Source organism: Cebidichthys violaceus, unplaced genomic scaffold (assembly GCF_023349555.1).
Source record: "Cebidichthys violaceus isolate CVI_PGR_0920_01 unplaced genomic scaffold, fCebVio1.0.p SCAF_17, whole genome shotgun sequence".
Taxonomy (NCBI): domain Eukaryota; kingdom Metazoa; phylum Chordata; class Actinopteri; order Perciformes; family Stichaeidae; genus Cebidichthys; species Cebidichthys violaceus.
This window is the reverse complement of record NW_027176340.1, coordinates 14292388-14405785: the sequence shown is the minus strand read 5'-3', so window position 1 is coordinate 14405785 and position 113398 is coordinate 14292388. Positions and strand designations below refer to the sequence as shown.

At 41.3% G+C, this 113398-nt stretch overlaps 4 protein-coding genes and 1 pseudogene across 5 annotated transcripts; 3 read left to right on the top strand and 2 right to left on the bottom strand.

Annotated features, from left to right (window-relative positions):
* Positions 1-29710: 29710 nt before the first annotated feature.
* gata2b (GATA binding protein 2b) lies at positions 29711-38995 on the bottom strand. Its single transcript, XM_068712682.1, has 6 exons — positions 38882-38995; positions 38256-38671; positions 37103-37672; positions 35098-35243; positions 32686-32811; positions 29711-31761 (listed from the first exon to the last, which is right to left on the bottom strand). The coding sequence occupies exons 2-6, from the start codon at positions 38479-38481 to the stop codon at positions 31483-31485; spliced, it is 1347 nt and encodes a 448-aa protein (XP_068568783.1). The 5' UTR covers positions 38482-38671; positions 38882-38995; the 3' UTR covers positions 29711-31482.
* A 13529-nt stretch (positions 38996-52524) lies between these two features.
* On the bottom strand, positions 52525-58158 carry si:ch211-157b11.8 (fibroleukin). Its single transcript, XM_068711796.1, has 6 exons — positions 57542-58158; positions 56625-56820; positions 56132-56209; positions 55939-56051; positions 55544-55806; positions 52525-54752 (listed from the first exon to the last, which is right to left on the bottom strand). Exons 1-6 carry the CDS (start codon positions 57815-57817, stop codon positions 54410-54412), a joined length of 1269 nt encoding a protein of 422 aa, XP_068567897.1. The 5' UTR covers positions 57818-58158; the 3' UTR covers positions 52525-54409.
* Positions 58159-63116: 4958 nt separating this feature from the next.
* LOC137874056 (ras-related protein rab7-like) lies at positions 63117-73423 on the top strand. 2 transcript variants are annotated; one of them, XM_068712679.1, is made up of 7 exons: positions 63613-63686; positions 63859-63947; positions 68380-68442; positions 69914-70040; positions 70229-70447; positions 71654-71782; positions 71949-73423. In XM_068712679.1, the coding sequence occupies exons 2-7, from the start codon at positions 63910-63912 to the stop codon at positions 72042-72044; spliced, it is 672 nt and encodes a 223-aa protein (XP_068568780.1). In that variant the 5' UTR covers positions 63613-63686; positions 63859-63909; the 3' UTR covers positions 72045-73423. The 2 variants fall into 2 exon arrangements, with proteins under 2 accessions (XP_068568781.1, XP_068568780.1); XM_068712680.1 differs by lacking the exons at positions 63613-63686; positions 63859-63947 and adding an exon at positions 63117-63482.
* A 1430-nt stretch (positions 73424-74853) lies between these two features.
* Positions 74854-78084, top strand: arpc4 (actin related protein 2/3 complex, subunit 4). The gene is made up of 6 exons (XM_068711794.1): positions 74854-74940; positions 76393-76511; positions 76611-76722; positions 76878-76973; positions 77139-77309; positions 77586-78084. Exons 1-6 carry the CDS (start codon positions 74938-74940, stop codon positions 77589-77591), a joined length of 507 nt encoding a protein of 168 aa, XP_068567895.1. The 5' UTR covers positions 74854-74937; the 3' UTR covers positions 77592-78084.
* Positions 78085-93237: 15153 nt separating this feature from the next.
* LOC137874103 (uncharacterized) lies at positions 93238-101955 on the top strand (annotated as a pseudogene).
* The last annotated feature ends 11443 nt before the right edge of the window (positions 101956-113398 follow it).

The following is a 113398-nucleotide window of genomic DNA, read 5'->3' as shown; positions in this document are numbered from 1 at the left end:
TGACCGTTTTGGGAGCTGTGCTGAGGAGCTGCAGAAGGGTTGTACATGACATTACAAGTTTATTTTATTTTGAAATAAGCAGTTGTACTACCTTTTACTGTAGCCTCTGTTTTGTGATTGGTTGATACTTGTGATATATTTATGAGCTAAATCACAATGAACGACTTAACTGTTAATGACAAAAATGTTGCTGATTGAGCTTTTTTACTTTTGATTACTTTTTAGAGTGTATTGTTTTTTATATCAGGGGAAATAATATTGGTGGTGAAAAAAGTATTAAAATCCTTTACTTAAGTGAAATTAGCATTACCACAGTAAACAAGTAAACATCTTGTGTTCTATACTGGTATAAAAGCAAAACAAGTACTCATTATGCAGCAAAATGGCTCCTGTCAGCTGTCAGGGTTATTATATATTAAACTATTGTATTATTATCACTGATACATTAACATCTAAGCATTTTGTTGTTGCAGCTGGCTGCAGTGTAATTCTACTAATTGTGTATATGTTTTGATTAATCTACTTTAAAATAAACTCCAATTAATATGCTCATTATAGATTGAAATCTTAATTGGCAAAGTAACTAGTAATTGTAGCTGTTGGATGTAGTGGATCAAAGGGTACAATATTTCCTTCTGAATGGTAGTGGACTATAGAAGTATAAAGAAGCATGGTATTTAGATAAAGTAAAGTAAAATTACCTCAGAGTTGTGCTTAAGTACAGTATTGAGTTTTGAAGTTTTGAAGACATCTCATTTTGCATTGAAATGTTTTAGTTGTTTTTTTTGTGTCCATTTTTCTGTGCTGAGAAACGAAGAGTCAAGTTGAAACAATAGAGTTATGTATGATTAAGCGTTATTTTCAATGTGTTGATGCAAATGTTGTCACGACTACATCTGTTACAGGCAAATCAGCTCTAGGGCTACTAAATATACACAGCTGTCATGTATGATTTTACAGTAAGTTGTAAAAGTGTTTGATTACAGCAGTAATAGAGCGTTCACATATACATACCTTTGTAAATCAAAGCTTGAATGGTTCAAACATTACATAGCAAGAGCCCCACACACCAAAACAAAACTGTTGTTAACTACTCTTAAATGTACTTTGAAGATTCTCAGACCACACTCATGGCTCTGATGGTGGCTTAGGTTTATAGTCAAAACATAAATTAGGTTTTATAGCTCCACAATAAATCACTTTTTATTATTCTGATGTACTGATGATCCTCTGCTAGTTTATTGGTCTTTATTTACTTTTTGGTGGTAATGATGGGTTTGTGTGACTGTTTTATGAACATGGCAATAATTGCTGCCTTATTTGATCAAACAGTTGTTACAGGACAAAACATGGGTCACGCTATGTATTAAATGCAAACAATCAAGCAGAGCTGTGGTTTGTTTAATGATATAATATGACATTATAAGAATAAAGGCTTTTTGTAATTCTTGCACTCAAAAGATTAAACCCAAACAACTTTTCTCATCTCTTTGCTTTACACACAGTCTCACACACAGTCTCACACACACACACACACACACACACACATACACACACACACACACACACACACACACACACAAACACACACACACACACACACACACACACACACACACACACACACACACACACACACACACGTTTATTGTTTGCAGTCGCTAAAGGGCAAATGCAAATCATCAGAAAGTTAAACCAAAGGAGAAAGCAGATCTGAACAGGGCTTATTTGGTTAATGCCATTAAGTCTGTCTGTGTCATTCACCCTCAACATGGCCCGTCTTTTCTCTCCCTCTCTTTTACACTCGTGCACACACAAAAACACCTGCACAAAAGAAAAAAGTGATTGTTTCAACTTTCACCCGTGCCCCCTCTTTTCTCTCTTTTCTCTCTCTCCAGCCCTCTTCCTTGTCGAGAAGATTTACATGCTCTTTTTTTCTGGCTCTTTTATGCAGAGACTGTCCAACTCTGTAGACCCCCCCCCCCCCCCCCCCCCCCCCACTCGGTCACTGCACAAACACAGCTGACAGGAGGTGGAGGCGCTGCCATGATACAGTCGCGTGCCTTCCAACAAATCCCTCTCAATCCGCCAGCCAGCAGGCCCCGAGTGGGCTTGTCTGTGTCTTTGAAACGGTCTTCAGTTTTGGAGTGTGCAGCAGTTTATTTTATGGGCTTTGCATCTGTGTGTATGTGAGTCTGTCATGCTCCCTGAATGTTGTGTCTCTTCATAGCTTCTCCAATAATTATTTATGATTATTTTAATGCTGTTTGTTCTCCGGATCGAGAGGAGGATTACTTGATAGCTGCTTTTAAAGAGAGAGAGTCACACACTTGATTGATTGACCTGGAGAGACAGTGTATTAGACATCAGACACAAGTTTGTTTTGAACCAGCTTGTTGCGTTCATCAATCCTCTGTCTGATCAGTTTGTCGGTCTTCATCAATCAATATGTCTATCTCTTGGACTAGTCTTCCTATAAATCCATCTTATATCTTGTTTGGGTTAAAAAAAGTTTCACCAAAGACTAGTGTCTACTTAGTAAATTAGGTTTGCAAAATCCAATATGCTGCAGCATTTATAGCTAACTTAAGTAGAAAACGATTCTGCAGTCACGCGATCGTCTCTGTGAGGTTGTACTTATAGGCACAGCAGGTCTATGAGCTAAATGCTAATGTCAGCAGGCTAACATACTCATAATGACAATGCTAACCTGCTGATATGTAGCAGTAACAATGTTAACCATGTTCACCTTCTTAGTTTAGTCTGTTACCATGCTAACATTTTCTAGTTAGGACTAAGTACAGCTCAGGATGAGGGGAATGTCATTCATTTTGCAGGTATTTAGTCATAAACCAAATTATTGTTATCTTGCACGGGAACTGGATTCTCACAATGCCATAAGATCACGCGAGAATCACAGGATCACATCACGTCAGGCTTCAAGTAATTGCGTTTGTGTTTAGTAAGCTAGAGCATGGACCAGTCAGAGTATTTCTTCATTGAATGAAGAGCAGAAAAAGGCACTGAAAGATGGAAAAGATGTTTTTGCTGTTCTTCTAAGTCGCTTCGGCAAGAGTTTGATTCATCCGATCACCTTCCAAGTATTATTTTGAAAATGCCTGCCCTTTTTCAAACAGCTTCCAATGACGGCATCTCAGATGGTTCTGTGTAACAAACATAACATTTAAATAAAAAATGAAATTTTGACCAAATGATGGCACTACAAGAAAAGGGGAGGGGGGGTAGTGAATGTCTGAACCAAACTTCATGACAATCCATCCAATAATTGTTGAGATATTTCAAAACCACAAATGTGAATGTCACAGGTTGAGGAAAAGTTAGAGGACCACCAAAGTCAGTAGGATTCATCCTCTGGAGACCAAGAATGTCTCTTTAAAATTTAATACAAAACTTATATTGTTATTGAGATATTTCAGTCTGGAAAATGACGTCTAAATGTACCAACCAACAGATCTCAAGGCTCTATAGATCGCAACGTTGGTCTGTTGCTCTAAAAACAAGACATAATAAGGGATGAACAATTCTTTTCATGAAGAATATAACTACATATCATTTTGCTCAGAATCTGGTCTCTATTCAAAATACATTTTTCAACACGTTTCAACAGGCTTTTCATGCATGACCTTTGCTATATCACACTATGTAAAGAGGCCGCTGTTTGTCTTTGCTGTTGTTAGGACGTTATAAAACCATACTGATAGACTATTGTCATGTAAATACAGGCTGATGGTGGTCTATTTTCTAGTTTTTCATAATGTCGCATTCTAGATGTTTTATTTAAGTATATGTTCTTACAAGTTTAAATTATGCACGTGAAGTATTACAATTGGCCACATTAGATATTTCCATGTGTTTATATTGTGTGTGTGTCTTCTTCATACAATTATGTGTCAGAGAGAAGTCAGTGATGGATGGATGTGCTTTGCTGTGTGGCATTTTAACCAGGTCTTTAGAAAGAACTCTGCAGCTGCCTCCTGCTACATGATGGCACTGTGGGTTAAGCACACCCAAACCCACACACACACACACACACACACCCACACACACACACACACACACACACACACACACACACACACGCTGCAGCCCTCCAGCTCTCCTCAGTCCAGGGGGCAGTAAAGTGGTTATCTCTCTCTTTCAGATCCTAATCTGACAGCAGCTCCTGCCTGTTGCCAGGTTACCCCTTGGGCGTCAATCTCCATTTAAATCCTCGCTGCCTCCCCGCCCACCCATCAACACCAGCCCCACACACCCTCCCCTGCCGTCATCCACTCCCCCTTTTTCACCCCCCAGCCCAGAGGGCCCGCTCTCTCCTAGTCACACCCCTCCACCAATCCCCCCAGTCGGACTGTGACGTTGGCATCAGGCTGAATTCACACGGGGCAGTAGGTGACACATCAATGCTTTGGAATCAGCTGCTATTCAGGAAAAAGATGGATTGTGTGTTTTTACGACGTGAGCTCGCATGGTGGAGTTTGTTCGACATGCCCTGCGCTGCAGGCTGTTCCCAGTGTGCTTTGGCACGTTTTCACTCACTGTGTACAACCTGGCCCTGTAGAGCAGGGGGATATGGGCTGAGTGGGTTTGTTTGAGAGAAGGGCGGGAGACAGGGGGTCTGGTAGCTGTAGGAGGATATGGGCAGAGTCTGCTCTGCTCAGATAGATGAGGGTAAATGATGGAGAGATGGAGCGATAGGGGGTCTGATGTCTGAGAGAACGTTCTTCTCCTCCTTCTCTCTGTCCTCCCATGGCTTGTGAATGGAGATCCATTGTGTATGTTGGAAGGGACGTCTTGGATGTTGACCCTTACCCAGAGGTCAGAAGGGTAGCTGGGTGGATGAGAAAGAGTGCATAATTACAGCACAAACACAAAGACGAGCCCACTGAGAGGCCCAGTGACTTTCCAGAAGCTATACAGTAGTGCCTGTCCACTCTGTTAGTTTGATCACATATCTATTGGTGACTGGATTAAGCCTGGAAGTAAAGGAAGTTATAGCATTGTTTTCCATAGAATGAAGAAGGAAGCACAAACACCTGTTGGGAGGTAGAAATGAGGGTGTGTTTACTGTGTTCTGAACTATTGTGGAGGAGGTTTTAATGCTTTTCTAAGAGAGTTTTTTTTTCTTCCCAACAAGAAAGTGCTTATGCCCCTTGTATTTTTGTAAAGCTGGATAAAGATTCACGCTTGTTAAAACACCCACAGATAAGAGACTTAAAGATCATAGTTCGTGCTGGCACCTCTGAAGGGAGGGGAAGAAAATGAGGATGTGATGGGTAGCAAGGAATGCCACCACTAATATTGAAGGAGATTTCAGAGTGAGATACAGTGCCATAGATGTAGCCATACACAGCACAGAGAGAGAAGCTTCTGAAGCGTACTGCTTCGTCTCTGGTGGAATCACGAGCATTGTGTAGAGCGGCTACGATCAACTCTGGCGGCTACGTTGTCTCAACGCTGTGCAGCTACTCCGGGTGGAGGCTATTAACTTGCACAAACCTCTGTCAGATAACCAATCAATCGGGATGGCATCCCCCTCGAATCGCCTACTGGATATTTTCATATACATATTAACATATGTTATATGTTATGATATCAATATTACATTTTTTCAATATCCTATATTGACATCACCATTGTCAATACCGGTACATCCCTAGTCCTGAACACACATTTCATGACCAAGTGATGGTGATAATAAAAGTCTAGATTAATAATGAAAAACAGCCCAGTCCCATCCCAAGTAATTATGTCCATATTGGACAATTCTGCACCTCATGATTTATGTTCAGTGCCAACATGGGAAGTTAACAAGCTAACTAGCCAGCCCTTGCTTAGCTAGGCCGTCTGACGGGCAATGTTTGACACTGAGTTACAGACGCCTTCTGGTTCTGATTGGTTGTTTTGTTCGGGTGAGGTGGTCTGATCTGATCTGTCTTGTGTACTACAGTCAGGATATTGTCACAGTTTCAACAAATATGACAAAAAGTTATGTTTCATAAAAGTAAACATACCAAACTCAAACCATACCATACCCATGATGATCTGTCTATAACATTAACCACACTTTGTAGTGTACAGATGTTGTTAAAAGCAAGAATTTAAAATTAATCTTCCAATATCTATGCCTGGCTGTAGGGTTGGGGAAAACATACGAGGATAGACAAACTTGAAGTGATGGTGAGATTTGTGTGTATGTCCCTTGCAGTGGAGGTGACATTGAGCCATCCTTGGCACTTCCAAGCCAGTGCTTGGTGCCAGCGTCGCAAACGACCCGGTGGTTTTGGGTGGAGGTGTATGTGTGTGACTGCAGTCCAGTTGGCTCACTCCTGGTCAGTGTGTCACTCAGTCTGTCGTGTGAGAGGGCATGCTTGGTGCATCTGAAACCTCTGGGCTGACGGCCGGCGGGCATAGCTCAGCCGCCGTTGCTCCACTTGGCTGATTGATGCGCTCCTGTTTGAAGTCCTTTCAGGGAGAATGAACTCCATTCATAAGCCGCTGCACCCTCCACACTCCCGGCCCCACCTCTCACTGCTATCCCTCCACTCTGTTAACAGCTGAAAGGCTACACGACTCAGAGCTCATAGTGGTATGAAACTGAGGTGGACAGAAAGCAATATGATAGATAGCCTCAGGATATTATCCTTCTGTGTGGAGCTGCAGCCTGTTGTGGTTTTACTTCTCTGCTTCTCTGATTTGAATATACTGTATGTGTGAAAATATGACCATCCTTAAACCTAGTTATTGTTGACATTAATTAATTTACTAATAGACCACCCCACAATATTGTAAGCACTGTTTCACTCACATTGAACCTCTAGTACTTTGTCAGTTGGTAGTTTAGCTTAATGATTGTAAATCTCAATCATCCAGACAATTGCATACAATAAAACTAATAACTTCAATGTATAAAGCCACAGAACTCACAGAATACTTTAAAGCAATATTTTGACATTTTGGGAAATATGCTTTTCCATGCCGAGAATGTCATGAAAAGATTAATATCAGTCTCATGTTTCTTTTGTGAATATTTAGCTTAGCATAACAAATGGGAGCAGGAGGAAACAGCTAGCCTAATTCTGTCCAAATCTAACAAACTTATTATTTAGTCAGGCTAGCTGTGTGTTTTCATTCTTTATGCTAAGCTAAGTCAGTCAGCTGCGAGCTGTAGCTTCATTCTTATTGTACAATAACACAGGAAAGCAAGCATATTTTAAATGTAAATCAACTTTTATTGTCAAATAGCACAGCATTCAGTGAAATTTTTCCTCTGAATTTAACCTATCCTAGTGTTAGGAGCAGTGGGCCGCTACTATACAGCACTCAATGAGCAGTTTGGGGGTCCTGTGCCTTGTTAAGGGCTCCTCTGTGCCTAGGAGGTGAACTGGCACCTCTCCAGCTACTAGCCTGTACTTAGTCATTGCATGCAGCGACCCTCCGGTTCCCAAGCCAAGTCCCCAATGACTGAGCTTCTGCTAGTAGCCAAGATGTAAAAAGTGACATTCAAGACACTTAACACAAGATCCGTTTCCAAAAGTGGAAACATTTTTTGTACAAGTATTTTTTGTATATCTTGGCATGTGTGTGTGTGTACATGCTGGTCATGCGTGTGTTTTTCTTGTGTCTTCTTGTATCATGCACATGTGAGTATGGGTCCCTTGCAATTTCTATCAGAAAGATCTGCCGTTGACAGGCAGAGCCAAGGTCAGTTCCTGGCCCTCTCACCACGCTTTGTCTGTGGGATCCCTGGAATGTGCAGGAATGTGGGCTCCGACAGGTGGAGAGGTCCTCCTCAGAGACAGACACCCAGACACAACCCCAAACTCCCTTACCACCTCTGCCCACCTCTTCCCACCTCTTCCCCCCTCTTTCACTCCCTCGCCTAGTCTGTCTGCCTCAAACACTTCACCCTGCCTGGTCCCTCTCTTTCAAGTTCCCCCTCACTCTGTTTCTGAAGAATGAATGTCAGGAAACGGCTCTTCTCTTTTCTCTCTGCACATGGTGAGCAGAAGAGAAAGGGAGGTAGACATACTGGAGAGGAAAAGTTGATTTAACATGGGAACAAGAGTCCAGGCATTTCCTTTTATTTTTTTTCCCCTTCCTCCTCCGTCTGATTGATTCAAGTTGGACACCATTGTCACCACAGAGAGATATTCCCATTCTTCTGCAGATGGACTGTCAGGATGTTTCAGGAAAAACCTTACCTCTCATTCTCAGCACTGGTTCATTCAGTCTACCTCAGCAAGAAGTTATAGGTATTTATCCACATTAAACTGGAGAAATAACCTGTACCAAGTAGAGTTGGATAAAACTGAAAAAAAATTTGTACTGTCAGCTTCCCTCATCCCCCCATACCCCCATCCACCCACCACCCTCTTTCCTTCTCTCAGATTGTTATCGTCTGTTAGATTATTGCTTCCTGTAGAGACCTGGAGCTGCCTCTGCTCTCAGTTTTATGTTCCTCATGTTCCTGTAAGGTCAAATTACTATCCACACGCAATGAGATGTACCTAGAATATATGTCTTAGTGTATGTTAAATATGTTGTTCCTTCATTTATTTTTCTTATTTACTTCTATTGTTTTACTTTTTGTTGTATTTGGGGTCCTACTCAGAAATTTTGCTGCGGTTTTGGCCATGTCTCCATTAAAAAAGGATTTCATGGGGAATTCAAACAGAAAAAGACCCTTTAATGTCAACGGGACAATGGACACTTGGACATTTTCTATGTATCCCCTGACTTGTGCTTTTCAATGACCTTTCCACTGAGTTGCTTGGAGTGTTCATTTGTCTTCATGGTGAAGGTTTTGCATCGATTCTGACTGATCAAAAGTTGGACCTTGCATATACAGATGTATATAATATACAATCAATTGGACTACACACAGGTTATTGCCATTGAACTAATGATCCAATTAAAAACCAATTGGCTGCACTCGTGATAATTTAGGTGATAATTTAGTATTTTACAATAGTGATTAATTGAGATCACATTTTAGAGATTTGTTTTAACTTTGAAATTAAGGGGTCTTTTTTTCTGTTAGTCTGTGTAAAAAGAAGACACATTAAATCTCTTTGGGTTTGATGATTTTAGACAACAAAAGGCGATAACTTCCAAGGTAATAAATTAGACAAAGATAAAACATTATCAAAAACACTTCAACATAGATGGACTTTGGCAAGTTTCACTCTGCTTTGTTTTTTACATTTAAAGAAATTGTGATCTCACTACAAATTTGCATGCATCACATTTGTTTGATTACAACATAAGCATAATTTCATGTTAAATTGCGCTGACAGAGACACTGGCATCGAACTTTTGCCTAAAACCATCCTCTGAACATATTTGCAATGTGATTTGAATGTTCCTACAAATAGTTGCACTCACACTATTAAAAAATGTCATGTCTCCGTCCTCTTGTGCCCTGACTGCTGTGCGGTGAACCAGCCATCAGCCTCCCAGTCCCATTACTGCATCACTTCTGGTAACCAGAGCCACTCAGGCCCCTCTGACACCCTCTTCAACACACTCTGTCCTGTAAGACTTCAGTGTCCTCTGATTAGATTTGACTCTGCCAATTGAATCTCCCTCTGAAACAAACACCCTTTTATGCACATAAGTATACACACAAACACACATGAACTGGACATTGAAACCTTACTTAGTTGATTGTTTACATGATGACTCTTATTCTCAGTAAAAGCTGCTAATAGGAGCAAATTACTGCCAACAACTTGGAAATATCAAGTGCCTGGCTGCTTGGCTGTAATGGAGTTAACTGCTGACCAATCCAATTATGGGCCTGCAAGGGGCTCAATGGAGCCCGGGGAGGGAGGGATGGGATGGAGAGAGGGGCGTGTCGGCCTCAGGGGACGGGAGAGTGAAGGGTACCTGGCTCCTGGGCCGCTAACTGTCACTGCTTGCCTGTAATTGCATTTGGAGTGGACCATGGGGTAGAGTTGCCGCTGCCATCCAGACTCAAGCAGGAGATGTGATCTGTTCAGTATTTATTAGCGAACATAAAACAGCTGCTCAGCTCAGGGCATTTCTTATTCCCTGTCTGTCTCAAAATGAGTCTTCTTTTGCCTCTCTTAAACTGTTACAATTATTCCAAGTCTTCCATTAGTACTTCCTGAGCAGCACTGCATGAAGGATCGACATATTTTCCATTAAGAATGAAATAAGTTTTGTTGAATTAAAATGCGTAAAATGATTGAAGGTTTTATTGAGGTTCAGGCCATATAACACCCCTTTGAGTCAGAGCAGTTTCAGCCACTGAGGACTGCAGCGTGTTTGTTTTTGTTCTGCTTTGTGAGAGACATTACTGGTAGTGACCTGGGAGGTCAGCGAGAACACAGCTCTCAGCTCGTTGGGTCAACTTTGTTTGACGTCTGGAAATGTTAGAACGGTAACTCAAACCAGGCCTGTTATCGAAGCTAATGCAAGTTTGATGCAGCTGTATTTCTCCCTCTATCTCCACTTCATTTAACCACCATTACCTCGGCCTTGTTTCTTCATTCCACGTCCCTGTCCTCCTTCTTCAACCCCCCCTCCCTGCCCCCCTTCTGTCTCCTGGTGGTGCTCTGTTCAACTGGCTTCATAACTGGGACCACTCCCTCCCTTCACCCCAGGTCCCCTCAGGCATCCCAAACCTCATTTACACAGATATGTTTAGCCAGCACAGGAAGCAACCCGTGCCCTTAACAAAATTACGGTCCAGCTAGCGAATGAGCCGCAGGGCTGGTCCGCAAGGACCAATCACAGAGGGCCTCGGCTCTACCACTTCCTCCTTAGAAAGGAGAAAGGGGGACTCCAAAATGCTAGTCTTTTTTGTATCCCCCCTTTCGTTGAGACAACTTTGGACCAGACCAAATAGCTCACCTCTCCCAATGTGAACTAATGCACTCCATTACAGCTTTTATATGGGCTTCATGTGCAGCTTTGAACGATGTTAATGATAAGGACGGTAATGATGGTGATGTAAATGCCTGAGTGCTGCGTTAACAGACCCAGGGTGCACGGCCGCACTCTGATCACTATCTCTGCGGCGCCTCAGTAATTTGGCTCTGAAGTTTCCCTCTAATAATGGTTCTCTGCTTTTCCTTTTTCCTCTCATATCCTTTAATTCTCTATGTCCCTGCATTCCTCTTTATGTCTGGTGAATCTCTCTTGCTCTTCCAGCCACACTTTTTAAGTGATCACACTATTCATATAGAGGTTCCTTAACAAATGTGTCAGACGTACGTATTTGATATATTTCAAGGTATAAAAAGTCTATTCATATGCATTTATTTTGCATTAGCGCCTCACAGCACGCCTAAACAAAATTTACTTGAAACAATCCTTCATGGTTTTTATTGCTGCAGGTCTGTGACACTGTGGGATAAAGCCTACAAATGAGTTTTCCCCTTTGATTCCTGTTTAATATTCCAATGTTGTCTGTGGTCTTGGAAGGAGCATGAGGCCACTTAAAAAAGCCCCTCTTCCCACTCCTCCCCCTTAAATCTGTTTCAGTATGCATCAGGGACTCTGGAGGGTAGCCATGTGAGATATCTCTCTCTCCCTCGTTCCAATCACCTCTCCCTCCATGCCCTCTGCTCAGGTAATTAACTTCTCCCTCCCATCTCGATCCCCTCCACGCCTAGCCTCTCTCTGCTCCTTATCTGGGCTCCTTTCAGACTGTTAAAACTATCAGCCTTCTTCCCCGTCCCCCCTGTCTAATTCCTCTGACTGAAGGCGGGGAATAGGTAGAAACTAATCCAGACCTGCCCTCTCCACCACCACTTCACCACCACCTTCCCATCCTGTCACTCCCCACATCCGCTCACTAACTCCCTCTCACACCAGCTGAATCACTTTCCACCTGTTTTGTCCCTTTTTTAAAAGAATCAGGGCTTTTCAAAGGTTCATCTTTCTCACCTTCAGTTTGAATGAAGATTTAAGAGCCAGAGATTGGATTAATTAGACATGTTATCCTGATCAGTGAAAGAGAGACTTTATCCATGTTCACTATATCCTGATTAGGACCTACACACACACACACACACACACACACACACACACACACACACACACACACACACAAACACACACAGGTGAGGTGAGCAAAGACAGGCTAAATCTTTGACTTTTGGAACTGCTAGGGATTAAAAGGAGATTGTAATTGCTTTTTCTCCCTCTCTCAGTTCATTTGTATTGACATCTTGTTAGTCCTCTGTCACACAGCAGAGAGCAGAAAGGTCGCAGCTCTATGAATAGAGTCGGGCCGTCACTTGACAAAGACAGAGCACGAATGAGAAGACAAGAAAGATTGACGGAGGCTTTCATCTTTCCTCTAGTGAGGCTCCTTAGGCACTAATGCCAATTTATGATCTGATTCAGAGCGTCTGTAAATGGTGACGTGCACACAGTTGGCATATGTGAATGGAGAATACAAAGACAGGGACAATCTATGACAGATAATAACAGTCCTAATTACCACAGTGTGATATTGGAGAGAGGGCTCTGATTGAATGTGAGGGGGAGAAATATATGCTCCTCTCGTGTCTTCCTTCTTCCCTTTTTGCCTTTTTCCTCATATCCTTCTCTTAACAGTTTATGTTTATGACTCGTAGTGTGTGGCATTGCTCGCCGAGTGAGAGGTCAAGTGTTAAGTGTTGTGTGTGCGGTGAGGATGCGTTCCAGATCGTGTGTGGTTAACCGAGACGAGGTGAAGTGCACTGTTAAAAATGATCCAAACGCATGAGCACAAAATATCCAGCTTAAGTGGATCGTAAAAGTAAAGTCTGCCTTGAGTTCTCCCAAAACAAAAGGATCACAAATCTATGATTAATGTTTGTAGCATCAACACAAGAAATCAACATTTTAGAGATTATTATTTTATTAGATTAACACTTCATGTTAATTAATCTGATCAGAAAATTACAAACAGAAAATAGGGGTTTACATTAAGGCTAATGATGCAGCTCTAATGTTATGACTTATTTTAAATAAGAAACTATTTATTATGGACTTCCATTTATTATAACTTTTCTTCTTTAGCCTTCTGCGTTTTTAGCAAGATTAATTATCAAGAAGTAACAAGAACATGTTTTGTTGTATGCAAATATAATGACATTTAGATTTAATTCAGTTGAAATTTATTTAAGTAAACAAAGTTGTTTCTGATCACATTACTCTCCACCGAGATACCAGACATGGGTGCCCTTTGTATCTTTCTTTGCTGCAGGTATTAGGTCTTTGGCTAGCAATAAGCAATGTAACAGACATGAAAGGTGTCAGTAGGAGACTGACACATACAGTGTTTTCTTTGTAGGCAGATTATTGAGTTGTCTACATTTCTATCCCCATAGCCCTAAATATGATTTCTAGTTTTGGGAAAATGTCAAAAAATGCTGCAAAATTGATCAAAGAGAATATTATTTCCAGTCAACATTCAGACAAACCTCATGGATTCTGACCAGTTTTAATTTAAAATAGCCTGTGACACCTTCACCAACATGTCAATTTAAATATTTATTTAAATTGTATTTTGTGTAATTGTCATGCAATTGGTTCACTAAATATTAATAATTGTATTTTAATACCTTTGGACCGTTAAAATATATGCTGTAATCAACAATGGAACAACAAACAAACTGTTACCATATAAGCAGTTAACTAGATGAATAAATTATTTCAAGAAACGAGTTAACGGTTTCAGTGATTTATTTGTGTCAATGTCATTCTCTGGAGAAAACAGACTTTAACATTTAAATGATTGAAATAACAAAATAATTAGGTATTTTAGTAAATATTTTTTGCAGTGTGAAAGCTGCTGGTAGGCGTTTATGAAGGGGAACCTCAGCCCTCCACCTGGGCTTTTAACATCAGCTGATCAGAGGTGCTCTCTTGTTAGACACAAAACCACTGTCTACAGTTTCACTCTCCGCATTGTGCTTTTGCTTCCACTTAAACAGCCACAAAAACAATCATGGATAGTTTCAAATTAAATTATTTCTGTCTTGAAATCCTTCGTCATGGCCGCAGCACATACATACAAGACGGTATAAATTTCTGAATTGAGACCTCTTTCCTTTTTTACTCTGCTGGCTGTATCATGTTGCCTGGACAAAGCCGTGCAGATCCCTCCTCCTTTTACACCTCTGTCTATAGCCCGGGACAAAGAACTGATTCACACACCCTCTATACACTCTACCCTCGCTTTGAGTGTTTACTGTTTACCGCTCTACACCAAGGTTGGCCTCTGACTCAGCCATCTTTGCTGCTGCAGTGAAAGCTGGGGGGTTTAAAGCTGTTGGGGATGGAGCTGTGCAGGTCTCAGTGGGGGAGCAGGATGGATGGAGCAAGAGAATGACTGTGATAAAAGTAGAAATGCAGAGACTGAGAGCTGAAAATGAGAGGGTGCAATAGGAGAAAGGAAAGCAGGAGATTACTCACAGTGCTTATCTCAAAGTGAAAGAAGGTTACGGTGACGAGAGGAGAGAAGAGGGGGGATGGAGCGCCATTTAGTGTTTTGGGCCGGTTGGTAAGTGCAGTGGATACGGTGACTGCAGCTCCATATAAGACCTGGACCACTACTGGTGTCTGATCTCCCTGTGTGGTGTTGCTGCATGCCTTTCATCTCTCCCCATCACTCTTCCTTTCCTCCACCATCTCTTCAATCCTAGAGAGGTGTTTGTTTGTAACAGCAGAGCAGAGTATACAGTGTCGTTTTTTGAGCACTAGTGGCGCTCTGGAGACGTGCATTGGGACGCATATGTATGAGAGTGACATGGTGCACATTCCTGCAGGTTTTTAAGATACATTTAATATTTTTTTTGGACATTTTGTTATTTCCATTTCCCAATAGGAAAAGCACAGGTGTAAATACTGAAATTAATTATGGCTGAAATCCATTGAGTTTCAGGTTCCTGGTAGTGTGCATACTGGCTCACTGTCACGGCCTCACTGTCACGCTTACTGGAACACTTTGATATATCAATGTCAGTAGGTTATCAAAAATACTAGAAAGCTGTTTTTACTGAGAGTTAGATGAGACGATTGATGTGAAAAATATGTATCTAGAATCTTTTCGTCACCTTGAGCTTGCAAGTCAAACAGTGCAGTTGAAATAGTCTGGCACATACTGTTACCCTTCACAAAACAACAATGTGTAGTTTTTACATATTGTTTTTTCTACACATTAAACAAACAATACATAACATGTTAATTAGTGGGCTTTAAATGATTTTGGTAGGTGGATTTTATTTCCTTTGGACAGGCTAACTGTTTCCATCCCTTTACAGTCTTTATGCTAAACTGGAAAAAACGTTTCATCTGACGCTAAAAAAAAAATGAACACGCATTTTTTTCCATTTTCCAAACTATTCCTTTGACACGGATGAGGATAATGCAGGTTTAAAAAAATCCAAGGGTACACACATTACGTTTTAATAAGAAACACTGAATGTAAACATTACTCAACTCAAATTATGGCTTTCAGCCATGTCATATAGTCTTCATCAGCAAATTATGGAGTTTGTTCAGATGAATTGACAACTTTAAAAAAGAGTAAGTTAATTGGTATTGTTTTGGCAAATTTTAAATTTCAAGGCCAAGAATGAAATTTCATATTTGTCTTTTAAGATGACAAAAATTAAAGTCTTACAAGTGCAAAGAATAAAATTATAAAAAACTACTGAACTTGCATGTGAACAGATCCATTTCTGTGACTGTGTGCAATACCACTATACCATCAATATACACTGATATTTTATTTTCATGTTTGCCACATTTTTGTCACATTTTGACCTACTGAAATGGGTTCAATTCCTCAAGTTCCCCATTACTCCCCACCTGTACTCAGTGACTCAGTGTAACAACCAGCCCAGTCTAAGATTACCCACCATACCCCAGCAGCTTTGTTGGCATGACAAAGAGTGGAGCGAGCACTCAAATGACAAACTATGGAGTTGCATAAAACAACCACAACCCCTATATACAATCACAAAAACTGACAGTCATGTAACGCGCTCACCATATCTTTCTCTTTGTACCGGGTGTGCTGTTCTGCTCTTTTTCCTCTTTGTTTGTTGTTATACACCCCCTCCTCATTACCTGCACCACTATCTTCCCCAGCTCCTTTCCTCCAAATACTGACTCGACCATCATCTTCCTCACTGTGGTGCACGTGCTTCTTCTGTACCTCATTGTTTTCGTAGTTTATATGGACAAATCTAGATGTGCTCGGCACTGTTTGACATGCATCTTTTTCTGTTCATTCATAGGTTGTTACCCAAGTTACTATGTGTTATTCAATCCCATTTGCCACAAGATACAAGTGTGATGTATTTTTTGTTAGAATTTGTTAACAAAACATTGTCTCAGGGATTGTTAATGGGCGTCGGAGTAATTTAAATGCAGCCACCATCACTCATTCACTATGTGACAGATGCTACAGAGTGCCGTTACAAGCAAGTCCCAGGGGAGAGAACAGATAACAGTGCAGGATTCAGTAGGAAGGGGGAGTAATGGGATGTACAGGGTTAGTGGGCGGTACGATTTCTGTTTCAATCAACCACAAGCCATGCAGAAGGTATGACTTGTTGGCTGGCACAATCAGATTTATTATTTTCAACATTACAATGCCCACATAGAACATACCATATAGGAATGGAAAGCTCATGATGACATTGACGAGGGAAGATGAAGTAATGTGTTATGGATGGGTCCTCTGCTGTGCCCTTCTGGGTCTGTTTCATTGTGTCTAACTGGATTAGGATGGACAGACAGAGATGGAACCAGTAGGGAAATAATGGCATTAGTACCTGCAGACTGAGCCCTAATGATCCGTCGTCAATTCAAACCCACTCGGCCATGATTGACTAGTGATAAAGACTTTAAAATGAAGAGCACTTTGCCCTCCATGTGATAACCATACATTTTAACCTGGAGCATTCACAATCTAGCAGACAGAGTACACTTTACATGTATTAGCATCGGTTGCTTTTAATAGTTTGGGTCTGTGTAAATCAATCAGATCATATAATCTCATCGTAAACCAGCTTTCCATTGACCATTTTTGTTTTGAGCAGCAATAAGAAGTGACTGACTGACTGGAATGTGTTCAGCGAGGAGCGTGCTTTGTATCTTTGTTCCCAGACTTATCTGTGGTGGTAGCTGTTTCCTATAAATCAGACAGAAATCCCCCTGTAAAAAGTAGAAATGCCAGACCCGAGAAAAGATAGCAGAATGTAACGGTAATAGTGAATTTGTGAGCCATAATCTACTGAGATCTCCATTAAGTGGCAGTGAGCAGAGAGCCAGTCTGATAACCTTGCTGTCTGGGAGACTGCACTATCTGTTTAAAGAAGACATCATTGGATTAAGAATACCCTTCCACAACCCAAAACATCTGATCTCTAACTGATACATGCCATTATTAATTACTAAGCACAGTTACAGCTCGACAGATGGCACATTAGACTTTATCCCAAACACATTTAACGTCTTACAGTAACCTGCACTTCTTTACTTTATTTTAGATACTCGTGTCTTTTTAAAGGATGAAAATGGCAGTGGGCTTTCACACAGCCCTGACTGCTGTAATGGACATTCATGAATGATCTGATGGATGTGCCAGTTATTCACTGCATGTAGATGACAATTATTTGTAAAATAGTGGAAGTACGAGTTAATTTGTTTTGTGTCAATACTTATTTATTCCGATGAATGTTGTCTGCACAGTCAACCAATATATTCAAGACACTTGGAACTATTTCTTGGCATTAAAAGAAACACTCAAACAACACAAAAGTTTAAAGTATTAAAGGGTAGGAAGCAGTTGCTGCCCACGTGATTTCAGAGTTCACCGTGCTGAACGTCTGGCGGAAACCGCCTGGCACAGTGAGCTTGGTGTGTTTGGTAGCGGCGTATGTCCCTGGAGTTTCAAGGTGTGGTAGAATGTAGTGCTGCTGCATCATCCACTGACCTATTTTCCCTGTAGCCAAACTGCTGAAGGTTAAAAAATAAATAAATGAGATAGAACTATGAAAGAATGATCCAGACATCAAATGTCAACTATTGTTTAGAGTATTATTTAGATCTATGCGATTCTGAATCTAATCCTACTTTTCTAAAAGTAGCACTAATATGAAAAGCATCCTAAATACAAACTATTTTTATCTGCAGGTTTGCTCATTAGCTTTTATTTTGTGGCTGTCAGTCTATACAAAGAAAGTAGGCAGCTGTATGAGTGCTAGATGTATGCAGGACTGGAGATGGGCAGTGATGGAGCACAAAAAGACAGCAGAAGATGATTTATCAAAATAAAAGTTGGAAGAGAAAAGGAAAATGTCAACATGACAGTTGATTTCAGCATGGACAGGGATGTAATCTGTCACTGAGGTGTTTTGTGGGGAGGAGCTTTACAAATGAACACATCAAGTGAGTTGAATAACAAATCCGGCAGATTTGTTTTTTATTCCCAATATTACATCTTTGAAATTTGATTGATACTTAGTATAAGTGAGATAATGCGCTGCTGGTATCAAAGCTTTTGCTTCAGTGTTGTTTGAAAGGAAGCGTGCTGGCATGAATGAAGATGTCTGAATGAAGGGAGGGAGAAAGTGTGTATTAACACAGTAGAAGTGGCGATGTTCATTTGTCAGGAGATGGATTGCAGCCATTGAGAGGAAAAGCTTTTAATTTGGCTCTGGTGTGGTAATTAGGTTTCAATTCGCTTCGCTCACTAAGAGGAATGGGGAGGGTAATGAAGTTAGGCATCTAACTGTGTGTGTTTAGAGAGAGAGGAAGAGAGGAGGGAGGATAAATATGACCAGTCTACATTTTTCAGTTGCTCTGTTTACCTCTCATACTCTAATTCATTGTGTAATGCTGTTTATTGTGTTCATCACAGTGCTTTTATGCATTAGTTAAGTGGCCCCGGCACATTACTGTAATGGGGGAAACCATGAAAACACACTGAAACCTGATCTACTGGCTCTCTCCTGCTCCCTCCTTTCTGTCCTAATAATGTCTCTCTTTACTCCATGGAAAATATTTTTTTCTGTCTAGGTTGTTTGCCGTCATTTCCCAAATGTCTCCTTCGCCTGATCTTCTCGTTCCTATTTCTGAACTGAGCTGATGTCACTAATGTCTTGGTATAATATGTAGAAAGGACAGAACATGGGGATCTCAAGTTACATGACAAGAGGAGAGGAGGGTAGTAGTAGTTGAAGGAGAAGAAGGTGTACACGTGTTGCAGTAAAGGGAGAAATTAAGATAGTTATTGTATTGACTAAAGACTAGTGGGGACATTAGAGATGATAAGAAAAGGACATATGTTGCATGTATGAATAATGTGATCTCTGTCATGTGAAAAATTGCCTCGGGATGTTCTGTTATCCCATTTATGTTGTTGATTTGTGTATTGCTTTCCATGTATGACTGTTACAGTAACTGTATTGTATGTGCTTATGTGCTTTTGTGTGTCTGTGCACATTTATGCTTTATGTTTGTGTATATACAGTATATATATATATATATATATATATATATATATATATATATATGTGTGTGTGTGTGTGTGTGTGTGTTTGTATATTTGGCAGCGGGCACAGTAGCCACGTGACGACCCCAGCGTGACCCCTGAAAAGCGTGTAGGCGCTGGGTTCAGTCTGAATCTTGTCACATGATCTCCTGCTGCCCTCCCTCTCAATTCACAATGGAGTATTAATCTGAACAACACATGCACACACACACACACACACACACACACACACACATATATAAAAAAGGTCACACATACTTTTCACACACACACACACACACACACACAAACAAATCACACACACACACACACACACACACACACACACACATAAATAAATGCTTTCTTTGTCTCCAAGCGTTTTATTAATATGGAGACGAATACAAATTTGACATGCAGTTTTCTATAATCATCGTCATGCATCCTCTTCATTTATTCCTTCACATTCGGGTTTGTCTCTGATCGCTTAACGCAGAGGCAGGTGTCCTGATATCTGATTGCTTCCAACTATTTTTTTTTAATATATATATATATATATATATATATATATATATATATATATATATATATATATATATATATATATATATATATATATATATATATATATATATATATACGCACTGTCTGTCCACAGGCTTCGCAGCACTGCCGGGCATTTCTATATGTGTTTTGTTGTCTTTTCTCTTTCCTCCTGTCTGCTGACTCTCCATCTCACTTGTTTGTCATTAAGGGATTAGTGGGGTGATGGATGGATGAGATGGATGAGGTGGCCTGAGGTGGTGCTGGGTTTTGTGCTAATAGAGGACATGTGCCTTCTGTCAGTCATGTCACTTCGTCTTTTCCCCTGACTGGAATCAAAGCCCTCTGCAGCATTTTATTTTTGAAATCATTTCCCTGACTGGCTGATATAAGTTGTTATACGGTTAGCAGAGCGAAGCTGACTTCCTCTTTGCTCTCCTGTCTCTCCCACGGTTGGGGCCCAGGACCTCCAGCCTCCCAGCATCCTCGGTGTGTGGGCTGACTCCAGCTCGACTTCCTGTTATAGAAATTCACGGAACCATGTTCCGCACACACACAGACACACACATAGCACACAGCAGCCCTGCAGCCATCTGTAGGGGATTTTGTGTGTGTGTGTGTGTGTGTGTGTGTGTGTGTGTGTGTGTGTGTGTGTGTAATATACTGTATGTGTGCTGATTGCTCACACAATAAAGTCAGAACATGAACAAGTGTGGCCAAAATGTAGAATGAAAGGTGAACAGTTGGTGTAATGCAGTGTTTCACAAACTTTTTTCTGGGGACCCATTTTTTTAAAATGATGAACTATCGCAATCCAACTTCCTTTAAATTGTGAGAAGAGCAAAGTTCTGTGTAAATGAACATTCTTAAACATTTTTACTGTCACTTCCGCATTACCTTATATTATCTTGAATAGGTAAACCAGCCATTTCAAAGAGATATATACGTTTAATAAATCACAACTTAGATTTATGTTATGTAAACATATACACATGTTAAATACTTTATAAATAAGACCAAGTAAAAGCATTTAGGCGAAGCAGGCTCTTGTTTTTTCCTCTCATCAGTAAAACAAACACAATGTTCAATAGCCTTTCTTATTCGATTCAATGTTAGGCTACAATTATCAAAACAATACCAACATTCAGGCTCCCTCATTTGACTCAAAAGTGTACTGCAGATATAAAAGTAAAATAAAAGACGATGGAAGAAATTCTGAAAACGTATTTGGTGGCTCTAGTAAAATCTGCTGCGACCCATCTGTAAGCAGCAGGCAGACAGATAAAGTTGGCAACTAGCTGGTGAACAAACTGGAGAATTGAGTTAACAGCCAGACACTGGTGGAGACCAAAAACAGAGCTAAAAGAAGAGGGAATATTGGACTTAAATTCCTCAAGTGGATACAAACCCAACTCCAAATACATTTCCAGGTTGTTCTGTGTCTGCTAGATGTGTAGATAAGCAACTTCTGCTCGAACACTCGCCATGTAAACTTTACTGGTTGATAATAAGTCAGGTGTTGCGTTTATAGCTTTTTGCAATGCCGTAATGGGGTCAACAAGTAAATTAAAGATGTTTTAAATATTATTCCATTCTTTACGTGTTATATTATTTCTTATGAGGAAAATGAAAAGCAGGAAATATGTCGTTGTGACAGACTACTGGGAATCTAAGGTACTCATAATCATGCAGGTTTAGCGGGAGTACAGCACAGTACAAGGTGTAATTTATAGGCAGAGATGAGTGGAGAAGGTGAGTTGGGTGAGGTTTCAGAAAATGGACAAATAACCAAACAGCGTCACTCAATCCACAGCGATTGTACTGGAGCTCCTTGGCTGCGTTGTCACGACAATCATTGTCCTCATGTGTGGCTCGGGGCAGTGGTTCCTGAAGGAAGTATTTTCTTAAATGACAATAAAAAGCACAATATGAGGGTGTAAGCGAGCGTTTTGATCATGTTTATTTCACAAAAGATCCAGTTTAGAGGAGACAGGCGGATTTCCTTACACTCTGTGCACTTGAGTACGGGCAGGATGACTGTGTGAAAATCTCAGAATGAACATCTGTGTTCACATGATGTGTGTCTGTAACTCACACGATAATGCACAATAATGGAAATATTTCTTATTGGTTTATTGTCCTACCAGTATTTGACATAGGATGCTGTGTGTGTGTGATTGTCTATAAAGGTCAAAGTCTCAAGCTCAGACTGATGTAACTGGCTAAGCTTGGGCCCACATTGACTCTGGGACCCTCATAATGGTCGGCCCGCTGCACAGTTAAAACATTGTACTAAAACCAGTCTCCTAACCCCCACCCATCTCTGGTCGTAGTCTGCCGTGGAGGGAGGCCGCTTGGATGCTATCTAACTCGTTCATCAGCAGGAGAACAAACCCCAACTTCAATGGAGAGGAATGTGAAAAGGCTTCAGTTGCACTGAGAGCTTGTAGATAGTTAGCTAGTAGGAAGAAAGAATAAAACTTCCAGATATCAGTATGTTTCAGGAGCTGATATCCTGCAAATCTAGCTCTTTTTCTTCCACCGTCTCAGAGAAATTATGAAAATACTTTAAATTTTTTGAAAAAACATTATGCCAACTTTGATCAACGTTAGGATGAAATGTTTTGCAAATGTTTCTACAAAATGTTCTTTGAAAACAAATGTTTTTTTACATTTTCCTACAATATCTGCTCTTACAATATATCGACTCCCAACTTAAATATGATTAAGATTTTTTTATGGTCATGTTTAGGCACTGACAGCACTTGGTTAACATTAGGGAAACATCGTGTGTGTCTACTATGTTAAAGTCCAGCGCTTTGTACACCCAACATTTACTAAAAAAAGTAGCACTCCTCATATGAAAGAACATAGTTTCGTCAAAACTATCAAGTCGACTACGCAAAGTCGAGTTGTTTCAAAACAAGTTGCACTTTTAAGATTCTAGACTATTTTTGTATAATGTCAAATACAGCATTTTTGTTTGATCAAATTAAATTATTATTTGTTTGAAAATGGAATTCTGGAAAAATTAATATTGTCTCTACATGTCCAGTTTTGCCATAAAATATAATACACGGACTTTCATTTGTTTTAAGAAGTTATACTCATTAACCTGTCAAAATTACAGGTTAAGGAGATTTTTTGCAGTGCATGATCCATCATTATACCCTCACATGGCCTCATTAGATCTCAGATGTCGAGATGTCGATTCATGTGGTGTCTGTCTATGAGCGAGCAACTGGTTAATGGGGTTAAACTGTTTAGGATACACACATTGTCTACGGGCTCATTGAGTTGTAGCAGTTGCAAATGCCTGCAGTGATTTGATTTCTCTCCACCCAAAATGGCCCTTCTACAGGTGACAAAATAGCCTGATTATATTGGGGCTGTATAAAGGACAATACAACAGGGTGTTGTGGCTGCCACAACAATAGCAGTGAAATTAAAGATGTGAAGAAGCTGTTGGAGGCTGTGTGGAAATGGTTACAGAGGGTTGCGGTGGGAGCAGAGGGGTCTGCTGGGTTATACGACACTCAAATAGCAGCAGAGGCTGCAGGTGAGGCGGATCTATGTCTATCACTGTCTTTTATTTTTTCACCGCTTCTTTTTCTCTCTCCAGTTTCTCTTGGCCCGATTTCCACCCCTTGCCCCACCTAAGTGTGTGAAAGTTGTGTTGTTGGGTGCATCTCCTCTTCACAGAAAACCTTGCTCGTATGAGATTGCTTGTATGTTTTTGATATAACGTGTAAGAAAAATAAAAACTTTTTTGACAAATTCTGTATGTAAGAGTAAAGAATAAGCAGGATAAATGAATTGATGGGTGGGGGAAGGGTTAAGGCACACCACACAAATTATATAAAAAAAGAAAAGCAATAAAAAGGAGAGGAAATGAAAAGCAGCTTGATGGTAGAGGGTGATAGGAGGTGCACTCGTCAAAAAGGCAATCCGCTCAAATTAAAAAAAATAAAAAGTGAAGAAGAGAAATAAGACGAAAGAAAGATGTGAGGGACAAGAAAGAGATTGCAGCACACATGTCACATCGGGATACCTTTGCGATCAAAGTCTTATGAGGAAGAATCAAAGCTTTATGGATTTGTGTGTGTAATTCTGTGTATGTGTGTATGGTTTTGCATATTTAGCTCGTTATCAGTTTTGCATTTCCAGTGCACTGAGTGAGATATCAGGGCTGTGATCTGCCTGGGGGAAGTGAGTGTTGTAAAAAACTGCTGGAGTTGCAACATATGAGCTGTTTGCTGTGGCATGAGTTCAATACTGAGCCTCTATCGCTGTTCAGCTCTGCTTAAGACAACCTGATCACTTAAATCAACGAACACTAGCCCCAACATACTCTTCCTTCTTTTGCAAACGTGCTGTTATTCCTCGTTCCTTGTTCGTCTGTCATCATGTCTTCCCTTTTCTGCCTGTTTTATTGTTTTGCACCGCAACAACTTTTCTGGTAGTGAGTGTTTCTTTTTTCGCTTGTTCCCCCTTTCTGCATTTGTTTCTCTCCAGTAATTTGGTCCCCAGCCAAAGAAGGGGCCTCTACTCTGAGCTTTTGTTGCTCTGCAGGTCACTGGAAGGTCAGCTGAGAGGCAAATTAACAGCAGAGACATTTCCCCTCCAGTGTAAAACCCTAATAATGATCATCTCTACTCTCTCAAGCATCCCCACTCATGGCCATCACAAGATGCTGCGATTTAAGTACAAACTGAGTGTGAGTGTGTGCACCAGTGTCACATTATGGTCTGTCACATGTACTAATACACACATGAAACACAATGAGTGAGATCAGCAAATCTACAGTGAGTGCATTGTTTGTGTGTGTGTGTGTGTGTGTGTGTGTGTGTGTGTGTGTGTGTGTGTGTGTGTGTGTGTGTGTGTGTGTGTGTGTGTGTGTGTGTGAGTGTGTGTGTGTATGTTTGTGTGTGTCTACATGTCTACATGTGTGCAGTGACACACAGATTCTCCTCTGCTGAAGTGTCCTTGAGTGTCTGAATGTCTGTCTGCAGCAGTCGTTGATCCTGACCTCATTTTACAGTCACAAAGCGGTCTTTCCACTTCTTCCTCCATTAAATATTAGCAGCCGAGGTTTCTCTTTTTTTTGTCTCCGTTAGATTTACCAACAATACATTTCATCAGCTGACACATTTGTTAGTTATAACAGAATCTTATGGCATCAGTATAATTCAAACAAAGTGCTTGTTGAATGAACAGTGTGAGGAAAGGGGGTTTCACACATTGTTCATTTGACAAACTGTCTGACAATTTATGTAACTTTTCCCAAATCTGTGGGTTGATGAAGAGAGTTTTTGGCTCCTGATTGGAGAATTACCACCATCAGGTTTCTCTCGATGCGGCCAACTCCTAATTTTCTCACAAGAGTACTGGATAGAAACGTGAATTCATTCCTATTTTACTTTTGCCAATTTTCAAGGACTAAATATGACTAATGACATCATGCTTTTTGCTCCACCTCAAAGTCTGGCCATCTGGTGCACTTTTGCCTTCCGTCATGGTCTTATGACATGTCGTGTAAAGTTTGTTTCAAACAAATCTCTGAGTTTAGACATATATGGTCCAGCGAAGGTGAAACGTACCTCAGGTGTTTTGTCCCTCCTTCCCTCTTTCCTGCCCTCCCGGCCTAGATACCCCGCCTCTCAGATTTCCTGAGGGCTGAGCCCTGGGCTTTTTGTCAACTCTGTTATAAGATAGTGGGGCCCAGACGCCCAGTCCCAGGGGCTCTAACACACAGGACACTAGCCTAGTGCCTACAGTGTAGCTCTGTGGAGCAGATGTATTTCTCCCTCCCTCTCTCCTTGACCCTCCCTCCTTCTTTCATTGGTGCAAACTGCAGAAGAAAAGAGGTGATTGTTTGGAGACAAGAGGGATGAATTTGTCTGCCTCAGACAGGAGAAGAAAGGCAGTTTGAAAGGGACTTGTCAGTGGTTGTGGATCGGATGGTTGGAGGGTGTCCCACTTTTCAGAGAGAATGCACTGTGTGTCAGCATGTTCTACCTTTTCTGCAGAGCCAGGTCGACAGTGTGTGCCTGTACAGTGTGTGCCTGAGTGTCTTAGCGTGCACAACTTTGTGTGTGCATCACTTCTCCAGAATAGTTACATGAAGATACATACGCCCAGATTCCTCCTTTCTGTCAGAATTTATCCTCATAAGTGTTTCCTGTAAGTCTTCCAGTTCTTGTTTAGAGGAAGCTTTATCTAACTTTGTAGTGTCTACATTATGATATCTCCTATTTTCTAAGGCATAGCTGTACCTTGGAACAGCACATCTGCAGCACATCCCCATGTCCACACTCATGACAAGACTCAGTGAGAGGATGCCACTGTGTCTCTGTGGACATGAACGTTTTTATTCAGCAATGTTTCGTTCATTTTTCCTCAGGGACGCAGCAGATTTTATCACATATTCTGAGCATCACTGATAGTAGCTTTCTCTTTCTCTTCCCTCTCACAGTTTTTTGTACATGTTGGTCCTCTTGAGATCCCAGCAGAGGCAATAACTGTTGTGTATCAAACCCAGATCTCACTGAAGCTCATACCAGATTGCAGCAGAGTCCCGTTGGTACAGATTGGACACATCTCACATCCCCTAGTCCTCCAAGAGAGCAGTGTGGGACCATTTTGTTGAAAATTATTTGACTACATCACAGGTTTATTTGTCTCTCGGTTACCCAGGGACAAGAGTGTAGAGACCATGCATTTTGTTTTGGTAATCAGTGTCATGCAGTCTTCTAGGAGGTGCAGTGCTCTTTGAACCATCTACAATACAGCAACATGTTTTCAGAGGACAAGAAGAGGTCATTTATTTTGCTAATGAAATAAATTAAATTTCCAATTACTACTTCCCCTAGAGTTTATAAATATTTAGTCCTTAGACCGATCATACAATATCCTAAACTTAAGCATGCACGGCACCAGTACTGAATGTGCTGATAATACCAATATGCATCGCTGCTCACGATGCTATAGAAGTTTGTATATACTGTTTGACAGACTCACTAATAGTTGTGTAGTATGATTAGCTGCATGAAAGTTATGGTTGCAAATAGTCTCTTCAGTTTGATATAAAAATGGCCCCGTTTTACTTGAAACTACATCGGCAAAAATATTGTTGCAGAATTTAGTGGGGGACAACTGTCTGATTGGTTGTATCGTCAATTTAAAAAAAAAATTATTGGCAGCAGAGCTTGAATTGAACTGGACCGCCCATAACTCCATGAGAAAATAATAAAATAAATTAAAAAAATATTATTAACTTCAAACAACTATGTATATGTTTTTATAAATAAATGTGCCAAAATTAATTCATTTCCCAGTTTTCACTAATGCTCTTTATTACACTTTCTTTATTACACTTTCTTAGAAGATTTCTTGAAAAGAATAAAATTGCAGTAGTAGTCCACAGTAGGACACTGTACATTTTTATCTAATGTCATCACACTCAGTTTCCTACAATTCTCCTAGTCACCTTTGTGCTAGACAGCAGCTAGTTTGTAACATACCTTTCATTTTAAAGATAGATTTTAGGCTCTTCATGGTCATGAAGTAATGTATAATGTATCAATAATGTTTCAACTTTCTACTCATTGTGATTGGAGAAAAATCTGAATGGAAATTTACATGTTCCAATAATAAAGACCAAGATAATGTATGCTGCATTTGATCAGCAGCTCGTAAATCACAGGGGCTGCTCACAAGTTCTGAATATTGATTGTTTTCAAATGATTTTTTAAATGTTTAGGCGACATTTAATGTTGCTCAGTATGTTACAGCTGTCCTCTGTTTGACAGGGATAAAAAACAAAAAATTGTGAACATATTACTGCCCTCTCAAAATCTCTGACATGATTCAATCACTGTTTTTAAAATGATGACTAACACAAAAGTCTGCGTAAACTGATTTATTACATGTTCACCTCTTGACGGAGTGAGAACTTTTTTACAAAACTATCAACAGGAAAAATTTGCTTATCAAAACAGAGAGATAGCAACACTTTTACATGTCCGACATAATCTGCTGATTTACAAGCGAAACAAGGATCTCTGAAGTATGAACAACTTACAGTATAGGATAATTTATGTCTTTCATGTTTTACTGATCTGGGATCTGATTTTCTGTGTTAAAGGTTTTCTACAACATAGACCAGAGAATCCGCAATAGTGGATGTGTTGTTTTCTCCTACTTTTGGTGGACGCCCGCTCTCTTCATCATTATTAGGGCTCTGAACTGGATGAAACTATGCTCCTTCCCCCTTTCATCTCCTTTATCACCATCTCTCTGCTAACTCACTCCTCTGGAGTCTGTTTTGGCTTTGTTCTCGATTCCTTTAATTGAGTTTAGTAGAAAAACAAATCGTCTAAGGAGGGGGCGCTCGTGCAAAGGTGGGAGCCATAAATCTCACTGGTGATTTAGGGTGGCCACCCAGTCCCCAAACTTCTCCTCCACAAAGGTCCTCAGCGAGGTTCACCTTGAAAAATCACTTGGCTGCTTTCTATCTCCTTTTTTATTGGAAAATCTTTCACTTATACTGTATTTTCGGCGAGGACATGACATTTTAAAAGTGTCTATGAATAAGTCTGAGTGTGGAGTGGGAGGGCCTGAAAGAATGACAGAGTAAGTGCTTCCAGGGTGAGAGGTCCGGGAAGTCTTGAGAGGAGGCTGCATGCTGCACTTGGGTTGACCCTTAACTGCGGGTCGTCTCAAGGCTCACTGTCGTAGCCTCGGAGCAAAGACGAGACTGAACATTGTGAGATTTAAAAAAAAAAATGTTTTTACGTCATTTACTGATCGACTGTCTAGTTTACATTATTGCTGATCATTTTCCAAATTATTCCACACTTGTTTACCATGACAAAATAATTAGGCAACATTCACAGGCTTTTAATCTGCTTGAGATAGGTTATATCTAACAGTGAATGTATTTTTTTCAGTTCTTGAGTTTCAGGTAGTGGTGTGTGGTAATGCAGTTTAAGTTTTAAGGTTTTGAACCTTACAATGATAATGTGAGCAGTTCACTGTGATTAATTGCTTATTTTAAAATAGTTCGTAATTTTCATAACTTAGAGCAATGATGGTAACTGCTTGTAAAAGAGGAAAATCATATTCAGAAGTCTAAAAGAACATGGTTAGCAGTGATGTAAAATGTATCTTTCATAGTAAAAGGACATGACTTATATCACTGTAGTAATAGCATCATATAACAGATAACGAGACGACCCATTTAATAAGGGTATTACCCAGTGAGCAGATGCAACTGGTTAAGTAATTGTGGGAACATATGGCTCAACCTGCTCAATTCCTGTCAACAGCACTAATCTCCAGTGCTCAGTAAAGTAACCCGTTAATTAAAAAGTAGTGGTTCATGTCAACATAGGTTAGAAGGGTAACTTGAAAGCATTGATACTGTACTATTGAGCATCATTGAAAAGGTTTTCTATAAAAGAGGGGTTATGAATTACCTGTTATACAGCCAAGCAGGTTTTATGAGTTACAAATGCCCTGCATGTCCCGGTCATTTTAGTAAATATAAATACCATGGCAGCTTTTGTTAATGAGAAGATGTTACGTTTTTTTAATTTAAGGAAATAAATGTTCTCAGTCATCACTGCTAGTTTTATATGCTTTCTTTATTATCAACAGTATACAATTGCCTCCAGATTTTCAGCTTTTTGTGACAGGTAGCAGGTAATAGTAAGCATGGATTCTCTGAATCTGGTAGAATGGTAGAAGTGTTGATCAAAAGTTATGATATAGAGACTAATAGAAAGTTGTACATATACATAGTGTTTCCTCAGCTGCGAAGATCTTCCTCACATAATGATATTAGCACCATCTGAATGTAAAGTGGCTTATACCCTTAAAACTATGAAAGAAATAGTCTGACATTTTGGGGGCTTTAATACTTTCTTGCAGAGATTGAGATGAAAAGATTGATAACACTCTCGTGTTTGTACGGTAAATAAGCTACAGCCAGCAGGTAGTTAGCTTAGCTTAGCACAAAGACTGGAAACAGCTAGCAAGGAGCTTTCCAAAGATAACAACATCTGCCTATCATCACCTCCAGAGCTTGTCTGTTTCATCCATACAAATATAAGTGTAAACACGGTGCCTCGTGGTTTTACGGAGGTTTATGTGTTGGACAATTTCCTGGCCTGGTGCAGTAACTTATGGGACTCCAGGAAATTAGTCAATGGATGTTATAGGTGTTAATTGTTGGATTTTGTTACCTTTGGTCAGACTTGCTGTTACAAGTCTTTATGCTAAGCTAACCGGCTGCTGGCTGTAGCTTCATATTTACCATACAAAAATGAGAGTGAAATCAATCTTCTCATCTTGCAAGAAAGCGCATAAGCATATTTCTGAAGATGGATCCATATGTAAACAAGGATGCGTAGAAAGCTACAGAGCAGTGATGCACAGAAGATAACCCTAAGATAGATAATATAATTAAAGTATAATTTAAGGTATTAATTAAACATAGTGCCTTCATGACGAGGGTCAATTGTATCTGTTCAGTGTGGTACCATGTCCCATTATGGCACGGAGGACAGCACAATTAGCCAAATAAATGTCTGTATGTGTTCTTAGTATGAAGACTTAATGATTGAATGTCGGATATTGAATAGAAGGAGCAGTGGGGTAATTAACTTGATCTCTTTATTTCTTGCGAGTATAAATGTTGACCAGCTCAAAGATAGTGCTTCAGCTAAAAATATATTCATAAATGGGATAACAGTATCCATATTATGATTCGGGTGATATAGTAAAAGAAAAAAGGCAGTGAAAATAAATTATCTGAATAACAATAATAATTATACTAACAATAATTATAATAAACAGTGTCAAATTAGGATTCATAAACCTTTTTTGTTTGATTTCTTTCTTTTGTGAAAATTCCTTTAAAATTGTCCATATAAGCAAAAAAAATCCAGCATATTTTCATTTAATGTTGCGAAGGTGATCTCCCTTGCCGGGGACGTCCCCTTCGGTCTCGCACATTTACAATATTCACAGTTACTATAAACCTGTTCAGCACATACTGAGCCACACTGCAGTCAGTCAGGCTGTCAGTGGGGACAAAACTATGAGGTGCAATGACATTTTTTGTGTTTACATGTGGGTGCCTGTCCGACAGGAAGCAGAATATCCCTCTCTGACTTCCTCCATCAAAATAGGTACCTATACATAAGGAGTACAACGATTATTCCTCCCATTATACATCTGTTCTCCAACATACCATTGGCGTAATCAATCAAGAGACAATCAAGATGAAGACACACAAACTGCATGTCTGTAACATTGCACACACTGTCCTCTAGTGAGACCCTCATCACCGTTCACACAACCTCTCAGGTTTGCCGAGCGTTATGTTAACCCCTCTCCTCGCCATCTCAGCCCATGGCCGTCACCATGTTAGAGTGGTGCGGGTGCCCAAAGGAAGGGTGTATCGGGGTGGGCGTAGGAAGCATGTGTCCAGTGTGGCCAAAATGCGGCAAGTGGCCCATGGACATGTGTCCTGCCAGAGAGCTGAAAGGAGTGCTCTTCTCGTGCAAGCTTTTGGAAAACTCCTCGTAGCTGTCACAGCTCCGCCTGCTCTTCTTGGATTTGTTGGACATTTTTCGGTTGCGTGTCTGTATTCCCTCCTTTTTCATGGTCAGCGGACGGTTCACCTGTGTAGCGAGGGAGAAGTGAGGATGTGAGTGATCTGGTTAAAGTTTGGAGGGAAAGTTAAAACCCAGAAATGATTAATTTTAAAAATGTAATCAAATACATTTTTAAACTTGGGATTTCTGACTTAAATTAAGTTTGATAAGTCCTTAAAGGATGAAAAAATTCTATATTGTTGTTATTGTCAACAAATCCCATGAAAAGACCTAAATGGACTATACATTAATCTTGAAAAAATGTGTTACAGGTGTATATTTTCAATTTCAATATTTTCACAGCTGAATAATTCCCTAACACAGCTGGACACTGTAGTTTGTACCAAACATTACTCAAAGAGTAGTAAACAGTGCATTTGTTGGGGACTATTTTTATCTGAAGATTAATACACATTTGGTGCTCTATTATGTATATCTGAACTAGAAGGCTGTATGTGGAGTTGTGTGGCACATTGATAATTTTTAATAGTTTTCTGACAACAATGGAGGTAAATGGCATAAAGAAAAAATGTATATCGGGCTTTGGCTACACAGATAATACTTTATTTATTTATTGATATAGGATTTGCTTACAGCAAGAAACATATAAAATATCAAATTCATCCTTTATAAGTATGCATAGCACCTATTATCAACCTTGATGCCTCCAGTCTTAACACTATTCATGTGGAGCCTTGTGGCTGTCCCACTCAACAACAGTCCCACCATTGTGACTCTCAAGGGGATTACGCCTACCATGGAAACAATAAAGCACAAAGAAAGAAAACACCAACGAGTCCAACAGTGTCTGAGAGTAAAACAGCTCTCTCTCTCTCTCTCTCTCTCTCTTTTCTGCCTCTCTTATCCCTCAACAATCAGTGTGACCTGCCAGCCTACTTCCCGTCTACTTGACCCTGTCGGGCCCAACTTGGTGAGCAGTCAAAGACTTACGTTATGCAGTTTATAGTAGAGGCCGCAGGCATTGCACACTGGGTCCCCATTTGCATTGCGCCGCCAGAGTGTGGTGGTTGTCGTCTGACAGTTAGCACAACAGGTGCCTGCTCGTCTGGCAGCGGACTGTGGAAAGATATTAAGCTTTGATTAGAGCTCAATATCACAAGCAGACATAGCATGAGTCAGATTAGGAATACATTTAAGAATATTCAGTATGTAAAATGTATGATAATAGTTTAACTTTATATATTGATTTAAACTTGTCATGACATTAGGGCCACAAATAATGATTATTATATAAATAAATATTTTTCTTTAATTTAAGAATTGTTTAGCAAATAAAACCTCATGAAAATATAAATGCCCATCACAAGTTTCTGGAGGCTTGTCTTTTTTTGTCGGACCAAAGATATTCAGTTTATTGAGGAAAAACTGAAAATATTCATATTTGAGAGTCTGGAACCAGGACATATTTTTTAAAGTTTTTTCTTAAAAAAATATTTTGTTAGTACAAATGCTTAATTAGCATGCACAAAGCTCAGTACTGCATAGTTTAAGATGATGACTGAGGAGCCCTAACAGCCAGAGGCTCATGATGGATTCTTCACACCTGATTACTTTATGCTTTTAACTGAGTTAGATCTAATTAATCTGCACCTTCAGTGAAAATGTTCTAATGAATGAACTATCTAAGTAAACTTGAAATAACCTAATTATTTTTAGAATCATCATACCAGCGTTCTTTTCATAAATTCTGTCAAACATCAGCTTCCATAACTTTCCCAGTCTTTTTTTTTTTTTTTTATGTTCACTGTGCAGTACTTTCTCTGTGGTGGACGGACAGCTTGACCACTACGGAATGAGGTGTGAGCCTATACTTAGGAGGCCGCAGAAGGAAACAGGCGCTGGCCCTGCTCATTTATCTGGACCGGTCAGATATCCGTATAGGAAACAACTGGAGAGCTGCTGCCACTGAACAAGGCGCTCTGGAGCTCTGCGAGCTCCGGCCATGTCATACGTAAACCAGGCCTGATATATGGCTGTTTTATATGCTATTATAGCAAAACAGTCGCTAAAATAAAACACTTGTATATTTTGTGTCAAACAGGCAGCTGTTTGCGTACGAGGTCTGCAGGTCAGTCGCCATAGATTTAGTTTGTCGCAGCGATGCAGACTTATCAGTTCGCATGCGTCAACAAACAGATTGATCATCTGAAACTAATCGCAATGATTGATTCTAAATTATAAGCACAATATTTGCAAAATAATATATTTTGTTGATTAGTTTTAATTCGTTGCTCTCCCGCATTTCCTCGATTCATTGTATTTCCCTTCAATGTGTGAAGTTGCGCAGTTTTATCGTGCATTTGCATTCTTTAATTACACAATCTTGCTTTAATTGGGACAAACACTGCTTTTGTTTCTATTGTCTCCCTTTTTTCATGTCATTTCCTCCAGAATTCCAAAATAAAACCATGTACTACATACGTCCTGGTTTAAAGGTGTGATGGCCCACTGCCGTATTGTTAATTAGGCTACTACTGATTTAATGAGCAGCGTCTGTTGACGTCTCAAATACTGCTTTCATTTCAGAGCTGGCTCCTACTGCATCGCGACACAACTTGTGCACAGGGTTACATGAATACATTGAGGCTGGAAATATAGCTCGACTTTTTAATTATTGGGAAAATGATCAAATAGGAATGATTCTTTTATGCCATTCATTATTTTAGCCATTGGTATTGGCTTGCGAGTTGAAACAGTTTCAAAGTTATTTGTAGGATGAGTGAGATGCAGCATCAATGATGTTTGAAGCAGTTCATGATGGGAAATAACTGCTCTGTCACTTTACACTGACACAGACTCACTGTCTTTTAATGACAAAATGTCAACTTTGCTTGGCAACCCAAAAATGCACATTTATTCCTTCCGTTTATTTGATAAATTCAAAATCATGTGTTTTTTACTGGACAAATTCTTACTGAAGCACCTTGTCCTACAAATAAAAATAAATAAATAAATAATCGCAGATTTTATGAGCCATAAACTGTCAGTGAGGTCCTGTGTTGTTTTGAGGAATGGGGTACTGGCCCTGCTATCAATGACAGTATCAGAAGTGATAATGATAAGAGAAGCAACGCAGATAGTCCCAATGCTACCAAGCATGAAGGAGCAAGAGGTGAACGAGAAGAACAATTCCTGGAAACTGATTGGAAAAATATAAAAGTTCCTTGAACTGTACCTTCTCCTCCTCTCCTTCCTCCTTACACTCTTTTTATGTATTGCCATCTCCAACACATGCACACACACACACACACACACACACACACACACACACACACACACACACACACACACACACACACACTCGTTCACTGCTGCTCTCTTGTAGACACTGATGGGACTCACCAGCCTGCGTTTGGGTTTGATGAGTGGTCTGTTCTGGCCGTTCATCTTGTGGTACAGCCCACAGGCGTTGCACAGGTAGTGTCCAGTGCTGTCACGTCTCCACAGAGGTGTAGAGGTGGCTCCACAGTTTACACACTCGCGGCCCTCTTAAGAAAAACAAAGTGACTTTGTGATATTAAATTTGATACCTGGCTGGAATACAACTTCCTCCTGCTCTTTGATCTATCTCTTTGTGTTAATGATGATTGTGTGTATGGTCACTAAACTATAAGATACTGTTATGTTGATCATCTTTTTTTTCTAACAGGGATTTATTTTATGTTATGTTATGTATGCATGTCATGTGGGCACATCAGATTATATATAACTTTATATACAGAGAGTAAAGAGAAAAAAAGTATTGTAGTGGAGTATAAAGGGTAACTGTTAGGCATTAGCAGAAGCACTAAAGAGCTAAAAGTCTAAGAAGCATTAGCTGCACAATCAGTAATATATTCCCTCTGTGCTGTCAAGCGAGAGCACCAATGCTTGACTTCCATAAAATATATGTTCTGTAAAACAGCCTGATGGAGAAAAAGTATATATATTGTATTTTATAAAAGCAGAGCCAATTAATTCCACTTGAGAATTTTTTTTTATAGATGCTGAAAACCTTTTAGCCTTCCAAGCGCCTGAGGCAAACTACAACCATTGAAGACAAAAATAATAATAATTTAGGTAAATATTTTTAGGAAATACTTAAAAACTTAAATAAATGTAATAACAACATCAATCATTTAGTCATATAACCTATAATTAATAATAAAGTTGTAAAACTACATTTGCAGCCAGTTGATATGCCAGCTCTAATTTGATTAAAACACGTTATTCAAAGTGAGTTTAGGTTACCCTGCACTATCATCCTGTTAATGAACGGGTTAAACGCAGGTTTAAGCTGGGAGTCTCCTGGTCGGTAATCAAATAATCAGGACAATGTATTATGTAACAGAGAAGCGACTCCTAGCCTAAATACTGAGGTTTTTGGCTCGGTGCACCTGCAGATCTTCCTTTCACACCTCTGGGATGGTTCCAGTTCACTGTTCTGCTGCAGCCAGGAGTAATTACAGAGTCACGGTTAACACAAAGAGGATTATCAAAGTCGCTCTGTGTCGGAGGACTGTCAAGTGCAGGCTTAGGCCTCTGCAAGCATTCATTGCAAACATAGTATTATCCGTATTATTTATTAGGCTATTACTATTATTATTATTATTATTATAATACAATTTCCAAAATTATAAGAAAGCTCAAATTACAGCCTACGCATTATAGCTGGCTGTGTTTAAAGTCATAACAAATCAAAAGAAAATGTTGTACCATTTGGAATATATTTAATGACTTTGACAGGATGTTTTAATTTTAAACAGTAAATTATATTAGATAGCAGGAGAGTATTCTTCAATAATTACCATTTATTTTTCTTTGATCATTTTATAGCCTCAAAGAGTTGTGTGATAATAATATTATATAAGATTCATAAACCCCTTCAATATTAATATGCAGTTTAATTGTGTATGTTTGTGTGTGTGTGTGTGTGTGTGTGTGTGTGTGTGTGTGTGTGTGTGTGTGTGTGTGTGTGTGTGAGTGTGTGTGTGTGTGTGTGATGTAACAAGACCGTGAAATTATCCTTTTAGGAATATTTACAGAGTAAAATGTGGCATATAAAAGCAAAACGATGCAAAGCTGCACTATTTGGTCAATAAACTCATCCTTGCACCACAGATACACAAATAGAGTGCCATGGGATGATTCAAAAATGCATTACGTTATTTTGTATTTGCCTGAGACAAACTATTTTTTTGTTTTAGTTCAGTTTAACTGCCACTGATTCGCTATAGAACAGCAGACCGATTAGGTCGTTAAATAAATTCACAGACAATGCTTCTAACTCCAAATACTGTCTGACTATTTTCAGATTTCATTTATTTTATTTTTAGACTAGTCTCTGGTGTGTTTTCAGTGGACTCACCGATGCAGGACCGTGTCTTGCCTTTGTTCCTGCAGCTGAAGCTGGATGAAGCTCCCAGCAGGCTGCCCGGGTGAAACAGACTGCTGCCGTACTCATGTGCCGGGAGGGAGTAGGTGGGATACGTCGGTATGGGATGGTGGGTGGAGGGGGTCTGAGCACTCATGGAGGCCAGACTGCTCCTCAGCGAACTGGAGTCCTCCAGCTTCATCCCTTCCGATAACGACACATGGTATTTGATAGATTCCTTCTCGTCCATTCTGGAGGCGGAGGGAGACGCGGCCCCCGGGTCCGGTGATACGTCCTTTGGTGGTGTAGGGGGGAAAGTGTACAGATGCGGGCTGGAGTGGGACGGCGGCGTTAACGAGGATGCAGAGACCGTGTTTGAGTTGCTGCTGCACGGGTAGACGGCAGAGAGGCCGCCAGGGGACGCGGATCCGGGATGGTGGAGGCTGGGCTTGCTGAAGGGGCTGACGGACCAGGCGTTGTGGTGGTGAGCCGACAGGGCTGCTTTCCCTCCGTCCAGCCATGAAATCCCCGGGCTGTGGATGAGATGAGTCCCCGTCAGACGTGCTGGGGAATAATACAAAAGACAAAGACTGATTTAGCGATTTAGAGAAACTGTGTGGTGTTTTATGTCGCATGCGAGTTTGAATGCAAAATAAAGTAGACTTGTTGATTCACCGGACTCACTGGCCTGATTTAAAGTGCAAATAAAGTAGCCTGACACATATTCAGAAAATATAGCATAATTTAACCAATATGTTCCTGATTGCACACGTATTTTTTTCTTAAATGTGAATATTTTGTAAAAAAATTTATAATCCCAAATGTGTGGGTTAATGTAAAAAAAATGTGACAGCGTGAATGTAACAAACTAGTTTATGGGACTCATGAGCCAGCAATTATTCACAAGGCCAAACAGTATTCATTTAAATCAAACTGCAGAAAACTGACAGATGATGTTTACGCTGATAATTGTGTTAAAATAGATACAGTGATCTGAAGATTATCATAACACACGTAGGCAATTGTTTGCAGAAATGTATATATAACTTTGTTTAGTTAATCATTTTCATACTACAAAGCCAACTACGAGTCTGTGGCTTGTGTGTGGGCCTATTGGCTGAAGTTGCCCGCTTGTAGCTCATCTTACCATGCGCTTGGCTGTAGGACACTCTGGCCCTCGCGGAGTTGTGGTAGTACGGGTTTCCTTGTGAGTCCAGGTGATTAAAGAAAACATCCACCTCATCCGGAGGCAGGAGCTGCGCCGTGGGCTCCATGTAGTTGTGTCCAAGGCCGTGGTGATGAGAGTCCGGGTGTTGCCCGTTCAGCATGGCATGGTGATGCATCCAGCGGGGCTGATCAGCCGCCACATCCATCGCTGTGGCTTCTGTGTAGCGCGCTTTGTAGTAAACGAATATCCAGGGAGAGGATGGTCTAAAATGTGTGCCCTTTACCAGATCTTCACTGTGTCCATTTACAGTAGCGGACTAATGCTTTTGTTATGGTTCCTCTGACTTAAATTCCCTCTCTTCTCCTGGACATCGAGTCGAATTTGGCACTGAAAACCTGCACCAAGCAAACATCAGATGTTAATATTTTTAAGACAGGGGTGTTGTGCATCAGTTCTCTAAACGCAGTTCGTGTGGTGCGAGCGTTGATGCCAAAGTATTTACTACTACATCGCTCTCCTCACTACTCATCCACAACCCAATGCGCCTTTTCACTTAAAACGCACGGTGCTTCACTCAACATGACACTAAGATAAACATGCCGTACCTTTGCCAATGCTGTTTTATCCGCAGCGTCTGATTAGCTCGCGCGTCTTTGGAAAACTGTCCCCTTTTTGCTGCTGCAGGTCCTCTCCAGTAGTCGGCTGGTGTTTGTCAGAGTCAACTCCGTCCACTGGGACTAAAAGCAACACGTATAACTGTGGCTGACAGCGCGGGGCCAGGCTTGTCAAGCTCATGGGCGGAGTCTCCATTAAAGCTTTGACTCAGCCAATTACACACCACCTCTGAAAAACCTCAGAGGCGGTTCCCCCACACCAGAAAAAGATGCTTCTATAACACTCTTATGGAGACACATGGCCTGGCTAATCAGGGCCAGGCCTATATTATGACTTTGCTGTACTTTATGGAATTGGATGTTTTAGTGTAATGTTCATCACCAGTGTAATATTTCTTGAAACATAATATATAACATAAACTAAGATACTTATTATCATGATTAGGCTGCATATTTATAGCTGTTAGTCTACCCTGTGAATATGTTTGTTATGAGGGCACAGCATGACAACCACAGACAAATGATTATACAAATAATCTTTTGGGGTGAGCTGTCCCTGCATTGTCTCCATATATAAACACCAAACATGCAGACGCCAAGATTAAAATAAGTATTACTGACATGTAGTTTTGGTGTGTTTACATATGTCAGTGACAATTGTATTTAAATTCAATGTCATCATATAATTATATAATCATTTTGTTGTGGTTGTCATGATGTGCCCTTATTCACACTCTCACCCTTTAAGGAAACGTTTATCAGTGAATAAAATGTGAAACAGCAATGTCCCTTAAACAAAACACTGTAAGAGTTTAAGAGTTTTAATCTGCACGATAGAAGGTCCACCTATGTTACGATTTGTTTAGGGTTTATTATTCACCCCTTAACTTTATATTTAAGTGAAGAAACAACATGTTATATGAGTAGTTGAACATATTACATTCTCTCTCCCTCCCTCCCTCTCTCTACCCTCGCGCATGATTGACAGACAATAATTGAAGAGGGAGCGCGTGCAGCCCCGACCGGCAGACACTGCCGCCTGCTTGACGCCGTCTCCTGACGTCAGTGCTTCTGAGTGAAGAAAAAAAAACAGAATCAGGACATGAACTTTTTCTAGAGAGAGAGAGAGAGAGAGAGAGAGAGAGAGAGAGAGAGAGAGAGAGAGAGAGAGATGGGGGTTGCCCGTAGTCTGCTGCAGTCCCAGCGGATGATCTCGAGGAAGGACACTGCAACTGATATTTACACTGGCAGCATTAATAATACATCATCATCCTGAATGTATACTGTGATTTCGAAGAACAGGCCAACAAACACTGCGTGGAAAACTACTGCCAAGTTGGACTATAAATATGACATTACATTAGATTAGATGAACAAACTCTAATGTCTTCAATAATTATATTGAATATAATAATATTCTTGCGGAAACACACCTGCATGAGCAGAACATTTTGTGAACTTTTAAGAAAAAAGGTTGCCGTAAAGCATCTCGGTTATCTTCTAGCGCATGTTGATGCAGCTGTGCAGATGTGGTTGTTTTAATTTGGTTCCCTGCCTTGCCTTTTGGCAAAATAACTGGTATAGCCAAAACCTCTCTGGAGCAATTAACATTACCACCCTTGTAAAAAAAATATTGTCAACAATGCCCAATTTTTGAAATGCGAAAACACACAACACATTCACGAGGCTATGCGTTTGCAGGACACGTGGGTTAATCTAACTGGAACACAGTCATTGGAACATACTGTTATTAGAGCTCTTCTTATGTTGTTGGTAGTGTAGCCAAAACGTGGATGGCCAAATAAGAAAACAAAAATAAAGGGACCACGTGACATGATTTTAATCAGTCTGATAACTACAGTATTATCTATCTATCTATCTATCTATCTATCTATCTATCTATCTATCTATCTATCTATCTATCTATCTATCTATCTATCTATCTTGCTGTTTTTTAACATTTACTAAAACATTTATTTACAAACAACTTCCCTTCATGTCCCACTTAAAGTTCATAATAAACTGCAACGTCGGATGATTAAAAGGCCTATATTTAGATAAATCCGGCTGTGTTTTTAATCAGACTGCAATGTAAAGAACTGAAATTCATCATTTACGCAGAGAAAACGATTTCTTTCGAGCAGTATTAAGAGGAAATCTGCCGTATAGATTGAAGAAAGCCGAACATACCGGAGGGACAAGTGTGGCAGCATTAGAGCTCATCAGCATGATAATGTGGAAATACACATGCTTTGAGCGTGAGCCCTTTTGATCTGGCGTGGCGATAAAACCTTATCGGCGGCGAACATCCACTTCCATTTTAGGATTTGACATTAATTCAATCCGCCCTTCTTTTTTTACTGGTCTTTTTCTCACACGAGCGCAGGAGAAAGAGTGAGGTCACAGCCCGATTCAGCTCTGAGAATCTCATTATAGGACAGCCATTGAAAGGAAGTGGTTTTACCTCATAATAAAGATAAAAATGAAATGTCACTATAGTATATAATACAAAAAATGACAATAGATCAGTAGGCTAATATATACGTTCATTATTCGTATTAATCTTAATGAAATTTGCTGTAGGATTGGTAATACTTATTTAGGCTATAGTGGTAGTATTATGATGTTATTTTGTTTTACATGTTATGTAGTATTTTTTTTTCATTGTGTATCAAATTAATAATTTTCTGCACTAAGAAGTTATTGCATTGACGCGTGCTTGAATGCGTGTGTGTGTGTGTGTGTGTGTGTGTGTGTGTGTGTGTGTGTGTGTGTGTGCGCGCGTGTGTGTGTGTGTGTGTGTGTGTGTGTGTGTGTGTGTGCGTGCGTGCGTGCGTGCGTGCGTGCGTGTTGAGTCGCTCCCCCAGATTGAAAGAGAAATCCAATGCTGGTAGGATCCTTGGGTCCCACTGATTATAACCCATCCCGGGGTAATTTTTCATCGGTGCTGGCTAATCTTTGTTCTTTGTGAAGATAATAAATAGCCTAATCGTTATCAGCGAGCTGCTGGAGGTGTCGGGAGAATGGGGGCTGATCGGCCCGGGAAATAGGCTCCAAAGTGCCGCGGAATAAATGGCATTTCTTATCTCTCGCTCCCAGATTATCGCCGCCTTTTCAAACACGCACAACAAATACATCTAATGCAGCGAATGCATCATTTACTGGAGCAGATCTGTGTAAATGATAGATAGATAGATTAGAGGAAGGGGGCTGCATGGAGGAGGGGGTGGGGGGCATGGTGTTGGCTATTATTTACAAGTTTAATGTTCTGCATGTGCAAAGTCTTTATTCGGCGTATTTAGACAGCATAAATACAGCTCACTTTTCCATTATTTTTAAGCTATCTGCAGGAGCCATCTGCGGTTCCGGTTCTTTGTTGTGGTATCTTATTTCTTTCATGTTGGATTTGACTGGATAAGAGTTAAACAGACGCAGCCGCTTCCATCCAGGGAGAAAATATATTTGAATAATGTTTTCAAGTGTTGGGAATTTTGCAAAGAAAAAAAAAAAAGCAAATGCGAGCAAGAGGTATTAAAACAGGGGTGTAAAGCAATCTGTCACGAACAGGTCATGTTAGATATACTTGATATTTGAAACCCATACAGGACAGAAGTAGTGGGGGATTGATTTAATTTTTATTTTATTTTCATCATGCTCTAAATCTATGTTTTGTTGGAATCCTGCAGCATAGTGTTATTTTAAATAATGGAAACAGTGAAGATGGTTTGATTAGGCCATTGACCAAAGTCTAATTTGACCTAAGTCTCATTATAACACGAGGCTATCTCCTATTTTGACAAATGATTTAATAATTTCCTCAAAACATCTATAGACCGAATTATAATGAATGGAAATGGAAAAACTTAGTTTCCAATTTCTAGCTTGTCTTGTTTGAAGACACAGACATAACTTCACCATTTAAAAAAAAAATTATATTGTATTTATTTAAGACTTTATGTTTAAGGGGCACATGTTGATAAAAAAAAAATCATGTTTTTTCCAACACAAAAGCTGTAGTTGCATGCTTGACACAAATATGAAAAGAAGTATATTTTATAGGCAGAAAGAATAAATAGAGGAACCTTAGAAAAGGTATTTTTCCATTATATACAAACTGGATGCTTAATAACTTGGCAGCTGCAGCAGCCCTGGGTGCTGCTGATGGTCTCCAGGGTAACAGAGATAACAGCGCAGTCATTTTCCATATCTTACAGTCTATTATATTCAAGGATTAGTTCTCCTTCCCGAAAAGGTCAAACGTAAAGTCAAACCAACCAGGAGTGCTTCTCCTCCTCCTCCTCCTCCTCCTCCTCCTCCTCCTCCTCCTCCTCCTCCTCCTCCTCCTCCTCCTTCACCCTACAGTGACAGAGCATTTACCATTTATTTTTTCATATTATCTAGTTAAACCAATGCAATGACCTTTGCTGACATGCTTTGATAGATGCAAACCTCCCACAGCAGAAAACAAACCTCCCTGAATTCCCCTTTAATATCATAAAGGACTCATGTGTTTGTGGTGAACAGTGATTTTCTTTGGTTAACCATCGCTGTGCACTATAATTATATTTTTATGTTGCACTTTTCTCTTATGCATCTAAAATCCTAGTTCCTTCCTTTGCTTCCTCTTTTTTCAAGAGACAAAAACAAAGATTGTATTATATAATACCTCCTCAGTGGTATGCAGGATCGTGCAGTACCTTAATCCCATATAGATCAAAACATTTGAGAATTTCTGGGGTAGCTGCCTGGTAGTCCAAATCACAAAACATCACAAAACATCCTAACTGGCAGAGTTTGGAGAAAGGCCTAAAAATGAAGGGCGTGTCAGTTATAACTTCAAGAGTAATTCACAAAGTTCAGGCAGTCCGAGGACTCCCAAGACCTGTTTACAGAGTCAGTAATTTGCTGCAGGTAATGTACCTCATTGCGTCATTGTCTAAGAAAAGCATGCAACAATAATCAACCTTTAAAAGCATATGTTGATGGCCGGTGAGTTAATAAGAATCAAATCAACTCATTAACGAAAGAAAACAATCCAATAACACCAGAGATCCAGTGCTGATGAACTTGAAATATATCAATGTTTCAGCTGTCCGTTAGAATTATGCTTGCAACTAAAATGTGCTCTCAAGATTTACATCTGCCTGACAATTTATTGCACATTCAAAATATTCACCAAATGAAATAAATAAATAGTTTATTTCATGTCCATTGACGGATTACCTGTAGAGTTTAGAATTAGATGTCTATTTGATAATTTCAAAAAATCTAAATCTAATTCAAAATTAATTTAAATTAGATTTAAAAGATAATTAAAACATAATTAATTAATTAAATCAATTAATTAATAATTTATTTTGTGTTGAATTTGCTTCAATTTAATATTTATTATATTTCATAAAAATATTAATTTTATTTGATTCAGTTATTCATTTCTTTTAATCTGTTGTATGTTGTTTTTTTTAATCTAACATTCGCTTACTGACTCTGACTGACTCATCCATCAACCAGTCACTCTAGTGATGATAGTATCAAACTATACATCAAGGAGTCTCTGTCTGTCTGTGTGTTCTTCGCATATTTCCAGAACTGTTCATCTCCACACTTGGCAGGTGTATTGCTGGGGATATGAACACCTGACACATTCCATATTATTAAACTTTTAATATATAAGTGAACAGCGCTCTGTGTAGCAGCAGGGGCAGAGCTTCAGGACTCTGCAGTCCATCATGTCATCCACAGCAGGCAGACAGTGGCTCATTGACTGCAGTTCACTTGTTCTCCTGGATGCTGGATATAGCCTGCTATAGCTAGATTTTCTTTAATTGTATGTTTTTGCCATACTACCTTATAACACTAATGACGTTTCCTCCAGCAAAATACCTCTGCTTATTAAATCCATGCTCAACTTTATATCCGCAGTGGTTATGTCAAAGCAAGCAACTAATACCCCTATTTGGCAATGACCTCCACTAAGAGTTTTTCACCAATGTTTCTGACCGCGATTGACCACAGCCAAATACAAACAGAGTCTTGCTTTACTTTTCACCCTTTTTCTCTATCTGGGAATAGTGGTATTGGCAGTGGTAAAAGAAGTAGGCTTTCCTTTTTTCAAAGTAAAACTACTAATAGTATCATTAATATTTATTTTTACTCAAATGTTTACTTCAAGTGAAGAGTGAAAGAGAAAGATTATCGCCACAATGTACTGATATTTACTTAATGTCTGTTCAAGGTGGAGCTTTCAATTCTCATATGATGCTGGATAGTTAAAAGAAAAATAATGCATCATATTTAAATTGTTATATATTGTGAGTCAAATATGTATCTACAACGTAACCAGTAACATTCTCTGTCCAGTAATTGTTGTAGCCTAATACTACTCTGATATAGAAGTAAGTAGTATACAGTTGAGTTGCATATTTCTAAAGTGCTTTGGTGCCTTTTGAAAGTTATTTTGGGGACAATGAGTTAGAAACATATTCAATATTTTTCATATCTACACATCATAACAAATCTATAACTGTTTGGTGCCTTTTTAGTTGCCTACCTTGCCTAACGGTAAAGTTTGCCCCTGAGTATATTTCACTGGTGTTTCTGACCGTGAGTATACGTGACTTGGCTATGGGAAGAAACTATGTCATGGCAGGTGTATTGCTAAGAACCCAAGGAAGCACAGTGTTGAGTATGATGTTGTTTGTATGAGCCGTTTTTGTTATTCAGCCCATTCTGGACAGGCATGTTTTGAAATATCACTGCAGTAATGAGTAAAATCTTTCAGAAACATGATGTCATCCAGAGGAGACAGTGTTGAGGCAACAGGTCAAAAGTAAGGGAAATTTGAACTGGTTTGAAGTAAGGTGTACTTTTACTCAAGTACTGTTTAAGTGCAATTTTGAGATACTTGTATTTTACTTCAGTATTTCCATTTTATGCTACTTTGTACTTCTTCTTCATTACAGTTGCGGCTGTGGCTCAGGAGGTAGAGCGGTCGTCCGCTAATCTGAAGGCCCCAGCAGTCTACATGTCAAAGTATTCTTGGGCAAGATACTGCGTGCGTGTGAATGTTTACTGCTCCTGATGAGCAGCTGTCACCTTGTATGGTAGCCTCTCCCACCAGTGCTGTGTGTGAATGGATGAATGCTGGCTTGTGTTGTAAAGTGCTTTGAATGGTCACTAAGACTAGAAAAGTGCTAATAAATGCAGTCTGTTTGCCATTTACAATTTACAATTCAGATTATAATTATTTTACTCCATTTCATAAATTTGATATTAACCTCTACTAATATGAAATATACTCAACAAACACATTACAAGATAAGACATTTTTTATTGCTGGGGGGAAATTCACAAGCTACCCAGCAGTATATAAAATAATTCAAATTAGCCTGTATGCTTTAGTGGTGGGAGGAAACTGGAGAACCAATTGGAAGCCAATGTAAACAAGGGAGAAGAAACTCCACACAGAAAAACCCTGTCAGAACTGAGGATTCAAGACCTTCTTGCTGTGAACATGCTGCACCACCTCGCTACCCTATTTTGTAATTATATAATACAATATACATTATTATTAAATGTGCAATTTTGCATAATGAGTTGAGTACTTTAACTTGTGCTGCTTTAAGCAAATTTGATAATACTTTTGAAAAGTTATTTTTTTGAATCTCTTCATTAGGTTTTGCAATTTTTCAACATAACACAAACAATCATGCATCTCTTCCCTCATTCCCATACCAACAGCAAGTAAACAGTAAAAAAAAAACACAAATACAGCAATACACAGAATCCATGTGTCACATGTCTTACAAATGGCTTATGGCATAATCAGATCAAAGACAAAACTGACATTGTGTAAAGATGATGTGTGCAGAATCTTAATACCATCGGGCAAAAACTGAATTTGATAGAAAGTTAGTGTGTTATGCCACAACAAGACAAGACCTGAACCCTGATCACCACGAGGTACTGGGTCCCAATAGAAGGCAGGGAGGATTTGGTTAAATACAGCACTTAATCCTATGTAAAAAAAAAAAAAAACAGTCTGTTTGCTTTCTTAAGTGTGTATGTATGCACAACATTCTGTCTCTCATTCTATGGCTTTAGTTATACCCATCCTCTTGAACTACTGTTGGTCTTTACATAGTCCGGAAAAGGAGTTCATGTTTTTTCAATGTTTCTCAGTGAACCTTTCAAGGAAATCTAATCTTCTTGATGTGATATCCATATTATGTGGGTAGGTGGTGAAACATATTTCCATTTAAGAAGTATGAGGCGTTTAGCAGAGAGGTAAAGGACATAATTCCATTCAGATACTGGGATGTGTTAGTTCTGGGGTAATGGCGATGTTGCTACTTTTACACTTTTTACTTTAAGTAAAAGTTCTTCTGCCTAAAGATTGAAGAAGTCCAATCCAAGAGAAAGAGACCGGTCCACACAACCCTGTGTAAAAAATGTCACGTTTACTCTTGAGGACGGGTTGGCCATGATAGCGTTTATCCTGAAACTGTACTCCATCGTTCCTTTCATTAAGAACTAGTTCCATATCATGAAGATTAAATTATACGGTATTCATACCTTTTTACTAACTGGACTCTGTGCGTACATTATACTCTCCTGTTACTGTTGCTTTATGCACATCTCGCTGAAAGTTTCCAGTTTCTCCAGTATCTTCTGAATGTCCCTACTTGATCCCTTACTTCACTGTGTGTAGTCTTGAGCAGAATCTTTACAAAGTCATTACAGGTCAGAGGTTCACTACTTCACTTCCTACCCAGAGAGCAGCAGGAAGTGAAAGTTTACAACACCTTGTCACTAACAACCTGTCAGTCAAACTCTGTCTCACTGGAGCTGTTCAGGGAGTTGTAGAATTCAAAATACCTCTTTTTTTCTCAACCTGTGAGTGTTCATCAATTTCAGGCAACGTGCTTTTATTTCGTCTTTACGGGATTCTAGTTCCTGTGGGAGCGGGAGTGTGTGTGTGTGTGTGTGTGTGTGTGTGTGTGTGTGTGTGTGTGTGTGCTGGTGAGTCAGTATGCATGTTCAAATGTGTTTAATAGTGTGTGTAATAAAGATTGCGAAGGCAGTTGCTAGTCATTCAAGTATTTGCTTACTGGCCAGAAAACTATAAAAGTTACTTATGGTCACTTGAATTCAAATGTTTTATGCAAACATGTGTGCTAATCCATTGAGTAGATATTGAGATAGCTCACAGGATGAGCAAAATCTTTGACCTGCTGGTGGCGCTAGATACAAAGTCAAGAGATTGCTAAAGTCAATAAGTTTAATTTTCTGGAAACCATGACTTGAACCGACCGATTGATGTACCAATGTTGACATCCATAGAGCCATGAAGCTATCATGGAGCTCAGATAGACCAACATTACATTACATTACATTACAGTCATTTAGCAGACGCTTTTATCCAAAGCGACTTACAATAAGTGCATTCAACATTGGTAATCAAGAGAACTACTAGTCACCAGAAGTCATAAGTACATTTCCTTTTCCAAACAAGCATCTAAGAGCATGAAGCAGAGCATAACTCAGAGCCAAAGTACAGAAACAAGAAAAACAGTTAGTGCTATAAGTAATACATATACAATAAGTGCAACAAGCTAGTATGAATACAATAAGTGCTAAGTGGAAGGCTCAGGGTAGCATTTCCTGAAGAGGTGGGTTTTCAGCCTGCGCCGAAAGATGGGCAGCGACTCTGCTGTCCTGATGTCAGTGGGAAGTTCATTCATTCCACCAAGTGGAAGGCTCAGGGTAGCAACATTATCTATTGCTTTTCCTCATGTTTTCTTTCAGTCATTCACATTATTTTAGTCCATGCCACATAGGGAAAACTGGGTGACAGCGATGGCTGCCAGCAAGAGGTTGAATATAATGTGTCCACAAATTAATTGACAAAGACTTTACTGCAATATGTAAGCGCATCCGTGTGCTTTATATCGTCTAGGTTTAGTTTCTGTGTGTGTGTGCATGTCTTTGTTCATTCTGTGTTTGATCCTCAGTGATTGTGAGTCTATAAATCCCCTGACTTTCCTCTTCCTCCTGTGAAGAAATGTTTACCTCTTTGCTTAAGCTGATTCTCCAGAGCTAACCTGTCGTCTGTCTGACACACACACACACACACACACACACTGAGAGAGAGAGAGAGAGAGAGAGAGAGAGAGAGAGAGAGGACAAATAAACAGGATCTAATCCATCTCTACCCTTTGTTCCTCTCTGTCTCTCGCTCTGTTCAAGTCATAAGATTGCGGTTCCAAAATGTGTGTGTGTGTGTGTGTGTGTGTGTGTGTGTTTGTGTGATGGGGAAGAAGTGAAGTACAGTATGAAGGATGTATTAAAGCAGTCAGCTGTGTTTCTCTTCTTCTCTGTTGCCTTCTCTCTTGCACCTGCAGAGTCGAGGCAGAGTACAAAAACACACACACAAACACACACTGTTCAAGTTTCATAACTTTTTTCCAGACACAGTGTGCACCGTTTGTTGGTTTATTAATTGTCAAATGTTTTCCTGGTATTTGTGGATTACGGTGAGCTGCTTCTGACCTGGTGGTTTCCTTTCATCTGTGTTTATGTCAATCTGCATTATCAGATTAGATAATCCTTTGATTTCAGAAATGGAGTTTGCCTGATCAGCATTCTCAAATCTTGTCACCTTTCCTCTCGCTACAGTATTTTCTCCTTCTCCCCTCCGTATCAGAGTGACAGTTTGGTGTATTATAATGGAAACCGTCAACACCAGAGACTCTGATTCAAACAGGAACAAAAGCGGGCAACTGATGTGAAGCATTTCCACCAAATAATGTCTTGGACTTGAAAGTTTTAATGAGTATTTCTGGATATACATTATATATATTTGTTCTTTTACTTAAATAAAAATTAGTCCCAAAATTATTTTAGAATCGGCGCAAATTCACTTTTAAAGCTTGTTTTTTGCAGACACAATATTGACATTTCATCACCTTACGAAGTTGAGAGTGATCATATTGATAATGGTAGCGCATGTGAATAAAGAACAAAAGGTGTTGCACCAGGAAGCAGTGAAAACCTTGACAGTTACTTGGGCTCTCTGTGATCCAGAGAAAGGTTTGAAACTTTGTTTTCTTGACTTTTCAAATCTTTACAACATTATAAGGCTTCTTAAGGCGTCAGTGTATACAACTTAAGTTGAGGGACAAAGACACTGGGAAATAGCATTATATGTCACTTGCACTTTCTGGTTAGCTGTCGTTCACAGTCATGGGAGAGGACTCATAATTCACTGCTGTGTGCTATTATTTTACAGGTATCAAAGCCCTGATCATTCAAGTAATTCAGCTTTGTCTCTGCAGTGTCACATGAGTGTGTGACAGCCGCCAGTTTCAACCACATGGGGAAAAGACTATATTAGCATCAAGTAGACAACAGCCAGATGCTGCATATGCTCTGTGTGAATTATATAAATATATTTTCATTGAAATGTTACTCAGGGCTACAGATCTTCACACACAAAACAACCCCTAGTGTCTTTTCACCTCCCTGGAAAAAAAAAAAACGTTTTTCACTTTCTTTTGCAGATCTAGAAATGACAAGAGATGGAGTGAGGCCTCACACATTGCGCCCCCTGTGTCCTCCCCTCCTTACTCCCCCCTCCTCACCACATCAGGATACACTTGTTCTGGTGAATTCCGGTTTCAAACGGAACGCTGCTTTGCTCTGGTTTTCTGCAGGACCAGTATTAAAAACAGGCACAGGCTGTCTCTCGGTGGCCCTGTGGTCAGGGAGGGGGAGCCTCCAACGGCCTGTTGTACTCACACACCTTTGAAACCTCACCCACTCCTGCTTCCTCCCCCTGAGCCTTCCTCCCATACTCATCCTCGAAAGCCCACATGCACACTCTTATCACCATGTGAGCAGAATATAGAATTAAAAGTTCCTTCCATAGGACGCAGAGGTCACCACCTCCTTCTGCCGCTTTCACGCTGTCACATCACTGATTCCTTTTCTATTTTAGACACACCGATGTTGAACCTGTATGGAAAATACTTTAAATATTACATATTATAACTGTATTTTGAAGTTATAAAAAAAAAAAACCCTAATTCTTCTTGTTGTCGTATTTATTTTGTCCTTTGACCTCTAGCCTCTGTTATGGTGCCCTAGTGTTGAAAAGAAGAACTGCAAACAGTTTTGGGGTTTGAGTTGAACCTCAAACCCGCAAAAAAATGTATTTTTACATTTTGTAAGTCAAATCTGTCTTGTTTTTGCTGTTGTTCTGATGAACTCATTCGCCTGATGTATCAAAAACACTGAAAGAAATCACGTTTTACTGAAACATAGCTTTAATACATATTATGACATAATTTACCTTCTCATGCAGTAGTTTTCACATAAACATTACCGTTATTGTTTTCAACTGTTTATTTTCATACAGAGCACAATATCTATTGTTCTGTAGTTTCTCTGTGCAGAATGTTTCTCCCTCTTTGTGTTTGTGATGGAGTTGCAGTTTCTCTTGTGAAAGTGCCAGCAAGACAGGAGGGAAAATCATATCCCAGATCTCCTTTTTGCAAAGCAACATTGCCACCTGGTGTTAATCAGAGATAGGCTGGCTTTCTTATGTCTCACTCTAAAAGTAGTCAAGATTAAGGCCGAAGGGCTTCGAACTGTTTGTCTGTGAAAGCTGGACATATTCATGCTCTTTATGAAATACCTGACCATCTTGTTGGTCAGCTTTTGATCTATGCAGGTCCTCTCTCTAACTTAACGAAATCTGAGGAAGGACTGGAACTTATATTTTTACTTAAGTGAAATTGCAAAGTGTATACTGAAGTTAGTCTAAGCCTTCACACATGATATTGTCACTATCTACACAGGGTGAGGCTGATTATTAGATGATCAGCTGTACTGGATTTATGGATGGATATTATTATATATAAATAAATTACGTGATCAAAAAAAAGATTATTTTTTTTTGCAGTGGCCATTTAGAGATTTGGCTTTTGTTCATTGTCTGTAAAGTTTCTGTGACCATCATGACTATACACATCAGCCTGTGCATCAAATGCATCAGATATGCAGCAGATGGCCAGATAAGACATCTTGTGAATGTCTGCCTCTAGAAATGTAGAGAGTGCTCTCAGCACACTATGAGTGCCAACAAAAGTGGTTGAAAGATGAGTTAGACGTATGTTTTTAATCTGATGTCTTCTTGTGGCACACTGTAATGAATGACACAGGTCACAGGGGAACTCCCCTCAGAGGAGCGCAATGTTTCTCAGAGGGATGTGCTGGCTAACCGCTGCCCAGGCTGAGCTTCCGGCCCTGGGGCAACAGAGTCTGCCGGTACCCCTCACACCCTGCAGCACCACCACTATCACCCCACTCCAGACACTGTGCCAGGATACTGTGGTGACACAACCCTAGGCCTCTGTTCCTCCCTTGTCAACAAGACTGATGGATGCAGAGAGGAGGAGAGGAGAAAAGAAGAGGACGCATTGATCTATAAAGTGACTGCAGCTCAGAGTAAGAATGAAATGTATCTATTTATCCATTTATTTCCTGGGGAGATGAATTGAGAACGAGGGATATAATGCAAGGAAAAAAAGGAAAGTTACGATGAGTAGAAAACGACAAGGAGTTGGAACAAGTGATTTATTTTCACATCAGTAATTCATTTTTTTCAGGCTATTGAGCCTATTGAGCTGCATTTAAGAGATTGATCATGATTAACATTTTTCAAAGACAGAAACTTTATTCAAACCAACAGGACAATGTGTTCATTATAATTTGATCCACTGCAGATGATACCAGTATCTTCAACTAACATAAAGATTTTCTCTGACTCTCCGGTATGATCAGGAGCCACCAGGGGGCACAACATGGAGCCTTTCACCTTGCAACGGTTTCTCTAGTATTACAGTGCGAGTGCACACACACACACACACACACACACACACACACACAATCAAATGAGAAAGCTGATATGTATAATGGCTTATATGGATGATTGGTCCTGATTACTTATGATTAACTGTCTGCCTGTTTGCATGTGTGTGGAAGTATATGTGTAAGACAAAGAAAAGGGGAAAGGGAGCTTGTGGCTACATAACAATAATCAAGGCAGGATGATCAAACTGTCCTCAATGGAGGCCATTTTATTTCTAATGTGCACTTGTTTTAATTAAGTCAACCACATCATGTACCTCCTTTTCTGCTGAGAGAACAACTGTAGTCTCCTATAATCAGAGTTTCTCCTGTGTGTGTGTGTGTGTGTGTGTGTGTGTGTGTGTGTGTGTGTGTGTGTGTGTGTGTGCACATGATTATGGGCATGTTCCAGTGTGTGTATAAGTAGTGTATGTGAAATACCATGGCTGGTCTGGAGTCTGCCCGCTGTGAGTCTGTGTGTTTAGATCATAGCCCGCTGAGCCCCCTCTCTGGTTAATATTAGACACCCTGCTTGTTGGAGAGACTGACAGCTCACTGTGAACACTGCTAAAATAGGTGCAGCCATCCACAGACTCACTGACCATCCCAACACCACCTCCACACAAAGACACAAGCATCACACATGCACGGCCAAAATCAGTGCTCACGCACCAACTCTAAACTCCCAGAAAAGCCTTTGTGAAGCACAGCCAGTGAGGGAGCCGCCCACCTGACGCCAACTCCAAAAAGCAGGTGAAGCAGAGTGTGTGCTCTGTGTGTGTTTGAGTTGATAGTGGTGGGTGCAGGGCAGTTTCGTGGTATGACGACAGAGTAAGGCTCCTAACGGCCAGCAGCAGCGTGTCAGGCTAAGACCTGGGAAAGTATGAGCAAGGCAAGGTGAGAAAAATGGCCTCTACAAAACTGTTTAATGTCAATCCGTGAGCTTGTGGTTTGGCTCTATATGTTAATACAGTTGGAGGCAGAACACAGGGGCCTGTGAGTAGACAGAGACAGGTTTAAAAATCCCTATCATGCATGAACAACATGGTGATAAAGTCTGAATTGAGAAGCTGTGTAACACCTAACTGTTAGAGCCCTCTGCAGGGTCACAATGACCTCTTTGCCTCATAGAGTGAGACATTTTCTCTCATGGCATCATCTGACCTAAAACACATGTGAGCTGTTGCAGACAGTAGCCTATTTTAATGGATCATGGAGCTTAGGCAGGTAGGGGCCCATGCATTCTTGTAGGATCACCTTTATGAACAGTTTCTGTTCTAGTATGTTGTATGTAAACATGTGGCATCACTATAAATCATGCTTCCCTATCACCCTATTTTCACTATCTATTTCTTTTTTATTACTGCTATGGAGAAACGCTATAAATGTGGTTTTGCAAGAGAGAAGCCCCTTAATAAACAAAATATTTATATATGGAGTGCAGCTTCAAGCAGTCTGCTAGTGAATGTTTAGACATATCTTTTGTATATTTTTTTCATCTATTAGCTGCCACCTGCATGTAACTGATAAGTGACATGAAAGCTGCTCTGTCCGCACAGTGACTTAAAGAAAACTGACATAATTATCTATGAGAATTGTTGCAATTACTTAGGATGTTCCAACAAAGTTTTTGGGTCTCGTCTTCATCTCTACCCTCTTGAAGGAGTAGCGTTCTCCAGTTCGTCCATCTGTCAGGATGTACCATGTCCCCCAGTAGATCCCGTTGGTCACCCCACTGTAGCGCCCACGGTAATACCGTCCATTCAGGTTAGCTGCCAGGCAAGCATCGAACCACCAGCCTGCACCGTAGTACTGACCACAGTTTCCAGCTGCATAACGGTCGTGGTCTCGGTCAGCCGTGCTGAAGGATCTGCTGTCGTGGTTGTAACGTTTGCTGTAGCTCAATGCATTGCCCGCATCGCCAGAGTACTCCCGTGCTGTTAAACGATACCTGGAAGAAAGAGAAACAACATATGACACATTTATGAGGATTGTGCGTAACATCCAAACCCTTATGTGTGTACTGGGGAACCAAGTGTATACACATTAAACAGACACACACACACACACACACACACACACACACACACACACACACAACCAGCCATGCACTGACCATACTGGTATAATACCACAACATAGTTATGTTGACGAGATTCAATTGGAAAAATGCTACACTGCGTGTGTGTGTGTGTGTGTGTGTGTATGCGTGTGTGTGTGTATGTGTGTAAACATGTACCTCTGTGTGTGGCTGTGTGGGAGTCTAAGAAAGAGAGCATGAGATGAGTTAATGAGATGGACAGATTGTGTGTGTGTGTGTGTGTGTGTGTGTGTGTGTGTGTGTGTGTGTGTGTGTGTGTGTGTGTGTGTGTGTGCCACAGGGGGGTGGGGTGCATTAGTCTGTGTCAGACAGCAAAGAGTGCCGCAGTTATCTAGGTATCTGAGCCAAATGCCACATACTTCCATGTGCCAATCAGAGTTTAGCAACATTAGAATCAAGACTTAATTACATATTTGACATTGTTTCCTTATCTTGCCAGCACTGTCAATAAAACCCAATCAAAGTACAACCAAATATTCCCAATAAAGCAAATTCTGAGTGTGTCTCAGTTATAAATGATAACCGAGACATTTCTTTCTAAACTTTGATTGTTGTCCAATTTCAGGGGCTTAAAGATAGTTAATTCCACCCATCTAGCTGTTGCAGAAAGTGTGTGTTTGTGCCTCTGCAGTGTGTCTCACCTCTGTGCCTCTGAGGCCACTTTGAAGTGGTTGTAAGTAGCATGGCGTTTCTGCTGGTGCCAGTCCTCCAGTTCGATGCGGAGTTGGTGTTGGCCAGCGGAGGTGAGGGCGTACAGCGCTGTGTTCCCCAGCCAGTGCTCTCCCTGCGGACTGCCAAAGCCCTCTCGGTATTCCTGCCATGTCCTGTTGAAGTCCAGTGAGCCGTCCCGCCGATTCTGGATCACCGTCCACCCACCACCCGCCGTCTCCATGTCACATTTAGCCTGAGCCAAAACAAAGTCTTTGATATTATAAAGCCTAGATTTTAGTGATCCACAGATAGCATACACATCTCTAAAAAAAGAAGAAGAGGGGGTCCGTCTTTGTGTTTTATGAGTGTGGTGAATCTGAAATACCTCCAATGCTGGCCTGTGCAGGTCAGGCTGGATGGTGTAGATTCCATTCTCTTTGATACCGAGCCTGTAAATCTCTGCACAATCCTGAGGATGTAACCTCTCCAAGGGGGCAACTGAGAACCACAACACAGTACATTTTTATTCAACTTAATAAGCAACAATTTTTTCATATTGTCACTCCTGATGCCCTTACCTGTGGGTGGATATTGTGTGATGCTCTTCAGGAAAAGCAGCAGGTCTCTCTCCCCCTCTCTTCCCACGGCTGCACTCTCTGTCAACCAGAGAGAGATTGGGTTATCAGTGAGACGCAAGGGTTGAAAATAACAGCTTTGCCTCTATGTATTACAGAGAGGGGTTCAAGTTTGTATGATGAATCTTCCTCACAGTGTGAGCCATACAGTATGTGTGTGTGTGTGTATGTGTGTATGTGTGTGTGTGCTTGTAAATTCAATTTTTCTCATCCTTCTGAGTGCAGTAAAATTCCTATGCACTCACCTATGACCGACACTTAGCAGGCTTCATTGAGGTTATGTTTACTATGAGTGGGGGAGTGACTGTGCACTGTTCCTTTGTGTGTGTGTGTGCGCGCGCGTGCGCGTCTGCGCGTGTGTGCGTGCGTGCGTGCGTGTGTGTGTGTATTTGTCTGTTTGTTGCAGAGGTGGAGGATATATATGTGTACTACTCACCGAGTCGTTTGGCCATAGCCCCAAGGGCCTGGCTGTGACAGTGGAGGTCACACTCTGTCAGCACAGCTGCCATTAGTGCCAGGATGGCTCCTAGAGAGTTGTTCTCCTGGCCCCCGGGACTCAAGGGGCCCCCTGTTTCCTGGAGAGAGCGCATGCAGCGCTGCAGCTGAACGAGACGCTCTTTGACACCTCCAGTCTGCAAAGACAGTGCTCACAGGTGATTCTTGGGAAGACATTGTTGCACACAACACTGCCAAATCCTCTTTATTCACCAAGGAAGATTCATGTCTGTTGAGTGAAATAATGCTGGGATTTTAAATAACAAAAATGTGCATGTGCATTATCATACATCCTACAGTTTAAAAGCAAAACTCATAGCTCAGGGTTCATGTTTTGTGTCACACTCAAATGTCTTACACTTACATCAGGCATTGTAGTCATGTCCCTCACACATACACACACACACACACACACACACACACAAACATGCACGCACACACACACACACACACACACACACACACACACACACACACCTGTTGCCGCATGAGCTCAGCACAACCATATGATGAGGACATTTTTAAAGCAGATCTAATTTTATCCCTTCTTTGATTGTTTACTGTCATTGCTCCATGTCTGTTAGGTGGTGCCAAGTTTAGTGTGCCGACTGTCCCATGAGAAAGGACCTGCTGACCTGTGCCTGATAGTACGCTGCTCAGTCTCCCTGACACACGTGCATGATTAGACAGGGGGTCAGTTCTGCTTCAACTTGCCCATCAATGTTTCTGAATCATCTCACTATTACATGGCTGAGATTAAAAGCATTGCATTATCTGGCTTTTCTTAGAATAACATTTTAAGATTTGTAAACAACATTTCATTGGGACTGCCACAACACTGTAGGTGATGTCACTCACCTTAGGCTGAACCTGGGGGAACTCGTGCCTGTGCTCCACCATCCGAGGAACATCTGAGATGGCTGGAAGTGAAACCCCCATCCTGCAGGCTGTTGTGCCAGTTTGACCCTGACAGGCCCTGGAACCCACTCCTGCTCCCGTCCTGGGCTGGATGGGTGCAGCCACCAGCATGTCTCTGCAAGGAGGGTGCGTGCAGTCCGGAGATGCATCCAACAGCAGTGCTCCCACATACAGCGACAGCAGAGGAAGCAAACTGAGAGAACCGAGTGGAAGCATGGGAAAATGCAGAAATGCAGGCTCACCCTGACCTTTGTCTTAAACCCTTGAGCAGTGGTTCAGAAGGAAAACCTTCTTTCTCTGATTTGTAAGTAGTTTGTCCTTTTGTTGTTGATGATTCTTAGAAAACTTTCACTTCACTTTACCTCAACAACTGCCTCTTCAGGTGGAAAGTGTTTGCTGACCCGTCCTTTTTGTTTAGATATTTCTATTGCCGTCCTCGACTGTCTTGTTTTCTACTATTTGTGCTTCATTCATCCTCTTCTTCTTCTTCCCCCCCCTCAGTTCATCTCACTCCCGGTCGGTCCTCCTCTTTCTTCTGCTCTCTGTCTGTTAGTGAGGTTGCTTTGGCTCAGATACCTAGATAACTGCGGCACTCTTTGCTGTCTGACACAGACTAATGCACCCCACCCCCCTGTGGCACACACACACACACACACACACACACACACACACACACACACACACACACACACACACACACACACACACACACACACACAATCTGTCCATCTCATTAACTCATCTCATGCTCTCTTTCTTAGACTCCCACACAGCCACACACAGAGGTACATGTTTACACACACACACACACACACACACACACACACACACACACACACACACACACACACACACGCAGTGTAGCATTAAGCAAATGTAAACCAGTCTTTCACAGATGAATGGACTTTTTTTCAATGCTGTGGATGAGCTCTTCACCTGCCTCACATGCTGTATGTTCATGCATGAAGAATAACTTTTTATTCCTACGAAGAATCTCATGCCCATTCTGAACAGACTTTCGCCTCTTCTTAGCCTTACCCCTCAACATGCATAAGCAGCAATGTTTGTAGAGATAGCAATGCAGCAGATTCCTAAAGTATGTGGCTCCTTTCCTCCTGTGCACCAGTTTCTCACTCACGTCCTTTTGTGTTGCAGTGTTTGTGTTTACAAACGGAGGTCCAAAGAGGCCATAAAGAAGATTCAATAGGAGCAAGAAGGCAGGAATTCCTCTATAAACACCAGTCATCAGGAATCTGCAGAGGCACACTCCCACTAACAAGGAGCGCAAACACATACATGAAGACACAGTTTCACATGAACATGGAGCAGGACAAAATCAAGATGAGGTCTCTGTTAGGCTTGATGGGGGAAAATTACCTCACAATGTGAAATTGTTGTTCTGATGACCCAATTGCAGTGCAGTGTTATTTAGAAAAAATGAGTGAGTAAACTGTGAGTTTAAAAGAGAGTCAAGAATTGTATGTTCCTATATTCACACACTTTTCTCTTAGTACACAACTATTTAAAGATTCTGTTAGATCAGGGGTCGGCAACCCGCGGCTACGGAGACGCATGCGGCTCTTCAGCCCCTTTGTTGCGGCTCCCTGAGTCTACATCCACACTAATAAAAAAAAAAAAAAAGTTTTAACAAACAAAAACGATCTCCGTCCACGCGGCGTTTCAGCATCGTTTTCGAGACTATCTCCGTCCAGACTACAACGCCTGAAAACGAATAGCACGTGACTATTCACGTACACTGGGGACACGAGTGGGACCGGTGTAAACAGGAAGTAGATTGGTTACTCAAAGCCGCTAACCGACGGCCACTCCGTAGGTCTGATAACGGCTGCTGGACACGCTGCTCGCTAATCGCTACAATAACAGCTGTTTCCTCCGCAGACATGCAGACTTTAACTTAACAACAGCTGCTAGTAAAGACAACAAGGTCATCAAGTAGCAAATGTGGGTGTCTACGTCTACTGTGTCACTGAAATTTTTTTTTTTTTTAATATTTTGTCAACTAAAATGTGCGTCACATCCTATTAGCTTGATATGTGCAAAACATGTAATGTAGAAAGATACTTCCAGAACAAACACACCGCATTTGCTGAATAGTATCATGGTGGAGATGAGCGAAAAAGAGCGATTTCTCAACTGCTGCAGCAAACTCTCCTCTTCATAAGAGTTTGATATTGTAACAGGTGAAATAGCAATAAAATGTCAAGAATTGTCTTTTTTGTCTATTTTCGTAAATACAACTAACTATAATTTTTGTATATATAATATAACTATATTTAAAACGTTATAAGCTGTAATATCCAATCGCTTTTGCGGCTCCAGACGGAATTTATTTGGTAGAATATAGGGCAAAATGGCTCTTTGGATAGTAAAGGTTGCTGACCCCTGTCTTAGATAAATGATCATCACAACACTGAGAATACAATAAACAATAAAATGTATATGGACACAACAGTTCTGAATTTTTCCAATAACTCATTTTATAGTGGTTTGTTTGTATTTATTCTTTGATCAACAGAAAAACAACTGTAAATGAGTTAGCTTATATGACTAATGTCAATCTGTCGTTTCTGACCAGATGTTAAAAGTGCACCCTAAAAATAGAATATAACATATAAAGTGAATATATGACATTATAAATATCACACACAAGATAGTAAAACACACATTCACCAATAAATACAGTCACAGTAAGACCAATGAAAATACTATACGTGACTATTGTGAGTCATTCATTTCCGTTTAATTTAGCTGCGTCTGAAAAAAATTCAAACCAGAAACTCATTTCAGATGTTATGAATAAAGTTCTCCTTTTGAAAAGATTGTGTGTGTGTCACACTAACCAGAAATCATATTTCTTAAAGAACTTAAACTGTGTCTGTGAACTCAGTTGTGAATTTATGCAGACATTTTGCACCAAGTGGAATTAGTGGCATCTTTTTTTATATCTTTATATCATAATTAGATGTTAATATATCAATACCACATATTGTTATCGATTCAAAGCTCTGTATCAATTTTAAAGTTATTTTTGTAACGTGTCATGGTATCCTCAAATGTTTTGTCATACTTTGAAAGTATACATACATATGTGTTTTCATTGGACAGGAAAACAGACATAACCTTTCTGTCATATCCGTCAGGCAAGCATTTTTAAGATATCACATGACACACACACACACACACACACACACACACACACACACACACACACACACACACACTCTTTCATGGACTAACATTCTGCAGACCGGCTGTAAAGGCTGACGTGCATCCCAATCTTTACATGTTTCTGCAACACTGTGTTATTGTGTTTAGAGGAGAAGTCGTTCATGTATCACAGAAGCAACTCATCTCTCCTATGTTTAATTTAACAGTAACACTTTCTCAGCACAATGTCAACAACAGAGTGTTACATTGCTTTACAGAGGTCCAAAACGTAAATGTGGACCGGTGCCCGAGTCCACCAGTTCATTTGGTTCATTCATTCAAAGTGGGTTGATTCTGTCCTCTAGTGGTGGATCATCAGAGCTCTCCTTTGGTCTATGATTCACTGCAATTAATCACACAAAACCATCACATCTCTAACTTGTTCTGTTGATCATGTGAAGTTGGAAAAGCATCAGTGGTGGGGGGGGGTATTAAAGTAAGAGGGCCCCTCAGAGCGGTGAAGTAGTGTGCACACACATATTTGAAGATCATGTAATATGCTCAAAAGCTCCAGCAAGACAACTAAATGGACCGTGATGCTGATTTCTCAGCTGCTGTTTGCAGAGTCAAGATTGAAGTGTCAACCTCTGCTTTTAAAGGGGCATTCCAACGATTCTAAGCGTAGTATTGTGTTCATGTGGAGTACTAAAAACAAAGTCTACATGTATAATCATGATGATGTCGTCGAGGTTATCTCCGTTTGGGCTCAAGGCATAAACATTTTAACAGACCTGTGTTTCAAACTGGGGGTGTGAGGTTTAAAAAAAAGGGCATTTAGGAGGTAGATGCATTGTGGTAATTGTGGGTACCCGTGTTTGGATATCTCAGCCTCTGCAGCTTTGATCTTGACCTATCTTTTAATTTGAATCTGTCTTTTGTGAACCCTTCATCATAAATTGCTGCAATACTACTACTTGTACACCCACATGTGGAGGGACCTAATCCAAATGAACCTCTATACCAGGGGTATTCAATTAAAGTTCAGCAAGGTCCAGTTGGAGAGAATTTCCTCATCCAAAGGTCTGGAACACCAAATAATGTCTTAACTTGCGCTGTGATTTAGTCCCATGTATATTGAAGCAGCCAACAGTTGTATTAACGTCTGTATGTAGTCAACATCTGACTGTCAAATCAAATAAAGAAAGATAATATCTAATCAATATTTATTGTCAGATTTCAAATTTAACTGGATTAATTATAAATAATATATACTCTAATAAATAATAAATGTTCTCTTATTTCAAGTCAAATGTAGGCTGAATTAAAAAATGAAATACATATCAGTAAGCTTTTGAAAAATGTGACTCTTAAAATAAAGTACTTAATTTTAGAAAATGAATCAAAAAAGCCCCGATATCCATATTATTTTCATCTTCTAAAAAAAGAAATTAGTGTGTAGGGACTTTATCTTCGGTTATTGAAACCACTTGTTTCAGCTCTATTCCTCTCTGTTAACATCATTGTTGGACAGTGAATTCATGTGTTAGGATTCTGATCATTTTGGGCTCTTGGATCGTTTATTTTTTGTACCTTTATTTCGGATTTGAGTGGCTACGTTTGCTCAACAGATGTGTGCTTTGTCTCGTAGTGGCGCTTCACATTACCGCTTCTAAACTCACTCCATGGTCTCTGAACATATGAGACATACTGGTTTTGATCTGCCTGTAGGAAGAATGAAGATATACGAGTCTGTTCATTCGTGGTTAAAGACTGGTCTCTCTGGTCACGCTATCCACATTTCTCTCCTTAGACAACTCCATGTGAAATAACTTCTCTAACTCACGTACTTCTCCGACTGGAGTTGCGACGCTTATAGGAATACACATAGAGTATATCATTTACAACGCATGTAATTGGTCTGTGTGTTTCTTGGACCGGTGAACGAGTGCCGTAAAGGCTGGAAAAGCTGTGCCGGTAAAAATAAAAGCGCTCTGTTAGAATTTATTAATTATCAACTATCGGTTTTAGGTACGGGTCCGCATACAACAGCGTTTGGGTCCGGAACCGGACCGCGGTCCGCCTATTAGTGACCCCTGCTCTATACTATACTAGCCATGATATGATAGGTCCATATCTCTTGACATGAATTCTTCTTAACTCTTGCATTGATAACAACCGCCTGAACACTGGAACTGAGCCGGAACATTTAACTGTTTTCAAAATTGCAATTATTTCTGCAGAAATAATGCAGAAGGTTTAGCAATGCTAAATATCAAAAACAGAAGTGGGCTGAGTCAGTCTGCGTGCTGCGGGCTGCGTGTGACGAAGGACGCAGGCGTTGTTTTGGAGGAGGAAGTGAAAGGGGAAGAGAGACGCTGGGGTTAGCAGACAGTTAGTTCGCTGGTAGACAAGCCTTGTAGCAAAGTGCCAAATTTACACACCAGCTGTAGATCATCTGCCTCGTCAATTTAAAACAAGGGTATTGTTAGTGTTCACGCAACGGGCAACGTATTTTTCTAAGAATTTGAAACGTGGTATTGCCAAATTAACGCTAGCTAACGAGTTCAGTGACAGCGAGCTAGCTAGCTAGCTAGCTAACGTGACGCCTAGTTAGCCAATAACGCTAACTGTCCTGCACAACAACAACTAGTCAGCGCGCAGCCTGCTCGAGTCCCGTCAAGAAGTCAACGTTTCGGTGTGTTACAAGTCGACGGTAGGTTCTTGAAACGACAACTGTCTGATTTATATGCATAGTGTTTGCTCCCTCATCAATTCATCCAGTGTCCTGTCAATGCCAACGCTGTGACGTGAACAGCTAATGGTGCAATGTTTTTCGAGAAGCCGGTTGACAAAAACAAGGCCGGTCTGTGGCTCCTTTGGGTCGACTCCAACAAGGAAGGAGAACCGGGGAGACGAGGTTGGTCGTAAACAATGTGTCAAAATGTTGACACACGGAACATTGTTTTCTCTCAATACTTTAGAGAAGCAGGGAGTGTGGGACATACAACTAGCACTTTGTGTATGGTTGATTAATTATGTGTCGAGGTGTCTTAATGGTTATCGACTTTATCCATGACTCCTGTCAACAGGCTGGAGAAATACCCCGTGTCTCTGTCATAGGGTTGTCAGGCAGGCGAGACATGCACCAGGTTTTGGTTCTGACTCACAGATCACGCAGGTACATGTCCTTCAGATCATGTGTTTAAAGGTGCTTTATTGTGGCTACAACGCCCATTAACCTTCTTTAAAAGCTATAAAACTTGCCGAGATGACGTGTGACCTGAAATCTAGTGCTTTTCTTATTCAAGTTCTAACTTTTTTGTTATACCTTCTTTCGTTTTCATTGGCTTTCAAAATCATACATAGTACATACAATGTAGAGTATGATGACTGAAGTGCTACTGCTCTGTGGTTTTGTTTTTAGGATCCCCTCTTGATTTGAGATTTACTCGTATCTAATGTCTTGCCATGAATTGTTCGATTTTTTAAAATATAGTTGCTCAGCATATCTCATGGTTGTGCAGCTTTGTCATGGTTAAAATGCCTGAAACGTTTTCACAGTTAACATTGTAGCGTACATGGCTGCGTCTCAGTTTACATTGCCCAGTGTACCCCCCCCCCCCCCCCCCCCCCCGTTTGTTCTACTGTATGGAGTGCTTAAGTGTGGACTACTGGATTTGTCTGTAGGCTCATGTGGAAAGCAGTCTTTTTCATTTATTTTCCTATTTTATACAATCCTGAATAACAACATCAGAAGGTGAAAATGTTACTAACCAAGATGCATGTTACGTAGCTAACCAGGAAACATAAAGATGGCCTGATTTTATAATATGTGGAAGTTTGAATATTGAGAAACATCTGAAGCCGTCCAAATCTATTTTTAGTGCAGAGTTTGTGTCTGTGGGTGTGCCGGCATAATCCATATCAGAAGTGATCTGTGAATTCCAGCCGCTTGTGCCCGTGATTTACAGACAGAGAGGGCAATATGTCCAGCACTTTACTTTAATGCAACACATGTGAGTTTAAATGTGAGATCCATGAACAGTCTAATATTAACTTGTGTAGTGAAAATCTTATTATTGGTGATGCCAAATTCTTTACAGATATACAGATATTTGCCCAGTAATCCTTTTGGATTCTTAAATAATGTAAATAGATGGGAGGCTGTCCATGAACAATGGATGAATAAAACATACATAAAAGAATGTGGCTTTAAAAATCGTTTGAATTATCAGTTTGGCAAAGAATGAAACAATTTAACTTTCTGTTGTGCCACAATTATTTATATTTGTGTTATTTTTAGGGATCAAACAGAGCAGTTCTGTATTAAACTCATAATAGTAGAGAGGAAATGAAATACTACCTAAGAGAGATGGATCAAATTATTTTGTTCTCAGGAATAAAAAACTCAACATATTTTAGTTCCAGACTCTCTGCAACACTACTCTAAACTATCTGACCTTTTGCATAGTTTAGTGCAACCTTATGTAATAAAAAGGTTTGCACATTTTTGTGAAATTTACTAAACTGCTCATGACACAGCAGAAGGAATTTCTTAACAGAAAATTATGGCAAGCACATATTTCCAGACACAAAATAGTTATTTCAAATACTATAATCTTTTAAGGACAATTAACCAGTACAGTGTTATTTTCTAGAGTGCCATATCTTCAGGTATTTCCACAGACCTGCAGATATTGTATAAATACCTTTCAGAGTTTTTTAGACTAATTCAGTTTGTAGCAAAAATACTGTTGATAGTGAAATCTGCCAATGAGTGTTGGTGCAGAATAACTGACTGTGTTAAGTGAGAAGTGTCCACCTGATTTCTGACCCTCTCGTCTGAGATGATAGTCATGCACTCCGGTATCAATGTCTAATGCTCTGCTGTTTGTCAAAGGTTAAAGACTTGAGTTGAGTTTCCAGTTTCTAGACTTAAGAAATGTGCTGTTGTCAGCAAATCAGTCACTACCATACTGTTCACATACTGTGCTTCACAGTTTGGTAGCCACTGGAGTGCTTGTTCCTTTCAGAAAGTATGCAAGTGTACTTTCCAGCTCCCGATGGAGCACTTGTGTTTGTAGTTAGTTTTATTTAGGCTAGTTTCAGAATTTGAATTCATTTTAAGGGCATGGATTACAACAACCTGTTTGAGCTGGCAGATTGGCATGTCTAAAATGTGCTTTGTGCATGATGATGTTTACATGAAGAGCTGATGGGAAGTGGTTTTCTGTTAAACCGTTGTCAAACCGGTTATTGTGCATCACTGCCAAAAAAGGATGAAAGTAATTATTTGTATTCCCCCAAATCTGGGACATTTTTTAATTGCAAACAATATTAGACTAACATACATTTGTTTCTATATTTTTTCTGTGTACTATGTACTGTAAATACCTACCATATATTATTATGTCAGTGTTATGAGGAAACATTGTATCATAGGCTACATATTCACATCAGACAGCTGCTACTGCTGCCATTCTCACTGAGAGTATAAACAGTCAATGAGGCTATGAAGGCAAATCAATGTAAAAATGAGACCGATGCGCGTGTGTTTAGAGGCCCTGCATGTGCAACTCAAACAGCCGTGCACGCAAATTACTTTTCACATCACACCGCGCAGAATGTCTTGGTGCAGAATACCTCGGCGCAAGGAGAAAATCATGATTTGAGGGCAAGGAGCGTCCCCTGGTGCACGACTTCTATCACTGCTGTTCTGCTCGCAAAGCTTTCATTTGCTCGCTAAGCTTTCATTTGCTCGCACGCAAAAATTTCACCTGCTCGCTCACAAGTTTGTTTTTTGTTTGTTTTTCTTCTTTTTGACACCAAGTTGGCGGACCCAGTCACCATTGTATCACTAAACGTACAGTCTTCGTCTTTGGATAGGCCAAATATCACTCCAGGCACAGACGCCAGGTGGCGGTATAAAGGTGTTTTTCTCCTCACAGCCTTCAATAATCGCACATTTTGCAATTCTGCACGGAGTGATGTGAAAGTACTCACAGAGGTAATTTGCGTGCGCGGCTGTTTGAGTTGCACGTGCGGGGCCTTAATGCATGCACATGCACGTTTGTGCTCGTGGATTTTGATATTGTTTCGCCTTCATATGATGCACACCTTTAGCAGGCTTTTCTTCTCGTCAGTAGCAATATGCTGGTCTATTTACTTGGCACAGTTGAGACAAAAGTGTGAAAAAAGATAAAGCAGCCTCTGGAGCAACTGTAGGGAATTTCTTCAAATTTGGCACAAACCTCCAAAAGCTCACTGTGACCTCACAAAACATGTTTTTGGCCATAAGTCAAGACTTCATATGCTAATCATGACAATTAAATTAAATTGTCTAAATAGGATAAAATTATGATGTGATGACATTTTTCAACAGACATAGATGTATAGTAAAATTAAATGTTAGCGAAGGAACACAACCGCAAGAGGGTCATTTTTAAAAACTTAAAAATGTAACTGCTACACATTGTGTAATATGAGTTCACTCCATGAGAGTCATTATATTTTTGTCTACCATGATGGAGTGATATACAATGCATATCATTGCTTCTTTCTGGTATTTTACAATTGCACGGTTAACTTCATTAATTTTGTGGAAAAGTGGTTCTATGAATCATCCCCCAGCTGCAATTTGGACATTTTCTAAATGAATCACATCAGCTAGAGACGGGGGGGGGGGTGTAATACATAATTTTCTCACTCACTTAACGTCATTTGAAAAGATATGGAAAAAAGTATCCAATCCACTGCTCACCACTGCATTGGAGAGCTCAGAAATGACACTGTGAATTTTTGCTTGACAACAAGTTTATTGTTGCTCTGCTGGGAACACCATTACATTACAGTCATTTACCAAACGCTTTTATCCAAAGCGACTTACAATTCAGTATCTATCTACACACCGTAGACACAGCTACGGGAGCAATTTGGGGTTAAGTGTCTTGCTCAAGGACACATTGACATGAGACTAGTGGAGCCAGGGATCGAACCACTGATCCTGTGATTGAAGGACGGCCCCGCTCTCCACTTAGCCACGGTCACCCCAGAAGTACACGTGTGAAGACATAGACATTATGGCTTTAGATAAATATATGTACAGTGTCCCCTAGCTAGTGTCGTAAATGCTGGTCATTTTATGTAAAAATTGTATCTGACTGATCTCTAAATTTGACGATGATTGACTAACATCAACACATGCAGTAGAAAGTTGTATTCGCGTAGTGAAAGTGATATCACAAAAAATGACTAGGTGAGCCACTTGGTTTGGAGTTGTAGTACAAAGAAGCAGTCAGTTGTCTAAAGGGGAACTTCCTGACATGCATGAAAGAGAAAGAATGATGTGTTCCTCGTGATTTGTCCAACAGCTTAGAAAGCACATGACTGGAATGAGTGGTATTCAAACCTGATTGGTCCAGAGGCATAAAACTCTACACACTAATGTGTAGTCTAATGAGCCAGTCTGCATAGAAACAGATTTACCTTTGTATCGATTTTATCGTCCCTGAACAATAAAAAACTTGGCTTTGACTTGCAATGAAGAGGTTAGGAAGGCATTGTTTAGTACTGTCTGTGTGCTAAACATTTTGTTGTTCATCTTTCTGCAGCTGTGGAAAAATGACATCCAGGAAGAAAGTGCTCTTGAAAGTCATCATCCTGGGAGATTCCGGGTGAGTCACAACAAGATATTTCTCTCCTACGTGTCAAAATCAGCAATTCGGGGTATGAAATGATCAGTTCAGTTTGTTCTAAAAATAGATTGGTGGGGAACAAACTAAACGCAAAGGTATTATTTAGACTGGTCTGATTAGTGTTACTTCCTTTCTAGCTGGAGTTATTACTTTGTCATACAACTCGGGCGGAACAGCCCTACTGTTGTTTAACCACATGTTTTTATTTGCAGACATATTGAGACATAATCACTGCCATTACCTCTCATGCTAAGTAGTGCATGGGATTGTGAAAAGTATTGTATGCAAATACTATCCAAAGGGCACTTGATGTTTCACAGCATTTCTTAAATAGTGTGATATTAGGTACTAGAGCTGTGTGATATTGGAAAAATGTACTGTTTTTTAATTGTTTCCTCTACTGACAATGTGACAATGTTTTGTCTGTTCCTAAATTAGGTTCCTTATTCTAAACTATAGCTTGGTAATGTTTTCTTCATGGCTAAAATCTAACAGCAATGACAGCAATGTGAAAATGACGGTCAAGAGAGTGAAAACATTCACGGTTCTAAAAGTCAGGAAATTGCATCACTTGACAATATTGCAGCCTTACAGACATTAAACCGCAGTATATTATGAAACTACTGTATCTCTCACAAGAAGTACAAGATATTTAAAAAGTCCCAGGTTTAACTTCATATATGGTCCCTTTAACCCTTTACTTCCAGTGCACTTCATACATCTTCAGCAGAGATAGCGGCCTGACTTAAAAAAAACATTTATGTTTCTTTATTCCTTCTTTATCATTTACATAATATGTTCAGAAATAACCAATGTGTATGGGAGCTAATAAAAAAGGTAATGCTTAAAATGTATTATTGTGGTGCCAAAAGGCACGGTCAAAAATTGAGCACACCAGTGCAACCAATGTAAAAAGTTAGTCTAGAGCCCAGCACTGACTAGTTGAGGGCATTGATCTGTTTATGCCTCCTGCACATACCGATCAGTGCTCCATAACCCACACAGGTCATACAGTTGTTTGCACTGATTAGGGATCAGATTGAATTAGCTGGAGCCGTTTTCAACCTATTGCTTTATAGGTGAGAGGGAAAACTGATAATCTCATTGTAATTTGTGTGTAATTGCTATAATCACATGATTAAAGTTGTTAAACTTGGAAGGTGGTTTGAGCAGTCAGATTTCAATCTATCTGTAATGCCTCTTGGTTGCATTTACACTTATTTGAGATGACATGGCCACCCGATCCTCTCAAGAATTAATTGATTAAAAAGTGTAAATATTCTCTTGATTATGTCCATATATATCCCCTGGCTCTAAATGAAACTAGGTAATCTAATTACTGCACATTTCATACAGAATATCAGTCAACCTTTACCACCTTTTTATTTTTGCTCTTGGTCTAACATCTACAGTGTCTGTTATCCTGCTGTCTCTTGTCTTCTACTCTCAGTGTTGGAAAGACTTCCCTAATGAACCAGTATGTGAACAAGAAGTTTAGTAACCAGTACAAAGCCACAATAGGAGCAGACTTCCTCACCAAGGAGGTGATGGTGGACGACCGACTCGTTACAATGCAGGTAAGGTACAATTAAAGCTGGAAGGGTTACATCTTGGAGAAATAATCTTTTATTTGTTCCTTCCTTTTACTAGATGCATCAGTATTTTGCATTATCTCCACAGTTGTTAATATTTGTTGCAGTCCTCTCCCCTGCTTCTGTGATCTTGTCCATTTACTAAAATGTTGGCCTCCTTGTTTGTTGTCTAGATCTGGGACACAGCTGGCCAGGAGAGGTTCCAGTCTTTGGGCGTTGCGTTCTATCGTGGAGCAGACTGCTGTGTGCTGGTGTTTGACGTGACTGCACCCAACACCTTCAAGACACTCGACAGCTGGAGGGATGAGTTCCTGATCCAGGCCAGCCCTCGAGATCCTGAGAACTTTCCCTTTGTGGTGCTCGGCAACAAGATTGACTTGGAGAACAGACAGGTGATGACCTCATTATAGATTATTACCTATGCTACATTTATGTCAGATCCCTTAAACTCCCATTTCAAATGCTCATCAATAATGGCTGTTGAGAGTGATGTTGAAATCATCAGTGTTTATTACTCGCTCTCTCCGAGTATGGTTCATTAATAGAATATTAGTCGTGTTTGATGAGATCAGATGCAAACGCATCAACCTCATACCCATGTCCAGCTTTTTATGTCCCCAACAGCCGGGGCCAGAGGCATTATGTTCGCCATGTGTCTGTCCGTTCCTCCGTCCCGTCCATTTTCGTGAACACGATTTCTCAGAAACACCTTGAAGGAATTTCTTCAAATCTGGAGAACTAGACCGGAAATGCGAATCACCTTTCTGAGCTTAATGATACTTTTGTTCAACATCTAGATTTGTCTGGGGGAATGAAAATCCCAGATGGAAACTGTTAACTCTCCAAAGACAAAAAGGCAATGAAGGATTTGGTTTACCTTAATTGCAATGGTATTGGTCATTTGCACTCGACCCTGAATCCAAATGGTTAAATCCTACTTCTTGTGTGTTTTGGAGGCCAATGGAAGATAACATGGAGCACCCATACAGGTTACAGGTCTTACCAAAAAGCACAACAATACTTTGTCTTACTTGAATCGTCACTCTCCCGTTTTTCATAGCAATAACCTCGACTTGGGTAGGCAACCAATTTCATTCCCTCAATAGAGTAGTAAAGGGATGTACACTCTCCCAGCATTTAAAGATGTCTATAAACATTTTAATCTACTCCACACATCTGGGTTTTTTTTTTTTATCTTTAGCTTTACCATCATCAAACTGCATCCTATGCACTCAAAATATATTGGGCACATTTTTTCATATGGTGTGGGAGTGCCCAAAGGTTGCTGAGTTCTGGGAGACAGTTATCAGAAACAATTCCTTACTTGCCAGAAGTTATGTGACCTAACAACAGCTCCAACTTAGGAGTCGTGCGGACATATAGAGCATAGATGTGTCTGGCTAGTTGGCCTCTCTTGAGAGTCCATAAGATGGACATTGGCACTTTATTATTTATCTGGAAATACTTCTTATGGAGTATGATGATCTTAAACCACTTTACTCAAAAATAACAATGTAAAATATCATGAAGTTTAACATCTCTGACTTGTATATTCCAGCTCACTGTATTCATGAATCTCTTCTTCTTCATACACGCAGGTAACCACCAAAAGGGCTCAGGCTTGGTGTCAGAGTAAGAACAACATCCCCTACTTTGAGACCAGTGCCAAAGAAGCCATAAATGTAGAACAGGCATTCCAGACAATTGCACGCAACGCCCTCAAACAAGTGAGTTAAAGTTGCTTGATATGAAAAACAGTGCAGATGCGTGCTTTGTTATTTGCATATCTTAACGCAGCGATAGCTGAATGATTTAAAACCCTGTCTTAATGACTAAGTCAGTTACATTTTCTCCCGTTTTGATTTTGTTTTTCTTTCATTTTCTGCCTTTCAGGAGACAGAGGTGGAGTTGTATAATGAATTCCCAGAGCCTATAAAACTGGATAGGAATGACAGAGCTAAACCTTCAGCAGAAAGCTGCAGCTGCTAAGGGACAACTTGGACCATCTTCTCTCTTGGCTTTCTGAACCACCCTGTCACCGGTTCCATCACCTGCACCTCGCTCCCAGGGAGAAGACTCCCCTACTGGTCTTCCTCCTTCACGCCACTGTTTATTCTATCGACACAAACCCTCACGCAGTACGCTGCCCATGGATGTACTCCCGCCCCCACACACACACACACACACACACACACACATGCAGTACACAAATTAATACACTAGCGTACACTCACTGATAAATCCAGTGCCCAAAGATCACACAAGAGAAGAATGACACCCCTTCTGACCACAGAATCCCTGACTTGGTAGTGAGTGATCTCCTGTCCCGCCCATTCATTTTTCTGACTTTGGCCTCTGACACTCGCACCGAGGGGGAAAGATGGAGCCATGTTCAAAGATTGCAACACGGAAACTCTAGATGGACTGGCTGAAGCTCTGTTATGTGAGATGATGTTGGCTAATGTCAGCATCCCAAGTATCTTATTCTCTATTCCTGTTTTCTTTTTGCTTTCTATTGCCAATCTATCAAAACATAATTGAGTTGAACTATATATAAATATTTTAATTGGCTGATGTTATTTCTCTAGCCTTTCTTTTTATGTTTTTTGCCTTTAAATATTCTAGAGGGATGACTGATTTTGGGCAACGTCTGCTACACATGCGTTTTGGCAGGCTTCAAATGATACCTCCTCACTTGTTTTCCCTGTCAAATATGTCCCCTGAGAATCTGTTGAACACTATGGTGATTGTACTGCCTTTTCCCTTCAAGTGTGTGTGTGTGTGTGTGTGTGTGTGTGTGTGTGTGTGTGTGTGTGTGTGTGTGTGTGTGTGTGTGTGTGTGTGTGTGTGTGTTAATGGGTTTAACACACTGCAGAAGAAATGTTCCTAAGTAGACATTAAGTAAAAGCTGATACCGCAGTCACAGTGTAAAACATGGATTCATTCCTTGATATATTAATATTTGCCTTTTATGTAACATTACTTGTACTGCTACTATTACTGCTGTATGTGTTATGTTCTTCATCAGACATCTTTTAACGCTATGGAATTACAATATGTGTCACCAACACAGCATACACCTGTCTTCTGTCATGTCTTTGTTATTGCTGTTCTCTCTATCTGCTTGTAGCTCAGGTTGGCTAAGTACTTCATATTTTTAATGGATTGTGCATTACGGTGTATAGATGGTAAAGGTAAATGGCAGATGGATTCAACTGAAATGGATGTTCTCTCTTCCATTTAAAGAAACGATCCAATGTTTTGCCCTGGTATTACTCTTTCTCCTTATAAAAAAAAAAAAATCACTGCAATGCCAATGATGTTGTCAAAGAAAATTGGGACGTCAAATAATAAAACTCTTGAATATATCAATGGTGTAGCACTATGTGTCTCAATTTGTGTTTGACTGTCGTTCATTTCTTACAATACTTAAAGAATCCACTTGCATGGTGAAGAATTATGCTTCTTGGCATTAAGTGTGACTTTACTATTAACATTAACGATGGCTCTGTTTTATTCAAGTGTCCCAGTGAGCGAGCATGCACAATACTAAAATCAATGCAGCTAAACGGAATTCAGCCGTCATTAATTCCATTATTTACACCTTTGCTTCTCCTATTGTGACAAGTCAGAGCATCTTCCGGGAGGTCTATTTGTATGATGAAATGCTTGGATAAACTGCAGTGTTTGAAAAATGTTGGTGATGCCCACGCACAGGTGTTTTCACTTATTTTAGCAGATTAGACTCTCCTCGGGACTATGAGGGTGTGTGCACGAGGTGCTTGATTGACAGCGCCCTGACTGACCTGTAAGTGTAGCTGCACCTTCAACTGTACACCTTTTTATGATTCTTTTAACTGTAAGGAATTGGATTACTTTAGCAAACTCAGACTGTTTCAACTCACTCCTTCACTCAGTAGTTCATTTTATAATGAGTAATAAATATTTTTTTCCCACAGCCACACAATAGTTCCACCTGACTTTAATGTCAATAGAAGTCAAATCAGCCAGAATTATGGCAAACTTTTAAAGGTCTGCATGGCCTTGAAGAACACAGCCTTGCACTCATTGCATTTCCATGTGCCATAGTAGGACAAGCACAAGTTTAACTAATATTAACAAGAAAATCATGTATGCACAATTCCCTGGGCCCTGGGTTTGTGTATGCTGGCTCACTGTTATGGCTTACTGGGACACTTGATGGAAGTGAGTCATTAGTGTTGCTCCTGTGTGTTTAATGCTATGACAATTCCAAAATGTCTTCTATGAAAAAGGTCTATTCCCATGGATGTTCAAGCGGAATAAAGCAATTTTGGTCAGGATTATAAAGTTTTATAAGTGTCCCTGCACAGAGCTACATTTCTGTATGCTCCAAGAATCGAACAGAAATTACATCTGTGGCATGTTTATAATTGAGAAAAGTAATTAGCACTGGCATCCAAAATGAAAACCTGACTCCCAACTCAACATCATTCAATTGTTAATTGTATAAGATGTTGACTATGTGCAACTCAAAGAGCTCAAAAAACTCAAACTGAAAAATAAAATAACCTGTTAAACAAATATTTGATTTCAGTAATAACCAGGTAGACTGGTATTGCACGTTTTGTCTCCAATGTTATTCTGTGGTTAGGAAAAAAACGGAATTATTCGTCTTTTTCTTTCATTATTTTGATAACATGTATTGCTGATTCATAATAGTTGACGCTTAAATGTTATTTTTAAACCTCGGTGTTTTATTTTTAATCTTGCTAATTGTGCCCAAAACCTTCTCACCAGAAGCAACCCGGAGGCATAGTTGAGTTCCGGTATGTTCACGGAAAAACCCTGACCAACAAGTGCAGCTACTTCCGCCTTTAGCCGCATCTCGTCACACAGAGACATGGTAAGATAAATTAAGATGTAACTTAATGTGCTGATAAACCGACACACTTCAAACGTTACACATGTCCGACCGTGTCGATATTGAGCCGTATCCGTTTCTCGGTTACACTGCAGGTCGGGTTTCTTCTAGGTTTATTTGGACTAGCTAAGCAGGTAGTTAGCTCACAGGCTAACGTTAGCCGTTTTTTTTACAAGCTGAATGACAAACCATAGAATCCTACTTCGTCATTCAGCTGGTGATGCACACTATTATCATGATGACGTGTGAGGTGAGAGTGATCGTATCTCCTTCGTAATATTGTGTTGCTCAATAATGTAGAGTGATGGACACATCTGTGGAACTAGCTAACTCTGGACCCAAATTAACTGATAACTCAGTGGTGTTGTGTTGCATCTGGAGCTGTGTAGTCCCTCAGCTTTATGTGTTGTTTTTTAGTGACATTTGGAGATAGTCGTGGAATCATATGTCACATGAGGGATAAAACTTCTTTGTAGATACTTTATTTTTAAGGACAGGCAATGTTGTTATATATTTGCACATTCATCTGAGTCCAAGTTTTGTGAGATGGGATATTTGGAGTTGGGCTCTTCTAAAATTAGTAAAAGGCTTGTAGCTATGTTTTTTTTAAATCATATTGTTAATAGTATTTCAGTATGTGGCTATAATTCTTTATAAATCCAACAGACACAATCTTTTTTGCTTAGGTGTGGCCAACTTTTATTGTCCATATAGGTAAAAATACATCGTTTAGGATCTAAGATAGGGGATTTTCTCTTTGATAATTGTAGTACAAGAACAACTTTCTCCCAAAATACTTCGAGTTTTGGGCATTTCCATGTCGTGTGAAAAATAAGGCCATTCTCTTTATCACAGTGCCAACACATGTCATTATTATTCAGTTTGTTATTTAATTCATTCCAAACATTTGTCTGTTGTGTCTGAACAGAGAGTGAGTATGACTGACTGACTGACAGACAGACAGACAGACAGACAGACAGACACAGAGAAAGATCCGCTCTATAGAAAACAGCAGAGAAACAAAAACACTTGTTGACCGGTACGGCAAAATGTGCCTCTGGTGTGAACAGCCAGGCTACTGCTTGCACTATTGGCATAGTGCGGCGCTTCCGTGCCCAGTGTGAACCTGGCGTTACAGGACGGGTCGGGGCTAGCTGTTTAGCATGCTCATAATCTCTGTTAGCTGAATACATTATATGGTAGACCAAGAGAGATATCTAAATATGGTTTTGTGTCAAGAGCACTTTCCTGGCACCATGGAGTTAAGATGAATTGCTGGTTGGGTCATGTGAAGTCTCAACAGAAACAACCAGAATTAGACTGTGACCCAGTGAAGTGAAATCAGGGAACAGTGTGTATCGTACCTACCTGTAGAATCAGGCTTTCTTCTTTAGGAATGTTTGTCATCTACTCTTTCTCGCTTTCTTCCCTCAGACAGCTACCCTGCGCCCATATCTAAATGCAGTTCGTGCTACCTTGCAGGCCGCCCTCTGCTTGGAGAACTTCTCCTCGCAAGTGGTGGAGAGACACAACAAGCCAGAGGTGGAAGTGCGGTGAGTCTGTCACCCAGCAGTGCATGAAATCTGAGTTTCACCTCTCTAGTGGACTGATAGTGTGACAAAATTAATTGTGTGTGTTTTTCTCACTTATAGAAGTAGTAAAGAGTTGCTCCTCCAGCCCGTGATCATCAGCCGTAACGAAAAGGAGAAAGTTCTGATTGAAGGCTCCATCAACTCTGTCAGAATCAGCATCGCTGTCAAGCAGGTCGGTCAGGCTGCTGTCTGGGTGCCAATGGTTATGTGTTTAGACCCTGATACAAAACTGATGGATGCTAAGCTAATTAGTGATTAATATGATTGATGTAAAAATTAGAACTGTATCTGTTATCCTGACCAAGTTTAAATATTCTGCTGCTGCAGGCAGATGAGATTGAGAAGATTCTGTGCCATAAATTCATGCGTTTCATGATGATGAGAGCGGAGAACTTCTTCATCCTGAGGAGGAAACCAGTGGAGGTGTGTTACAGGGTCCCCACACGTACTTATTCAGTTATGGAAAATTGATTAAATGAAAAATGATTTGTTGCAGGTAGTGGGAACCTTGTTTTACATTAGCGTCAGTTATTTATGTTTAAAGTTTAAAATACTCTTTTTTCCCCCCCATCTATCTTCATTTCACAGGGCTATGACATCAGTTTTCTCATCACCAACTTTCACACAGAGCAGATGTACAAACACAAACTGGTGGACTACGTCATTCATTTCATGGAGGAAATTGACAAAGAGATCAGTGAAATGAAGCTGTCCGTCAACGCCAGGGCTCGTATTGTTGCCGAGGAGTTTCTCAAAAATGTAAGTTGTAGTTATTAAAAATGTTTCTGTGTTTCAACGCTCACATTGATGCAGCATTATGCACAAGTGGTTTAGTTTTTGCATTATTTTTACCTTATTATCTGTGTTTTGTATGGTGGGACATTGATTTATGTCATATATTATGCTGTTATTTTAGGGCTACAATGTTATTAAAGTTGTAGGTGATTGAAGTAACAGTAGAAGAACGTTCATATAATTTCTTCTGTCTTTTTGATTTACTGTAGCTTTGACATTGTTTTTCTTGTACTATTGCAGTTCTGAGAGAGAGAACCATGGAACACATTTCTTTTGCGATCTTGGCAGTCACTGTGGAGCTTTCACACCGCAGAGCAGAGAGGAGGCGATCTGATCAACCACGAGAAGTGGAGAAACATAAGACGCTCAGTAAAGGTGTACTGGCAAATGGGGTTTTACTCTTTAACAGATATAAAAATATGGATTTTTGTATATATCGACATTCATTTCTGCCTTTAGACCATTAGAAGTCAGGGCAGGTCCTTAAAAAGCTGTTTTCAATATTCACGAGCACATGGTAAAATGGATTTGAATTGAAATGCTTTTTTTAATATATAATATGAACAAATTTAATATAGCTATGTTTTGTTATGACCTTAAACAACGAGGCCAATCATTTGGTGCACGTTTCTTGTATTGGTACAAAAGTCCACAAAATAAACCCTTTTGAAGATGGAAATAATTAAAATAAATATACTTGCTGAAAGTGAAGATAAATAAAAAAGCATTATTCTTTGTATTTCTGTGATTACTTTTTAATTTTTTTTAAAGGTCATGAAGCATTAACAGCAGCTCTGTCTTTACCCCAAACATTGAAGATGTTTTGAGATTTTGACAGCTGGAGACAAACAAGGCATTTGGAATTATATTTCCAGTACAGTATATACAATATCAAATGTATAACATTACATAAAAATGTTTCTTCAAAGAATGACACCGTATACTTTATGTTTACACACAGATCTTACATCAAACAAACATGTGCAGTTTGCACAGCTCCAGGCAGGCATTAATTTGAAAGATAAGAACATTGTTCAATTAAACTCTGCCTTTTTAAGTGACAGATGTCACAAAACGATGCACTGCCACACCCACCTGCAGGGAAGGCAGCCAAACAGGCAGATAGGGTCGTCACACAGACTTATGACTGCAGAGTTCATCAATACATTTCATTGCATGTCTTAAAAACTGAATCCCCACAAAGTCCATCACAAAGAACACTGTTTTGGTTTAAACGTATGAGGAAGGGCCTCCCAGGATTTCTGATTCCGGAACAGAAGCTACATTTTTGTATCGGTTGCATTTACAATTCTATTTCCATCTTCTGTGATGAAAGGATTTGATCATAACCTCTGGAGTGTATTAATATTTATATAAATATCCCTCTCCGGGGAGCCATCACCTTAATGTGGTGGAGATGTTTGAGTGCCCCCATGACCCTGAGGGCTATGTTGTCTGGAGCCTAGAGTTCCTGGTAGGGTCTCCCATGGCAAATTGGTCTCAGGCGAAGAGCCAGACTAAGAATGGTTCAAAAACCCCAATGAAAAAACAAAGAAGAGTCGAGGAAGCCCAGGGCCCACGTCTGGAGCCAGGCCCAGTCGGAGGGCCCGACAGCGAGCGCCTGGTGGCCGGGTTTGCCACGGAGCCCGGCCGGGCACAGCCCGAAGCAGCAATGTGGCACCCCCCTCCTCTCTATCCTGTGGGCTCACCACCTGCGGGAGGAACCACTGGGGTCGGGTGTGCTGCCCCATGGGTGGCAGTGAAGGCCAGGGACCTCGATGGACCAAACCCAGGCGGCAAAGGCTGGCTCTGGGGACGTGGAACGTCACCTCTCTGTGGGGGAAGGAGCTGGAGCTAGTGCGGGAGGTGGATCGCTACCAGTTAGATCTGGTGGGGCTTACCTCTACGCACTGCATCGGTTCTGGAACTGTACTCCTGGATAGGGGTTGGACTTTTTTCTTCTCTGGAGTTGCCCAGGGTGTGAGGCGCCAGGTGGGTGTGGGGATACTCACAAATCCCTGGCTGAGTGCCATTGCGTTGGAGTTTACCCCGGTAGACGAAAGGGTCGCCTCCTTATGCCTGCAGGTTATGGGGGGGAAAACTCTGACTGTTGTCTGTGCATATGCACCGAACAACAGTTCAGAGTATTCGGTCTTCTTGGAGACCCTGACTGGAGTCCTGTATGGGGCTCCAGTGGGGGACTCCATAGTTCTGCTGGGGGATTTCAACGCGCACGTGGGCAACGATGGGGATACCTGGAGAGGCATGATTGGGAGGAACGGCCTCCCTGATCTAAATCCGAGCGGTCGTTTGTTGTTGGACTTCTGTGCTAGTCATGGATTGTCCATAACGAACACCATGTTCGAGCATAAGGATGCTCATAAGTGTACGTGGTACCAGAGCACCCTAGGCCGAAGGTCGATGATCGATTTTGTTATCGTATAATCGGATCTGAGGCCGCATGTTTTGGACACTCGGGTGAAGAGAGGGGCGGAGCTGTCAACTGATCACCATCTGGTTGGGTCAGAGGGTGGGGGGAAACTCTGGACAGACCTGGTAAGCCCAAACGGGTAGTGCGGGCAAACTGGGAACGTCTGGAGGAGGCCCCTGTCCGGAAGATCATCAACTCACACCTCCGGCGGAGCTTTTCTAGCATCCCTGTGGAGGTTGGGGGCATCAAACAGGAATGGACGATGTTCAAAGCTTCTATTGCCAAAGCTACGGCGGTGAGCTGTGGTCTCAAGGTCTTAGGTGCCTCAAGGGGCGGTAACCCTCGAACACCATGGTGGACACCGGTGGTCAGGGTAGCCGTCCGACTGAAGAAAGAGGCCTTCCGGGATATGTTATCCCGGAGGACTCCTGAGGTAGTTGCAAGGTACCGACAGACCCGAAGGGCTACAGCCACTGCCGTGAAGGAGGCAAAGCAGCGGGTGTGGGAGGAGTTCGGATTAGCCATAGAAAAGGACTTTCAGTCTGCACAAAGGTGTTTCTGGAAAACCATCCGGAACCTCAGGAGGGGGAAACGGGGAAACATCCAAGCTGTATACAGTAAGGATGGGACTCTGTTGACTTCAACTGAGGGGGTAATTGGGCGGTGGAAGGAACACTTTGAGGAACTCCTGAATCCGACTAATACGCCTTCTACGGCAGAGCCTCACCTGTCATCATGACAAGTAAAAAACAAATAATGCTAAAATAAAATACATATTAATATTTCTCTACTGATCTGTGCTATAAATGTAATTAATCTATGAATAGTAGTTATCTAGGAGAACGCAATAAATAATGAATTAAAAAGTAGAATACATACATTCGATTTGAACCAGGGCTGCTGAGGTAAGACTTGGCCTTGGTGCAAGGGGTGCTCTACCAAGTGAGCTAACTGGGTGCCCCGGTTTTTATTTCATTATATTTTTATGATGCTGCTATACACCTGAAAAGGTTTGTGACCGATATCTTTTGTGACCTAATGCTGTGACAATTCTGTCCATGGACTGACATGCAGATAACCACCTGGCAAAGTACTAAAGATCGCTTCTATGGTAGTTCTGCTACCTGAATGTAATGTCAAGGTCAGCTATGACCAGGAGGACATATTATTCGAGAGGGCAATGACCAGCGACGAAGCTGTGAAGCAAAAAAACTCCACCACCAGTTAAGTAAACAGAATCCAAGCAAAGCAGATTTACGGAGCGAGCACTTTCAGTACCATTTGTAAGGTTGATGAAGACCGCTAACTGTGGGATGCTATCTCTTGAATCGTGAAGAGGAATGCACGCCTTAAGAAAGTCTAGCAACTGATTTACTCATGAGTGAGACGTTTGTGTTCCTGTTGCGTGGCCCTGACATGAGTTTCCAGTGAAAACATCTTACATGATGCAGATATCTGAGAACTACTCACAGAGAAATCCTTTAATAGCCCGCCGATGGACATGAGTTGTGAGAATACACCAGTACGCCATGGAAGAGAGTTGCCGTTATGGCAGCTGAGCATGCTTATAGTGATGAGGTCAGCGATAACCAGGGCATTTGCTTAAATTAGGCCGGCTTGATCTTTCTTAAGGACTTCATGATTGTGCTGCTAAGGAAAACTGAGCATGACATGAATGAGCGTGCCTTTTTGCATGAAGTATTTAATTTGCTTGATTGAAAATTAAACCATGAAACAACCATAATAAACTCCCTGACAACTGTACTTGTAGTTACGTAACATGAGAGCCTCAGAATGGGGACGGCTACACTAAGGTACTGATGAGAACCTTGCAAATTCCATCTAAGTAAGCCTGCAACACTGCAGACGCTGCATATCTAATACTCTTAGGAACAGAGGGTTAAATACGTCCTAACTACATGCGTCTCCAATATCCCTGCCTAAAATGAGCCATATAGATACCGTAGTAAATTAGGTTAATTGAGGCCCGCTGCTATTACCGAATATACTGTAATAGTACTTCCATTGAACAGGGAACGCCAAGAAAACGAAGCATCGTTACGGATTTGACACAACCTAAAACTACTGACGACCAGCCTGACCGTATTTATCAGATTGAGAAGACGGTCTAGTTCCAACCCGTGGATTAATGTCTTTACCTTGATTGTTGAGCGACTTGAAGTGAACGAATGCGGAGTGCATGAAGCTGCAGTCACGAGGAGCCGGCGCTGAGGAACGCCGGTATGAGCGTAGGGATTTTCGGCCCTGTGGCGTGCATCGATCGTTTGCTGGATTTAGCCTGAGAATGCGTGGTGCCGAACAGGTTGCTACCGGCACAGCGTGACCCGGAGTAACCAGTGAAATTCCCGGCAGGGAAACGAGAGGAGGAAGATGCTTTCTCTGCTGAGAAACTGGACGGCTTTCTCCTAAACGCGAGACTGGAAAAGTAATCGTGGACGTTTTACGATCCCGTCGAATCGTGATGAAAACGCACGGACACTGGCCTGATGGAGTGCACGCGTAACGGCAACCTGAACGTCATGGAGGGTTGCGCAACAGCAGCATGAACTACTGAAGGTAGAGAGACGGTCATATTTAAAGACAGACAGCGGTAAAGATGATAGGCTAATGATGTCCTTGTGTCGTTGTGCTATTGGCTAGAGAACAGCTGATCTAGACAGCTGATATCATGATTGACAGCCCCAAACAATAACAACAAGCAAGTAATGTGTGCATGCATGAGGAGTGACGGCAGATGTATGGTAAATAAGCTTTGGGCTTAGGCATGCATGAGTATAGTCTTCCTGTCTGAACTTATGCTAGAGCTTCATATGTGTTTGTTGTTCTCTTTATACATCCGTGGTTGTTACACAGATTATCGCGGAATCTCACGATTTTCGCGGGTGGTGCCAGCGAGTGCTCCCCTTCTGAAACGCTCCTGGTGGGGCAGATCGCTGGGGCAGATTGGTGGGGCAGGTCGCGGCGCACACACTCCCGGTGGAGTCACATATGTACCTTACCTATGTGTGTGTAAATAATGCTGATATGAAAAACAACCAGTAGTCAATGTGCAAGCTGCCAATTGAATGGTGATTTAAGCTACTCTATTGGGTTCATATATTTGTAAATCTGACTTATGTAGTGTCAGTGCCTCACCAGCCACGAACCTCACCGCACGTCACTGCTCGAGGCAGAGCTGGAGGCTGATAGGGGAGCATCATCAATTTCCCTGGTGGAAGTCACTGAGGTAGTCAAACAACTCCACAGTGGCAAAGCCCCAGGGATTGATGAGATCCGTCCAGAAATGCTGAAGGCACTAGGTGTGGAGGGGCTGTCTTGGATGACACGTCTCTTCAACATTGTGTGGAGGTCTGGGACGGTGCCTAGGGAGTGGCAGACCGAGGTGGTGGTTCCCCTGTTCAAAAAGGGGGACCAGAGGGTGTGTGCCAATTATCGCAGTATCACACTACTCAGCCTCCCTGGTAAAGTCTACTCCAAGGTGCTGGAAAGGAGGGTTCGGCCGATAGTCGAACCTCGGATTGAAGAGGAACAATGCGGATTCCGTCCTGGCCGTGGAACAACGGACCAGCTCTTCACTCACGCAAGGATCCTAGAGGGGGCTTGGGAATACGCCCATCCGGTCTACATGTGTTTTGTGGACCTGGAGAAGGCATATGACCGGGTCCCCCGGGAGGTACTGTGGGAGGTGCTGCGGGAGTATGGGGTGTGGGGGCCACTTCTGGGGGCCATCCAATCCCTGTACGCCCAAAGCGAGAGCTGTGTCCGGGTTCTCGGCAGTAAGTCGGACTCGTTTCCGGTGAGGGTTGGCCTCCGCCAGGGCTGCGCTTTGTCACCAATCCTGTTTGTGGTATTCATGTGTAGCAGAAGGGAGCTTCTATCAGTCGCTGGGCCTCGATTGTGTCCCTTTAATTACAAGGCCACCACTAGCCAATCACGGTGGGCGGGCATCATATAAATGCGACGGGGTATCCCTTTAGCTCACCCCTGACGTCAAACGCGTGTCCCGCTTCCGGTCTGCCGGACTTCCACCGCTGTTGCAGACGATCTCTGGGGCTCCCCTCGTCCTGCACAGGTGACTCACCTGCGGATCTGTGTTGGTGAATCTCGATTAGGTCCTGATTGTATTATATTATGGTATTGTGTTAGTAACCGCGTTTTGCTTATATAGCCGCTGGTAGCAGTGCTACGTGCCCTCCTCCCCGCTTCAGGAGCAGACGAATATTGCCTGATCGGTAGGTGGTTTTAATTTGCTAGTTTATATACTTTGGTGTCAATTATTATTATTTTATTAATTTGATGTCATCCTGTATCATAGGGGACATTACGGCTGGGTTCGAGCAGAATGCTTCCAGAGAGCGGCTACAGCTAACCCGGCTCACATTTAAGGAGCGCTGCTGTTTTGCCTCCGGCTGTTTCGCCTACGGCCGTTGCTTACCGGTGTTTGGCCTACTGAGTTCCGTTTACCCTGTTGCGCTGCGTCACCTACAGGGTCTGACGCTGATCTTACACTCTGGCATTTGATTTATACCCATTGGGTAGCTGATCATCCCCCTTACTGATCAGTTAACTTGAGTTATTTTTGTGTTTTGTCTTTTCTTATTTTTCCCTTTTTGATTTTCCTTTTTTTTTGAGAACCAGAGCCTTGTGTAATTGTGTTCCCTGTCCCTGTAGGAGCTGCTACGCCTAGGTGGTGGGGTTGGTGCCTTCGGGTGTTGGTGTCTCCCTTCGTGTGCTGTGTGGGTTGGTGTACCCCTGGTTCGGAACACTCATGTGTGGTTGTGTGTGTGTGAGTGTTGTGTGCACGTGTGATCGGGGTGCCTCCTCTTTTGGGATCCTCACCTGTAGTGGCGAGGTGGACCACTGGCGAGGTGGACCAGGTGCCGCAGCCCTACACCTCCCTTCTAAGTAAATGTATACGGCTCTTTTATTAGTACTTTGTGTCTAACAGTATCGATGAACCACTGTTTTATAATAATAAAGACTAAGTGTTTGAAATGCTGTGAAAACGGAACAGATAAACATAAATGAGAAAGAAAAACCGCAAGAGAGTAAACAAAGTAACACAGTGCCAACTGAAGTGGAAAGTCAAAGAAACAATGACAAGACAAAACCACCGAAGCCAAAACAGTGGGATCCCCAAGTTGACTTCAGTCACTTAAGTGATGCCCAAACAGAGACTGTGAGACAGTTACTGAGAGAGGAGTGTCATGCGTTTGCCTACAATGAAAATTACATTGGTTTAATTCCTTCATTGAAGCACCACATCACTTTACATGACACGACCCCAGTAAAGAAAACATACATGTCTGTTCCCAAGCCGCTACACCAGGAAGTCAAAGAATATCTGCAGGACCTGCTGAATCGGGGTTGAATAACTCAGTCACGTTCACCATATGCATCACCAGTCGTATGCGTTAGGAAGAAGAATGGAACATTGAGGTTGTGTTGTGACCACAGGGAGTTGAACAGAAAATCAGTCCCTCATTGACATCCAATCCCCAGAATACAGGACATGTTGGATTCTCTCACTGGCAGCTCGTGGTTCTCAGTGCTGGGTCAAGGGAAGGCCTATCATCAAGGATTTGTGGATGAGGAAAGCCAGCCCCTGACTGCGTTCGTAACACCCTGGGGACTCTACCAGTGGATGAGAATGCCATTTGGATTGAGTGCAGCTCCAGCAGAATTCCAGAGAAACATGGAAGAGTGTTTAGTTGGCTTGAGAGATGTCATGTGTCAACCATACCTGGATGACAACCTCGTCCACAGCTCAAATTTTGAGGACCATGTCCAAAACATGAGAACTGTGTTACAAAGGTATCAGAAACACAGGATAAAACTCAGTCCACGCAAGTGTGAAGTGTTCAAAAGGAAGGTGAGATTTTTGGGACGTGTTGTGTCTGCTGAAGGCTACACCATGGATCCAGCGGAAGTAGCCCCAGTGCAAGCATTAAAGGAGAAGGTGCCAGCGACAGTTCGGGATTTGAGAAAATTGCTCGGATTTCTCTCTTATTACCGAGCATACATACCAAACTTCTCCAGAATAGCAAAGCCTCTCTACCAGATGCTCTCAGCATCTCCTGAGAAAACAGTGCCTGAGGAGTCAAAGAACAAGCGAAAGGGTGTCACCGCTATAAATAAAGGTAATCTTCCACCGAACACTCCCATACACTGGACACACAGTCACCAGGAGACACTGAACTTCCTCATTGATAAACTGATGGAGCCTCCCATCCTGGGGTATCCAGATGTCACGCATCCCTTCGTTCTCCACTGTGATGCCTCCCAGGATGGGTTGGGAGCGGTACTATATCAGAGACAAAGTGGCAAGATGGTCGTCATTGGTTATGGCTCAAGAACACTGACTCCACCTGAGAAAAATGACCACCTGCACTCAGGGAAGTTAGAATTCTTAGCACTAAAATGGGCCATATGTGAGCGTTTCCGGGATTATCTGTACCATGCACCTCACTTCATGGTGTACACAGATAATAACCCCCTGACATCCTTTCAACAGCTAAGCTTAATGCAACAGGTCACAGGCGGGTTGCAGAACTGGCCGACTTTGACTTTTCCATTAAGTACAGACCAGGAAAGCACAATGCTGATGTAGATGGCCTCTCCCATATGCCATAGGACATAAATTAACTCATGGAACAATGTACAGAACCAAGTGAACCAAGAGGTGATCAGTGCATCTGTTCTGGGAGTTATGATGCAAAAGGACACTCCCCTAGCCTGAGGAACAACGGCTCACGTAGACACACTGAACTTACATTACGTTACGGTCATTTAGCAGACGCTTTTATCCAAAGCGACTTACAATTCAGTATCTATCTACACACCGTAGACGCCGGTACGGGAGCAATTTTGGGGTTAAGTGTCTTGCTCAATGACACATTGACATGAGACTAGTAGAGCAGGAGCCGGGGATCGAACCACCGACCCTGCTCGCCACTTAGCCACGGTCACCCCGTGAACTTAGTGAGTGATGCAAATTCACCTACTTTAGCCAAACCACTAACACCAGAGCAGATTCGAGAAAGCCAAAAGAGAGACCCTGTCATTGGTCGGGTTCTGCAGTACAAAACCGACAACCAGCTCCCTTCCAGGACAACTCTTAAAACTGAACCTGCAGATGTAAGAGTCTTACTGAGACGGTGGCAAAAACTGTATATCAATGATAATGGGATTCTCTACAGAAAAGCAGGAGATAAATGCCAGCTTGTCCTACCAAATGAACATCAACAGACAGTGTTTCAAGAGTTGCACAAGGAAATGGGACATCTGGGGGTCAAGAGGACACTAAACTTGATCCGGGACAGATTGTTTTGGGCCCGTATGCATAGTGACACTGAACACTTTGTGACCCGTGTGTGTGAGTGTCTGAAGGCAAAGCGACCACTCAAAGAAACTAGAGCCCCTCTGGTATCCATTGTGACCACACGCCCATTTGAGCTAGTCTCAATAGACTTTTTACATTTAGATCCTGCAAGCAAGGATTTGAGTACATTTTGGTAGTAATGGATCACTACACTCGCTTTGCGCAGGCCTATGCTACAAAAAACAAATGTGCAAAAATTGTTGTTGAGAAACTATTCAATGATTTTGGCCTTCGCTTTGGGTTTCCAGAGAAAATCCACCACGATATGGGAAGAGAGAGGAGCAGTGAGAGTCCTGTGTATGAGGTCGTACCAGAGGGAGGAGGCAAAAGTCGTGTGTTACATAGAAACCTCTTACTTCCATGTGGTAGCCTGCCTCTTGACAAACGTGAGACAGACCCAAAACAGGAAAAGAGGGGAAAACGGACACAGACAAGAACAAGGCAACAGCACACAAACAGACAAGTGGACAGTTCAAACAGTAAAAGCAGCGGAAATGTTGAGCTGGTGTGCCGATTTCCACACTACCAGCAACCAAGTCAGAGAGCTGTAGGCAGAAACCCAGATGCAGAGCCATTTGTACCATATCTGGGTCGTCAAGAGAGAGTGCCACAACAAGAGGAAGTGGAAGCAGACATCACGGACAGCACACCAGGGTCAGATGTTGACAGTGCGGCTGAACCTGGAGAGAAACTACAAGAGTCATCAGAGGAACCAGCCTCAGAGGAAGATGATCCAGAACCACGGCCTGCAACCAACTACCCCCAAAGGGAGAGACACTGACCAAAGAAATTGACCTACAGAGCTTTGGGTGAGCCAACCGTGGTGGAAGTTGGTGTTGAGAGCCTACAAGTGAGTATGTCTCCAGCCTACAAAAGACTGTGGCGACCGTGGATAGCACTGGACATAGAAGTAACCAGTTAGGGTCACATTGATGAACTGTAAGAGGGGAAACTATCCAGTGAGAACAGAGTTGACTTGTAATGTAAACCTAAGGGACTGGTAACAGACTAAAAGAACTGAGGCCGAAACTTGAGTTCTGTTACACTGAAGTGTTGATCTGAAAAGATTTGAAGGTTACGGTAACTGAAAATGAATGGGGTATACTAACTGGACTGTACACTAAGATGAATGGACACTACTTGGTGAACTACAAGAGTAATGACGGTCATGTGAACATTAAATGTCAAAAGTTAGAGTAATACTATGTTAATTCAGAAAAAACGAATAAGTCAATATGTTTAGTGGAACCGCCCTTTGATAACTACATGTCAGGAGACATTTAAAATTGAGGGAGAGAGTGTGGCACAGCAAGTCATATGTCGTTCAGAAAGTACAATAATTGTTTGGGGTGGGTAATGTAAGTTAAGAGCGTTTATTATGTTTCCTATGTGTTTATGAGGAGGGAGTATTCATTGTAGTTAAAATTGAGGGTACAGCGTTATTTATCATCAGCTACATGTTAGGCAGTAGATCCAGTGGATCGCCAGTAGATGTCAGTGTTGCGACATGAGCAGTGTCTGTGACGGAGAGCCACACTGAAGTCTCGCGTGAATACGCAAGAGGATGAGAATCTCTGTACAGGATAGAAGTAGAACACGCTGTGGAGCGACTGTACACCTAAATATATATCCCTCAAAATCTTAACAGGCACCTTAATGTCACTACCAGTCTGTGTTACAAACCCTTCAGAGACAAAAGGCTGATAGGACTCATCTGGGCCTCCAACCACGCCAGATTCTGCATGCCCACCTTGCCACACTCCCGCAGGACCAGGAACGCTTACAACCAGTGCAGCAGGTTTTAGCCGCCCACCTCCAGCCTGCTGCCTCCTATCCCTAAGCATTGGGCAGTCCTGTTTCCAGTGGCCTGACAAGACCTCTGGAGCGTGTCCAGAAAGCCGCAGCTCGCCTGGTGTTCAATCGCCCCAAGTTCTCCCACACAACTTCTTTTCTCCGTTCTCTACACTGGCTACCTGTAAGAGCTCGCATCCAGTTTAAGACTCTGGTGCTAGCCTACAGGGCAGTGAAAGGAACAGCTCCTTCCTATCTCCAGGCCATGTTCAAGCCTTACACCCCCGCCCGACCACTTCGCTCTGCTGCCTCGGGGCGATTGGTTGCCCCGTCGCTCAGAGGTCCTGGCAGCCGATCGACTCGGTCACGGCTGTTTTCTGTCCTGGCCCCCCAGTGGTGGAATGAACTTCCCACTGACGTCAGGACAGCGGAGTCGCTGCCCATCTTTCGGCGCAGGCTGAAAACCCACCTCTTCAGGAAGTGCTACCCTGAGCCTTCCACTTAGCGCTTATTGTTTTCATACTAGCTTGTTGCACTTATTGTATTCGTATTACTTATAGCACTAACAGTTTTTCTTGTTTCTGCCCTGTACTTTGGCTCTGAGTTCTGCTCTGCTTCATGCTCTTAGATGCTTGTTTGGAAAAGGAAATGTACTTATGACTTCTGGTGACTAGTAGTTCTTTTGATTACCAATGTTGAATGCACTTATTGTAAGTCGCTTTGGATAAAAGCGTCTGCTAAATGACTAATGTAAAAAAAAAAATTACTGTAATGCCTGCCTCACGGCAGTAATGGCACATATTTTCTCCCATTTCAGGCGCTTCCCAAGGCGCCCAACTTGGAAAACCCCCGAAATGACCAGATGACTTAACACCTCTATCATTTTGCAACACAGGCTCACCGAGCCGGCTTTTACGAATGAGCACATACTCATCAGCCAATCCCGCAGCCTGGGCGGCAGTTCTGTAAGATATGTGGCAACACGACTGGGCAGCGAGTTCTTAAACTGTTCCAAGACGACCAAATTGCCCAAACTTTCAAAATCATTAACATCAGAAGACATACGATTGAAATTATTTATCAGCTCCCTCGCAATCTCCATATGAGACTGGTTGAACCTTCTTTCTAACATCCTAAAACGCTGGTGATATGCTTCAGGGACCAACTCGTATGCCTTCAGTACAGCAGCCTTGACTGATTTATAATTTAGATCATTACCTAAAGCTGCATATGCCTCCTAGGCTTTTCCTGACAACACACACTGAAACAGCAAAGTTTGCTCAGAGTCTGACCACTTTCTTGCCTGTGCAATCTGCTCAAACAGTGTAAAAAACACATCCGGATCCATCTCGTTAAACTTAGGCAAGAGATGCAAATTACTCACAATATCGCGAGAACGCGATGATGAACTATTTTCCGCACGCAAAACATCTTCAGAAAGCTTACCATCTCTGACTAACCCCAACTTCGCATTCTGCAACGCTATCTTTTCCTGTTCTATTTTATACTGCAACCGCTCAATTTCCACTTGCTTATCCACTTCCACTCTTTGTTTCTCCTTCTCATGAGAAAACTGTAACAAAAGCAACTCTTTTTGCTGCTCAAAAGGTAAGGTTCCCTGATGGAACTAAAAGTGCCTGTGTTGCTATTGACTGACTCAGTCCCTATTGTTTAGCAACCAGCACCCCTCTCTCAACTAACTGAATTCATTTATCACCAGTACCACTTAGATCAATATCATACTCTTCTGCAATCTTGAAGAGCTGATCTCTAGTGCAACGATCCAGAAACCCCTCACATGGAGCATCAACAAAGTCCTCTATCCCTGCCATAATAGACCAGGTCAAAGGCCACAACAAAAACAGACAATGTCGTCTAGGTCAACTAGTGCACTATATGAGACAATGTCTCCCAAACTAATGTGGAAGTCCCTCTACCTAGACTGCCTATCCCAAACTAATCTGTCTCACTGAACCCTAGCCTTCATGTAGATTAGCGGTAGGCTTTTTAAACACTTAAACCAGTAACCCGGTTAGGTCCCCAAGCATGCTGGTTACTCCCCTGACTGCTCTGGATGTGTCCCAGAGACAACTGCTCTGACCGCACACCACACAAAAATAACAAACAAAAAAAAACAACCAACGGACCAGTTGCTTTATCCTATCCACCCTCCACAAAAGTCAAAAATACCACACTAGGGGACCATGTACTCACTGCTGCCAAAAAAAAATGCATCCCCCGAACACAGTGTGTACTGGACAAATCCATTATTATTCAGAAACCAAATATCAGCCTCAAACCAATCAATTTGGACAGACGAGCCCCCACTTGTCACAAACCGGGCCAAACGGCCATGACAAAAAAGGGAGATGCATTCAATGAAGCAGTTTAACAGTTATTTATTAGGTTTAAAGTAACATAAAAGACAAACATAAACTAACAGTGACATGTGAAGTCAGTCATTTCAGCAGTGTAAGTGAGTGGGTGCGTGGAAAGTATATATGCAGTGTTGTATAGTGTCGAAACCAACCATAACCTGAACCAAAACCAAAATGGGTGTCTCGGGTAGGAGAGAGAGAGAGAGAGCCAACTGAGGATCCAGAGGGTTTTTGTAAAGGGTGCACTGGCACACAGGCCCAGTGTTGTTAATGGCCTCAGGTGTCTCCACTCTGCCTGACGATCCTCTGCCATACCCACCTCCACACCTGCAAGGAAGGCAGCCAAACAGGCAGACAGGGTCGTCACAGCAGGGTTACTATGACTACATCCACATTAACTCCGTTTCCAAACGAAAAACGATCTCCATCCACACGGCGTTTCAGCCATCGTTTCCGAAGTGATCTCCGTCCATATTACACGCCTGGAAACGAATATCACGTTACTCTTCACGTTCACTGGGCATGCGCTGATGTAAACAGGAAGTAGATTGTCGTATTTTGTAACTAAGCAACCAGAGTAATAAAGTAGTCTTTAATGATCGTAAGTATGTGTTTGATACTTAAGATCTTCTCTCAAATCTTCCTCTATAAACTCAAACAGATACAGTTCGTGGAAAGTTTAATAAGTTTTATTTTTCAGACTTAACGTTAGTTACAGCGCTGCGGGTCTCTCTCTCTCTCTCTCTCTCTCTCTCTCTCTCTCTCTCTCTCTCTCTCTCTCTCTCTCTCGCCGCTCACCGATCGCTACAATAACAGCTGTTTCCTCCGCAGACATGCAGACTTTAACTGGACAACAGCAGCAAGTAAAGACAACAAGGTCAGCAATGCCTGTAATCAGTTGTCTGTGTTAAATTAACCTGGTAGTCGATCGCGGGTGTTACGTCATCGTTTCCAAACTTATGTGTTTCCGTCTGTCCACACGAATACGCTACCCGGAGTTTCCAGAGTTATCCGGCTTCGGGATCGTATCTAAACTCCTCCGTTTACGGTGCTCCAAAACGCCGGCGTAGTGTGGACGCTCATTGTAACCGTAGCAAAACATATGCGTTTCCAAACGAAAACGGAATAATGTGGATGTACTCTAAGAAGGCAGAGACGTGTAGTTATTTTTTTCTCTTTACATATCCCAGTGGGTTTATTACATTTGTACTTGAGAGGTGTGTGAGTGTGTGGGCAAAACAGCAGCAGGCCCTGGTCGGATCCCGAAAGACGAGCCAGAACCCTTCTCCTCTGCATTGCTCCCTCATGGAGGAGGAACTCGCTCAGTTAAAAAGGAAAAGGAAGTCAACCAGTCTGGGGCCAGCGACTCATCAAGTTCTTCTAAACATGGGCACCCTTCAGTCCATGCTCCATTAACAGAGAGACTGATATATCTTCCTAGAGATAGGAAGTGCCCCATGTTTAGGGGTAGGGTGGGTCTAAGCATTGTTGTGTGGGTCGAAGAGGTCCAGTCTTGTATACGTGCTCGGAATCTGTCCCCAGCTGAACAAGCACTTTTCATATATGATCATTTAGAGGGAGAGGCAAGGGAAGAGGTTAAGTACCGGTCTCAGGAGGAAAGGGAAGATCCTGACCAGATTCTGGCTATTCTGCAGGAATTGTATGGGTGTACTAGGTCATATGTGTCTTTGCAGGAAGATTTCTTTTCCAGAAAGCAACAAGAGGGGGAAACGCTACAATAATTTTCTCATGCACTCATGTGTCTCATGGATAAGGTTGTCAAAAGGACCCTACATGGGTTGCTGAACAAGGACGTGTTACTCAGAGATCAGTTTGTCGAACATGTGTCTGATTGTTACCTATGCAGAGAACTCAAGCAGTTCTTGATAGATGTCCGTGGTGAGGCCATTAGGTGGGAACAAGAAGGGATGCCAGGGGGTGGGAGGAGCAGAAGCAACTCTGTCCCTGCGGCATTTGATTTTCAGCATTGTGTTCAGGAAGGTGTGATATAAAATGTAGTTGTGCGAGTACATTTCTATTGTGATTTAGTTTATGTGCCTTACTCACTAACAAAACTATATATCTGACATATGACTGTGTAAGGAGAGTGGTAACAGGACCATATGGGGTATCTCAGGCCTTTTGCTTTGATAAGAGAGAGCAACCAAATGGGGGTTGCAGTTTAACCAGGGAATGTTGAGGTGTGAAGATTCTCAGAGATAGGCAAGGGTAATAAAGACACATGTCTTTGTGTGACAAGGCTCAGAAGATGAAGGGGATGACTGGAGGGGTCAATGGGGAGCTTGAAACTGTTGATCAATTGTATCTAATGTAAATACCTGAGGTTCCCCCCTACTGTGTGCTGAGATGCTTAAGAGCAGGAGACAAACTGAACTCTTTGCTCATCCTCTGCAGACCGCGCTGCAGTCTGTATGACGGTAAAGCCTTCTCTGGCCAGAGAATAAATACTTTAAAGACAAACTTCTTTCCTCAATGTTTCTTGTTTCAGTATTCAGTGTTTAATGGACTCACTCGGTACTATTGAATAGTTTTTCTTCCACCACAGAAGCCATCCCGGTTATGGCAGGGCAGGTAACTCCTCTGTTAGCTCTGAGCTAGGGGAACTAAAGGAAATGCTGAGGAATCAGCAAGAGCAGTTGAATCAGCTGACCAGAAGTCTTGCAGCCCTTAACAATGTCCCTAGAACTCAGGGACCTCATTTGTAGGAGGTGCCAACAGCCTGGTCACTTTGCTGGAGAGTGTAAAGGAGAATTTGTTGCTGCTTTGCCCCAGCCAGCCACTGTAGCAATACACACCAACTCTAATGATCGGCCCTCCCCTCAGAACCAGGGAAACTTTCACCCTCTGAACTGTTGAACAAAGTTCAGATGGGGGCTCCCCTGGCTCAGAGTCTGCAGTAGATGATCCTCCAAATCTGGTGGCGGCTTGCCCAAACATTACCGTGTTGATGGGTGGGGTTTGGGTTCCATGCCTCGTCGACACAGGGTCAATGGTCTCAACCATAACGGAGAGTTTCTTTGTACAGCATTTTGTACCTTGGGGCACAGGAAAGCTTCGTTCTTGCAACTGGTTGAGGCTAAGTGCTGCTAATGGGCTAGTAATACCGTATGTAGGCTACTTTGAGTTGGATGTGCAGCTTTGTGACAAAGTTATTGCAAAGCGGGGAGTGTTGGTGGTCAGGGATCCCTCACACAATATACCTGCAGTTCCTGGTGTACTAGGAATGAATATTATCAAGGAATGTTACTGGGAGTTGTTTGTACAGCATGGTCCTGCTCTCTTTAACTTACCCTCTGTGTTGCAGCCTCCAACCCCAATTCAGCAAGCTCTCCAGCAGTGTCACCAGGTCCAGGCTAACGCCCCTCCTGATCGCTTAGGTCGTGTAAAAGTGAAGGGAGGGAGGGTCTGCAGAGTCCCAGGGGGTGCAATGAAATTGGTGGACGCCACATGTTCCCAACATCACCTAGCAGATGATTCTTTGTTTGAGCCCCTTAGCAACGGCTTACCTGCAGGGTTACTAGCATCCCCAGCCCTAGTCCGTGTGATAAGAGGTACAGTTTATATCCCCATTGTAAATGTAGGGACCCAGGATGTTTTACTGTACCCTCGCACTGTTTTGGGTACCTTGAGTCATGTCCACTTGGTGAGTTCACCCGCAGGTCTTGAAGAGGGGGAGATATCAGCCACAGTTTCCTCCCAGACTGTAACCAGTACGATGCAGGACAAGATTGGGGCAGCTGATCTAACAGCACTCAACGAGCCGGAGCAACGTTAGGTCAGGTTTTCTCTTCCACTGTAGCACAGCACGTGCAGCGTTTGGATGCCGTACTGGGCTGATTGCAGCAGGAGGGCCTCAAAGCGAAGTTTGAAAAGTGCTCCTTCTTCAGACCAGAGGTGAGATACTTGGGCAACATCATATCCAGGGATGGTGTGTCCACAGATTCTGGCAAGATAGAAGCAGTCTCAAAGTGGCAGCAACCTAACCATGGGTCTGAGCTGCATTTTTTCTTAGGATTTGCAAGCTACTACCGCCGCTTTGTGAAGGGATTTGCCAAGCTTGCTGCCCCACTGCATCGCCTGGTTGCTGAACTGACTGGCTCAAAATCACGGAAATCAAGAAAAAGTCTACCTGCTGCATGGACGGAGGAGTGTGAGCAGAGCTTCGAAGGCCTTAAGGGTAGGTTGATGGCTTCTCCAGTCTTAGCCTATGCTAACTTCACCTTACCGTTCATCCTAGAGGTTGACGCCAGCTACAGTGGACTGGGTGCTGTGCTCTCACAAGAACAGGATGGTAAGGTGAGACCCATAGCTTATGCAAGCCGTGGCCTTAAGCCTAGAGAGCATAACATGAGCAACTACAGCTCTATGAAATTTGAGTTTCTGGCCCTCAAATGGGCTATGACTGAAAAATACAGAGAGTACCTCTTGGGACAGAAATGTGTGGTGTATACGGACAATAACCCTCTAAGTCATCTATCCACAGCAAAGCTGGGTGCCACGGAACAGCGTTGGGCTGCACAACTTGCCGCCTTTGATTTCACCATCAAGTATAGGCCTGGTCGCAGTAATCAGAATGCAGATGCCCTTTCCCGGCAACACCCAGTCAGTGTATCGGATTATGCAGCCTCGAGCATCCAAGTTCCAGACTCGCTCCAGCAAGCTATTGGAACCAATCAGGCTACACAGGCCACCATCTAAAAAAAAACTTGCTCAGTTTGCTGCAGCAGTTGAGAAATCGCTCTTTTTCACTCATCTCCAGCGTGATACTGTTCAGCAAATGTCTGATTGTTCTGGAAGTGTCTTTTTACATTACATTCTTTGTTGTTTACTAATTTCTCGCCACATTTCAAGCATACAGGTAAGCCAGCATCGTTGGCAGTGAAAGCAAATTAATACGTCCATGCATAATTAAACTCTCTATTTTCCTCCGTGACTTTTATTTTTTTGGGATTTATCCATTGATAGTGTAGCTGAGCCTTAATGTTGCGTCAATACTTTATAATAGTTATAAAATAATTCACACGGGGCTCTGTAATCTGCGTTAAGATGGCAGCAACTTTATTCACTTCTCCCACACTTCATCAGAACCCCTTTTTCTTTTTCCGTCAATAAAAGCACCAAACACATACACAGGAACACTGCTTCCTGGAGAGCTCTTAACGTGCTCAACATAATAGCTTACAATAGTTTACCGAGGGCGGAGGCCTGCAAATCATAATTAGCTTGACAGCGACGTAATAGGATGTGATGCACATTTTAGTTGACAAACTATTAAAAAATGTATTTTGGCGGCGTGTCCAGCGGCGTTACCAGCCCTACGGAGCGGACTTCCTGTTTACAACATGCACCCACCCGCATGCCCAGTGTACGTGAATAGTCACGTGATATTCATTTTCAGACGTTTTAGTCTGGACGGAGATCATTTAGAAAACGATGCTGAAACACCGTGCGGACGGAGATCGTTTTCGTTAGTGTGGATGTAGCATCGGGGAGCCGCAACAGAGGGGCTGAAGAGCCGCATGCGGCTCCGGAGCCGCAGGTTGCCGACCCCTGGGATAGTGGAACAAGATGGGGTGCTTTATCGCAGTATCCGCAGCACTCAACCGGCTACCTGCGCCTACATGGGCCATTTGTTAGCTTCTCGCCCAAATCAAATACTCGCTGTGGACTTTACTATGCTAGAGCCATCAAAAAATGGGATGGAGAGTGTCCTGGTTATGACTGATGTCTTTTCAAAGTACACTCGGGCAGTCCCAACACACGACCAACGGGCCTCAACAGTGGCCATGGTGCTGGTCAATGAGTGGTTCTCATTGACCAGCTCGCAAGTTTGGCGTGTCAAGTCGTATCCACTCGGACCAAGGCAGGAATTTTGAGAGCCATCTTATTCAACAGCTTTGCAGTATGTATGGCATTGAGAAAAGCCACACCACTCCCTACCATCCAGCTGGTAATGGCCAATGTGAGCGGTTCAACCGCACCCTACACAACCTCCTACGCACCCTGCCAGTCACCAAGAAGAGGGATTGGTCGTGCTATCTGCCACAAGTGACTTTCTCCTACAACCCCACAGCGCACCAATCCACCGGTGAGTCTCCATTTTTCTTGATGTTTGGGCAAGACCTTCAGTTACCTGTCAATTTCCTTTTGGGCAGAGTTCAGGAACCTGCGGCGGGTAGAGCCCATGACTGGATTGAGGAACACCAAACCCGACTATGACATGCTTTTGAGGGCACTACAAAACACCTCGAGGCTACAGCTGCTCAGCGTAAGAAATACTATGATCAACGTGTGCGAGATGTCCCCCTGCAAGAAGGTCAGTTGGTCTACCTCCGGGATGTTGGAGTCAGAGGCCGTCATAAGATCCAAGACATCTGGAGCTCGGTAGAGTACAAAGTGCTGAGGGCTCCAGCAGTTGGCGGATCGGTGTACACTATTGCCCCAATGAACGACCCTTACAAAGTAAAACATGTCCATCGTTCACTAATAAAAAGTAAATTGGCTTGTGTGATTAACAGTCCTAGTGAGCCAACCCAAGAGACAAAAACCCCTCCTGTAGATGAGTCATTGCTGGATGATGAATGGTTCATGCTGGTTCCTGGACGTACAACTGCACCAGTCAATTGCCAGCCGAATCGGCATGCTCATGCCTCAAATCAGCCAGAGGCAACGGTGCCAATTAAGAGATATTTCAAAGTAAAAGTCATACATTTGTAGCGGGAAACAAGTACATTTATGAATATTTGAAGTGTAATAAAAAGTATTTTCTCAATAATTCCAGACAATGAGTGATCTATATGTGTCCAACTCATCTCTGACTCCACCCATACTAAAAATCTGACATTTTTACTGTACCAATTAAGATATATTTCAAAGTAAAAGTCATACATTTGTACCGAAAAACATCTAATAACTGAATATTTGAGGTGTTATCAAAAGAGTTTTCTCAATAATTCCTGACAATGACTGATGTACATGTGTTGAGGACAGCGTTGTCTCCACCCATACTGAAAATCGGACACGTTTACTGTACCAATTAGGGTATATTTCAAAGTAAAAGTCATACATTTATACCGACAAAACTTCTAAAAACTGAATATTTTAAGTGTAATAAAAAGGTTTTCTCAATAGTTCCAGACAATGACTGACATATGTGTTCAGGACAGTGTTGACTCCACCCATACTGAAAATCAGACATTTTTACTGTATTAATTAAGAGATATTTCAAAGTAAATGTCATACATTTGTACTGAGAAAAAGTCTAATAACTGAATATTTGAACTAATCTTAAAACTATATTCTCAATAATTCCAGAGAATGACTGATGTATATGTGTTCAAATCATCTCTGACTCCACCCATACTAAAAATCTGACATTTTTACTGAACCAATTAAGAGATATTTCAAAGTAAATTTCATACATTTGTACCAAGAAAATATCTAATGACTGAATATTTGAGGTGTTAAAAAATAGTTTTCTCAATAATCCCAGAAAATGGGTGATATATATATGTGTGTGTTTTTAGGACATCATTGACTCCAACCATACTGAAAATCTGACATTTTTATTGTACCAATCAAGAGATATTTCAAAGTAAAAGTCATACATTTGTAGCAGGAAACAAGTACATTTCTGAATATTTGAAGTGTAATAAAAAGTGTTTTCTTAATAATTCCAGACAATGAGTGATCTATGTGTTCAACTCATCTCTGACTCCACCAATACTAAAAATCTGACATTTTTACTGTACCAATTAAGAGATATTTCAAAGTAAATGTCATACATTTGTACCAAGAAAATATTTAATAACTGAATATTTGAGGTGTTATAAAAATAGTTTTCTCAATAGTTCAAGACAATGACTGATATATATATATGTGTTCAGGACAGCGTTGACTCCACCCATCATGAAAATCAGACATTTTTATTGTACCAATTAAGAGATATTTCAAAATAAAAGATACATTTGTACCGAAAAATATCTAATAACTGAATATTTGAAGCGTTATAAAAAAAGTTTTCTCAATAATTCCAGACAATGACTAATGTATGTATTAAGGACATTGTTGACTCCACCTATACTGAAAATCAGACATTTTTACTGTACCAATTAAGAGATATTTCAAAGTAAAAGTTATACATTTGTACCAAAAATATCTAATAACTGAATATTTGATGTATTATAAAAGCAATTTTCTCAATAATTTAAAACAATGAGTGATGTATATGTGTTGAGGACATCTCTGACTCCACCCATGCAGAAAATTTAATAATTTTACTCTGCCAATTAAGAGATATTTCAAAGTAAAAGTCATACATTTGTACATTAAAAATGATGATTCCAGCCACAATCAAATCAAACATTTTTATTTTACAAGATAAAGGTTGTAGAACATTCAAGTTATCCAATTATTAACAAACATTTTGTAATTCACAATTAATTTTTAAATTAAATTAAAGCAAGCAGCGATGTACGGGCCCTCCTACATCGCGCCAGTACCCTCAAGACGCGGCAATAGATATCAGTGACTATCAGACAGACATACATATTCTTATAAGTAGAACTGTTTTATATACTTGTTGTGATCCATGCAGTCTATCATATGCTTACATCATGATACTTATGATCCATACAGCAGCTGACTGCCTGCACCCATATCCTCTTCTTCTCTGTGTTGGATAACAAGTACCTATTGTATATACACATGTCCTTTGTGTTACACACTGAATGATGATGATGTCCATTCAGTTTTCCAGATGAATTTATTGTGCTGTGAATACTGTGAATACAACAAGACAGTCTCACATGAATATCTGCTTCTGCGATCTCAACTGTCCTCTCTGGTCTAGCTCGCTTATCTTAGACCAGAATTACAGCGCCAGTCTACCAAAACTCACTACTGCCACCTATTGGCGAAAATGAGTATCGCCCTGCAACTACTTTAGGTGAAAGTAGGTGAGTTTAAAAGTCACACAAAGCGTTTTAAATGATAATAACCAGAAAATAATAGTGAGGGGGCAAGGTAATGACACAAGCTAATACAATAACAATTGTGCAAATAATTGTAGCCTTTAAAATGTCCAGGGTGCCACATATGCCTTAAGGATAAAACATATATGTCTGTGTGTCTGTTGTTGCACAGATAAAGCACCTCTTGTACTTTACTACCATGGCCTGCATGGCCTGAAACAGGATGTTCCAGTACATAGGCCCCCACCCTTGATCACTCTTGTATAGAACTCTGTGTGATTTTTACTTTTGTAGTGCACACGTCTGCAGACTCCGAGTGACTCTGTATAACTGTGCCTCTTAAATACTTTTAAAAGACAAGTTCTGTTTGACAATATTCTTCATTTCAGTTTAAAAAGACTCAACAGCGGGTAAAATAATTTTTCCACCACAGTTCCCAAAAGACTTATTTTTTAAGTCTATGGCCCAATCCCAATGTCCCCCCTAAAGCCTCAAACCCTGAACCCTCAAGGACTTACTGACGTCACCTGGTAAGTGGTTGAGTGTGAGAGACTGTGAGGGCTTGAAATGGTGTGAATAGGAATAGGACAGCACTTTGCTACAACATATCACGTTACCATGAAAACGACAAAAAATATGATGTATAATTGTGGGTATTTATTTTATACGTTGTACTCCCTGATTTGAACGTCTTCCAGGCTCTTTCTTCACAAGATGAGAGGTAATTTCATATGATCTATTTTCTCATATTGCATGGCTTAATCTTTTAGACAAGCATATGCTACTGGCAGGATCAACCAGGTAACCAAATGACACCGGAGGGGGGAAACGACACCGGAGGGGGGAAACGCCGGCCGACCGCATGCGCTGGAAGTGTGGATACGCCTGCCCCCTGAGGGGGCCGACGTGGGCGAAGCGAGCATTGGGGTGGGGGAATGATGCTGGTAGGGTTTGAGAAATGCGTTTCCCAGAGCACCCGCCGTTATATGTTTATAAGTTATAATTATAAAAAAGAAAGAAAAGTTATAATTGTTAATAGTTGTTTAAAAAAATTTAATAATAACAATAAATAACCACAAAGAAATAAGAATACAATTTAATATGATTGTCTGATTTATTGTTATGTTTGTTTTTTGTTCAAAGAAATCTAAGAAAACACTTTGAATCTGTAGACTACTGCATAATAGTCTTATTATTGCCATTTGACGACAATTGCTCATATAATGTAAGCCTAAATAAGTATATTTATTATTTTTCACAAGTTTCAAAAAGTGCCCCCAATTTTTTTTTAAATGCCCCTGGATTTCAGTCAGTGGGGGCAAAATTTCCCCCTAAAAAATATGTAAATTTCCTTCCCTGATTCTCCAAGTTGGACCATGAAAAGTCATGGTCTTTGCCAGCGGTGATCTCAAGCGAGAGCACCACCACGAAATCCTTCGTCATCAGGACGCTTCATGGGGCAGAGTTCCGCCGTCACCTCCAACCAGTGCCGGTTCCCCAGCCCATTCCAGCAGCGCAAGGGGAGATCACAGGGACAGACACACACTCTGACGGAGCCACCATGTTAGAGACTGTTCCCATCAGTCAGAGTGTGGCTACACCCACAACCCCATAGCCGGTCAGACTGTGACCAGATCTGGACGGGTGTGCAAGCAAGTCGACAGGCTTGACCTGTAGATAAGTGCAGATCATATGGCCTTTGGGGGGGGGGGAAATGTCTCCAATTGAGTTAGTCTTGGTTCATGCTATGTGCTGTCTGAATAGCCATTTTCAGTTAAAGTGTTCCTTTGATGTTATTGACATAACACTCAAAGGAGGGGGAGATGTCATATACGGTAGTCTAATGCACTTGCGCATATACTGGGGTTTATACGGGAGTTCGAGTTACGCATGAAAAGGAGACACTTTGAAGGTAGATTTGTGTCTTTATTACGCCAACAAAAAATATGTTTTGAAAGCAAATTTCTCGCACTGCAATCAAAAATCAAGTTTGTAAGTGAAAATATATAAACTGAGAATACATTATTTGTTAGTTTTGCTTATGAAACTATAATTTTTGGTTGCAAAACAAAAACCTTTGCTTTAAAAAAACAAAAACCTTTGCTTTCAAAAAATCCCTTTGCTTTCAAAACGAAAAGCTACGGTTTCAAAACCAAAACGTAAAGCTACGAGTTGAGTTTGGACGGGGCATACGCTGCTGAATGAGCCAGGAGTTTCTATAGGTGGGTTCGACTTGAATCCCGGCATCTACTTCCACTGTAGAGGTTACTGTGATGAGCGACATGGAGGTAAGTTGACATTATATTGCTCTGTTTTGTCACAATTATTTTAAATGTGCCAGCACTTCACTTTGTTTTCATGATGTTAGTGTCGTGGAGTCTCTTTTTTTAAAGAACGACATGACATGAAGCCTCACTTTCTGCTAACTTTACATGCACCTGAGGCGTGACTGTTAGCTAAGGTTAGCTACGCATGTATGACACACTTTAAAATAAATCCTATGAGCTTGGTTCTCTCCGACCGAGGTAGGTACAGTTGACGAGGTTACAACCATGTTACTGTATTGTATTAAACTTGATGAAGATAAGCTAAAGTTGAAATGAGCCATTCAACTCTTAAAACTATTAACTAGCTAGCTAAAGACACCTCTGGTCGCGAGTCTTAAGATAAGTCAGGTGCCAAAATCGTGTGTCTGATGGTGTGCAACGAGTGGTGCAGCGGAATATGCAGTTATTTTCCACGGCAGATGCCGATCCTGAGTGGAATGCCGCTCTTTCCGTCGGCACTGACTTTTCTGAAGTCGGAGGCTTCTATCAGACTTTCAACGTCCCTTGATGGACAGTACAGGACATTTAAATTATGTCTCACTCTGACGTCCTTGTCGATGTACCCAAAGCTTAATTATCTTAACGTGGGCATAGCTATTGATAGCCTGGCCACCGCCAATCTGACTAACCAATTACAGAAATTATTGTCTCATTTGATATTAACCACAATCACCTTAAATTAGCATCGGTTGCTATCATTAGCCGTTTTCTCCTGCCATCGATATGATTGGCAGAGACACTGGGGTATTTCTTTGCTGTGAACTACTTCAGATAGTCTAAAATGACAATATTTTTGCAGTAAATACCAACATTAGGGTTAATTTACAGAGGCAGGGTCCTATGTCTCCCAGGAGGAGGCACTTAATACACATTTGGTAAACTTTTTTTCATCCACAGCAGCATTTAACACACAAGTGTCAACATTTTTTTAAAGTAACATAGACAACTTATGTTAGCTTAGTTAGTGATATCATATAGTGAAGGTGAGGCACAAATTATTCATAATTTGCTTGGTGTTTTTGATCAAATAATTACACTCAAACATTACATTGATGTAATGGTAATACTTACTTTTTTTCTTTTAATGTCAGAATGGAAACCAACAACAAACACGACCTCAGGTAATTGCTTAATTTGTTTCGATACAGCCTGTGTGACAGTAATGCATTGCACTGTAACGTCCTTTTTCTGTGTCCATACATCTAAAATCCCTTTCCAGTATGATGCACGTGAAGCCACAGAGGCTGCACGACATCTCCTGTCCCTGATTATGCAACTGTCATATAACATTAATTATGCCTTTATTTAACCAAATCAGTTTTGTTGAGCTTTTTAGAAAGTTATCTGGTTAAGGGCAACTGTTGTGTTCTTTACTCAGGAATACTTGGATGTGGTGCGCTTGGTTGAGAAGTGTGCTTATAATAATTAAAAAGTAATATTATTCTTCTAAAATCATACAGGTCCTTCCCTGGGTTTTTAGGGGCAAGAAACGACTGCTAACCAGAGGTCACATGCCTGCAAAGGTTTTGAAAATATGGAAACCTTTTGAGCTGACTTTTTTTTTACTGGCATCAAAAGTTGAAATGACTCCGTCCTCAGCAGATGAGTTGAAGTTCATGCAGGCAGGCTTGGGAAAGAGGACTTTGTCAGTGACATCTGACGTTACACATGCAGAGGTATTTTATAGGCTGAAGCAGGCACAATGCCTAATGTGTCGTCAAGAGTACGAATTTTGTCTAATGCCTTTCACATGATAAAACTGTCCCAAATTGTTTTTATTTTAATGTAGTTGTCCAGTCTACTAAAAAACAACTTTCCAAAGATGGCACATCTCGAGGACAGATGGCTACTTTACAAAGCAGCAGGTTCATAATTACTGTACTTAAATTGAAACATATTTTATGTTTATTGTACCTGTTAATACAACCAAAAGAGAAGGAATACATCATGATTTTGGGTCATAATTTTTTTGTGTTTTCACAGGTGGACATGGAAGGAGAAAACTCTCTGCTGTTCCTCTGGAGGCTGAGGGCTACACTGGGTCCATACTGAGAGGTTCCTCAACTGCAGGAAAGACCATGCTCTATATTGTTCCTCTCCAAGATGAAATAGAGCTAACACCTCTTCCTGCAAGTGCACCAGAGTTTGCACTGATGCCGAAAGCCAGTCGCAAACAGTGCAAAATAGAGATGCCTCTGCAGATGCTGGCACTCCATATCAATGATACAGTGATCTTCACTCACGCCCTGAAACAGAGGTGAATTACCTTACAGTTTGGGGTTAAGGATGATCAAAATAAGTGCATAATGTAATTTTAGGAACAAGTAAAATTTTCTGTTTAATATATCATCTTTAAAAGCTGTCAACAAATTATTGTATATCATATGAATATGTTGAAAAACATGAATCGTGCATTTTAATGATATTTAACCATCTGATTGAGCCACAAGACTAATTAAAGCTGCAAGCAGCATTGATCGGGCCCTCGCAACTTCACGCACGACGAGGGTACTGGCAGGACTCTGCTTGACGTGGCCATACATTTCTGTGACCGTCAGACTCTGGATGACGCGGCCATGCATTTCAGTGACCATCATACAATGAGTGCACGAGTTAAACGGTATTTCTTGGTACTGGCAGGACTCTGGGTGACGCAGCCATACATTTCTGTGACCGTCAGACTCTGGTTGACGCGGCCATGCATTTCTGTGACCATCATACACTGCGTGCACGAGTTAGATGATTTTTCCAGCGTCGACCGGCAGCGTAGCAAGATCATGTTGCCAGGTCTTAAGCCTCAAATGTTTTAAGTGTACCTCCAATACAATCATAGATGTAAGCCTGTTAAGATCTTTAAGAAAATGAATGTGCGTGAATGCACTTCAATGTTTGAAATATAACAGACTGTCAGTTTACTGTGACGAAGTTCAACTCCCTACAGTGTCCTGCTGATTGTATTTGGACTTACATGAAAGTTAACAGAACAGCAGTGTCATTTGCTTTTACTTGAACACTTTAATGTAACACTGTTTTCATTTTAAGCTCTTCTGTAACTTTAGATTGTAGTGTGAAGCATTCATTATAACATTTAACCTGATTCTCATGTAGAAGCCCTGGACAGATCATTTATACTAATGCCCACTGACATGGTTTGAGAACCACTGTTGTCTAACTTTTGCTCTCCAAGCATCTTAGTTTGCACATATTTAGATCAGAGAAGTCTTTTTCTCATGGTGTGTCCACAAACCCTTTTATTAAGTTCAGTGTTCTGGCTGCTGTAATTATAGAATCCTGCTTACGTCCGTGGTTGCCAGTAGGTGGTGCTGTGACAATGAGTTAATATTGGCATGCAGATGTCCTAAAATCATGACAGTAATCATCAAGCATGTCAACTTTGGGACAGTTTTGACAAAGTACAGTTGAGTTACAACAGATTGATGGATGATGGCGAACCATGTAAAATGGCCGCTACACCAAGTCCATGTTTGATGAATTCTAAAGCTTTTAGTAACTTTTAATCGCTACGGTCTTTAGATTGTTCTGACCAAATTCTAAGTTGATCGGATTAATTCCCTAGGAGGAGTTCGTAGTACAGCTCATGGAAATGGAAAAAAACAGGAGAAATTCATACAAAATTCAAAATGGCTGACTTCCGGTTGGGTTTAGAGCATGAACCCCTAAGACTTTTTGTTAAGTCTACATGTGATACATCTGCTTACCAAATTTTATACAGCTAGGTGAAACGTACTGCGAGGGCTGCATCGTCAAAAAATTGTAGGGGGCGCTATCGAGCCGAGTTGCCACTCTGAAGCATTAAAATCACATCAGATAACTACATTCAGGATTTTAAATGTGTTTGACAAGTTTGGTTACGTTTTGAGCATTTTTAGCCCCTCAAAAACACTTTTGTTTTTCGTGGCGAAGAATGCGTCGCCACGGCAACGGCCTTTCACGAAACAACAACCTTTGAGTAACTTTTCATCACAAAGATCTTTAGATTGTTCTGACCAAATTCTAAGTTGATCTGATTAATTCCCTGGGAGGAGTTCATTAAAGTAGAGCGCCTGGAAATTGCAAAAACGACACTAGAAATTCAGACTAAATTCAAAATGGCTGACTTCCGGTTGGGTTTAGGGCATGGCCCCAAGAGACTTTTATTTAAGTCCACATGTGATACATGTGCCTACCAAATTTTGTTAATCTATGTGAAACGTACTGCGAGGGCTGCTTCGGCGAAATTTTGTAGGGGGCGCTATTGAGCCGATTTGACACTCTGATTGAATAAAATCATATTATAGAACTACATTTTGGCCTTGTGATCTGTGTGTCAAGTTTGCTTGTGTTTCGAGCTTTTTTAAACTCTCCAAATGACCATCGTTTTTCACGGCGAAGACTGCGTTACCACGGCAACGCCGTTCGACGAAACATCAAAAGCTTAGAGAACTGGCATTATGAACTTCTTACATTTGTGTGGAACTAATTTGATGTTGATCTGATTTTCCAACTTAGAGAAACAAGCCAAAGTATAAAGACTTTAACTTACTGTTGCCAGTAGGTGGCGCTATGACTATGATTCAAAATTGGCTTGCAGATGTCTTCAGGCCTGGAGTTTAATCAAACATGTGAAATCTGGTAAAGATCTGATGATGCAGAGTCGAGTTACATCAGTTTATTCGTTCATGGCGAAGGATCGAAGTTCGCCGATCCGCCATGTCGCCGCCCTTCGACAACTTCTTACAATCTTCACAATGAAGCATTATCAAGGTCTTAAGGCTTTTCTGACAAAACTTTAGAGGGATCGGAATAATCTGTGAGGAGCAGGATGTCAAAGTACAAAACGTACAACTTCCAGTTGCCACTAGGTGGCGCTATTACTATGATTCTATATTGTCATATACATGTGTTCAGGGTCAGGATGTTATGACATCTGAGAAATTTGGAGCAGATTAGGCAATGTACAGCCGAGTTACAACAACTTCCTGTTTCATGGCGAATGGTGTTTTTTTGCCGCCACGCCACGGACACATAGTTCGATAACTTTTTGATCTTTGAGTATCGTTTCACTGTCAAGGTCTCAAGAGCATACTGACCAAATCTGAAGGCAATCGGGTTTAATCTCTAGGAGGAGTTCGTTAAAGTACGGTGCCTTGAAACGGTCCAAAAACGTCATAAAATTCAAAATGGCCGACTTCCTGTTTGGTTTAGGATATACCTCCTTTTGACTTTTTTGTACGTCCCATCACGTTCCACATACCTACCAAATTTCATACAGCTAGGTGAAACCCAAAGTTGGGGCTACTCTGTAGGGGGCGCTATCGAGCCAAAATGTCATGCCACAGCTGGACACCCCAATAATACTGGAATTTTCACCACGATTGAATTTTGTGCCAAATTTCAAAAGATTCCCAGTATCCCAAGCACCTCCTTTTTGCGATGAAACTGGTATGATAATAATAATAATAATTAAAGCTGCAAGCAGCATTGATCGGGCCCTCGCAACGTCACACACGTCGAGGGTACTGGCAGGACTCTGGTTGATGCGGCAATGCATTTCTGGGACCATCATACACTGCATGCACAAGTTAGATGATATTTCCTGCGTCGACCAGCAGCATAGCAAGACCATGTTGCCAGGTCTTAAGCCTCAAATGTTTTGAGTGTACCTCCGATACAATCATAAATGTAAGCCTGTTAAGATCATTAACAAAATGAACGTGTGAATGTGCTTCAGTATTTGTAACATAACAGACTGTCAGGTTACTGGGATGGAGTTCAACTCCCTGCAGTGTCCTACTGATTGTATTTGGACTTACATGAAAGTTAACAGAACAGCAGTGTCATTTGTTTTTACTTGAACACTTTAATTTGACACTGTTTTCATTTTAAGCTCTTCTGTAACTTTAGATTGTAGTGTGAAGCATTCATTGTAACATTTAACCTGATTCTCATGTAGAAGCTCTAGACAGATCATTTATACTAATGCCCACTGACATGGTTTGAAAAACACTGTTATCTAACTTTTGTTCTCCAAGCATCTTAGTTTGCACATATTTAGATCAGAGAAGTCTTTTTCTCATGGTGTGCCCACAAACCCTGTTTGGGCCGCTGTTATTATAGAATTCTGTTTACGTCCGTGGTTGCCAGTAGGTGGCGCTATGACTATGAGTTAATATTGGCATGCAGAAGTCCTAAAATCACGACAGCAATCAAGCATGTCAAGTTTGGGGCAGTTTTGACAAAGTAAGGTTGAGTTACAAAAGCTGGATGGATGATGGTGAATCATGTAAAATTGCCGCGACACCAAGTCCATGTTATCCGATGAAACATCAAGCTTTTAGTAAATTTTAATCGTTAAGGTCTTTAGGTTGTTCTGACCAAATTCTAAGCTGATCGGATTATTTCCCTAAGAGGAGTTCGTAGTGCAGCACCTGGAAAAGGAAATAAAACCACAAGAAATTCATACAAAATTCAAACTGGCTGACTTCCAGTTGGGTTTAGAGCATTGACCCCTAAGACTTTTTTTTAAGTCTACATGTGATACACCTGCTTACTTAATTTCATACATCTAGGTGAAACGTACTGCAAGGGCTGCATCGTCAAAATATTGTAGGGGGCGCTATCGAGCCGAGTTGCCACTCTGAAGCATTAAAATCACATCAGATAACTACATTCAGGATTTTAAATGTGTGTGACAAGTTTGATTTTGTTTTGAGTATTTTTAGCCCCTCAAAAACACCTTTGTTTTTCATGGCGAGGAATGCATCGCCACGGCAACGGCATTTCACGAAACAACAAGCTTTGAGTAACTTTTAATCACAAAGGTCTTTAGATTGTTCTGACCAAATTCTAAGTTGATCTGATTAGTTCCCTGGGAGGAGTTCGTTAAAGTAGAGCGCCTGGAAATTGAAAAAACGACACTAGAAATTCAGACTAAATTCAAAATGGCTGACTTCCGGTTGGGTTTAGGGCATGGCCCCAAGAGACTTTTATTTAAGCCCACATGTGATACATGTGCCTACCAAATTTTGTTAATCTATGTGAAACGTACTGCGAGGGCTGCTTCGTCGAAATTTTGTAGGGGGCGCTATTGAGCCGATTTAACACTCTGATTGAAAAAAATCATATTATAGAACTACATTTTGGCCTTGTGATCTGTGTGTCAAGTTTGCTTGCGTTTCGAGCTTTTTTAACCTCTCCAAATGACCATCGTTTTTCACGACGAAGACTGCGTTACCACGGCAACGGCGTTCGACGAAACATCAAAAGCTTAGAGAACTGGCATTATGAACTTCTTACATTTGTGTGGAACTAATTTGATGTTGATCTGATTTTCCAACTAAGAGAAACAAGCCAAAGTATAAAGAATTTAACTTACTGTTGCCAGTAGGTGGCGCTATGACTATGATTCAAAATTGGCTTGCAGATGTCTTCAGGCCTGGAGTTTAATCAAACATGTGAAATCTGGTAAAGATCTGATGATGCGGAGTCGAGTTACATCAGTTTATTCGTTCATGGCGAAGGATCGAAATTCGCAGAGCCGCCACGTCGCCACGCTTCGACAACTTCCTACAATTTTCACAATGAAGCATTATCAAGGTCTTAAGGCTTTTGTGACAAAATTTGAGAGGGATCCGATTAATCTGTGAGCAGTAGGGTGTCAAAGTACACAACCTATGACTTCCAGTTGCCACTAGGTGGCGTTATTACTATGATTCAAAATTGTCATATACATGTGTTCAGGGTCAGGATGTTATGACATATGAGAAATTTGGAGCAGATTAGGCAATGTACGCCGAGTTACAACAACTTCCTGTTTCATGGCGAATGGTGTTTTTTTGCCGCCACGCCACGGACACATAGTTCGATAACCTTTTGATCTTTGAGTATCGTTTCACTGCCAAGGTCTCAAGAGCATACTGACCAAATCTGAAGGCAATCAGGTTTAATCTCTAGGAGGAGTTCGTTAAAGTACGGCGCCTTGAAACGGTCCAAAAACGTCATAAAATTCAAAATGGCCGACTTCCTGTTTGGTTTAGGATATACCTCCTTTTGACTTTTTTGTACGTCCCATCACGTTCCACATACCTACCAAATTTCATACAGCTAGGTGAAACCCAAAGTTGGGACTACTCTGTAGGGGGCGCTATCGAGCCAAAATGTCATGCCGCAGCTGGACACCCCAATAATACTGGAATTTTCACCACGATTGAATTTTGTGCCAAATTTCAAAAGATTCCCAGTATCCCAAGCACCTCCTTTTTGCGATGAAACTGGTACGATAATAATAATAATAATAATAATAATAAAAAACATTAGAATAACAATAGGTCCTCCGCTCCGACTACGTCGGTGCTCGGGCCCTAATAATTAAAGCTGCAAGCAGCATTGATCGGGCCCTCGCAACTTCACGCACGTCGAGGGTACTGGCAGGACTCTGGTTGACGCGACCATGCATTTCTGTGACCATCATACATTGCGTGCACGAGTTAAACAGTATTTCCTGGTACTGGCAGGACTCTGGTTGACGCGGCAATGCATTTCTGTGACAATCATAAACTGCGTGCACGAGTTAAACTATATTTCCTGCCTCAACCAGCAGCGTAGCAAGATCATGTTGCCAGGTCTTAAGCCTCAAATGTTTTGAGTGTACCTCCGATACAATCATAAATGTAAGCCTGTTAAGATCATTAAGAAAATGAATATGTGTGAATGTGTTTCAGTGTTTATAAAATAACAGACCGTCAGTTTACTGGGATGGGGTTCAACTCCCTGCAGTGTCCTGCTGACTTTCTTACATGAAAGTTAACAGAACAGTATTGTCATTTGCTTTTACTTTAACACTTTAATTTAACACTGTTTTCATTTTAAGCTCTTCTATAACTTTAGATTGTAGTGTGAAGCATTCATTGTAACATTTAACGTGATTTTCATGTAGAAGCTCTGGACAGATCATTTATACTAATGCCCACTGACATGGTTTGAGAACCACTGTTGTCTAACTTTTGCTCTCCATGCATCTTAGTTTGCACATATTTAGATCAGAGAAGTCTTTTTCTCATGGTGTGCACACGAACCCTTTAAATAAATTCAGTGTTTGGGCTGCTGTAATTAAAGAATCCTGCTTACTTCTGTGGTTGCCAGTAGGTGGTGCTATGACTATGAGTTAATATTGGCATGCAAAAGTCCTAAAATCATGACGGTAATCAAGCATGTCAAGTTTGGGACAGTTTTGTCAAAGTACAGTTGAGTTACAACAGCTTGGTGGATGATGGCGAACAATGTAAAATGGCTGCTACACCAAGTCCATGTTGTTTGATGAAACCTCAAGCTTTTAGTAACTTTTAATCGCTACGGTCTTTAGATTGTTCTGACCAAATTCTAAGTTGATCGGATTAATTCCCTAGGAGGAGTTTGTAGTACAGCTCATGGAAATGGAAAAAAACAGGAGAAATTCATACAAAATTCAAAATGGCTGACTTCCGGTTGGGTTTAGAGCATGAACCCCTAAGACTTTTTGTTAAGTCTACATGTGATACATCTGCTTACCAAATTTTATACAGCTTGGTGAAACGTACTGCGAGGGCTGCATCGTCAAAAAATTGTAGGGGGCGCTATCGAGCCAACTTGCCGCTCTGAAGCATTAAAATCACATCAGATAACTACATTCAGGATTTTAAATGTGTGTGACAAGTTTGATTTTGTTTTGAGTATTTTTAGCCCCTCAAAAACACCTTTGTTTTTCATGGCGAGGAATGCATCGCCACGGCAACGGCATTTCACGAAACAACAAGCTTTGAGTAACTTTTAATCACAAAGGTCTTTAGATTGTTCTGACCAAATTCTAAGTTGATCTGATTAGTTCCCTGGGAGGAGTTCGTTAAAGTAGAGCGCCTGGAAATTGAAAAAACGACACTAGAAATTCAGACTAAATTCAAAATGGCTGACTTCCGGTTGGGTTTAGGGCATGGCCCCAAGAGACTTTTATTTAAGCCCACATATGATACATGTGCCTACCAAATTTTGTTAATCTATGTGAAACGTACTGCGAGGGCTGCTTCGTCGAAATTTTGTAGGGGGCGCTATTGAGCCGATTTAACACTCTGATTGAAAAAAATCATATTATAGAACTACATTTTGGCCTTGTGATCTGTGTGTCAAGTTTGCTTGCGTTTCGAGCTTTTTTAACCTCTCCAAATGACCATCGTTTTTCACGACGAAGACTGCGTTACCACGGCAACGGCGTTCGACGAAACATCAAAAGCTTAGAGAACTGGCATTATGAACTTCTTACATTTGTGTGGAACTAATTTGATGTTGATCTGATTTTCCAACTAAGAGAAACAAGCCAAAGTATAAAGAATTTAACTTACTGTTGCCAGTAGGTGGCGCTATGACTATGATTCAAAATTGGCTTGCAGATGTCTTCAGGCCTGGAGTTTAATCAAACATGTGAAATCTGGTAAAGATCTGATGATGCGGAGTCGAGTTACATCAGTTTATTCGTTCATGGCGAAGGATCGAAATTCGCAGAGCCGCCACGTCGCCACGCTTCGACAACTTCCTACAATTTTCACAATGAAGCATTATCAAGGTCTTAAGGCTTTTGTGACAAAATTTGAGAGGGATCCGATTAATCTGTGAGCAGTAGGGTGTCAAAGTACACAACCTATGACTTCCAGTTGCCACTAGGTGGCGTTATTACTATGATTCAAAATTGTCATATACATGTGT

Excerpts from the sequence above, each read along its gene's own strand:
- gata2b (XM_068712682.1), bottom strand. The coding sequence starts at position 38,481 with ATGGATGTGGCGGCTGATCAGCCCCGCTGGATGCATCACCATGCCATG. Across the intron at positions 32,812-35,097 it reads TCAAACCCAAACGCAGGCTG|TCCGCTGCCAGACGAGCAGG; the intron begins GTGAGTCCCATC and ends ATCTTTCCACAG. Across the intron at positions 31,762-32,685 it reads TCTACTATAAACTGCATAAC|GTGAACCGTCCGCTGACCAT; the intron begins GTAAGTCTTTGA and ends CTCGCTACACAG.
- si:ch211-157b11.8 (XM_068711796.1), bottom strand. The coding sequence starts at position 57,817 with ATGCTTCCACTCGGTTCTCTCAGTTTGCTTCCTCTGCTGTCGCTGTAT. Across the intron at positions 56,210-56,624 it reads GGCTATGGCCAAACGACTCG|AGAGTGCAGCCGTGGGAAGA; the intron begins GTGAGTAGTACA and ends TCTGGTTGACAG. Across the intron at positions 55,807-55,938 it reads TGCACAGGCCAGCATTGGAG|GCTAAATGTGACATGGAGAC; the intron begins GTATTTCAGATT and ends GTTTTGGCTCAG.
- LOC137874056 (XM_068712679.1), top strand. The coding sequence starts at position 63,910 with ATGCACCAGGTTTTGGTTCTGACTCACAGATCACGCAG. Across the intron at positions 70,041-70,228 it reads ACCGACTCGTTACAATGCAG|ATCTGGGACACAGCTGGCCA; the intron begins GTAAGGTACAAT and ends TTTGTTGTCTAG. Across the intron at positions 71,783-71,948 it reads CACGCAACGCCCTCAAACAA|GAGACAGAGGTGGAGTTGTA; the intron begins GTGAGTTAAAGT and ends TCTGCCTTTCAG.
- arpc4 (XM_068711794.1), top strand. Across the intron at positions 76,723-76,877 it reads TCAGCATCGCTGTCAAGCAG|GCAGATGAGATTGAGAAGAT; the intron begins GTCGGTCAGGCT and ends CTGCTGCTGCAG. Across the intron at positions 76,974-77,138 it reads TGAGGAGGAAACCAGTGGAG|GGCTATGACATCAGTTTTCT; the intron begins GTGTGTTACAGG and ends TTCATTTCACAG.